Raw genomic sequence first — 121896 nt, forward strand, 5'->3', positions numbered from 1 at the left:
GATGATCGAGATACAATTCAAATTTAATCTTCACCTTGAAAGTGGGTTAGACTATCCTTTTTCTTTTGCAAGTTTCATCCCTGTGTTTTTTATTGCCTCCATGCTAATTAGATGAAACTTGGAAGAAAAAAAAAGTTTAGTCCTACCCACTAAAAGCCATGAAGGCGAAGTTTAAGTTTGATTTGTATGTCAATTGTAAGATGTTGTGGTTTGATCATGGGGGATTATCTCTGGTAGGCCCATGTTCTGATGTTATTGTTGCTCAAACATGGGCCAACTTCCAGTTTAGTGAAGTTGGCCGAACATAATTTCTGTCAATGGTCAATACTGACCTGGGGGGCTGGGGCATGGGCCTATTCTTTGAGTTTTCTTGTAACTGTGGTCAGTTATCTCTCGTTGAAACACAAAAACCCATTTACAAAGGGGATAATGCAAAGACTCCCTTTATAGTATAGAAACCACATCTTAAAGGGATCCGGTAACTTTGTCTCAGATTCTGAAAACATATTCTGGATTTAGCTCATGATGCAATGACAATTATAAACCTTTAGGTCAGTCAGGAACCCCGTGACTTTTACAAGCCGATCGCCTGTCTGATTATCAAGATATTTATGATTGGAATTACAAATTTTGAAAACCGTTCGCCTGACGGTTTTCATAACACTACAGTCTATTGGGGAAAACGAGTATGGTAAAACCGGTCACTCAAAGATTTTTACTTTTTTGAGGCACTTCTTGATCATTTCGAAGCGCAATTTTTTTAGGGCTTCAATATTACACCATATCACAGACACTGATAACACGTAGGGCCGTGTATCTCAGATTTAACATTGTTAAACGATCCCTTTAATCATGATAAGCAAACACCAGTACTACCCATTCCACAGTAATGGCTTGGCGAGTGACATATCATGTTTGCTGATCAGATACTGGGATGATAAGGCACTTCCAGTTTGGTGCTTATCAATATTATGATTCAGAAATACCAGGTATAGCTACATCCAGGTTGGGGCACACCAATTAAGACTAGTGGTTAAAATGTATTTGGGTTTGGTGGGTTGGTAAACAAATATCTAAGCTTCTACTGACTGTTCTAGATTGTAAGGTATTTCTAGGAATGGAAACAATTTTGGAGGGGTGTATGAATGTCAGTTATGTCACATCAGAAATATCAGAAACAGTCTACAGGCATGTAAACCAGAGGTTGAAATGTATTCAGGGTGGATAGTTCTTTTTTTTAATAATCGTAAGCTTCTACAATGGACCTGTGTGTGTTAGGTCAATGCTTCTACCAACTTTTCTAAATGTAGGGTATTTCTGAGAATGGAAGCAATTAAGGGAATAAGGCACCTGGGCGGGGACTGGGAGCACCATTTCTAATGGGGGCTCTGAGGTGTACCTCCACACAAAAAAGGACCCAATATAAATACAATTCATTACATTTTGTTTACTCACTACAAACATTGAGTTAAAGACATTAAATGTCCATTTTATTACGGGGGTGGGGTGGAGCCCACATGGACTAATTAAACCCTTGGTTAGTTCAGTTGGAAGAATCATGGTTGAAAAAATTAATTGAAGATCATGAATAAGGGAATGATGGGTGAATGGTAGAGAGACCAAACAAAGTACTGGACTTATTCAGAAGGGAAACAATGAAAAAAAGGGGACTTGTCGAATGACTAGAGTAGATACAGTGTACATTTTGATAGGTACATGTAGGCATATAGGGGAAAATACAAACTAAATAAGTGACTACTTTTCAAGAGAGGTAAAAATTCAATAATATACTAGTTTAAAAGAGGAAGTCAAATAAAACATCACAAAGCATGATCCTTCATACTTCACAATAAAGCGGACACTCACTCACTGATCCGAGTCTGAGAACGGAAAAAAAAGGGAGAGAGAGAGAAAAAAAAAAGGGAAAAAGACAAACTTCATCATAACAACAATAGGGATATGCAAGCAATGCATGCAAGTGACACTCTCACATTTCCTCTCTCACGGTATCAAAAATCACCAACAAACAAAAGGCAAACTTTTCCACCAAATTGCACCCTTTCTCTGGCGCTCGGACGTGAAAAGACCCCAATCCGATTTATAGCGACTGACCTGCAACGGAAAACTCGGCCGGGCATGCAGGAAGCAAAGCGAGTATGAGAAGGCCCACGCGTAACACCAAAGCGCCTGCCCAACTCCCCATCTCGAATTCCTCTCCCCACTCGATCTCAGCTTTCAAAAAGATGATTATTATATCTCCAATAAGTAATTCCAAATGGAGTTCCTGTGTGAGACACAAATCCAGGTCCAAAGTTTGACGTCAGAAAGTTTAGACCAGTCCTCTATTCGACATGGTCCTGGTTTGAGCAAAAAGCAGAGGAAACGATAAATCACAGTGGAAAAGGGAATAAGTTTTATTCAACGGTGCCGCACTAGCACCGCACACCGAGACCCTCTTTTTTCCAAATACTGAATGGAGTTTAGAGAGCGGTTTGTTTACCTCGTTCGCTCGAGCGGTTGTGTTGCGCACGTGTGTACCTACAGTGCACTAGCACTCAGTCCGGTTTCAGGGGGAGGGGGTAAAAAAAAAATGAGAAGAAGACCGTATAGTAGCTCCAAATCTATTGGCGTGCGGCCGTTGGAATAACTCGAACGATGTCTAATCCAAATTCCTTGCATCCAGCCGCGATGCCTACCCCGAACTTGGACGCAAGTTGTCCCCAACGGTCAGATGTTTCCAATTAACTTCTTCACGAAGGAAAGGCACTTAGGTCCTGGCGGCACGGCGGGTTTTCTTTTGAAACCCGCGAAATATGATAAACTCGACGATGAGCGTACATGCTAGGCGGGGCCAATCAATTTTCTTCTAATAGAAAGTTCATCTGTCACTGCAAAAAAAAACTGTGGAACCTATCCGATCGCTTCATCTACTTTCATGATTAACCGGAGTGTGGCCCGTGTGGGTGAACCGGGTTTAATAGGGGGTATAAAGCTTCATATGACGACTGCAGTTCCTGCATTAAAAAGCGTTAGTTTCTCGATAAATTTTTCGTTCCTACTTTTGTTTTCAAATGAAAATTAGAATGTTTTAAATAAAAGGTCTACCAGTAAGATGATGGGATCTCTAGAGAGAGGTAACGAAGAGTTTGATGCCGTCTAAACCATGTGTTATTATAGCTACGCCCTAATTATTTAGTGATTTGGGACAATAAAGCATCCGTTGCCAACAAAATCATTTCGCCCATTCATACAAATCAGGATTTTGATTGTCTTTTAATCGAGGAGATGATAGTTTAGGTCTGTTTGGGAGTAGCAATGTTAGCAGAAGTCCACCGTCACCAAACCCCAATCGTTATAGGAGGGCCACCCATGCCATTTCAACGGCACGCTTCCCTCAAAACCACAAAAGCCGCAGCGAAGTCCTGGATGAGCGCTCAATCTTTTTTAATACTCCAACCGCAATATTCCACATATCTCGCGATGCTCGCATATCATTATATTTTGGAAGGAATGTCCACAAAGGATGGCAACGCATAAATCAAATTTATCTTTTTTGTAACGCACGTATGGTCTATTTTCGGCAAGTGATGAAGTAAAAGAGATACACTTGGGAAATCTGTGTCTGCGAATCAGCTCCCGCGAGATGGCGCTATGCAATATCTTGTTTTCGGACACAAGTGTAGAACTCGCAAAGAACATGACAGGGTCTTTTTAATGTCATTATTTTATACAGTACATTCTACAGAAAAGCCTTGCAGTTGCATATCCAGAAGCCGATTTAAGAAAGGGGGATTCAAGGGCGAAACGTACCTGTGTATCACCATCAGGCGCGTACACAGGATTTTTTCAAGGAGGGGGGTTTAACATTTTCTAAATCGGGCCGAAAATTTCGCAACAACTCAGCCAGCCGCTGAATAAGCGGGGGGGGGGGGGGGGGGGGTAAGAGGGCACTTTTTTTTTTTTGGTCTCGAAATTTGAAAATTTGACATTTTGATCCATTGGGGGGGGGGGGGGTAAGGTCAGCTTTTTTAGGTCAACCATGGGACCCCCCCCCCCCCCCCCCTGTGTACGCGCCTGATCACCATGGAGTAGTAGGCCCAATGGTATCACTAGCTTGTGATGAAATCTATAGTATTATTACCTAGTTTGTCATCGTCACATTGCAATTAATCTTTAGCTCATCTTCGAAATAGGCTAAAAAGTCCCCTGAAGATTGTTAGAAAAAGAAGGAGGAAAAAAGAAGAGGAAGTAAAAGAAAAGAAAAAAAGAAGTAGAAGAAGGGGAAAGAAGTAGAAGAAGGGGAAAAAAGAAATAGAAAAAAGAACGTCTTTGGAAAAGGGCGTAGATCATTTCCATCTCCATTTTATGCATACCTCCAACTCTCTATTCGACCTCTTCCCCATCTCTATCTCACTCTACCTCTCACCTATCTACATCCCTCTCTTTCTCCCTCTCACTCATATCCCCCTTTCTCTCTTTTTTCTCCTTCCCTCCCTCTCAATCTATCTTTATTCCCTCTCTCTCTCTTTCTCTCTTTCACTGAATTTCCCTTCATATTAGTGCACCCGCCCTTCTCCATGTGTACAACCTCACCTCCTCTCTCTCTAAGATAGAACTGGACCTCATTTAGAAACATAATTATTCTTCCTGCTATTACTCGAAAATCATTGCATATAGCGGCAAATCAAATGCACAAAGAGGGTTTTCCTTTTACCATGGCTCAAAGGTCAGTTCAACCCTTGCAATAAGTTCATTTGTATGAAAGCAGAAAAAAACGAATTAAACGGAATGGCAAAAGTTTGAAATAGATCGGACTAATAATAAGGAAGTTAAGAATTGTTGAAAATAACAGAAACAGAATGGCAAAAGTTTGAAATGAATCGGACCAATAATAAGAAAGTTATGAATGTTTGAAACATGAGATTATCAAGTCCATGCGAATCTAAAATTGGTAGTTTGGCCGTGGATTGTGACGTAATGGCGGAAAACTCTCCCTTTGTCGGGATACGCAAATATTATTAATTTCTGTCTTTCTCCCAAGTGCCTTTTCCTTTGGGGCACTACTCAAAATATACTATGGATAGCATATTACTTTAGGTCTTCTAAAGAGAAATGACCCTCCAAAGACACTCTTACTTTTTGACAAATTGAAGTTTTAGTCCAGGGTGGAGGTGTTTGAATAACATCTTTTGTGAATTTTGGCCGATAAGGCAAGCAAGCTCATGTCATACATATTTATTCATTTTTTGTATAGATATTTCAATCAATTCAATCAGGGAAATAACGATGAATAAATATAGGAACTGGAACTAGAAAAGAAAACATATCAAACCATTTCTTTTTCTTGTGTGGCTTTTTATTACTACATGATCTTTGTAGCGTCATCTTCTACAAAGGCACATGAATACACTGTCAACAAGTAATCTGGATGTACTATAACCATGGACCTACTACCAAACACAGGCTCTTATGACAACTGCTCCACATTCATTTCCTAAACTAACCGTATTATTAACATCAACCAAGGAGTAGCCTAGTAACTTCTTGCTTTAACCCTGGGCTCAAACCTATATGCATCTCTAAACCTAACTCTAAACCAAACCTAACCTAACCTTAAAGGGGGATTGTCGTCAGTTTCTATGTGCAGAAGGCCATAATTTGCCGACACCAGACTTGGTGTAAATAGTATGAATGAGTGTACAAGTCTGCACACAGCAACCCTGTGATCCAATCAAGAAATACCTCCTTGTCTCTCACAAAGTCTATGTGTGAGGGAAACTTACGATAATGACTTGACAATATGGGTGGATGGGTGGAAAATGCAGAGCATTACATAAGGCCTGTTCATTCACCTGAAGGCTTAATCCTGCTGATTGACAACACCTGTTATAGTGTTGCAAACACCTGAATGGTGTAAAAAATTCCCCTGAGAGCCCACTACTACTACTACTACTACAGTCTTTAAACCCAATGCCAACTCTAATCCTAAACCAATTCCAACACTTTTGATGAAATAAGGCCCTGAGCAATTGCCCCCCGGAGGAAACCTTGGATCATCGTAAATCTACATTGTATGACACTCTACAACCCTTTAGATTCATTAGTTGTTTATAAATCACGGAGATATGTTTGCGTTTCTGCACCACCCACTGTAATATCCATACAAAACTAAGTCATTTCACTATAAATACAACACCACGATACTCTTCAATATTTCTATAAATTTCAGCTCTAATCAACAAATTCATCTTAGGTAAATCATCTTTTCTGATTCAATCTACATATTCTCTGGTGATAAAACTGATTTGTTTACATTATTTCTGGACATTAGGGGGAAAAAGGCTGAATTCTTATCCTTAATCTTCAATGGATATATAAATGAAACTTTTGTATACTAATTGAATAATAATAATTGAATCAATGATATCATAATCAGTTATAAAAAAAAAAAGATACAACAAAAAATATTGAAGCAGCTTGAGAACTACTACATTAGGGCCCCGTTTCACAAAACTTGTCATCAGTGACAAATGACAGTTTTTGTTATAAGCTACTGAAATCCTTGCTTCTGATTGGTCATTAGCAGAATTGTCACTGAGTTTTGTCATTTGTCATTGAATAAAGGCTTTGTGAAACAGGTCCCAGACTTCATAGTATGTGCTAGAAATTGATCATTACTTTCAATAATTGTAAAGACCTTGCCATGATATCAAGTCAGACCATTCGTTATAAGACTTAACCAATATTGGTAAATCAAATAAAATTTCCATATTTAAAGCGGGACTGCACTACCTGTAACTACTTGCGCCCTCTATATCGCCAACAACGCTAAAGCGCTACCCATTGATCCCCAATGATCCTGTTTTTCTTATGGTAATCGAGAGCTGATTCCATTAGATAACCACCTGCCAGTGACCACGTAGGGGGTTATAATCCCTCCTGGCCAAACTAGTGCAGATAGGCTTCAAGGCATGATTTCTGCTCATGATTTTTAATTGAATATTCATATTAAATGTATACCATGTGGGAAATACTAGAATATTGAAATGACCATAGCAGAGCTCTCTCCCTAAAAACTTCAAGATATAAGATATGTGATATAACCATTTGCATGTACATTATTCTTATATTTGTATTTCATTTAAACATCGTATTTCATATAAAATATTACAATCGCAGGAATGTACCAAAAACTTGATTGATACAGCATAAAAGGAGACTCATACGGAGTGCATCATACACTAAATGCAATAGATACCACAAAACAAATTTACATTGTCTACAAACCTTGATTTTGTATGCCTCTACATATAAAAACATAAATGTGGTGTAAGATAATTACTATTTAAAAGTATCACAAGCTAATAACCATTCAATCATCCTTAAACAAAATATTACAAAATATAATAATTGTGGAAATACACAAAAAAGCATAGCATAACTAAATTAAACTTTGAAACTGACTTTCTATACATTAAACTAATATTTTCAACAATGAAAATTAGACAATTGATAGAGAAAAAAATAATTATGATGTTATCAGATGTATATATCGTGAGATTTTTTGTATTGTTTTCAAATTCAAAATGACATGATTTTCGAGGATGTGTTCTTTTCAGTTGGGATCACTCAAAGACACTATGTCAAGATCATTGTCACCAGCTAGCATTGTAGGAACCTGCAGCCTCTCAAACTGAGAGCAGCTGGGCATCGTGGCTGAGCGATAGGGCCGAAGGGGCAGACCTTCGGCCTACTAGTTCACAGAACAAGATGCATTAGGACGAAAAACTTTGTCCAAACCGATGTCATGACCGGGCATTGTAGAAGTTCGCTGCCTCTGCCGACGAAAGGGGCTGGGCATCGTGGCTGAGTCGTCTCACAGGAGGATGACGATGGGCCGAGAGGGGAGACCTTGGCGCCCTGTAGCTGGTGAGGCAGGGAGACGGCTGGGACGGCTGATGGAGCTTCAACTCCCAGTCGGCAGTGGGGACAGCCTTACTGCAGGATGAAGCGGCTCCAGAAGAGGACGGGTCGCAGGGTTTCTTGCCCAAAGGAGCATCGTTGTCTCCATTGTCGATGTCAGGAACCACCTGGAGATGTTCTCCCTGCATCGCCATGGTTTTCCTGGACAAAATAAAGAAAGACACCCAGAATGTATGCATTATAATGCATTCTCTTTTCATGGCATGCTTTTTCTCTAGTGACAAGTATATCATGTCAAATATTTCATCAAATTCAAGAAACATTGCTTGAACATTTTTATTGTTTAAACTTCAAGTTGACAGGAACAATAACACAATTCCAACTTGTGATATTTGAACACATGGTAAACATAAATATGTAGGTACATTTTCCCCTTTTCCTTCTTGTTTATATTTTTGCTTTTATTTTACGTTTGGTACAAAATTATTAAGGATAAACATGTGACATAAACATTTACTTATAATTATGTAAATGATACTGTTTTAAAGGTAAAGACCAGTTATGGTCATGCGATTGCATTGTGAAAGAAACGTTGTGGAATCGATCAGAAAAGGTTGATCATCTAGCATCTAGCATCTGCAAAGTTCTGGAATCATCAAAATGATAAGAAATTTGGCCCATTCTTCATAAAGTTACAAGCACTATACGCAGAAAGATGTATATGGGACTACCCTATATCTCTCACAGACCATGAGAGAAACAAATTTACCAAATATATGAATTAGTAGGCGGTTTCCCGGCAAATTTTTTATCATCATGTATTAGTCAAAACATATTCTTTCACATGATTGGTAATGAGAGCTTCCATTTCATTTTTTGAAATAGGGGAGTTTCCAATACTGGTCTTTACCTTTAAATTGTACACTTATTTTTAAAATGCAATGTATATCCATGTGCAGTTTAGTATTATGTAACTGCGATGCATGATTCAGTAAATACCATACCATACCATAAATATGTAAAATTGGGTTTTTACATATGTAAAATGTGTACATTTCACATATGGTTATTTACATCTCTGTGGTGTGACAGCAGGTGACGGTGCAGACAACAAAAGGGTGTACAATTTCTATATACAGTAAAACATTGATGTGCAAGTAGAAATATCATGCTGCTATATGGTTAACAGCATTCTGGAAGTCTGGACCTTAACATTTTTGAAGTTTTTACATGAGGTTCACGCCTTCAGACTGGAAAATGTTCGGAACCCCATTCGAAAACAAAATTAGGACTGTTTCTTGGGATGACAATACATCACCACATGTGCAATATTACAGACAACAATCCAACAGACAAAAATCTGAATTTGTGCAATTCTATTGTAGACTTACCACATGGCTAGCGTAGTTTTAACCGACTCGATGACCTGTGATGCCGTGAGTCTGGTGGAAGCATCTAAGACCAACAAGCTCTTGATGAGACCAGTCGTATTCTCTGATACACGCCCATCTCTGCAAGGCGAAGAAATTGTATATATTGCCATGTAATTTGAATTTCAACGTTCATTTTTATCTTGTTTTATACTGTATACGTATGCAATTCTTGTCTATCTTGGCATCCCCCTTTTCCTCAATTTTGTAGTTCCTTTTGTAGTTACGGACTTGTTAAAATAATTACTCATTAAGCTTAAGTATCATTTGAGGTGTTCACACTTGTACAAGCAATGCTTTTTAGTGGACCCCTCTGTTTCCAATATGTATTTCTACATTTTTTGTAAATGTTTATAATTGATTTGTAATGTTTTGTTGGAAACATAAATACATTGAAATACAGATTAATGCTGCAAACCGTGTTGTTTAATTAACCATTTTTTAATTGAACTATATTGAATTGAATTGAAAAAGTATCAAGATCATGTTTAGGTGGGGATTATACCCAAAGGACCTTTTTCAAAATATATTCACATTTATATACATTTACCTACCATAGCGACAAGCTATTCCTGTCACCCAGTGTCAAAACTTAAAATACTTTGCTGTTTGAGGAAGATCTTTTAGGATTTTGAGTTGTACAAGTGCATTTTTGTCACAATGATATTAAAGGTCAATCATGAAATATTTAACTAACAGTGGGCAATGTGCACTACTTCTAACCATTAAAATAACAGACAATTCACACTTGAAATGACTTAATATTAAACGGGGCGTTGTGGCGTGCCCCTGTGATCCAGCTAACAATGGAAGTTACAAACTGATTCAGCCGAGGACGCAGGTTCGAAACTGAGTCACGTCTTTCGAATGGTGACATTAAAGATCGGTCCTGAGACGTAAATAATCATATCTGATTGATACACGTCTGTAAAAATCCTGATTACACACACATAATTTGAGGTGTACCAATCACCAATACATAATTGGCTCTGGATGTAAGGGGTTCCATGTAGCTTTACTGACATTCAAAATATGAGTTTTAAATATTACTTTTACAAAGAGATATTGCGATGTGAGCACATTCTGAGTGAACAGTAAGAAGTCTTTTTAAGTAGACTAGTTAACGCATGTGAATGCACTCACATAGAATAGGGCTCACGTAGAACCGAAGTCCGACTTGGGTTCCGTGCGAGCCCTATATGCAGTGGCTCAATGCTATCCTTTATTTTGTTAATACTCCTAACTCCTTTACCATTTACCTATAAAAAGCCAGGTACAGATTTTAGTGTGGGTTGATTATATACATTCTAGCTATACTCAAAGTATTTATTTAAGGTGATTTGTGCACTTTAAATGGCATTGAAATTCTGCATCCTATTTCTACTTTTTTGAAGACCAGGAAAATGAGGTTCAGATTTACTTAAATGCTCACAGCTAGGCCATGATTAAAGTTCTGGATATGCTACACCATTGTACTGATCACAAAGAAACTACCAAGGGCTAGTTCAGCTTACATCCTGGCTTTTCATGAAGGTAATTGTATCATAATTGTCAACAGGATCCTATATCTTAGCTCAGACCTTTGTTCTCCATTTTTATAACAGGTTTAACTGCACAGTCTCTTGATCTATAATGCTCCTTATTTATAATTTTCCTTTCATTACTATTAATTACTGGTACATATTACAGGGGTGATGGTGAGCACTAAAAAAAAAAGGAGGAGAGGGAGGTTTCCCTCAACCACCCTCCTTCTCCCCCCCCCCCCCTTGAGTAAAAAAAAAAAAAGAGAGGATTCGGGGGGGGGGGGGGAATAGCATCTAACAGCATTCCCCCCCCCCCCTTTTTGAGAAAGAAAAATTGGAAAATAATAGGGAAAAATAGGGAAGAATAGAGAAAATAAGGGAAAAATCAGGGGAAAAAAAAATCTGAAAACCGATTTAAATCAGGTTTTTATCAGGCTTGATATTATAATTATTTCAACCAAAGTTTTCTGTATCACAGCTCCTATTGAGAAATGTACGTGCACACTTACTGAGGGATGGTGAACTCTGCGGCCTTGATCTTTCTGAAGAGTTCCTGTGGGGCACTGTCGTAGAACGGAAACTGTCCGTAGAGCATCGTGAAGAGCACCACACCCAATGCCCACATGTCACTCGGCTTACCCAAGTATGGTTTCCCTATTAAAGGAGGTCATTGAAAAAAGAAATGCTAGTGGCATTCACAGAATATACTATCAAAGCTGTCTCAGTTGCAACCTCTCTATGAAGGCCACCTGTCTGTAGTGGCCATGCATTTTGTCTCCTTTGAGAAAAAAATGTGTGCTGTATAACGTGTCTGAGGAAGGCCACCTGTCTACAGTGGCAACTTTCACTGTATCCATTGGGTGGCCTCAATAGACAGGTTTTGACTGTGTGTGGAATTGTCTGTCACACTTCAACATAATAAAATGTTACTCTAAATAAAGCAGTTATCTGATATTTGCTCCTATGAAAATTGTTCTGGGCTGATTTTGTCAGAAGTATAGGGTTTAATAGGGTTGCAGTTCAATTTTAGGCTAGGTTTATGGATACCATGAATCTCTGTGTATCGACGCACCCCTATTTTGGGGGCAGCAAGCCAGGTGCGTTTTCATAAACCTTTCAAACATTGAGCTAATTTTCAAACCTGCCACTGTTACATGTTGAAACCCCTTATGGACCACCCTGGGGAAAGCCTCAGAAACAATGTCTAATTTTAGTTATTGTTTTCCCCTTGTTCTTGTTCACCACTTACCACTCAGTACATCCGGGCTGATATAGGCAGGGCTCCCTCGCTGGTCCTTGAGGAGGTCATGCTCACTGACGAGGTGCTTGCCGAGGCAGAAGTTTGTGAGCGTTATCTGCCGTGTGTGACAGTTGAGCACCATGTTGCCCAGCTTCAGATCGCGATGAACTATATTTTTCTGAGAGGGGATGATAGAAGACCAATAAATAAACGTGGAATAATTCTTGCACAGAGTTTTACATGAGGAAATCAGGAGCAAAATATTAGAACAGTCAAACCTGCTTTAGTAACCACATGTTTATACAAATTACCTGTCTAAAAAGACCACATTTTCTGTTTCCTTGAACATAGTTTTTATTTTTAATTGAAACATGTAGTAAATAAACCTGTACATAAAGACCACTTTTAATGTCTCCCTTGAAAGGTGTTTATATACAGATTTCACTGTGTATATTGGTTTTACATGTAGCACTGAAGGTTTTATACTCGTGACCGCATGTATAGAAAGACCACCTGTCTACAAAGACCACATTTTCTGGATCTCTTGAACATATTTTTTTTATAAATTGAAACATGTAGCAAATAAACCAGTACATAAAGACCACCTGTCTATCAAGACCACTCTTTATGTCTCCCTTGAATGATCTTTATATACAGGTTTCACTGTATTATCATTTGTATATTGGTATTAGCACTGAAGGTGTTATACTCGCGAGAACCTTACAATCACTCACCTTATGTAGACTCTCCACAATACTGACTACATCATGGAAGATATACACGGCCTCCTTCTCACTCAGTTTCTTCTCATGGATCACGTGGTGCTGGAGGTTGACCAGGTCCACCGTCCGGCTGCTGAAGTCATGCGACACCAAACAGTCCAGGACCAGGCACAGTCGCTTCTTGTAGGACGTCTTCCTTCCGCTGGTCGACGTGCCGGGTCTGATCTCGTAAGCACGGTCCTGTTGTAGAGAGGATAAAGAATGGAGAGGAGCTTGCAACAGGTATCTTTGGAATAATTGTCATCATTTATGTATTTTCACAGAGTACCACTTTAATAATAATAATAATAATTACATTTGTAGGGCGCTTTATACAGGTGTTTCTAAGGTGGTACTGTCTAACTCAGTATAATTATTCAACATGATCAATACCTTAAAAGATACAGAGGACCCTTGAATAAAACACAAAACATTTCCAAGAGATGCCAATACCCGAATGGCATCATTTAGTGACATTTAAAATGCTTCTTTAAAGGTAAAATAGTTGACTCTAAATTATCTTACAAACATATACACGATTAAAACATCTGGGCCTCGTTGCCTTGTCATTGATGGTAACTTTGCCATCAATGGCAACTTAATGTACCGGTACATTAAATCTCATGTATTATTATTATTATTACCATGGTAACAGGGCACAACAGCCAATCAAAATCAAGGTTTCCATGGTAGTTACCATTGATGGCAAAGTTACTATCAATGGTAAGTGTTGTGCAACGGGCCCTGTATTGTACATTGAATTAGAAACAACTACAGAATAAATCAATCATCAAGAACATAAAATCATCCAAACATAAAATTCTAAAATGCTAAATTACACAATAAAAGTACCATATATGAAAGGCCAAACAAATACCTAAGGAAATTGTACCACATCCAACCAAATATAGAATGATTTGAATAAACCAATTTGTCAATGGTTACGCTAACTGGTGTACATGTATCTTACAAGAGATACATCAGTTCATGACGCCAGCAACGAAGTGTACTTCAACTAGCCAAATTAAGGATTAGCTGCCTGTACGATAAGAGCTACACGGTAAAAAGAAAAAATTGTATCAACCTGAATATAAACTACATATGTCACAAAACAAGTAAGGCCTTGTTCAGATAAGTGGAGGAAAACCGCTATTAAAAAAATTAAAAAAAACGTAAAGTGTTAAATGCTTCTTACAGGTATATCAGTATCTCATGGAGAGCTCAGTGAATATGCGTAGGACCTTTGTTACGCAGTTGCAATTTTCTTTTGCACATATACAAATATAGCGCAGCATTACACTTTTAAAGGCGGTTTTACCACGTATCTGAAGAAGTCTTATAATCCTGAAATAATATCCCACCTGAAAGAGTCCATGGTGGTGTACAACCCCTTCCTGATCTCGTAGCAGTGATAACAGGGAGTACTCAGTGTGAAGGAGCATTTTACCCTGTCGCTCATCCTGGTTCTCTCGTCCATTCTCAGACAAAGTTAGTATCTGAAATCCAAAAGAAATTGTTGTAAAGCAAAATGAGTATTTTAAATGTTATACAAATTCCAATAATTTTTAAAACAACAGTATCCAAATTTGAATGTTATTCCAAAATGTTTAAAATCGACTACCGGTACATAATTTATGAAGAACACTAACAATAGAAGTTTTTAGATCGCTTCATACATCAATACATATTATGTTTAAAAAAATGTATGATGAAAAAAAGAAAAAAGATGCAGAAACCAATTAATCAAATCAAAATCAAATCAAAAAATGATGTCTCTAAGTGCTTTAAAGATGTATTTTTATACTAGTCATCAGGAATCTGACTTGCCCACACACAATGAACATGTATGCACATTTTCCACTCCCTGGAGAGCATTCCAGCCAGGTGCCATTTCACAGAGGCTCACAACGGTGAGCAAACTACAATGTCTTCCGCATCCTACTGCAAATGTTTCTTCAAAATATCTCATCAAATCTGACTGGTTACAAAATGATACAATGTCCATTTTCATCATGAAGGATTTCAATCAATTTTGTTTTGGTTTTTCATTACTAATAGTTTATCATGAGGTTAAATAGATCTTATTTCATCAAGGGGTACATACATGTACATGTACTTGTAATCGGAAATAGCTAGATGTTGCATTTCAAAGTTTTACAGGTAATCTCAAAATGATAATCTCTGAATCAATTACCTTTAAAGAATAAAAGTCATCGGTTCCCTCTTTCCTTGCTAAACACTGGACGATGCTCCTGACGGGCGACGTGCCAAGTCTTGGTCCAAGCAAATAAGGTCCAGCCCTCTTAAGAGTTGATCCACCTGCTGCGTGTTTGGAAGGGCCTTGTCCGTTTCTCATAGGAACTGTTTGTGAGGACCGGGTCGGGTCTCGAGGTAATGATGAGGATGATGGGATGTTGTGGTAGGGGTATGGAAAGGTTTCTGATGAGGACAGAAAGGAGGTGGTGGGGGAAGGATATCCTGAAGAGGAAGGTGACCCTGGTATCCTCAATTGGAGCGATGTCAACGCTGCTGACCCAGCTGCCATTATTCCCTCAGCTGCAGATACAAGCGAAGAGTCTTCCCCGCCAGTAGGGGGCGAACCATGTTGCTCCACCATGCGCCTGGCCTGAAGCATGGTGCGATGGTTCGTCACAGGAACATTGGCCAGATGAGGTATTCTGAGGTTAGGACTGGCTGGAGCAGAAGTCGTCTGTCTAGTGTGACGTGGTGAGCCACTAGGGGAGTTCCCGACAAGGTCTACATGATTCATGGGACGACTTACCCCTTGGCGGTGGTGAGTTCCTGATAAACTAGGCACGGTAGCAGCACCTGCCATTCTAGTCCTATCAATTTCAAAGTCTGGGACGTTCCTCTCCTGGAACACAGGAGGTATCACATCAATGACAGGTGAGTCGGTAGAGTCTGACGATGAGGACGATGACTGTGAGCTGGTAAGCAGCAGGGGTGCCCTCCTGTGAGCCATGCTTTCAGCTTGGCTCAGTCTGGTTAGGGGATTCCTTCGGTTGGAGGCCAGCTGCTGAGGAAGGCCAGCAGACCCAGAAGATTTACGCTTCATCTTTTTTCCTGGATTGGGCAAAGGTCTATCATCTGCTACTTGCTTCAGAGATCATTGTACTGTTTAGTGTGCAGAGTAGGACTACATGTATGTGCACAACTGCATGTGTGGCTGCTTTAAATGGAGTACTTCAGATCTATTGCCTTTGGGAATGATTCTCCATGTATCTGCAACAGGGAAACAAAGAAGAGAAACAGGATCCATCAATTTTGTCAATCATGAGCAAGTTTATCAGGGTTGACCTAGTCCAGGGATCGCATTGCTCAATGAGTTTCACATCCTGGATCCTGGTTTGTTGCAATGGAGAGAGAGAGTCATAGATTTAGTAACCATAAATAATCCAGGGTAAAGATTATGCATACAGAGAATTTTTTTTGTATTTCCCTAAATTTGTAGAAGCAACTGGACTATATGTCTATAGTAACGCTGAGAGAACAAAATAGAAATACAATAAACGTTGCTTTAGCATCCTGCCATTGACGATGCAACGCTTGAATGTTTCATTTCTATTTTGTCCTCTCAGCGATGCCATGCATTATAAGCATAAATATTCCAATCGCTTGCAGCCTATTTTGTAACTGGCTGAATCAGCAATTTCTGTTGTATGTAAATGTTGCATCGTTTCAAAGATTTTGAGTTTTTCTTTTCTTCCAGTTCGGAAGTAATCTTGGTATTGGGGGGTTGTGTGTCTTGACACTTAAAGGGATCGTGTAACAATGTTAAATCTGAGACACATGGCCCTATGTGTTATCAGTGTCTGTGATATGGTGTAATATTGAAGCCCTAAAAAAATTGCGCTTCAAAATGATCAAGAAGTGCCTCAAAAAAGTAAAAATCTTTGTGTGACCGGTTTTACCGTACTCGTTTTCCCCCAATAGACTGTAGTGTTATGAAAACCGTCAGGCGAACGGTTTTCAAAATTTGTAATTCCAATCATAAATATCTTGATAATCAGACAGGCGATCGGCTTGTAAAAGTCATGGGGTTCCTGACTGACCTAAAGGTTTATAATTATCATTGCATCATGAGCTAAATCCAGAATTTTGGAATCTGAAACAAAGTTACCGGATCCCTTTAACAAAGAAAACAAAGCCTTATCTTTTGCCTATGCATTTCACGAAAAAAGAATGCATCAAATAGCACTTAGGCCTACCAATACTACTTAGTTACCGGTCTTACTTTATCATCATACACAACCTGCTCCAACGCACAACGTCTGGGTAGTCTATACAATACCAAAATAGTCTAGAACATTTATATATTTGTAGACTCTACATCTTTTAACATTTCAACTAATGAAATAAACATTCCCAGTACAGAATAATAGGATCTAAAACATTACGGTAGATAACTTCATGATACGTTTCTGAACAAGCGCCAAGAAACACAACGCCTTTTAAATCATGATCTTTATTTCGACATTTGATTAGTTTTTACCTAGTCTAGATCTAGATCTAACTGCTAGACCTCTAGAATCTAGGCCTAAATTAATTGTGGGTGTGTTTTAGTAGAAACGGGTCATATTGTGGATACCTTTCCGAACAAGCGCCCAAGTTCCAGGCTACATATTTAGATTTATATCCAACTTAGTCTTACTAACTCACTCTTACTTACATGTATGTAGATTAGTCTCAGCTCAGGCTGTGTTCAGTGTATGCAGTCACCAGTGCAGCTGCAGTGGTCCATTCATTGTGTGGCGAGTTGTAACTTCGTAATTTAATGGCAATGCGTTATCACAATATTCCACAACTTCTCTCTCAATAACAGCCTTTAATCTACCATGAGTCTATAGAGTCTTCAGCATTTCAGACATAGACTCTAGGCATGATTTGGTCTAACTCTATCAATGAGAAATTACGTGTGTATGTGGAAACTTCGTTCTAGATCTACTGACTACGTCGACGTCACTACGGCGTTCACTGAAATGATCTGACTCATACGTTACGTATGGTACACGTATAATATACACGATTGTTTACAATACATGCTAGCTCCGCTTATATGGCAAGCCGTTTTAACATTTATTCCTATATCTTGATATCAAGAAATCAATTCTTGATATCTGGGCATTTCCACGGTAATAGGGTACTTCTGTGTGTGAAAGAATAAAGCGCTTACAGAAAAATTAAATAAATATCCTGTGGCTTTCTGTGTTTTTATTTTCATTGTTGATGGTATAAAGAAATAAAAAAGACAATTCCATGCACTAATAATGTCATTTGGTTGTGTTGTCCTCTTTTCTTTAATGATTATTATTAAAAATTCCAAAGTACAATCAGTAAATGTTGAGTGGTGTGATTTTGAGGGTGATGCAAATAAAAATTCTAAAAAGAAATTGATGTTTCATGTTTTGAAAAGAGATTTTGATGCGGGTGGATTACGGCATTGATCATAGTTACGGCGATTGAGCTTTAAAGAGGGAGAGTGAGAGAGTTGAAAATTACATTGGCTGAATGAGAGATTCTGTCCACCTGTGTTACGTACGTTCAGAGTGAATTTTCCCACAATTATTAGTTGTGTCACCCAACAGTTTTATGTGCTTTGCAACTCTTTTGATGAAGGTTGAAATGTAGACCAAGAAAAAAATCGTCAAAATAAACGCAAATAGAGATAAAATCTATTCAAAATTTGGAGTGCAATATTCGGTCCAACTCACGAACGTACGTAACAACTAAAAAACCGGACCGTGGCGTCCGCGAATATGACGCATGGATAATCCACGTATCAGTCAAGTGAACCAAGGCACTGCAACGTTTGATTGTACTTGCAATCCATGCGCTGACTTCTACAATCGCGGGGCCGTGTAGCTCTATATAACTTCTGTCCAGTTTGTGCGTACGTTCACGGTTGCTGGTAGTTAGAACGACACGTACGCACGTATGACAGAACATGTTTTCTGTCCTATTTACGTACGTGTCGGACGTGAGCAGCAGACGACATCCGATCGTAATTAGATTAGGCTTTGAAAATCGTGGAATGGTACGTATTTGTTATTCAAAATCTTTTTGAAATACAGTAAAAGATCATAATATGTTTCCGAAAATGAGTCATGTGTAACTTTAGTGGTGTACGATTATATTTTCCTCTTCTGGTCTGCTAGTGCTAAATTTTAACGTGTAGTGATATTATTACATTACAGTCCCATATGTAGCTTTTCATGTATGCAACACTGGTAACTCTCGCCGATCTCGCATTTTCAATAGGTGCAACCGCAACCCAATTTAGCTCACGCAAAAAAAGCAACTGCAGTTGCCTAAATCAGGAAAAACAAAAAAACAAATTTATACTTACCAACAGCTTGCTTGATTACTTAATGTTGGTTATCTTCAATAAATTGTGTTTTCTTCAAAAGGTCGCATTAAAAAAAAAAATATTTTACTTTTCAATGGATGACATTTTATACACAAGAATTATTTCATTATTGAGCCTACACTAAATTATACAAAATATTGCATCTACATTACCTGAGTCATATCATTGCATTGATATTTTACAATCCTTCTGTTAATCATTTAATGCCTTCATGTTTCAAAACCAGGAAATATATATCTGTTTGGAGTGAAAATGTGCATGATTACTATTAACGTGAGAAAATCTTAACAAGTCAAAAAAGAAAAAAAAATACAAATACATTTAAATTTGAATTAGCACAATGGATTTTAAACTCATGATTTTTTTCATCTTTAATTCTTTTGATTTCAGATGAAAGATGTTGTGGGAGAAGATCTTGTCATCAAGTACATGGCCGAGTCGGAGTCTCATCCGGGGCTATTTATATGGCCAGCACGTGAGGATGTGTCTCGGGAATGTAGAAAACAGATAGTGAAGAAAATGCCTAACCCTGTCCTTCGGGAAGACATCAGCAGCACTAGATTACAATTTTTCACCTTTGCAGAACTCTCCCCAGAATCATGACTTGTTCCATACAATTTATGAATGTCTTATTACTCATAGATTGGTTAATAATGAATCGAGTCATTCCAACTTCTTCAGAGAACTTGTGTAAAGTCCAGCACACCCGATATCGTCCCAAACCATCGGTTTTAAAATCCTTACAATATTCTCTGACTCTCGTGTAAGAGGAAAACCTAGAACTGCGTGTATTGATGTTAAAAAGGAGACATGATTAAATGGCTGGATCGTGCTAATTTATTGTTCTCACGTTGTACTTCAGTAAGGTTTTAATCACCTCAATAGACTTGTGTGTTATGAAAACAAATAAAATTCATGGAAAATTGGCACAAAGACACAATTATTTACTGAAAATATTTAATGAATGCTCAATTGAATTGATGCATTATAATATGCAAAATAACCCATTGAGTATGCAGTGTCAAATCTTTTTTGAATTTCAGATCTGAATTACATCAAAATGATTGTTATAAATACATGTATTTGATTTGAACTTACTTGAAATGAATGATCATAATTTTGAGCAAAAATAGAATTAAATAGAGCATTTATGAAAAATTAAGAAATATAAAAGGTAAATATCATACACATTGTAGTTAGCAGATAAAAGAACTCTAGAATAAAAGCATACAAATCCTGTATAGACAATTTGTAATTAACGACATGATGTTTGTGAAATATCAATGAATAGTGTTTGCCTTTTATTCCATATTGTGTCAACTACTTTCCCAGTCTTGATGGGAATTGATTACAAGCTAATGCTTACATGTAGTGAAATGCATGCTCAATATTATTGTTTAACAGTCTGTTATTATTGGGCTCTGTGTCCGAGACACATTTTGGCTACTGACTATTAAAGACATCACCTAGACTACTTTTAAATTTGTATATAAGGTTTTGTGAAATTTCAATTTCAATGAAATGATTAGTGTTTGCCTTTTATTCTATATTGTGCCAACTTCTTTCCATGTGACTATAGTTACTATCTTATCATTTTTAAATTTGAATTTGCAATTCAGGTGTTCATAATTTTATAAATTTATATAAATGGTTCATCCATGGACAATTTAAGTTGTACACTGAAGTTTGTTGCTTGCTTTTGCAGTTGGTCAAAAGATTAATGAGAGGTGAGATAAGATTTCAAAACTATCAATTAATCTATTTTACAGATTTACAAACCGTATATCAGTTGGCAAATTCATTGATTTCATTATACTTAATAATTAAAGACCATTCACATTTCACTTATTCTCCATAAATCTGCAGCTTTTGAAGTTCTGATACGGAACACATGTAACATTGGCCAGGCAGTGATTTGAAACAAAATGAATTTACAATGACCTAAACACAAAACAATTTAAAATGATCAATACAATGAAACATTTTAACCTATGCAACGCTTATGAATATATTGATTATGAAATATGTGTCCCAAAACAGAATTCAAACAAACGTTTAGATGCCTGTTCTGTCCAACCGTTACATACGTTCCCTATTCTTATTAATTGGTTCCAACATGCATCAACAATTATAACTTCTAGATTTTATTTTATCCTGGAATATATGAACATAGCATCAACATCCAGTACACAGTGACACCAAATTAATAGAGTACGCACCATTAAAACATGTGTGAAAGATTTATTCATTCAATAATACATGATACATTGCAAACATTCCTTAAATATTTGTTTTTTCTGATTCACAAAAAAAGCTATAAAAAAAAATTAAAAAAGAAGCAAAATCTGAGATGATTGTTAAATTGATGTTTTATTGATACTTAACTCACATGAATGAACATTGCATTTATATATTGAGCAAATAATAAATCAGAGGTAATTTAAGTTACAAATTTCTGTCCAATGTTACATACGTTCCCCCCAATACATGTCCTACTTTACGACCTCTGCAAAGTTAACATGAAATCACACTTATCTTTTCCCTCATAAAAATATAGAATATAGATATTGGACAAGCAAAGGGAGAAATTTGATTGCTCTAGGGGTGAAAACAATTTTGACCATATTTACATCACAGAAGTACCCACTTAACATGGAAATGCCCATCTCTCTCTCTCTTGTATCCTTCCTCCTCTCAGGTCGGAGATCGTCGGCACTGTGAGTCTGCCGAAGTTACATAAATGGCTTTCTATAGGTCGTTAAGTAGATTTTGACGGAATTTATCAAGAATTACCATTGGTTCACATCGTAAAATTGTTTCTTGCTATCAAGAATTACATTTTTGATTCGATTTCTTGATATCAAGAAATGAGTTTTAGATATCAAGAATTAGATTTCTTGATATCAAGAAATCAGTTATTGATATCAAGATATATCAACAAATTTTAAAACGGCTTGCCATATGTTCGCTCCAGCTCCTTGCACCCCCAGCCAGCACGGAGAACCCCCAAAGGATAATGTCTCCAAAACGTCCAATCAAAAATGGGAAAATAATTTTTGCGCATCTCAGTCGGGAATACCGGCGATGGGAGTATAAGATATTATAGATTTGAATGCTTTAAAACTTTCCGTATGAAATTTTAGCTACAAAAATTGACATACATGAAATAAAAGCTGAATAGCTCCCACCATAGACGCCTTCAAAACCAGGCTTGCATGAGCATAGCTAGAAGGAACAGTGTCATATCTCTCAATACTTGAACTGATTTCTTTAATTTCCTTGCTCCTGGGAAATTGTAGGCTACATGGTACATTGTCCAGTCAAGATGCAACCTCTTGCCCCTCTGCCTCCCTTGTATATAATGAGAATTATTATTAAAGAGTATGAGTACAAGAAGATAGACCAAGAAGAAGAAGATAGACCTGGAAGCTCGACTGCTGTCTAAGCCAGTGGCGGATCCAGGGGGGGGGGGGGGGCCGGGGCGCCCGGCCCCCCCCCCCTTGAGAAAAAAATCATGTAAAATCACGTGATTTTTACCTTTTTTGGGGTTGGGGCCCCCCCCCCCTGGCGCTCAAGGGGGGGGGGGGTGCAAATTGAAATTTTTTTTGAGGATCAAAAAAAAAAAAATGTGCTCACTACCCCCCGGAGCCGAGTCTTGTCCTTGAAATATGGTAAAATAGGGTAAATTTGCGAAAGTGTCCTTACAATTTTATAAATAGGGGTATTCCAAAGTACGATTTTGTCCTTGTTTTGACGTAAAAAAGGGGGTTAAATTTCACAAAATGTCCTTGAAATTGACCGCAAAAGGGGGTTATATGCATTGGTGGTAACGGTCATACGTGTCACTCTTTGCAGAGGAGTGACCCCACCGGGGTCTCTTGCCGAAAACTTGGGTACAAATCTTAATGTTAAATACTGAAGTTGAGGCTAAAGCCTGCTAATATATAGGCTTAGCGGAGCTAGGATTCGTTTATAACGGTTAAGTTTCAGTTTCATTTTTATTTTCATTTCCAACCAAAAAAATCATTAGAAACAATTATATTGATTTTTGATATGCCACATGCTGAAAACTTTTTATCCTGGTCTTACTGTTTCATAATTAGGGGCTCAAACCTCGTACAGGAGCTCAGGGGCGTCACCAGTTGGGGGTGTGTGTGTGGGGGGGGGGGGTGCGACACCCCACCTGTCAGGATATTGTCGGTAAAATTGCGCTGCTGTCGGGAAAATGATAAAAGGGGGAGAGGAAATGAGAGGGTGAGGGAAAGAAAAGAAAAAAAGGAAAGAAAGGAAAGAGAAAAGAAGAAAGAAAGAGAAACAAGAAAAAGAGGAAGGAGAGGAAAGAAAGGAAAAGAAAGAAAAGAAAGAAAAGGGGAAAAAGAAGAAAAAAATGAAAAAAGGCGAAAAAGAAACAAGGGAAACGGGGGGGGGGGGGGGAAAGAGAAAAGAGAGAGAGGGTGGTAAGAGCATAAGAGAAGAGGGGTGGGAGTAAAAGAGGGAGGGGGGTGTTGGATGGAGTCGCCACGTCGAGGGAGCAAGAAAGATACGCATAAAATAGTTGTATTGCTGTGTCAGGTCCGCTGTGTCGGTATTCTTGCTCGATCCTCGTATACTATATCAATGTAGTAGTTTGAAATCGGTGAGATGTACTATTATGTCGGTCGGTCGGCAGTTTAAATTTGTTCCCAACGACTGTGACTTTTTATCGGACAAAGAAACATTTTTGAAAATTCAGACAATAATTAAAGGTCGGTACAAAGAATCGTCTTCTTTCTCTAATAACTTAATGAAACGTCAAAACTTCCGCGCTTCGCGTGGGAGGGGGGAAAACTGGATTCAGACAACGATTAAGTGTCGATAACAGTAAAAACGAAATTAAGAAGCTTCCGCGCTTCGTGCAGGAGAGGGAAATTGCATTCAGACAAGGATTAAGAGTCGAAAACAGTACAACGAATCGTCTTCTTTCTCTAATAATTTAATCAAACATCAAAGGGAGGGGGAAAACTGAATTCAGACGAGGATTAAGAGTAAAAATTTGTTGAAACGTCAAAGCTTCCGCGCTTCGAGCGGGAGGGGGGGGGGGACTGGATTCAGACAAGGATTAAGAGTAATAATTTAATGAAACGTCAAAGCTTCCGCGCTTCGTGCATGAGGGGAAACTTAATTCAGACGAGGGGTACAACGAATCGCCTTCTTTCTCTCATAGTTTAATGAAACGTCAAAACTATCGCGCTTCGCGAGGGAGGGGGAAACTGAATTCAGACAAGGATTGAGAGTAATAATTTAATGAAACGTTAAAGCCTCCGCGCTTCGCGCGGGTGGGTAAAACTGAATTCAAACAATGATATGTCAAAAATTCTGCGCTTCGCGCGGGAGGGAGGGAGGAGGGCAACTGACAAATAATTAAGCTCCTGCCCTCGGGTGTATAGGGTTTTATTTATAGACATTGGGATTAATATATTATGTCGGTAATTGGTGGCTAGTTTTGTCGGTAATCGGTGGCCTCCCACCCCCCCCCCCCCCCACTGAAAAAAGGTCTAGCGACGCCCCTGTATATAGGACCTCTTATCCGCCCACTACAACTACGAAGAGATGGATGTTGTCATACTATCTCCACCAAAGACGGAGATCGGAGGAGGGGAGGGGGACAAGGGGCACACAGTACCCCACACTTTTTCAAATACCCCTTGTTACTGTTTAGAAGTGTCACTTCATGATCCTTTCTCATAAATTGCACTTAATTTAAGAGATTCAATAAGAGCCTTACTAAGCTACTTTTAGCCCTAGGCTTAGATTTCAAACAGTAGGCCTAAGACCCAAACATAAACTTTCGGCATGTAACACATATATTTATGAGAGAGTATAAAAGATCAGCTTTTTATCTTTCTTTTTACATAGATCCTTATTTAGTTAAATAGTCGTAAGAAAGTTTTCAAAGCATTACAAGATAAAAAACGAATATTGTGAATTAAAATGCGGATAAGAATATGAAGAGTAATGAAAACGTCAACATAAAAACCGTCGTGGTTTTGCAACGCCGCTGAGCTGAACGAAACAGAAAATAAAACGCGATATGTGTTTTATGAGCGAAAAGACCAGTCGTTATACTATAGTAGTTGAACTACTACAACCTATGAACTACTGTAGTTCATAGGTTTAGTTTACATGCCATACGATGTGCCTACTTTTCAAGGCCTTTAAAGCTTAAAACTATATAACGCTCCACGTCAAATGGCCGATTTCCCGTTAAATTCATTAAAACAGTAAAACATAGCCGAAATTTTCGAAATTAAATCAGTATTGTATAGGCCTATTACTTTCATTCGTTTTAACAATAGTATGAAAATCCTTAAAAGCGGGCATTGATTGTCAGTTGTGGGCTTTACTTAATTGCGGAGATTTGCGTGTTCCAAAGTGGTCATAGCATACTCTATTATCTTATATAGGATATAGAATATTTACCAACTATAATAGGACTTATGTTACTTTTATATTGGATCGGCTAGTTAGACCTATACCATTAATCTATTTGTTTTGGTTCTCTTTCTCAAACAGCATACGTTTTCATTTTGCGTTTTTCTTTTCGAAGACACTGTAGCCCAAATCCTATTGATGGTCGCTAAAAGTAACCCAATATCGTACTTATGCATAGGCTACTAGGATTTATGTTAATATCTTTCTGCCCAATATCGACATAAGGAAGGTATGATGGGACTGCCCTCCAATTTTTCTTCTCGGACGGTCCAATGTGTCGTATTACAAAGTTGACAAGGGGGCACAAGGCTATGGAACAGGGGCGGCGGAGCGTCTCACGAAGTGGGGGACACCAACAAAAAGGGCACTTTCTGAGAAAAAGGGGGCACCTATAAATGGAAACCTGAAAGCGAAACATACAATGTTAAGACATTGGTATATACCCTTACATTGTGATTGCATTATCAGGGATGAAGATTTTAGTGCCAAGTACAGTCATGTCAGTCATGATAAATTTCAAATATAGGAACTACTTTTTCTTTGTATTCGTCAGTATTGTAAATCTTTCTCAGCTTAGTCACTGGCTACATGCGATGAAATGATGATAACATACTTCAATTCAACTGTTCATAATGCTATATTTTTATGGATTTATTCTATTACAAATTTAGGAGGGATCTGCTGAAGCAAGATTACTTTTAAATGTTTGTAATTATTTGTCAGTTGCTGACAAGAAAGTCGTTACTGCTATTAGCAATACCCCTAAATGCTTTTTGCAGGCAGCAATTAGTTCAATCAAGGAGTTACCAGCTCCTTGGTTTAATACAATCATCCACAACCAGGGGCGTACGCAGGGGGGGGGGGGGGGTGGGTTTGGGGGTTCAAACCCCCCTTTGGTATTTTTATGTATGTAAACCCCCCTAAAAAACCTAACCCCCCCCCCCTTTGGTTTTTTTTTTTTTTATTATGAAAAAAAAAAAAAAAAAAAAAAATTATACCCACGGCTAACCTAAATAAGGTGACCTTACCCCCCCCCCTCAACGTCAAATTTTGAAATTTCGAGACCCCCCCCCGACAAAAAAAAGTGTCCGCTTACCCCCCCCCCCCCCCCCCCCCCCCCAATGAGCGACTTTTCGGCTGGCTGAGTCGTTGCGATTTTTTTTTTGGCCTCCAAAAAAAAAAAAAAAAAAGTGTCCCCCCCCCCCCCCCCCCCCCCCCCCCCCCCCTCACTGAGCGACTTTTCGGCCGGCGCGATTTTCAAATTTTCGGGAGCAAAAAATTTTAAAACCCCCCCCCCCCCCCCCTTGAAAAAATCCTGCGTACGCCCCTGTCCACAACATCAACTGGATTATCACCAATCATGACTATTGAGTATTTAAGGAACTCTTTGGTCTAGCTTGCTTGCATAGCTGTATTGGAAAATAAAAAAAGTTTCCACTATATAGCTTACAACATTGATAACTGCAGATAAATCAGCATAAAGCTCTTTTACTGACTCTGCTAAAATTAAAGTGTCATCAGAATATAATAGAACATTCAACCGTAAAAAAACCTCAACATTATCATCCCTTCTCTCAGGAGAACACATGATGTGGGCGTAAACCACTAACAGCTGATCGAGTCATCAGTGCTAGCCTTAATTCGGATGTTTAAAAAAAATTACGTCACTTTTAAAAGTTTCTATCATGCCACTTCATGCCACGTTAGTCAAAAAATATACAAAAGTTTATGAAAGTATAAATATTTATTAAAATAGATGTGAATTGATTTGTGAAATTTACTTTGAATGCTCATATCATATCCCTGTGTGGGTTATCTTTATTGTTAACATTTTTACGAATCCTTGAATCTACGCTATCCCACCATTCTCTATTCTCTTTCATTGGCTGTAGATCTAGGTAACAACACCAACATTCGTTGCATTGCACCTGATTGATACACGTCTTTAGTACTGTAAAAACCTTTACACACTCAGCAGAAGATTCAGCAAAATGGAAAGTCAGAAAATTGGTATTGTCGGAAGGTAAAACTATGCTCATTATTTCAGTTGAGGCTGTGATATGTTTGTATGGCGAACCATTGTTATATTCAGTCCCACATATGTAATATTTTGATGGTTGATTAGTGTGTGAATGATCTTGATTTCCCGTACTTTTAGACTTGTTATGCAATATAGTTATTATGCCATGGCTTATGGCTAATGGCCTGAAAGCTGCAGCAAAGCTAGGGTTGTAATTTGTATTGAAAAGTTCATGCGACAGTGCAGTGATTCTTTATTTAATATTAATAAATTATTATAATATAGATCTAGGTCTATCTATGCCACACAAATTGGGTAAAATTAAAACTACTTCTACTCCTAGTTCGGTTCTCAGCATTAGCAATGACCACTATGCGTTGCTGGTGTGCAATGCATGAGGTCTAACCAGAAAAACAAACACACCAGCAACACATAGTGGTGGCTGTAGTAGTAACCTGGCCAGACTCGCCTACTGAAGCAGATGCATTCAATGAGCAATGTTTTTTATTTAATGTACTTAGTAAAACACTATAAACATTTCGAAATTGTTTGAAGTCCTATACAGTTTCTTTCGCAATCTTATTGCATGACCATAACTCTCTTTAACTTTTATCTGTATGGGCTTTTAGAATGTGCAAGGTTATATATGATATTCTAATGTCTCTGTATCGACTTTGCGTGTCAATGCTCTACTGATATTCTAATTATATGTAGATATTTCATCTTTTATTCCATTTCAGTGGATTAATTGGACGGAGCTGGGCTATGATCTTTGCCAGTGCTGGGTTCAGTGTCACAATCTTTGATATAGAACCCTCTCAGGTTTGTGGATTCACTATTGACTTACAGTGCTCATATTTTCTTTCCTTCTCTCTTTCTTCCTCTTCTTCTCCTTCTTTCTCTTCTTCCTCATCTTCACTTTCAACAGTTCCAAACATTTAAATTATTATTATTATTGTTGGTTTTTTAAATATTTTTATGATTATTATTGTTAATATTATTATTATTATTATTATGATTGTTAGTATTATTATTGTTGTTGTTGTTTTTATTCTGACTAGTATTTGCATATATTTGCATAGTTTCTGCATTTTATACATGTATAATATTGTTATTATTATTATTTTTATTATTATTATTCATATTATTGTTTTTATAAATCTTGTACAAGTATATTATATTTGATTACTTGTAGGTGAGCAATGCTCTGAAATTGATCAAGTCACAGCTGGAGGAGCTGTCCGAGTCTGGTATGCTACGAGGAACATTGTCTGTCGAGGCTCAGTTTGCTCTCATCAAAGGCAGTAACAGCATGGAAGAAGCTCTCGCTGGAGCTTCATTTGTCCAGGTAATCAGGAAGTATATCATAATCGAAAAGAAACATGTCATGTGGAAAAGTCTGCTTTTATTTGGAGACCCCTTATAATTGAAATATAACTAATCATCTAAACATTTGGACCAAAGTTTTATGTCATCCGAGTGCTGATGATATTAAAGATTTTCCTGTCGTGATCTTCTACACACTCATTAAATAAGTTCAAGTTTTGGTAAAGATAAAGAATAATTTGCAAGTTTTCTCAAATGTTCTTTTTTTGGTGTAAATGTAAGAATAACATTGAAATGTATAGAAATATTGGTGTGAAAATTATCCTAATATTTCAAATGGAACTAATAGTAGTCTCAATTTTAATCGACCACATGTTGATGTCCCACTAGTGTGTAGTCCCTTAATATGTGTATCTATAGCACTTTTCAGTTAATGTGATATTCAGCAAGATTGAACAATTTTGTTTTCATTTCGAAGATTGCCAAATCTCCACTGGGATCTGAAATTGACTGTGGAACAATTGTTTGAGGAGCAAGTGTCACACACTCGCGCAATCTGTAACACTGATCTATGTCAGGAAATTTTCACGTAATCCTGTTATTTCCAATGTGGCATCAAACCATTTATTGATTGGTATTTGTGTGATATCAGGAATGTGTGTTTGAGAAACTTGAGGTGAAGCAGAAGGTGTTCAGTGAGATGGAGCAGTATGTCAGTGATGGCGCCATCTTGAGTAGCTCTTCATCATGCATCATGCCGTCCCAGTTCACGGAGAACCTGAAACGTCGCAACCAGTGCATCATCTCTCATCCTGTAAGTTGTACATCGATGAAAGTATTCATGAGGCCTCTTTCTCACATAGCACTTTTATAATGATAATGGTATTGCGTTCTTGTAGAGAGCATATCATACTGTACGAAAACTGTTTAATAATACACGTCCAAAGCTTGTATGCAGTCTCTTCATATTAATCCATAATGAAATGCACCCTGGTAGAAATCATCCTCGCCCCTCGGACCAGTGAGATGACCTGCTTGGTCCAACCAGTCTGTGACTGGAACCACTCATATTTAATGAACCATCATATTTAATGGTTGGTAGCATGGTTGGTACCATGGTTTGCACATCCGTACCAACCAAGGTTGAAATGCCATATGTCATATGAAAGCTGTAGGATTGGCATTTAGAGTTTGTTATGTAATCTCTACAGATCAACCCACCCTACCGAACCCCTGATGGAAATCACCCCGCCCCTTGGATTGACCAGAATGTGATTGAAAGTCCTGACTAGGACCATTATGAAATGGGTGGTACTATAGTTGGTACCTTGGGTAACTCTCATGGTTGAAATGCCCTCTGCCATATGGTGGCAGCGGTGGGATTGGTATTTGAGCTTGTTATGTAATCTCTACAGATCAACCCACCCTACCATGAACCCCTATTGAAAATCACCCCTGCCCCTTGGATTGATCAGAATGTGATTGAAAGTCCTGACTAGGACCATTATGAAATGGTTGGTACTATAGTTGGTACCTTGGGTAACTGTCATGGTTGAAATGCCCTCTGCTATATGGTGGCAGCGGTGTGATTGGTATATGAGCGTGTAATGTTATTTTTTCAGATCCACCCACCATACTATGTACCCCAGGTAGAAATCATTCCCAACCTTTGGCCAAGCCAAACTGTGATTGACAGGACTAGGACCGTTTGTAAATGATGGGTACTTCATGTAACTGACTCAGTTGGAATGTTATCTAGTGGCAGAAGTGGAATTGGCATTTAGATCTTGTTATGTAATCTCTACAGATTAACCCACCATACTATGCACCCCTGGTAGAAATCATTCCTGCACCTTGGACTGACCAGTCTGCGATTGACAGGACTCGTACCATCATGGAGAGCGTTGGGCAGGTACCGGTCACTCTGAAGAAAGAAGTTCCAGGATTCGCTGCCAACAGGATCCAGTATGCTATCATTGCTGAGGTGTGGAGGCTTGTCGAGGTAAGTGGAAGCACAGTCACACAGTAAAAGATTGATTTGTTGATCCTCAGTAAATGCTTCTTTAGGTAGACTTAGTTGAAATTGCCAAGGCATGAGAAACCTCATGCAATGAAGGCCTTTTTCCCCAATGTGTATTATTGATTAATATACGAATAATGAATGGTTATGAGTGAATGAATGAAAAACATTCATTATTTGTTTTATACAACATCGAAGAAGATCGAATAGAACGTTAATCAATAAATTATGCTTTACTCCTTATATTAAAGATCAATTAAAGTTGGAGTCAAGCCTTCTCGATTACATTCAGATTTCCTTCGTGTCAGATACACACAGGGATACGCGCACGGCAGAGAAGTATGCGCTCTGCATATAACCAAAAATGCACGGCGAATATAACCAAAAATGCATGCCCGTGCAATAGAACATCTATTGAATATCATGTGACCAACAATCCTCCAATCAAATGACAAGGATCCACATAGGTGTTGTATAAAACATTTTGCAGCACAAAAAACAACAGCGGAAAGTAGGGGTAGTATGAAGGGCATTATGATTTCAAAAATTAATCCACATTCTTATGTTGTAAGACTTGCAGAAATGATCTAAATTTTATTATAGAATCAATTGATGTCATTATTGAGTCAAGGAAGATTTCCTGGTAGATTACTTTGTAAGCTTAAATATTTATTTTTATATACCTCACTTAAGAAATCCAGCCATCTGATTGGTCGAAATTGCATTCATAAACTTTAACTATTTCTGCAAAATTCCCAGTAACCATGGTTAAAATAGTTCTAAAATCCCAGTAACCATGGTTACCGGGAAAATAGTTCAGTCTCCATGGTTACCCCATAGGTTTACATGTTAAAAAATGGTCTGAGCGATCGAGGATACCGTACGTGTGCAAAGAATTGGTTGGTAATTTCAATACAATTGAATCTCGATCGATCTTACCGACAATTTTTATCTTGCATTGTTGACATGAAGACGAAAATAAACTAAGCCAAAACAACATCTGCCGATAGATCTTGATCTATGTTCGTGCCAATATGCATTGCAAAAGTAAAAGAAGGGCCCGTTTAATGGAGCAGCCGCGAAGCATCCACCACGCGAAGCCGTTTTCAATCCATTTTAATGTATATATTAGAGAAAACTGCTCGGTAAGGTAACAGAGCGCTATGGCCGAGCGGTTTAAGGTGGTGATTTTAGTTACATCACCTTCTGTACGCAAGAGATCGAATCCCAACTTCGACAAAACTTGTTTTTATTTTTTATTTTTTATTTTTTATTTTTTATTTTTTGGCATATAAAAGTATTAATGACTGCTTTAATATTCGAGAAATAGTTGTTTTTATACGCTTTCGGGAAGGTTACAATTGGGCTATTGCCCTCCGTTGTTTTTATACGCTTTCGGGAAGGTTACAATTGGGCTATTGCCCTCCGTACGCCTCGGGGCAATAGCACAATTCTAACCTTCCCGAGAGCGTATAAAAACAACTATTTCTCTCAAAGCAGTCATTAATACTATAATATTAATGAAGGATAATTTTTCATTTATACCTCATCTATGGTTTTTCATATATGTTGGTCTTTATTTTTTTTACTAGAATTATATCAGTACCATAGATTAATTTAATTTTGTAATCTTAGTAGGGTAGTCATTCATGTTAACTCATAAGTTTGGCACATACTTAATGCCCTTATGCCTTTCAAGACATGATATCCTCGTTAAAAGTTGATCTTTTGATATGATGGGCCATGCAGTAACATTGAAATTCCTGCTTTTAACATTTTTTGTTGTCAGGGAGGTGTACTCTCAGCTGATGATGTGGACAAAGTGATGTCAGCAGGACTAGGACTAAGATATGCCTTCCTAGGCCCTTTAGAAGTCATGCATCTCAATGCAGAGGGTAGGTGTTAACCATTAACATTTTTAGAGGTGTCGTAGACAAGTGAATATGTCACCGACTGTGGATCACAAGGTCCGCGGTTCAAGTCCCACCGCGGCACTAATGTCCTTTGGCAAGACATTTATCTACATTTGCCACTCTCCACCCAGGTGTTAAATGGGTAGGATGCGAAAGCTAATGTGCTTAGATTAGCAAGTGTGCGCTTGTAAAAATGACGCCTGGCTGGAATGCTCCCCTGGGATGGAGAATGTACATACATTGTGTGCGGGTAAACCTGAATCCGACGATCGGGGTAATAATATGATTGCAGAGTCCTCAGGGAGAACAGTATGAATACTGATGAGGCTACCCTTGGTAAACAAGACATATTATTATTATTATTATTATTATTATTATTATTATTATTATAATAATTAAACTCCTTGAAATTACAGTGATGTCAGCAGAACTTAAGCTATGCCTTTTATAATGTAAATGACACTCCTAGCTCCCTCCACTTTCTCTATTCTTGAGCATTCTCCTCATTTAGACTAACCTTACTGCTTTCTTTCTTCACCATATCTTTCCATGAACTCCGCTGTCTTCCTCTCCCTCATATGCCATTCACTACCAGATCCCATGCTCTTTTCACAGGTTCATCATCTTCCCTTCTCAACACATGACACATCCATCTCAGTCCACTTCTCTTTACCACTTCCACTTCCAGACCCAACGTTTCCATGAGCTTCCTTGTGTTCTTTCTGCCAGACAGTTTTACACCACACATGCTCCGTATCATGGCTCTTTCTGTTCTCTTCAAGAAACCTCCTTTTACTGTCTTCACATTTCAAGTTTCTGATCCATATTCCATCACCGTTATAATAACATAAGCCTTCTATTGCATCCATCTATCTGTTTTTTTATAATTCACAAAAGTGTCTGGTTCTTTAGTAGGTTATACAATGTAGCAATTCTTGTTTTTATATTTGTTTTGTGTCCAGGCATGCAGAGTTACATGGAGCGATACACCCAGAGCATTGAGCACGTTCTCGGTAACTTCGGTCCCACGCCAACGTTCACGGGGAGCGGCCTTGAGCGGATCATCAAGGAGATGGATGCAAAGATCCCTCTGGACAAGCTCGAAGAGCGCCGCCAATGGCGAGATACAAGACTTGCCGCCCTTGCCAAGCTCAAGAGGGATTTAGAGAGAGAAGGAAAATGAGCCAAGTAATGCCAGAACAACACCAAAGTCCAAATCAACTACTGTAACACTGAAAATCAGGAAATTTTCACGTAATCCTGTTATTTCCAATGTGGCATCAAACCATTTATTGATTGGTATTTGTGTGATTTCAGGAATGTGTGTTTGAGAAACTTGAGGTGAAGCAGAAGGTGTTCAGTGAGATGGAGCAGTATGTCGGTGATGGCGCCATCTTGAGTAGCTCTTCATCATGCATCATGCCGTCCCAGGTCCCGGAGAACCTGAAACGTCGCAACCAGTGCCTCATCTCTCATCCTGTAAGTTGTACATCGATGAAAGCATTAACGAGGCCTCTTTCTCACATAGCACTTTTATAATGATAATGGTATTGCGTTCTTGTAGAAAGCATATCATACTGTATGAAAACTGTTTTATAATACACGTCCAAAGCTTGTTATGCTGTCTCTTCATTATAATCCATAATGAAATGCACCCTGGTAGAAATCATCCTCGCCCCTTGCCAAGCTCAAGAGGGATTTAGAGAGAGAAGGAAAATGAGCCAAGTAATGCCAGAACAACACCAAAGTCCAAATCAACTACTTATTCCAGTAAAGGAAATTTTGTGCATGGTGTGATGCTTTGATGATGATGTGTGATTGAAGACTTTGAATGATCACTTATGTGTGTGAAAAACTGAGCATTTTTTAGCCGGATTTGTATTTTTGAAACTGATTAGTCACAATAATGTGTAATATTGAAGAATGACTTATCAGGTACCCTTTTATAAATCAGTATTTTTGAGAGTCATGCGAAACCGTTCAGCTAATAGGACTGACAGATTTTTTGTAAGTAAATACAACTCACTGGATATCTAGTTTGATTGTAAGTGATTTATAAGTAAATTTGGAACAAACTACCAAACATCACTGCCCTTGATAGCCGTGGTATGGAGAACGATAAGACGTTGGCTACCCGCAAGAGTAAATCCCACTGAAAATATTTGACCATTACAGCATTTTTGCGGGCAGCTGACTTAGTGCCCTTCTACATTCTGTGTCACAATGGGAAAAAAGGGTAATCAAAATGTTTGATGAAGTTACCTTTTAAGTATCAAGGTATTAAAAATAATATTCATTGGATTGGACCCTTACATGTATAATGTTTGGGGTTTGAAATTTAAAGATAAACTTGAGTTCTGGTAAAAAAAAGAAAATGAATTCTCACAGAATCTAACGAAACTTACACTGAATGTTCAAGATTACAAATAAATGTCATGTGCCAAACAATTTTCGAAGAAAATGTATACTGGCTGATTAATGAGCATAGAAAGATAAGGAAATCAGGGTAGTACTAGCCCCGACACCATGTGTGTTGTCCCATATACATCTTTCTGTGTAAGAAAGTGTTACTTTACCAAGACTCTGCCAAATTTATGATGATTTTGATGACTCCAGAACCTTGCATTACACACCATTACTTACATATGATCAACTTCTCTGATCCATTCCACACCTTTTCTTTCACAATGCAATCGCATTACCAGAACTCAAGTTTATCTTTAATAATACTAATAATCATATGGAAATTTATAAAGCCCAGCTACTATATGAATATTTGACTGCGCTTAATACAAAGTACCATATTATTATTATCCCTATGTCACCTAATTAAATCTTAGAATACATTAGTATAGTCATTAATGTATCGTAGTCATTTATCTAAATTTATAAAGGCGAGATTGTACAGAAAATTTTATTTTGTGTATACATGCATGTATTTGTAATTTGTCAATGTTTGAGCCAGTAACTTTTCTGAGTTTGAAAACTAGAGAATAAAAGTCAACTTGGTCAATTATATATAGATGCTTGGTAGAATTCATGTGTGTAGATATTTTTGGCCCTTTCTCTATATATCACAACATCATTTTGCTTAATGCCTTCCAAAGAATTGTGTAGAAAGTATAGTTCATTTTAATTTAACTGTAACAGATTTGTGTACACAACCCCAGATGGTGATAGATACATCAAATGGCCAAAAAATGCAGACACGCACACATACATGTACACCGGCATTACCAGTACTCGGCATTTAGCCATGATCAAAACCCGACTCTATTTTTGAAATTCCCTATATATCATTGTTTTGTGATTTATCAACATAAATATGACCTTTTTCTATGAATTCTACACCACACACACAGCAAACAATATCTTACATAGAATATTCCCCCTCCCAAGCCACAATCCCAAGCCATAATCCACTCAAACTCCTAGCTTTTGGTGGTTGGTCTACTGCATTTATTTAATTAGTATAATAATATAGTTAAATACTGTCACATTTATTATATATTATGATTGTATAACTGTTCTAATTTCATTGTTTTTCTTACCTAAATTTTATTGAAAAAATGTGCTTTGTACATTTCATTTTGATTTTGTTAATAAATACAGAAATAAATCTGCCCTTAAAAAAATATTTAAAACAAAAAGTTTAAAAGGGCTATTATCAGAGGTGAAACACTTCTCACACTTGAAGAGGGGCATCCACCAGAGATGAAAAAGGCACATAGGAAAAGTGCATTTGTCAAAGGAAAAAGGGCACCAATCAGATTTTAATAGGGGCGTTTATCAGAGGTGAAATGGGGGTATTTGTGACAATGGGAAAGGCTCTTATTAAGAAGGAAAAAATGGCACTTATTAAAAAGGAAAGGGGCACGTGTCAAAATAAAAGGGGCTCTTATCAAAGTTGAATAGGGGCAGTTATGAGCCCTGGAAAATTTGAAAAATCGCACCCCCCCCCCCCTGAGCGCCAGGTGTTTTTACACGTTTTTTTTGCCCAGGGGTGCCCTACCCCCCCCCCCCTCCCCTGGATCCGCCACTGTGCGTACTGTACATGGCGAAACCCTGTAAAAGTAGTTCCAATCGCATCTCTCAACAAATTTTAAAGGCCTTTATATACGAGTGATATAACCTGTCCAATGTGATACAAATATACCATGAAGGTGTGGGAGGGAGGTGTACTAAGCTATAATGATTAATTTGTCATTTCCTTATCTCATCTTCCTTTATTTCTGATCCCTCTTGATCTAATTTCCATTTAATTTTTTATTTGAAAATCGAGTGGCCGGAGGAGGAGGGGGGGGGGGGGGGGTGTCACTTTAGTGCCAAGTACAGTCATGTCAGTCATGATAAATTTCAACTATAGGAACTACTTTCCTTTGTATTTTTTCATCATTATTGTAAATCTCTCTCAGCTTAGTCACTGACTGCATGCGATGAAATAATGATAAAATATTTCGATTCAACTGTTTCATATTTAGGAGGGAAACGATCTGCTGAAGCAAGATTACTTTTGAATGTTTGTAACATTTAGTCAGTTGCCGACAAGAAAGCCGTTACTGCTATTGTCAATACTCCACATGCTTTTTGTAGGCAGCAATTAGTTCAATCAAGGAGTTACCAGCTCCTTGGTTCAATATAATCATCCACAACTATTGAGTATTTAAGGAACTCTTGGTCTAGCTTTCTTGCATAGCTGTATTGGAAAATAAAAAAAGTTTCCATTATAGCTTACAACATTGATAACTGCAGATAAATCAGCATAAAGCTCTTCTACTGCCTCTGCTAAAATTAAAGTGTCATCAGAATATAATAGAACATTCAACCGTAAAAAGACCTTAACATTATCATCACTTCTCTCAGGAGAACCATGGTCCATGGGAGAACACATGATGTGGGCGTAAACCACTAACAGCTGATCGAGTTATCAGTGCTAGCCTTAATTCGGATGTTTAAAAAAAATTACGTCACTTTTAAAAGTTTCTATCATGCCACTTCATGCCACGTTAGTCAAAAAATATACAAAGGTTTATGAAAGTATAAATATTTATTAAAATAGATGTGAATTGATTTGTGAAATTTACTTTGAATGCTCATATCATATCCCTGTGTGGGTTATCTTTATTGTTAACATTTTTACGAATCCTTGAATCTAAGCTATCCTACCATTCTCTATTCTCATTCATTGGCTGTAGATCTAGGTAACAACACCAACATTCGTTGCATTGCACCTGATTGATACACGTCTTTAGTACTGTAAAAACCTTTACACACTCAGCAGAAGATTCAGCAAAATGGAAAGTCAGAAAATTGGCATTGTCGGAAGGTAAAACTATGCTCATTATTTCAGTTGAGGCTGTGATATGTTTGTATGGCGAACCATTGTTATATTCAGTCCCACATATGTAATATTTTGATGGTTGATTAGTGTGTGAATGATCTTGATTTCCTGTACTTGTAGACGTGTTATGCAATATAGTTATTATGCCATGGCTTATGGCTAATGGCCTGAATGAAAGCTGCAGCAAAGCTAGGGTTGTAATTTGTATTGAAAAGTTCATGTGACAGTGCAGTGATTCTTTATTTGATAGACCTATTATTATTAATACATTAATCTAATATACTGATATGTGCCACACAAATTGGGTAAACTTAACTACTCCAGCTTCCCTAGGTCCAGTCCAGTTCTCAGCATTAGAAATGACCACTGTGCGTTGCTGGTGTGGTCCTTAATATGTATTAGCATTGACCACTGTGCGTTGCTGGTGTGCAATGCATGAGGTCTAACCGGAAAAACAAACACACCAGCAACACATAGTGGTGGATGTAGTAGTAGCCTGGCGCTGGCCGACTCGCCTACTGAAGCAAATGCATTCAATGAGCAATGTTTTTATTTAATGTACTTAGTAGTACACGATAAACCTTTCGAAATTGTTCGAAGTTCTAGACAGTTTTTTTCGCAATCTTATTGCATGACCATAACTCTCTTTACCTTTTTGACCTCTTTTAATTTTTTACTATTTTCTTTTTTTTTTACTTTTAACCGCTCAGGTATCCCCCTGCGTGTACCAATTACCCGTAGAGCCAGATACAGAAATTCTTTTATTCCAAATTCCATGCACATCTACAATGCACAAATAACACAAAGTTCTCAGCTTTAAACGAAATAATAGCGATAATAGCGATTATGATTATTTGTTAACTTGTTCTCTACCCACCCAGTAAATAAACTTGTAGGGATTGGGTTGGAAAGTTTTCCACCTTATCACCTTTGTGGGTCAAAAAAAATCCGTCGTTTAGCTCTGCTGCTGATTTTTTTGTATTTTTCTGTCATGCATTATAATCTAATTGGAAATTATGCCATCTCTCCTTCTCTATCTCTCTCCTTTCCCTTTGGACCCTTACCAACTCTCCCTATATTTCTCTCTTTTATCAGTCCTTCAAGCTTGAACTCTCTTTTCCTTTCCCTTTCTCTTTCTGCTCGTATTTCGATTGTGATGCTGCTCCTATTCTACTTTCATATTCACATCTATATTCATACCTGAATTTATTCATGATGTGATTCAGAATTGTATTTAAAATTCTTGCTATGTATAAGTCATATAACTGTCTTGTCATGTTTTGTGCTGAAAGCTGGAGGACCGTACCTGCTCATAGACTTTTTCTTATAGAGTCTTCTGGCTTTCAGCACACAACACCATGTTTTTGTCTTATGTTTTATGTAATACATGTTACACCAATGGAAAACAAATTTCTGTATTATATTATGGACAATAAAATCTTGAATCTTGAATCTTGAATCTTTTATCTGTATGGGCTTTTAGAATGTGCAAGGTTATATATAAAATTCTAATGTCTATGTATCGACTTTGCATGTCAATGCTCTACTGATATTCTAACTATATCTTTTATTCCATTTCAGTGGATTAATTGGACGGAGCTGGGCTATGATCTTTGCCAGTGCTGGGTACAGTGTCACAATCTTTGATATAGAACCCTCTCAGGTTTGTGGATTCACTATTGACTTGCAGTGCTCATATTTTCTTTCCTTCTTTCTTTCTTTCTCTTCTTCTCCTTCTTCTTCATCTTCACTTTCAACAGTTTCATACATTTAAATTATTATTATTATTGTTATTTTTAATATCATTATGATTATTATTGTTATTATTATTATTGTTATTATTATTATTATTATTATTATTATTATTATTATTATTATTATTATGATTGTTATTATTATTATTGTTGTTGTTTTTATTCAGACTAGTATTTTCTCTCTATTTTTTATTTACTACTATAATCATCATCATCATTATCATTATCAAAGAGAGACATACATACATTTTCTTCTTGCACTATCACAATAAACTGAAAGAATGAACAGAAAGCTGAAATTTGATAATATAAACACAAAATTACCAATTAAACTGTAGAATTGTTCAAACTCAAGTCTCGCAAACATACCCACAACCTGCGCAGCTTTCAAAATACTCTATTACTGCTAAGCCCATCACACAAACAAAAAAAACATTGAGAGATTAAGCATTTGCTTTGGCAGACCCCAAACCATGGAACAATTGAACGTTTTAGACATTTGTAAATCACCACCGTTAAGTAATTTTAAATCTGAACTAGAAGCACATCTTTTCATTTAACTTTATGTTCTAGTTTTTAAGCACATCAGGAGCTCTTGCAGTGCAATAGAATATATTTGCATAGTTTCTGCATTTTGTAAATGATTAAAAAATTACTGTTATTATTATTATCATTATTTTTATTATTATTATTCATATTATTGTTTTATTAATCTTGTATTATATTTGATATTTGATTACTTGTAGGTGAGCAATGCTTTGAAATTGATCAAGTCACAGCTGGAGGAGCTGTCCGAGTCTGGTATGCTACGAGGAACATTGTCTGTCGAGGCTCAGTTTGCTCTCATCAAAGGCAGTAACAGCATGGAAGAAGCTCTCGCTGGAGCTTCTTTTGTCCAGGTAATCAAAAAGTATATCATAATCGAAAAGAAACATGTCATGTGGAAAAGTGTGCTTTTATTTGGAGACCCCTTATAATTGAAATATAACTAATCGTCTAAACATTTGGACCAAAGTTTAATGTCACCTGAGTGATGATGATATGAAAGATTTTCCTGTCGTGATCACACTTATTAAATAAGTTCTGGTAAAGATAAAGAATAATTTGCAAGTTTTCTCAAATGTTCTTTTTTTTTGTAAATAAAAGAATAACAATGAAATGTATGGAAAATATTGGTGTGAAAATGATCCTAATGTTTCATATGGAACTAATACTATAGTAGTCTCAATTTTAATTGACCACATGTTGATGTCCCACCAGTGTGTAGTCCCTTAATCTGTGTATCTATAGCACTTTTCAGTTAATGTGATATTCGGCAAGAATGAATAATTTTGTTATCATTTTGATGACTCCCAAATCTCCACTGGGATTTGAAATTGACCGTTGGATAATTGTTTTAGGAGCAAGTGTCACACACTCGCATAATCTATAACACTGATCTATGTCAGGAAATGTTCACGTAATCCTGTTATTTCCAATGTGGCATCAAACCATTTATTGATTGGTATTTGTGTGATTTAACTGGTGAACTAACATTATGCACTACTTATCCTTAAAGGTTCTATATTGAAGAGACAGTTGGTCTCTTCTTATTTCCCTTAACTCTTTCTTTTACCTTCGTTTACCTTGCAATGTACCATGCATGTGTGTGTGTGTGTTCATCGGTGTGTATTATCTTATTATATATATAGTCACTGTTTTGATAACGTGTACAACCATGTAATCTTGATATTTATTATTCATGTCAGGGGACTATTACTTACAAGTTTTTCAAACTTGTTTTTTAGTCTCCAATTTATTCATTCAAGAAATGTAAGATTATGATTGTTTCATGTTATTTTTGTATATATTATTTTATGGTTTTATGATTAAAGTAAATGAATTGAATTTGAAATTGAATTGAATTGAAATGGAATTGAAATTATGGAAATTGAAATTGAAATTGAATCGATATTGAAATTGAATCGAAATTGAATTGAAATTTCAGGAATGTGTGTTTGAGAAACTGGAGGTGAAGCAGAAGGTGTTCAGTGAGATGGAGCAGTATGTCGGTGACGACGCCATCTTGAGTAGCTCTTCATCATGCATCATGCCGTCCCAGTTCACAGAGAACCTCAAACGTCGCAACCAGTGCCTCATCTCTCATCCTGTAAGTTGTACATCAATGAGGCCTCTTTCTCACATAGCACTGTGCTAATGATAAGGGTATTGCATTCTTGTAGAGAGCATCATACTGTACGAAAACTGTTTTTTAATACACGTCCAAAGTTGGTTATGCAGTCTCTTCATATTAATCTATAATTAAATGCACCCTGATAGAAATCATCCCCGCCCCTTGGACCAGTGAGATGACCTGCTTGGTTCAACCAGTCTGTGACTGGAACCATTCATATTTAATGAACCATCATATTTAATGGTTGGTAGCATGGTTGGTACCATGGTTTGCACATCCGTACCAACCAAGGTTGAAATGCCATCTGTCATATCATGGGGGGCAGCTTTGGGATTGGCATTTAGAGTTTGTTATGTAATCTCTACAGATCAACACACCCTACCGAACCCCTGATGGAAATCACCCCGCCCCTTGGATTGACCAGAATGTGATTGACAGTCCTGACTAGGACCATTATGATGGTTGGTACTATAGTTGGTACCTCGGGTACTAACTCTCATGGTTGAAATGCCCTTTGCCATACGGTGGCAGCGGTGGGATTGGCATTTAGAGTTTGTTGTGTAATCTCTACAGATCAACCCACCCTACCATGAACCCCTGATGAAAGTCACCTCCGCCCCTTGGATTGACCAAAATGTGATTGACAGTCCTGACTAGGACCATTATGATGGTTGGTACTATACCCACCCTACCATGAACCCCTGATGAAAATCACCCCCGCCCCTTGGATTGACCAGAATGTGATTGAAAGTCCTGACTAGGACCATTATGATGGTTGGTACTATAGTTGGTACCTCGGGTAACTCTCATGGTTTAAATGCCCTCTGCTATATGGTGGCAGCGGTGGGATTGGTATTTGAGTTTGTAATGTTATTTTACCAGATCCACCCACCATACTATGCACCCCTGGTAGAAATCATCCCCATCCTTTGGCCGAACCAAACTGTGAATAGGGACTTTTAGATTCTGCACGACGAGAACGTGGACTGCCCTTTTAATTCAATGTGACGTCACTGCCAGTGCCTTAAAAGGACGTCACATTGCCTTAAATGGGCAGTCCACGTTCACGTCGTGCAGAATCTAAAAGTCCCTATTGACAGGACTAGGACCGTTTGTAAATGATGGGTATACTTCATGTAACTGACTCAGTTGGAATGTTATCTAGTGGCAGCAGTGGAATTGGCATTTAGATCTTGTTATGTAATCTCTACAGATTAACCCACCATACTATGCACCCCTGGTAGAAATCATTCCTGCACCTTGGACTGACCAGTCTGCGATTGACAGGACTCGTACCATCATGGAGAGCATTGGGCAGGTACCGGTCACTCTGAAGAAAGAAGTTCCAGGATTCGCTGTCAACAGGATCCAGTATGCTATCATTGCTGAAGTGTGGAGGCTTGTTGAGGTAAGTGGAAGCACAGTCACACAGTAAAAGATTGATTTGTTGATCCTCAGTAAATGCTCCTTTAGGTAGACTTAGTTGAAATTGCCAAGGCATGAGAAACCTCATGCAATGAAGGCCCTTTCCCCCAATGTGTATTATTGATTAATATACAAATAATGAATGGTTATGAGTGAATGAATGAAAAACATTCATTATTTGTTTTATACAACATTGAAGAAGATCGAATAGAACGTTAATCAATAAATTATGCTTTACTCCTTATATTAAAGATAAATTAAAGTTGGAGTCAAGCCTTCTTGATTACATTCAGATTGCCTTCGTGTCAGATACACACAGGGATACGCGCACGGTAGAGAAGTACGCGCTCTGCATATAACCAAAAATGCATGGCGAATATAACCAAAAATGCATGCCCGTGCAATAGAACATCTATTGAATATCATGTGACCAACAATCCTCCAATCAAATGACAAGGATCCACATAGGTGTTGTATAAAACATTTTGCAGCACAAAAAACAACAGCGGAAAGTAGGGGTAGTATGAAGGGCATTATGATTTCAAAAATTAATCCACATTCTTATGTTGTAAGACTTGCAGAAATGATCTAAATTTCATTATAGAATCAATTGATGTCATTATTGAGTCAAGGAAGATTTCCTGGTAGATTACTTTGTAAGCTTAAATATTTATTTTTATATACCTCACTTAAGAAATCCAGCCATCTGATAGGTCGAAATTGCATTCATAAACTTTTTTCTGTAAAATTCCCAGTAACCATGGTTAAAATAGTTCTAAAATCCCAGTAACCATGGTTACCGGGAAAATAGTTCAGTCTCCATGGTTACCCCATAGGTTTACATGTTAAAAAATGGTCTGAGCGAATCGAGGATTCCGTACATGTGCGAAGAATTGGTCGGTAATTTCAATACAATTGAATCTCGATCGATCTTACCAACAATTTTTATCTTCCATTGTTGACATGAAGACGAAAATAAACTAAGCCAAAACAACATCTGCCGATAGATCTTGATCTATGTTCGTGCCAATATGCATTGCAAAAGTAAAAGAAGGGCCCGTTTAATGGAGCAGCCGCGAAGCATCCACCACGCGAAACCGTTTTCAATCCATTTTAATGTATATATTAGAGAAAACTGCTCGGTAAGGTAACAGAGCACGATGGCCGAGCGGTTTAAGGTGGTGATTTTAGTTACATCACCTTCTGTACGCAAGAGATCGAATCCCAACTTCGACAAAACTTTTTTTTATTTTTTATTTATTTATTTTTTATTTTTTGGCATATAAAAGTATTAATGACTGCTTTAATATTAGAGAAATAGTTGTTTTTATACGCTCTCGGGAAGGTTACAATTGGGCTATTGCCCTCGGCACGCCTCGGGGCAATAGCACAATTCTAACCTTTCCGAGAGCGTATAAAAACAACTATTTCTCTCAAAGCAGTCATTAATACTATAATATAAATGAAGGATAATTTTTCATTTATACCTCATCTATGGTTTTTCATATATGTTGGTCTTTATTTTTTTTACTAGAATTATATCAGTACCATAGATTAATTTAATTTTGTAATCTTAGTAGGGTAGTCATTCATGTTAACTCATAACTTTGGCACATACTTAATGCCCTTATGCCTTTCAAGACATGATATCCTCGTTAAAAGTTGATCTTTTGATATGATGGGCCATGCAGTAACATTGAAATTCCTGCTTTTAACATTTTTTGTTGTCAGGGAGGTGTACTCTCAGCTGATGATGTGGACAAAGTGATGTCAGCAGGACTAGGACTAAGATATGCCTTCCTAGGCCCTTTAGAAGTCATGCATCTCAATGCAGAGGGTAGGTGTTAACCATTAACATTTGTAGAGGTGTCGTAGACGAGGATATGTCACCGACTGTGGATCACAAGGTCCGCGGTTCAAGTCCCAACTCGGCACTAATGTCCTTTGGCCAGACATTTATCTACATTTGCCACTCTCCACCCAGGTGTTAAATGGGTAGGATGCGAAATCTAATATGCTTAGATTAGCAAGTGTGCGCTTGTAAAAATGACGCCTGGCTGGAATGCTCCCCTGGGATGGAGAATGTACATACATTGTGTGCGGGTAAACCTGAATCCGACGATCGGGGTAATAATATGATTGCAGAGCCCTCAGGGAGAACAGTATGAATACTGATGAGGCTACCCTTGGTAAACAAGACATATTATTATTATTATTATTATTATTATTATTATTATTATTATTATAATAATTAAACTCCTTGAAATTACAGTGATGTCAGCAGATCTTAAGCTATGCCTTTTATAATGTAAATGACACTCCCTCCCTCCACTTTTTCTTGTCTTGAGCATTCTTCTCATTTAGACTATCCTTACTGCTTTCTTTCTTCACCATATCTTTCCATGAACTCCGCTGTCTTCCTTTTCCTCATATGCCATTCACTACCAGATCCCATGCTCTTTTCACAGGTTCATCATCTTCCCTTCTCAACACATGACCCATCCATCTCAGTCCACTTCTCTTTACCACTTCCACCACAGTTTCTTCCAGACCCAACGTTTCCATGAGCTCCCTTGTGTTCTTTCTGCCAGACAGTTTTACACCACACATGCTCCGTATCATGGCTCTTTCTGTTTTCTTCAAGAAACCTCCTTCTACTGTCTTCACATTTCAAGTTTCTGATCCATATTCCATCACCGTTATAATAACATAAGCCTTCTATTGCATCCATCTTATTGACTGTCTGTTTTTTTATAATTCACAAAAGTGTCTGGTTCTTTAGTAGGTTATACAATGTAGCAATTCTTGTTTTTATATTTGTTTTGTGTCCAGGCATGCAGAGTTACATGGAGCGATACACCCAGAGCATTGAGCACGTTCTCGGTAACTTCGGTCCCACGCCAACGTTCACAGGGAGCGGCCTTGAGCAGATCATCAAGGAGATGGATGCAAAGATCCCTCTGGACAAGCTCGAAGAGCGTCGCCAGTGGCGAGATACCAGACTTGCCGCCCTTGCCAAGCTTAAGAGGGATTTAGAGAGAGAAGGAAAATGAGCCAAGTAATGCCAGAACAACACCAAAGTCCAAATCAACTACTGTCACACTGAAAATCAGGAAATTTTCACGTAATCCTGTTATTTCCAATGTGGCATCAAACCATTTATTGATTGGTATTTGTGTGATTTCAGGAATGTGTGTTTGAGAAACTTGAGGTGAAGCAGAAGGTGTTCAGTGAGATGGAGCAGTATGTCGGTGATGGCGCCATCTTGAGTAGCTCTTCATCATGCATCATGCCGTCCCAGTTCACGGAGAACCTGAAACGTCGCAACCAGTGCCTCATCTCTCATCCTGTAAGTTGTACATCGATGAAAGCATTAACGAGGCCTCTTTCTCACATAGCACTTTTATAATGATAATGGTATTGCGTTCTTGTAGAGAGCATATCATACTGTACGAAAACTGTTTTATGATACAGGTCCAAAGCTTGTTATGCTGTCTCTTCATATTAATCCATAATGAAATGCACCCTGGTAGAAATCATCCTCGCCCCTTGCCAAGCTCAAGAGGGATTTAGAGAGAGAAGGAAAATGAGCCAAGTAATGCCAGAACAACACCAAAGTCCAAATCAACTACTTATTCCAGTAAAGGAAATTTTGTGCATGGTGTGATGCTTTGATGATGATGTGTGATTGAAGACTTTGAATGATCACTTATGTGTGTAAAAGACTGAGCATTTTTTAGCCGGATTTGTATTTTTGAAACTGTGATTAGTCATAATAATTTGTAATATTGAAGAATGACTTATCAGGTACCCTTTTATAAATCAGTATTTTTGAGAGTCATGCGAAACCGTTCAGCTAATAGGACTGACAGATTTTTTGTAAGTAAATACAACTCACTGGATATCTAGTTTGATTGTAAGTGATTTATAAGTAAATTTGGAACAAACTACCAAACATCACTGCCCTTGATAGCCGTGGTATGGAGAACGATAAGACGTTGGCTACCCGCAAAAGGGTAGTAAATCCCACTGACAATATTTGACCATTACAGCATTTTTGCGGGCAGCTGACTTAGACTTAGTGCCCTTCTAAATTCTGTGTCACAATGGGAAAAAAGGGTAATCAAAATGTTTGATGAAGTTACCTTTTAAGTATCAAGGTAATACAAATACTATGCATTGGATTGGACCCTTACATGTATAATGTTTGGGTTTGAAATTTAAAGATAAACTTGAGTTCTGGTAAAAAAAAGAAAATGAATTCTCACAGAATCTAACGAAACTTACACTGAATGTTCAAGATTACAAATAAATGTCATGTGCCAAACAATTTGGAAGAAAATGTATACTGGCTGAGTAATGAGCATAGAAAGATAAGGAAATCAGGGTAGTACTAGCCCCGACACCATGTGTGTTGTCCCATATACATCTTTCTGTGTATGTAATTGTTACTTTACCAAGACTCTGCCAAATTTATGATGATTTTGATGACTCCAGAACCTTGCATTACACACCATTACTTACATGCTATATGATCAACTTTTCTGATCCATTCCACACCTTTTCTTTCACAATGCAATCGCATTACCAGAACTCAAGTTTATCTTTAATAATACTAATAATCATATGGAAATTTATAAAGCCCAGCTACTATATGAATATAGTAATATATTTGACTGCGCTTAATACAATGTACCATATTATCCCTATGTCACCTGATTAAATCTTAGAATACATTAGTATAGTCATTAATGTATCGTAGTCATTTATCTAAATTTATAAATGCGAGATTGTACAGAAAATTTTATTTTGTGTATACATGTATTTGTAATTTGTCAATGTTTGAGCCAGTAACTTTTCTGAGTTTGAAAACTAGAGAATAAAAGTCAACTTGGAACAATGATATAGATGCTTGGTAGAATTTATGTGTGTAGATATTTTTGGCCTTTTCTCTATATATCATAACATCATTTTGCTTAATGCCTTCCAAAGAATTGTGTAGAAAGTATAGTTCATTTTAATTTAACTGTAACAGATTTGTGTACACAACCCCAGATGGTGATAGATACATCAAATGCAGACACGCACACATACATGTACACCGGCATTACCAGTACTCGGCATTTAGCCATGATCAAAACCCGACTCTATTTTTGGAATTCCCTATATATCATTGTTTTGTGATTTATCAACATAAATATGACCTTTTTCTATGAATTCTACACCACACACACAGCAAACAATATCTTACATAGAATATTCCCCCTCCCAAGCCACAATCCCAAGCCATAATCCACTCAAACTCCTAGCTTTTGGTGGTTGGTCTACTGCATTTATTTAATTTGTATAATAATATAGTTAAATACTGTCACATTTATATATTATGATTGTATAACTGTTTTAATTTCATTGTTTTTCTTATTTGAATTTTATTGAAAAAAAATGTGCTTTGTACATTTCATTTTGATTTTGTTAATAAATACAGAAATAAATCTGCCCTTAAACAAATATTTAAAACAAAAAGTTTAAAAGGGCTATTATCAGAGGTAAAACACTTCTCACACCTGAAGAGGGGCATTCACCAGAGATGAAAAAGGCACATAGGAAAAGTGCATTTGTCAAAGGAAAAAGGGCACCAATCTGATTTTAATAGGGACGTTTATCAGAGGTGAAATGGGGGTATTTGTGACAATGGGAAAGGCTCTTATTAAGAAGGAAAAAATAGCACTTATTAAAAAGGAAAGGGGCACGTATCAAAATAAAAGGGGCTCTTATCAAAGTTGAACAGGGGCAGTTATGAGCCCTCGAAAATTTGAAAAATCGCACCCCCCCCCCCTGAGCGCCAGGTGTTTTTACACATTTTTTTGCCCAGGGGTGCCCTACCCCCCCCCCTGGATCCGCCACTGTGCGTACTGCACATGGCGAAACCCTGTAAAAGTAGTTCCAATCGCATCTCTCAACAAATTTTAAAGGCCTTTATATACGAGTGATATAACCTGTCCAATGTGATACAGATATACCATGAAGGTGTGGGAGGGAGGTGTACTAAGCTATGATTAATTTGTCATTTCCTTATCTCATCTTCCTTTATTTCTGACCCTTCTTGATCAAATTTCCATTTAATTTTTTATTTGAAAATCGAGTGGCCGGAGGAGGGGGGGGGGGGTGTCACTTTAGTGCCAACTGCCAAGTACAGTCATGTCAGTCATGATAAATTTCAACTATAGGAACTACTTTCCTTTGTATTTTTAGAAAACTACATGGGGTATGGACTATGTTGCGTGTTAACTAGTAATCCCACATAATTCCCTTTTTTAATTAAACTACTAAAAAGCAGTATCCCTCCAGACAAGAAAACACTTAATAAATGATCACATCCAGACAAATTGATTATGGTTAAAAACTGGTTCTATATTCTATAATTTCACATAAGATACAATGATTACAGAATTATCAGAAACCTCTTCTGTCTATCTCAACAGTGACAGACAATTAAACTATCACTAGGCCCTTGGTAGTTACTATTAATAATCAAACATAGATAACTTCCAACAGCACATTAATGTAAAGGAGACTCAACTTAGTCACTATGGTATTAATGATTACCGCTGAATACAAGTCTCGAAATATCAGGAGTCCTGTTCAGTACAACTTAAGACAGTACTAAAACAAGTCAGTTAAATATCATTCACACTGCATAAATAACAGTCAAGAAAATACTACTCAAATCTAAGCTAGACAGCGTTTAGATTTACTTACATAGGCACGAAATATTGTGGTTCAAGAAACCGCTAAACAAATCTCTACTTGTGTATGTGTACGGAATGCACAACACGAGAATACAACAATAGGCTATATCGGTGGATCTAGACTATAGCAGATCTAGATCAGTAGACCAGGCATAGGCCTAGAACTAGTGCAATTATAAACATGTAAAATATGTGTTAGTAAGCGTACGCACTCACAACAGGCACTCAGTCAGTCAAAATAAGGCATCACAATGATAAACAATGCAAAGTATCAATCACAATATAATTAACGTTACGTGAGTCATTGGAGTTGAATTCAAAGTAGATCTTCTTCAAGTTCTAGGTAGATGTAGAAACTAGCTAGTCGAAAACAGTGGTCGACGAGCTGGTTGTCGATCGCGTAGGATATGCAGACGATGATCGACGCTAGGTGAATACCACGATGTTGAAGACAACGATGATGACAACAATGATGAAGACGACGCTGGTGAAGACAGCGATGATGAAGTCGACGATGAAGACGACGCTGGTGAAGACAGCGATGATGAAGACAACGGTGATGAAGACAACGATGATGAATCAGTTAACAGATGAATACAATGATGATGCAGTCAATGTCAATAGTCTAGATCAACTTCAGTGCCTTGCGATGCAGGTCGAAGAATCAAATGTCGAGACAATATATATGAAGTCGATGATAAAAGGTTGTCAAACAATAATGCAGGTGAGAAAAACGTTAGATCATATTAAATGTTCTATTCTCACTGCTGGTGAAGTAAAGTGTCGTCAATGTTGAACATCGAGAGAGTCAAAATATATCTTGCAAAACGTACAAGATGTAAATAGGTGAGCACGTCCACCGGGAATGGTCCGGGGACGTAGCAGTTCAATCCTCGTTGGATACAATTTTCTAGGTACAAATATCAACACAATAACAGCATGTGTGTATACCAATATTAAAACAGCTCACTGATTCCCGCACAGGAAAATCAGAAGAGCGCCAATCAACTACAGCGCGATTGGTTCAAAACACGCGCACATGTATGTTAATTAAGCACGTGATCAAAATACTTATGAATAAATACGCGTACATCTATGTTAATTCATCATGTGATGAAAATACTAATGAATAAACATCGTTATATAATAAATCGAGTTAAAACCAGTTCTGAGGACATGGCGTAATACCAAATCCTCGAACTCTCAATGACTTCTAAAGCGGCCATTTTGGATTAAAAACACAATATGTATACCAGTGAATTATAAATGAATGCACTGTAACATTTGTCGCTACATTAACCCCCCTACTAGACCCGAGCTTGCGTAAGCTCCGAGGGGCGAAAATACACAATTAAAAATATAAAGGAAACATATGTACAAAATACATCAATATACATGAAAATAACCACTATTTATGCGACACGTTCAATGTAGTGAACCTGAACGTACCTTTGCGGCCAGTGGACGTGGCGGCCTGAACGTGTGACACGCGCAGCAGGTTGCGATTTCACCAGAGCAGGAGCAGGCGTAGGAGCAGGTGCAGGAGCAGGCGCAGAGGTTGCGCGAAGTGCTGTGCGCAGAGGGGAGGAGACGGTAGGCTCTCCCTCTAGAGGCACGTCAGCCGCGGTAGTCCTAGCCGAAACGCTTTCCAAAAATGCGGGTTTCAGTCGATCTGCTTACAGAAACATGCTTGCCCTTTTGCTCAATAACGAAAAACTTCGGGTTTCGTTTGAGAACCTTGAACGGACCCAAATACGGAGGCTGTAATGGCTTACGGACAGCATCGATACGCAAGAAAATATGCGTACAAGTATCGAGAGACCTATGTACAAAACTGGTCTGTGGTGACCTACGTGTCGCTGTAGGCGCTAAAACAGACATATGGTCCTTCAAGCGTTGGACGTAGTCCGCGGGGTCAACAGTATCGTGTCGCGTAGGCACTATCAGCTGGCCTGGAAGACGCAACGCCGTCCCGTAGACAAGTTCGGCAGCTGAAGCTCCTATGTCTTCCTTAATAGCTGCGCGGATACCCAACATGACCAGAGGAAGGTATTCTTGCCAACGGTTTGGCTCGGGTTGAGATTTGAGAGAGGCTTTAAGTTGCCGATGGAACCGTTCCACCATACCGTTGGCCTGCGGGTGGTAGGCCGTGGTGGCTATGGTCCGACAACCTAGCAAATGAGCTAATGCAGTGAAAAGCGCAGATTGAAACTGACGACCTCGATCATGCGTAATCGTGGCTGGAGCTCCAAAGCGAGCTACCCAGTTCTCCACTAGAGCTATGGCTACTGTCTCGGCAGTGGCATCCGCTATCGGGATCGCTTCGGGCCAACGGGTGAACCTGTCGATACAAGTCAGCAGATAAATGTGCCCTTTCGAGGGCGGTAGTGGCCCAACAAGATCAATATGAACGTGTGCAAAACGGGCATCGGGGTTGGCAAAAGTGCCAAGCGGTGAGTGCGTATGACGTTGGATCTTTGCGCGCTGACATGGGATGCAAGTACGCGCCCATGTACAAATGTCCTTGTTCATACCCCGCCACACAAAACGGGCCGCTATAAGCTTTTGCGAAGCTTTAATGCCCGGATGCGCGAGATTGTGCAGATTGTCAAACAACGATCGACGGTGCGCTACCGATACATACGGCCGCGGATGCCCTGTGGACATGTCGCACCAAATGTGCGCGTCCCCTTCCGGAAGGAGGACCTTCTCAAATTTGAGCGAGGTTGACGTGTCTGAGCGCAGAGCAGCGAGCTCAACGTCATCGACTTGGTCGGTCGCGACTACACGCAGGTTAATCGAGTTCGGTAATTGCACTGAGTCAATCTCGGTGCGAGAAAGTGCATCAGCTACCTGATTATCAACGCCTCGAATATGGCGTATGTCGGAGGTAAACTGTGACACGTAATCGAGTTGCCGCGCTTCCCTAGGGGAATGTCGATCGGGCGATGTCTTGAGTGCGAAGGTAAGAGGCTTGTGGTCTGTAAAAACAAAAAAATCACGCCCCTCTAAGAAGTATCGGAAATGGCGTATTCCGAGGTAAATGGCTAGCAGCTCTCGACCAAAGGTACTATACCTAGTCTCGGGAGGCTTGAGGCGGCGAGAAAAGAACGCAAGCGGTCGCCACTCCCCTTCATGGAGTTGCTGTAACACACCACCTACGGCGAGATCGGAAGCGTCTACCGCGAGGCTTGTAGGTAGCTCAACAGACGGGTATGTAAGCATCGTGACGTTCGCGAGGTCCTCTTTGACAGCCGCGAAAGCAGAGTCGCACACAGGGGACCAATCTAACGCCTTTCGAGAGCGCTTAGGTTGCTTGCGCAGCAAATCAGTCAAGGCGGCCAGCGAGGATGCGCACTTAGGCATAAATCGGCGGTAAAAATTAACCATGCCTAAGAACCGGCGCAGCTGGCGTAGCGAGGCAGGGCGCGGAAATTTGCGAATTACCGCGACCTTGTCATCCATCGGGGAGACGCCCTGGGCAGTCACATGGTGCCCTAGAAAGTCTAGTGCTTCGACTCCAAACTGGCATTTGTCAGGATGCACTACTACTCCATAATCACGGAGGCTTGTGAACAGCTGGCGCAAATGAGTCTCGTGCTGTTCGGGATTCTCGCTGGCAACAAGAATATCATCAAGATACACGAATACAAATGGCAGGTCACGGACGACCCTATCAATAAACCTTTGAAAGGTTTGCGCCGCGTTGCGTAGTCCGAATGGCATGCGTCGGAAATGGAATAACCCAAAAGGGGTTGTCAGCGCGGTCTTCTTCACATCATCAGGGTGTACGGGGATCTGATGATATGCGCGCACTAAGTCAACTTTGGAAAATACGCACTTGTCTCGCAACTGTGCGGCAAAGTCGTGAAGGTGCGGAATGGGATAGCGATCCGGGACGGTCACGCGATTAAGAGCGCGGTAATCGCCACATGGTCGCCAACCGCCTGACTTCTTTGGCACCATGTGGAGCGGCGACGCCCATGAACTGTCTGAGGGCTCGACAATGCCCAAATCGAGTAACCGGCCAAACTCGTCTTTAGCGATCTTGTGTTTGTCCGGCGCTAAGCGTCGAGGTCGTGCCGAAACTGGTGGGCCGGTTGTGAGTATTCTATGTGTGACGTCATGTTTCAACGGACAGTTCTTAAACATGGGCCGAGTTACTTCCGTGAACTCGGCAAGTAAGCGTTTGTAGACAGAATCGGAGTCTACTTGCACTATTGTGAGATTCAGCGACGGTAAGTCGGAGGCGATGCCATGTACGGACAGACTAGTGGTGGCATCCCAAAGTCGGTTGGTGCGCAAATCCACTAGTAAGCCGTAATGCCTCAAAAAATCTGCGCCGAGGATAGGCTGCGAAACATCGGCCAATATGAATGTCCACTTAAACGAACGCCGCAGCCCAATACACACTGTGAGCTCACGCTGCCCATATGTGCATATGCGCGTCTTGTTTGCAGCCTGCAAAACGAGTGGCATAAGGTGCCTCTTATCAGCGGTGTTGGCAGGAATTACGCTTATCGCGGCATCAGTATCAACCAAAAATCGTGTCCCTGAATCTCTATCTGTGACATAGAACAAGTGACCGTCACGAAGAGGGCCAGTGAGGGGTGTCGCGCCCACCTCCTGGCCTAGTTGTTTTCCGCCGGCTTGCTATATGTGCATGGCGGGCGGCACTGGTGAGCCTTGTCACCCCACTTCTCATGATACCAGCAAACTTCAGAAGTGCTCGCTGATTTATAGCCGGATGAGTCGCGCTTCCGGTTGCTGCTCATGCTGCGGCTTCGGCTCCGCATGCAACCGATAGTGGCAGTCAATTCCTTGACCAATTCCGTGAGCGCAGCAACTTGGTGCTGAAGACTATTTGGTTCAGTCATGACGCCGCGCCACGCCCACTGTTCGCACAACTAAATTCAATGAATTAAGTGTATCAGCAAGAAATGTGATTATCTAATGGTAAAAAAAATATATTAATAAGCAAAGGTAATCTAACTAAATGTTTCTTATCTCAGGGGGATCACGTCGGGGTCACCAATTTAGGAAACTACATGGGGTATGGACTATGTTGCGTGTTAACTAGTAATCCCACATAATTCCCTTTTTTAATTAAACTACTAAAAAGCAGTATCCCTCCAGACAAGAAAACACTTAATAAATGATCACATCCAGACAAATTGATTATGGTTAAAAACTGGTTCTATATTCTATAATTTCACATAAGATACAATGATTACAGAATTATCAGAAACCTCTTCTGTCTATCTCAACAGTGACAGACAATTAAACTATCACTAGGCCCTTGGTAGTTACTATTAATAATCAAACATAGATAACTTCCAACAGCACATTAATGTAAAGGAGACTCAACTTAGTCACTATGGTATTAATGATTACCGCTGAATACAAGTCTCGAAATATCAGGAGTCCTGTTCAGTACAACTTAAGACAGTACTAAAACAAGTCAGTTAAATATCATTCACACTGCATAAATAACAGTCAAGAAAATACTACTCAAATCTAAGCTAGACAGCGTTTAGATTTACTTACATAGGCACGAAATATTGTGGTTCAAGAAACCGCTAAACAAATCTCTACTTGTGTATGTGTACGGAATGCACAACACGAGAATACAACAATAGGCTATATCGGTGGATCTAGACTATAGCAGATCTAGATCAGTAGACCAGGCATAGGCCTAGAACTAGTGCAATTATAAACATGTAAAATATGTGTTAGTAAGCGTACGCACTCACAACAGGCACTCAGTCAGTCAAAATAAGGCATCACAATGATAAACAATGCAAAGTATCAATCACAATATAATTAACGTTACGTGAGTCATTGGAGTTGAATTCAAAGTAGATCTTCTTCAAGTTCTAGGTAGATGTAGAAACTAGCTAGTCGAAAACAGTGGTCGACGAGCTGGTTGTCGATCGCGTAGGATATGCAGACGATGATCGACGCTAGGTGAATACCACGATGTTGAAGACAACGATGATGACAACAATGATGAAGACGACGCTGGTGAAGACAGCGATGATGAAGTCGACGATGAAGACGACGCTGGTGAAGACAGCGATGATGAAGACAACGGTGATGAAGACAACGATGATGAATCAGTTAACAGATGAATACAATGATGATGCAGTCAATGTCAATAGTCTAGATCAACTTCAGTGCCTTGCGATGCAGGTCGAAGAATCAAATGTCGAGACAATATATATGAAGTCGATGATAAAAGGTTGTCAAACAATAATGCAGGTGAGAAAAACGTTAGATCATATTAAATGTTCTATTCTCACTGCTGGTGAAGTAAAGTGTCGTCAATGTTAAACATCGAGAGAGTCAAAATATATCTTGCAAAACGTACAAGATGTAAATAGGTGAGCATGCACGTCCACCGGGAATGGTCCGGGGACGTAGCAGTTCAATCCTCGTTGGATACAATTTTCTAGGTACAAATATCAACACAATAACAGCATATATGTGTGTATACCAATATTAAAACAGCTCACTGATTCCCGCACAGGAAAATCAGAAGAGCGCCAATCAACTACAGCGCGATTGGTTCAAAACACGCGCACATGTATGTTAATTAAGCACGTGATCAAAATACTTATGAATAAATACGCGTACATCTATGTTAATTCATCATGTGATGAAAATACTAATGAATAAACATCGTTATATAATAAATCGAGTTAAAACCAGTTCTGAGGACATGGCGTAATACCAAATCCTCGAACTCTCAATGACTTCTAAAGCGGCCATTTTGGATTAAAAACACAATATGTATACCAGTGAATTATAAATGAATGCACTGTAACATTTGTCGCTACATATTCATCAGTATTGTAAATCTCTCTCAGCTCAGTCACTGACTGCATGCGATGAAATAATGATAAAATATTCGATTCAACTGTTTCAAATTTAGGAGGGAAACGATCTGCTGAAGCAAGATTACTTTTGAATGTGTAACATTTTGTCAGTTGCCGACAAGAAAGCCGTTTCTGCTATTGTCAATACTCCACATGCTTTTTGTAGGCATCAATTAGTTCAATCAAGGAGTTACCAGCTCCTTGGTTCAATATAATCATTCACAACATGACTATTGAGTATTTAAGGAACTCTTGGTCTAGCTTGCTTGCATAGTTGTATTGGAAGAAAAAAAGTTTCCATAATATAGCTTACAACATTGATAACTGCAGATAAATCAGCATAAAGCTCTTCTACTGACTCTGCTAAAATTAAAGTGTCATCAGAATATAATAGAACATTCAACCGTAAAAAGACCTCAACTTTATCATCACTTCTCTCAGGAGAACCATGGTCCATGGGAGAACACATGATGTGGGCGTAAACCACTAACAGCTGATCGAGTCATCAGTGCTAGCCTTAATTCGGATGTTTAAAAAAAATTACGTCGCTTTTAAAAGTTTCTATCATGCCACTGCATGCCACGTTAGTCAAAAAATATACAAAGGTTTATGAAAGTATAAATATTTATTAAAATAGATGTGAATTGATTTGTGAAATTTACTTTGAATGCAGTTATGAGCCCTGTGGGGGTTATCTTTATTGTTAACATTTTTACGGATCCTTGAATCTACGCTATCCCGCTATTCTCTATTCTCATTCATTGGCTGTAGATCTAGGTAACAACACCAACATTCGTTGCATTGCACCTGATTGATACACGTCTTTAGTACTGTAAAAACCTTTACACATTCAGCAGAAGATTCAGCAAAATGGAAAGTCAGAAAATTGGTATTGTCGGAAGGTAAAACTATGCTCATTATTTCAGTTGAGGCTGTGATATGTTTGTATGGCGAACCATTGTTCTATTCAGTCCCACATATGTAATATTTTGATGGTTGATTAGTGTGTGAATGATCTTGATTTCCTGTACTTGTAGACTTGTTATGCAATATAGTTATTATGCCATGGCTTATGGCTAATGGCCTGAATGAAAGCTGCAGCAAAGCTAGGGTTGTAATTTGTATTGAAAAGTTCATGTGACAGTGCAGTGATTCTTTATTTGATATTAATACATTATTCTAATATACTGGTATATGCCACACAAATTGGGTAAACTTAAAACTACTCCAGCTCCCCTAGCCTAGGTCCAGTCCAGTTATCATTGTCCAAACTGTGAGCACCAAAAAGAAACAGTTAAACATTTTTTATGTAAGTGCCCACTCTTTCTTATAGAGAGAGCCATGCTTATAACAGAATCTGGAATAGAAAACGAAGAATTAATCCCAATACTCCTGAAATCAACAGATATTAATCACCAACAGGCTCTGGTTAACTTCGTAGTTAGATCTAAAAGGGTACACCTGTACCCCTACTAACCACCTTGCACCGCACATAATTATTTGAGCCCAATATGTTTCGCTTTTTATAGTGAGTATACATGTACATGAAGAAGAAGAGTGAGAAAGAAGAAAAAAAAAAAAAAAAAAAGAAATTAGAAGAGAGAACTGTCTATATTAACGTTTAAAATCTTCATGTATCATGATCTGTTTTTTTTTATTTTTTGGTTTTCGGTCAAAATTTTGAAGAAACACGATGGAGACGACTAGACATATTGGTGGACGTCGGAGGGCCTAGGCTCAGCATTAGGCTGAGTTGAGAAGCTTGTCACTACGTACCGTGTCCGAGTTGGTCCTTGGGCGTCCTATATAGCCGATAAGCCTTTTGCTCGCCAGCCACTGAAATCTTCATCATTAAATAAAAGTTTAGCTTTTAAAAATCCAATTTATCCAAATCTATATATCAAAAAAAGTAAATCTAATTTTAAAGGAATAAAAATCCTGAGAGAAGAGGCGTAAATATTCACTTCTGAATGAAAAACGCCTATAAATTAAAACAACAACAACAACAACAACATCAGCATTAGCAATGACCACTGTGCGTTGCTGGTGTGGTCCTTAATATGTATTAGCATTGACCACTATGGGTTGCTGGTGTGCAATGCATGAGGTCTAACCGGAAAAAAGTCCTAGACAGTTTTTTTCGCAATCTTATTGCATGACCATAACTCTCTTTACCTTTTTTACCTCTTTTACTTTTTTACTATTTTCTTTTTTTACTTTTAACCGCTCAGGTATCCCCCTGCGTGTACCAATTACCCGTAGAGCCAGATACAGAAATTCTTTGATTCCAAATTCCATGCACATCTACAATGCACATCTACAATGCACAAATAACACAAAGTTCTCAGCTTTAAGCGAAATAATAGCGATAACAGCGATTATGATTATTTGTTAACTTTTTCTCTACCCACCCAGTAAATAAACTTGTAGGGATTGGGTTGGAAAGTTTTCCACCTTATCACCTTTGTGGGTCAAAAAAAATCTGTTGTTTAGCTCTGCTGCTGATTTTTTTGTATTTTTCTGTCATGCATTATAATCTAATTGGAAATTATGCCATCTCTCCTTCTCTATCTCTCTCCTTTCCCTTTGGACCCTTACCAACTCTCCATATATTTCTCTCTTTTATCAGTCCTTCAAGCTTGAGCTCTCTTTTACTTTCCCTTTCTCTTTCTGCTCGTATTTCGATTGTGATGCTGCTCCTATTCTACTTTCATATTCACATCTATATTCATACCTGAATTTATTCATGATGTGATTCAGAATTGTATTTAAAATTCTTGCTATGTATACGTCATATAACTGTCTTGTCATGTTTTGTGCTAAAAGCCGGAGGACCGTACCTGCTCATAGACTTTTTCTTATAGAGTCTTCTGGCTTTCAGCACAAAACATGACAAGACAGTTATATGACGTATACATAGCAAGAATTTTAAATACAATTCTGAATCACATCATGAATAAATTTTTTTTTTTGGTCTTATGTTTTATGTAATACATGTTACACCAATGGAAAACAAATTTCTGTATTATATTATGGACAATAAAATCTTGAATCTTGAATCTTTTATCTGTATGGGCTTTCAGAATGTGCAAGGTTATATAAAATTCTAACGTCTATGTATCGACTTTGCGTGTCAATGCTCTACTGATATTCTAACTATATCTTTTATTCCATTTCAGTGGATTAATTGGACGGAGCTGGGCTATGATCTTTGCCAGTGCTGGGTACAGTGTCACAATCTTTGATATAGAACCCTCTCAGGTTTGTGGATTCACTATTGACTTGCAGTGCTCATATTTTCTTTCCTTCTTTCTTTCTTTCTCTTCTTCTCCTTCTTCTCCTTCTTCTTCATCTTCACTTTCAACAGTTTCATACATTTAAATTATTATTATTATTATTGTTATTTTTAATATCATTATGATTATTATTGTTATTATTATCATTGTTATTATTATTATTGTTATTATCATTGTTATTATTATTATTGTTGTTGTTTTTATTCAGACTAGTATTTTCTCTCTATTTTTTATTTACTACTATAATCATCATCATTATCATTATCAAAGAGAGACATACATACATTTTCTTCTTGCACTATCATAATAAACTGAAAGAATGAACAGAAAGCTGAAATTTGATAATATAAACACAAAATTACCAATTAAACTGTAGAATTGTTCAAACTCAAGACTCGCAAACATACCCACAACCTGCGCAGCTTTCAAAATACTCTATTACTGCTAAGCCCATCACTCAAACAAAAAAACATTGAGAGATTAAGTATTTGCTTTGGCAGACCCCAAATCATGGAATAATTGACTGTTTAGATTGTAAATCACCATCGTTAAGTATTTTTAAATCTGAACTAGAAGCACATCTTTTCATTTAACTTCATGTTCTAGTTTGTAAGCACATCAGGAGCTCTTGCAGTGCAATAGAATATATTTGCATAGTTTCTGCATTTGTTAAATGTATTAAATATTATTGTTATTATTTTTATTATTATTCATATTATTGTTTTTATTAATCTTGTACAAGTATATTATTTTTGATATTTGATTACTTGTAGGTGAGCAATGCTCTGAAATTGATCAAGTCACAGCTGGAGGAGCTGTCCGAGTCTGGTATGCTACGAGGAACGTTGTCTGTCGAGGCTCAGTTTGCTCTCATCAAAGGCAGTAACAGCATGGAAGAAGCTCTCGCTGGAGCTTCATTTGTCCAGGTAATCAGGAATTATCATAATCTAAAAGAAATATATCATGTGGGAAAGTCTGCTTTTATTTGGAGATCCCTTATAATTGAAATATAACTCATCGTCTAAACAATTAGACCAAAGTTTTATGTCATCCAAGTGATGATGATACTAAAGATTTTCCTGTAGTGATCTTCTTCAAGTTTTTTCAAATGTTCTTTTTTTGTAAATAGAAGAATTAAACAATGAAATGTATAGAAAATATTGGTGTGAAAATTATCCTAATATTTCAAATGGAACTAAATACTATAGTAGTCTCCATTTTAATCAACCACATGTTGATGTCCCACCAGTGTGTAGTCCCTTACTCTGTATATCTATAGCACTTTTCAGTTAATGTGATATTCGGCAAAATTGAACAATTTTGTTATCATTTCGTTAATTGCCAAATCTCCACTGGGATCTGAAATCAACTGTGGAACAATTGTTTGAGGAGCAAGTGTCACACAATCTGTAACACTGATCTATGTCAGGGAATTTTCACATAATCCTGTTATTTCCAATGTGGCATCAAACCATTTATTGATTGGTATTTGTGTGATTTCAGGAATGTGTGTTTGAGAAACTTGAGGTGAAGCAGAAGGTGTTCAGTGAGATGGAGCAGTATGTCGGTGACGACGCCATCTTGAGTAGTTCTTCATCATGCATCATGCCGTCCCAGTTCACGGAGAACCTTAAACGTCGCAACCAGTGCCTCATCTCTCATCCTGTAAGTTGTACATCGATGAAAGCATTAATGAGGCCTCTTTCTCACATAGCACTGTACTTATGATAATGGTATTGCATTCTTGTAGAAAGCATATCATACTGTACGAAAACTGTTCTATACACATCCAAAGTTGGTTATGCAGTCTCTTCATATTAATCCATAATGAAATGGAGGCGCGATAGCTCAGTCGGTAGAGCATTGGTCTTGTTATCCGGTGAACCGGTTTCGAAACCAAGTCGATGCGCTAGTGCCCTTTGGTAAGGCATTTATCCTCATTACCAGGTCCCTCAGAGAGGACCTTAAGCCGTCGGTCTTCTGGTTGCTTACTAACAAGCATTTGTTGCTTTCGTAGCTGTCAGGTAAAATAACCACCACTATCACTAGATGCACCCTGGTAGAAATCATCCCCGCCCCTTGGACCAACCAGTCTGTGACTAGAACCATTCATATTCAATGAACCATCATATTCAATGGTTGGTAGCATGGTTGGTAGCATGGTTTACACATCCTTATCAACCAAGGTTGAAATGCCATCTGTCCTATCATGGGGGGGGGGGGGGCAGCTGTGGGATCAGCATTTAGAGTTTGTTATGTAATCTCTACAGATTAACCCACCCTTCCATGAAACTCTGATGGAAATCACCCCCGCCCCTTGGATTGACCAGAATGTGATTGACAGTCCTGACTAGGACCATTATGATGGTTGGTACTATAGTTGGTACCTCAGGTAACTCTCATGGTTGAAATGCCCTTTGCCATACGGTGGCAGCGGTGGGATTGGCATTTAGAGTTTGTTATGTAATCTCTACAGATCAACCCACCCTACCATGAACCCCTGATGAAAATCACCCCTGCCCCTTGGATTGACCAGAATGTGATTGACAGTCCTGACTAGGACCATTATGATAGTTGGTACTATAGTTGGTACCTTGGGTAACTGTCATGGTTTAAATGCCCTCTGCTATATGGTGGCAGCAGTGGGATTGGTATTTGAGTTTGTAATGTTATTTTACCAGATCCACCCACCATACTATGCACCCCTGGTAGAAATCATCCCCAACCTAAGGCCGAACCAAACTGTGAATAAGGACTTTTAGATTCTGCACGACGAGAATGCGGACTGCCCTTTTAAGGCAATGTGACATCACTGCCAGTGCCTTAAAAGGACGTCACATTGCCTTAAAAGGGCAGTCCACTTTCTCGTCGTGCAGAATCCTTTTAAGGCAATGTGACATCACTGCCAGTGCCTTAAAAGGACGTCACATTGCCTTAAAAGGGCAGTCCACTTTCTCGTCGTGCAGAATCTTAAAGTCCCTGTTGACAGGACTAGGACCGTTTGTAAATGATGGATACTTCATGTAACTGACTCAGTTGGAATGTTATCTAGTGGCAGAAGTGGAATTGGCATTTAGATCTTGTTATGTAATCTCTACAGATTAACCCACCATACTATGCACCCCTGGTAGAAATCATTCCTGCACCTTGGACTGACCAGTCTGCGATTGACAGGACTCGTACCATCATGGAGAGCATTGGGCAGGTACCGGTCACTCTGAAGAAAGAAGTTCCAGGATTCGCTGTCAACAGGATCCAGTATGCTATCATTGCTGAAGTGTGGAGGCTTGTTGAGGTCAGTGGAAGCACAGTCACACAGTAAAAGATTGATTTGTTGGTCCTCAGTTAACCTATTGACTTCTGAATTCTCTCTTTCCCATATGTATAATACAGGGACCACACGGTTCCAGTAGGCAATGGGTTAATGCTTCTTTATGTAGACTTAGTTGAAATTGCCAAGGCAGAAGACACCTCATGCAACGAAAGCCTTTATCCCCAATGTGTATTACTGATTAAAGCGTTTTACAGCACAAAAAACAACAGCGGAAAGTAGGGCTGGTAGGAAGGGCATTATGAATTTAAAATTTAATCCACATCCTTATGTTAAAAAGACTTGCAGAAATTATTTAAATTTCATTATAGAATCATTTGATGTCATTATTGAGTCAAGGAAGATTTCCTGGGAGATTACTTTGTAAGCTTAAAGATTTATTTATATTAATGAAGGATCATTTTTTTCATTTATACCTCATCTATGTTTTTTTCTTCAAATATGTGGGTCTTTATGTCTTTTACTAGAATTATATCAGTACCATAGATTAATTTAATTTTGTAATGTTAGTAGGGTAGTCATTCATGTTAAAGGTACTATGTCCCTTTTGCAGCCAACCTCATATTCTGTAGAATTTTGCAGGAATTATGAATATGTCATGTATGTCCTATCTGTGAAATTTATATGTTAGCAGTGTCCTAATATTCAAATTATGCAAGGAAACCTGTTTACTTGCTAGACTTTACTGTCAGACACTATTGATTGACTGAATGGCTTTTTTCTTCTTTGGTAATAACATACATAAAATGAACTGTAAAGGGTGTAAAGGGTACAAAGGGTACAATAACCCACTTCTTGTGATGGCCAAAATTAAACTGATCAAATCTTTGCGCAGCATAAAACGTATGACCAGTTGGTACAATGGTCTGAAAATCAAGACTATTACTTATTGGCTCTATAGCTTCTAAGTCGATTTGACAACTAATAGTCATTAATTTCCCACTTGAAGGCATTTTCAAGCCCCACCTTTTTTAGGGAAGTTCTAAATTAGTATTATCTTTCAAATGATATCCTCATTAAACTTGATCTTTTAATATGATGGGCCATGCAGTAACATTGAAATTCCTGCTTTTGACGTGTTTTTTTTTGTCAGGGAGGTGTACTCTCAGCTGATGATGTGGACAAAGTGATGTCAGCAGGACTAGGCCTAAGATATGCCTTCCTAGGACCTTTAGAAGTCATGCATCTCAATGCAGAGGGTAGGTGTTAAACATTAAACTCCTTGAAATTACAGTGATGTCAGCAGAACATAAGCTATGCCTTTTATGATGACATTCCCTTCCTCCACTTCTTCTTGTCTTGAGCATTCTCCTCATTTAGACTAACCCTACTGCTTTCTTTCTTTGCCATATCTTTCCATGAACTCCGCTGTCTTCCTTTCCCTCATATGCCATTCACTTCCAGGTCTAATGCTCCTTTCACAGATTAATCATCTTCCCCAGATCGGAATGTCAATGATCAAGAAGTTCTGCAATTCACATTCATTCTTGCAGCTGGCTGTGTTCTTCATATCTTCTTTTCTTGAGCATTCTTCTCATTTAAACTGACCTTACTGCTTCCTTTCTTCACCATATTTTACCATGAACTCCGCTGTCATTCTCTCCCCATATGCCATTCACTACCAGATCTCATGATCCTTTCACAGGTTCATCATCTTCCCTTCTCAACACATGACCCATCCATCTCAGTCCACTTCTCTTTACCACTTCCACCACAGTTTCTTCCAGACCCAACATTTCCATGAGCTTCCTTGTGTTCTTTCTGCCAGACAGTTTTACACCACACATGCTCCTTTTCATGACTCTTTCTGTTCTCTTCAAGAAACCTCCTTCTACTGTCTTCACATTCAAAGTTTCTGATCCATATTCCATCACTGTTAAAAAAACATAAGCCTTCTATTGCATCCATCTTATTGACAATCTGTTTTTGATAATTCACAAAAGTGTCTGGTTCTTTAGTAGGTTGTACAATGTATCAAGGATTGTTTTATATTTGTTTTGTGTCCAGGCATGCAGAGTTACATGGAGCGATACACCCAGAGCATTCAGCACGTTCTCGGTAACTTCGGTCCTACGCCAACGTTCACAGGGAGCGGCCTTGAGCGGATCATCAAGGAGATGGATGCAAAGATCCCTCTGGACAAGCTGGAAGAGCGCCGCCAGTGGCGAGATACAAGACTTGCCGCCCTTGCCAAGCTTAAGAGGGATTTAGAGAGAGAAGGAAAATGAGCCAAGTAATGCCAGAACAACACCAAAGTCCAAATCAACTACTAATTCCAGTCAGGGAAATTTTGTGCATGGTGTGATGCTTTGATGATGATGTGTGATTGAAGACATGGAATGATCACTTATGTGTGTGAAAGACTGAGCATCTTTTTAGCCGGATTTGCATTTTTGAAACTATGATTAGTAGCAATAATTTGTAATATTAAAGAATGATTTATCAGGTACGCTTTTATAGATCAGTATTAATAGGGACTGTTAGATTTAAAGGAACTGGCAATTCCTTAAATGGACATCACAGTGCCTTAAAAGGACGTCACACGTAGCAATCCACTATGTCGACGTGCAAATCTAAAAGTCCCTAATGAGAGTCGTGTGAAACCGTTCAGGTAATAGGACTGACAAATACCTTATTTCATGTAAGTAAATACAACTCACTGGATGTCTTGATTGTAAGTGCTTTATTATTATGTAAATTTGGAACAAACCACCAAACATCACTGCCCTTGATAGCCATGGTATGGAGAATGATAAGACGTCGGCTACCCGCAAAAGGATCGTAAATCCTATTGACAATACTTGACCATGACGGCCTTTTTGCGGGCATCTGACTTAATTAGTGCCCTTCTAAATTCTGTGTCACAATGGGAAAAAAGGGTAATAAAAATGTTTGATGAAGTTACCTTTTAAGTATCAAGGTAATACAAATACTATGCATTGTCACAAGGATTGGACCCATGCTTGTATAATGTTTGGGCTTTGTAATTCAATAATATTAAGAATAATATGGACTTTTATAAAGACCAGCTTCTATATGAATAAAGTAATATATTCTACTGCGCTTAATACAGTATCATATTATTACCTCTATGGCACCTGTTTATTAAAATCTTAGAATAATTTGTATAGTCATTTATTTAAATTTATAAATGGGAGATTTTACAGAAAATTTAATTTTCTGTATATATGTATTTGTAATTTGTCCGAATGTTTGAGCCAGTAAATTTCTGAGTTTGAAAACTCAAGAATAAAAGACAACTTGGTACAATGATAAAGATGCTTGGTAGAATTCATGCAGAACTCCTTGATCATCAACATTTCAATCTGAGGAAGATGATGAATCTGTGAAAGGAGCATGAGATCTGGTAGTGAATGGCATATGAAGAACAGCGGAGTTCATGGAAAGATATGGTGAAGAAAGAAAGCAGTAAGGATAGTCTAAAGGAAGAGAATGCTCAAGACAAGAAAAAATGGAGGGAGGGAGTGTCACCATAGAAGGCACAGCTGAAGTTCTGCTGACATCACTATTTCTAGGAGTTTACAGGTAAAGACCAGTTCTGGTCTTGTGATTGCATTGTGAAAGAAATGTTGTGGAATCGATCAGAAAAGGTTGATCATCTAAGCATATAAGTATTGGTGTGTACTGCAAGGTTCTAAATTCATCAAAATGATATGAAATTTGGCCCAGTCTTGGTAAGTTACAAGCACTGTACACAGAAAGATATATATGGGACTACACAATATCTATCCAGTCCGGATCAATATGATAATTTACCAAATATATCAATCAGTAGGCTGTTTCCCGGTAAAAATTTGTATCATCATGCATAAGTCATAAAATATTCTTTGATATGATTGGTAATAAGAGCTTCCACTTCATTTTTTGAGAGGGGGGCTTTTCCAAAACTGGTCTATACCTTTCAGAGGGAAATTATCAGAGGTGAAAAGAGGCACTTATTGCACCTGAAAAGGGGCAATGACAAGATATGACAAGGGGTACTTATAATAAAGGGCACTTATAATAAAGGAAAATGTGTCTTAGTTGAAAGAAAATGTTCACCGATCATATTTTAAAGGGACATTTATCGGAGGTGACGGGGGCACTTTTCTAAAGTGAAAAGAAGTAACTACTCGTGCCTGAGAAGGGTCATTTTCCCGAGATAAAAAGGGGCTCTTTTTTAGTTAATGGGGGCACTTATCATTAGGAAAAGGAGCACTTAGTAGAAAGAAAAAGGGGCACATGTAAAAATACAAGGTGCGCTTATCCGAGTTAAAAATGGGGGTAAATATTAAAACGGGAAGGGGCACTTCTTACAAAGGAAATAGGGGCACTTGTCAAAATAAAAGAGGCACCTCTCAGATTTGAATAGGACAATTATCAGAGGTGGAGGAGGCCTTTATTAAAAGTAAAAAGGGGCACTTCTCGAACCTGAAAAGAGGCACTTACTAGAGATTTAAAAAAAAATACTTATGAGAATGGAAAATGGACACTTACTGCAAAGGAAAATGGGAACTTGTCGAAGGAAAAGAGGCACATGTCAAAATAAAACTTGGGACGGGAAGTGGCACTTTACCTATGTGAAAAGGCGCACTTTTTCGGGTGCTTGAACAAGTGGGGGGGGGGGGGGGCACTGCCGACATTACAAGTACTCTGCATTAAGCCATGATCGATGCCAGACTCTGTTTTGGAATTCCCTATATATCATTGTTTTGTGATTTATCAACATATCTATGACCTTTTCTGGGAATTCTACACCACACACTCAGCAAACAATATCTTACATGGAATATTCACCTTTTGAGGAAGTAATCCAAATTGTAAGGTAATCCTAAACTCTCATTTAGCCATGATGCTCGACTCTTTTTTTGGAATTCCCTATATATCATTGTTTTGTGATGTATCAACATAAATATGACCTTATCTGTGAATTCTACACGACACACACATCAAAGAATATCTTACATGGAATATTCACCTTTTGAGGAAGTAATCCAAATTGTTAGGTATGCCTTTTTCTTGTGTCTGATAAATCTTGAAACACTTTATCAACAATAAAGACATGCTTTCTCCAGAAGAAAATGGATTCATTCCATAGATAACTTATCATCTCTTAAGAGCCAGGAGGGTATTAACTGATACTTTTGGCTCCAGAAGATTAGTGTTTGTGCTTAACACTCATTTTATATAATAACGATATTGATAACAGGAATGGTAAAAATAAAAGTAGTGGTACGGTGAAGATAAATGGTTTATTGATAGATTAACAACAACAAAACATTGCGATATAGCCGAATTGTGCGATGATTTTACAATGATAGAGTGCATACAAAAATTTCAATTTGCTTTGGCAAAAATAGATAGATACAAAATATAATCGACAAACAATTACAAACAATGTAATCAGCATTGAAAAATATAACACATATAAACCAATAGTAATAATAATAATAATACACAACATTTATTAGGGGCTTAATACGGGTGTCCCTAAGCGCAACATTTTTTGACTAAAAATATTAACCAAAACTAATAATAAACCCACAAATCATAAATCTGTTCTTTATTAAATAAATCATGCATATATAATAGAAATAACAATGGGATCAAATATATATAAGGTCAAAAATAGGATCTAACATAAGATCAAACAAACAAGAAATAAGACGGTTTGCACCTCCTTTGACCGACTCACAACTGCAATCAATCAACAAATACAATTTTGTGTTATCACAATCTTTTGTATCAACTAATATGGCATGTGATTCATTAATCTACATGAAAATGTAAAGACAAAATATGATAATATACAGACAAAAGTTGATATCTTTATTTTTCCATCTGTTATCTGTGAAAATGATCATAATGATAATTCTTCTACTGCTGCTGCTGCTTCCTACGATAAAGCTACTATTCACTTTTGTATGATGCTTTTTAAGCTTGAAATTATTAGCCCGCCTCAACTCCGGTATTTACCAGGGCACAAAGAATTTTGAAGAATACATTTGATCTAGTCCTAAATTACTGCACAGTTTATGATAGGCACCTCTGTTATTATGATGGCTGATGACAGTAATTATAAAAATAAAATTAGTGGTATGGTGAACATAGATAGATAAATGATTTATTCATAGATTTTATTTATTAAAAAAAAAACATTGCGACCTAGCCGAATTGCCATTATTTTACAATGATAGTGCATACAAAATTGGCAATTTGCTTTGAAAAATATAGATAGATAATTATTATAATCAACATTGATAGAGTTCTTACAAAAAATGTAATCAGCATTAACAAATACAGTAATCAATTAACGTATAACATTTTGTCTTATTCTAATTTTTTGTATTAACTAATGTGAAATGTGATTCAATATTCTGCATGACAACGTAAAGAAAAAATATGATAATCTAAAGACAATTATAGTTGATATCATTATTTTTACATCTGTTATCTTTGAAAATGATAATAATGATGACATATTTTACTGCTGCTGCTACTTATGATTCTTTTGTATGATGCTTTTTAAGCTTGAAATTATTAGCCGGGGCTCAGCTCCGGTATTAACCAGGGCACAAAGAGTTTTGAAGAATACATTCGATCTAGTCCTAAATTACTGCTCAGTTTATGACAGGCACCTCTGTTATTATGATGGCTTCTTGAAATAAGAAAAAAAAAAACATTGAGGATCTATTGTATGAAAGTAAAATAAAGGAAAAAAAGTACTAATGAAATGTTGATTAAAGAGTAGTTTCTGAATTATTTTTATCTTGATACTGTGAACTTCTTCCCAACCCCCCAAGAAACCAACCCTTTCTGAGGGCAAGGAAAAAAAAAAGGCCATTCCTTAATCAATTTGTTTTGATATTTTAGTAGAGTAGTAATTTTTGTTACTTGTGGCCAAAGGATACCCCCCCCCCCGAACCTCAAAATAAATTGATTTGGACTATACAGTGTATATACATATTGCGAATGAAAATGAGGGAATAATGGTTGAGTAGCTTTAGCACCCCTATTGCTGTCCTCCATTTTGAAATATTTGCAAAGGTTGAACAAAATTATCTGCCTGGGAATCGAACCGGGATTTAAGCTACGCAACCCTTATTCTCATTTCATTTTTACATTGCATTTATTTCGACAAGTGTTTCCATACTGGTTCTATTCATTTGGGATCAGATCGTTGGTCCTTAGGTTGATGGTCAGATTCTTTGCCAATGCCTTCCAGAAATATTCTTGACCTCTCACATCCTCTGTCCAGTGGAGGTAAGGTCTGCCGTCACTGAGGAACAACCTCGCCAAGAAAGGTATGTCATCATCTGGGATGTCTTCGAGGAAGACAACGACTACAAATTCGGTCTGGGTATCACTCACGTGATCCATGGCCGTACGAAACTTGAGCATGAACCAGCGATCACGTACGGCGGCTCTGCTGAGTAGAATGATGGTCTTGTAACTCCGGCTCACCACGTAGTCAACGGCATCCAAGTAGTACATACCCGGTATGAGGTCTGCGTCACCAAAGATGTTCCTTTGAAACTGCGGTAGCTGGTCTTCCAGAGTTGGTCTCAGATTTTCGCGAATCCATTCTTCGTCATCGTCATAGGAGATGATATTTACGTCGAACTCATAGTCGTTATGGTTGCGCGCGTCTAGCCTCTCCCTGTACCCAATGACCGCCAATTTTAGGAGGAAGAGTTTGTACTTTAGCTTCCATCGCTTGTAATAGACGAGCACGAGGAACACAACCAATGATACGATGACAATTGGAATTAAACTGAAGATGGCATAGTTGAACCGACATAGTTCAGAGGGATTAAAATTAAGTAAAGGTTTCTCACGGAGAGAAGCCAATGATGATGGTGCACAGAGAGTCTGATTCTCATTGACAAGGCGTACTGTTCTATTCTGATTCAGCCAATCTAGAAGCCACTCGAGATCACATGTACAAAAAAGTGGGTTCTTTGAAAGATCTATTAGTGAAAGAGAAGAATAGATTGGTCTAAATGTGCTCTCGTTTAGAACCGTTAGCTTGTTGTTTGCCAATGAAAGGCTTGTAAGCCTTGAGTTGTTCAAGAACGTTCCTTCATCAAGGTGTCCTAGAATGTTTCCATCAAGTTTAATGCTTCGTATTTGCCCTAACCCTGTGAGTAAACCAAAACGAATCTGCTTAAGGTTATTACCTGATAGTTTCAGCTTCTGAAGTGATTCCAAACCTGTAAACACAAGAGGGTGAAGGTTTGAAATAGCGCAGGCATCTAAACTGAGCTCCTGTAGAGCAGAGAGGTGATGGAAGATCCCATTACCCAGGCGGAGTTGGCCAATTTTCGGATTCTTACTCAAATCCAATGTCGTGAGATTGAACAGTCCTTCGAAAAGAGAAACATTTGTCTTTGTATCCCACAGATCAGTTGACGAAACTTGTGACTCTTGTATATCCAAATAAACAAGATTCGATGAGTATCTGAAGGATCCCCCAGGGTGAAAAGGACCTATACCTATCATACCGTTTTTGTTTTCTTCCATACGCAGCGACTTTAAAATCGGACTGTACAACACAAAACTTACGATACTGCATCTTGACAAATCAATGGTGTGAATGTTATTTAGTCCTGTAAAGGATGTCAAATAAATCTGATTAAGTCGTTTGTTAGAGCTTAAGTCTAAAAGGGTTAAATTTTGCAAACCAAGAAATGCAAATTTCGAAATATATGTCAATGAATTCCCTGATAAATACAACTCAGTGAGCTTGATTGTCCAATTATGATTACCAGTATTTATACTCCTTACCACATTTTGATCTAATTTCAACACTTTCAACGCCTGCATGCCGTCAAAAAAGTTCGGTTCGATTGTAGCTATTTGGTTAATACTGAGATTAAGTTGATCGAGCAGCGTCAGATTCGAGAAGACGAATGGATAGAGGGCATTCACATTATAAAAGGTTAAATCAAGAAGAGTGAAGGAATAATCTCGCAATGGAGTAAAGAAATCTTGAGGGAAAGGACTTAAATCAACAGCAGAGACTTTAAGCCTCTTGATCTGCGAACGAGAGATTCCGGTTGTTAGGTTTCTCAGCATCTTGGGTGTCCAAAAGTGGCCTCCGCCACCTAGCACAAGTGAGCGGGTATGTAGTGCAGCAATTGCAATGGGATCAATCAACTTGATTGGGTTTGCACCAAGGTTCAGATAATCAGTTTGACACGCATAGGTGAAAGTTTCCTTTGTGAGCTGTTCAATGTGATTTCTAAAGAAGCCAGCATATCTTACTGAGCCACAAGTGCTAATATTGATGAAAGTGAGGTGGTTGGAATTTAAATCCAGGTAGTCTATGTGTTGATTCCATATTAGGGTGTCGTTGGGAAGGGATTTCAAGTTTGATCCCGATAGGCCCAGGTAGGTCAGCTTACTGGCCCATCTGAATAAGCCTGTCACTGGGAGCACAAGATTGTTATTGTAATTTATTAACAATTTCACCAACTTCTTGAGAGGGTGGAAAGCGGTGGGTTCTATCACTCTGATGTCGTTAGCTGAAAGATTCAAGAAAGTGATCAGGGGGTATCTCTCAAACGAAAAATTCTGGAGGACAGTGATGTTGTTTCCAGACAGATCAAGTTCCTTAGTGTCTCCTGCAAGATTTTGAGGAACCGAATCCAGACCATTGTTACTGCAGTAAGCTTTTCTTTGCTCTACGTTTTGGTAGCATCCCCGACGAACACTTCCTGTATGTAATCCTGAGGATACAATCTCCATCGAGTCGCCTTGGAAGGCTTGAAGCGTCAAGGGCAAGAGAAAAGCCATGACCAATGATGGGAAAAGAGATGAATGGTGTTTGAAATGCATGATGTCCTTTATTCGTCTGTAAAGTGACAGAAAGATAACATCCTCCATTTGATTTAGTTGACCAATATTAGTAGAATATAATTGATAATGATTTGTGATGTATTCATTAGAGAGACAATGATTTAGCTATATGACATTCACTACGAGTGCAATACTTATTTTGAAGATAATTAGTTCAACTGAAATCCATTATGAAATAATCGTACAATTCGTATGCATAAACCCCGAAAAGGTTCGTAAGCAAATGATTATAAAGTATTTGTTGGAAGCTTATAATTGAAACTTAAAGTTTATTTAAAAGTTTGCACATGAAGGGATCTTTCGTAACCTTCGGAATGGATGATAAGAAAGAGGATTACAATACCAGAAGTCCATGATCACGAATCGAGGACACATGCCATCACAGGCGGATTTAAGGGGGATGGGGGCACAGCCGGCCCGTACCCCCGTTTGAAACCTAAGTAGTAGATATTTAATACGAAAGTCTAAGAATGTGCTCCATCCCCTTTGCTTTAAAAAAAAAATTATTTGCTCGTCAGAAAATCTTCCCCTCTTTTACAAGATCATGGATCCGCGCCTGCATGCATGCTATTAACTAAAGCAACAATATTCCGTGTTTTTTTTCCTTTTTTTTCTCTCTCTTCTTTTATTCCAGATGATAAAAATAATTAAAACAGAAGTGAAAATATCTTTAAATTGTACCGTACCTTTACTTTCTGGATACCGAGGAAATTACACACCACTTGGAATACGTGGAATTGGTAAACGTGTAAAATGAAAGCACACCCGACTCAAATCAATGACTTGTAGCTTCTGCTATCTGCACACTCAAGTCAGTTCACGGAATATGACATTTGCTGAGTTTAACCTCTACCATTTCTGTCAGGGTGTTTACTGTTTCCTTCCTGGTCAGTGTGTACATGAATAAATTAATTTCTTGTTAAATGAATGAATTAAATGATTGCTTCAATTGTGAAAACCGATTGCGGAAGTGTGTGGGGGAGGGGGGGGGGGGTGCAACGGGGAGGAGCACGCGTTTCCCGCAGAAATTATTCTTGTTTTTGTTCTTATAATTATCATTATTATTATTATTATTATCGTTGTTATTATTATCACTATCATTATCATCATTATCATTATTATCACTATTGTTAAGCTCATTGTTGTTGTTTTTAAAGACTTGTTTAATAATCGCTATCCCCTTCCTATCTGATTAAAAAAAATAGATTGAAGATGTTCTTTTGTCTGGCAAATCATGATCCTGGAAACTAGTCATTATGATAAATTCATTCATGAAATCGATTAAGATGGAAGAGTGTAGCTGAAACCGCCCCTTGTGTCATTATTTACGGACTAGCGTAAATTTTCTGCCTTCGGATTTTGTGTATGACTTCGCCGTGGATTCTGACTACCAGGAATTTGGAAAGCATCCCTTCTCCCCACTCCATGCTCCTTCTTTCCCCCTCTCTGTGTCTTTCACAAACACAAACACACACTCCCACTACACGCGGTTCTAGGACACCTACCCATGTGCGTCGCCAAAGGGGGGGGGGGGGATGTGGGGGTGCGACACCCTCCACCTGTCAGGATATTGTCGGTAAAATTGCGCTGCCGTCGGGAAAAAAGAGAGAAGGGGGAGGGAAAAAAGAGTGGGAAAGGGAAAGAAAAGAAAAAAGAAAAGGAAAAGAAAAGAAAGAAAAGAAAAGAAAGAAAAGAAAAGAGAAAGGAAAGAAAGAGAAAGAAAGAAAAGGAAGACAAAAAAAAAGGAAGACAAAAAGAAGAAAAGGGAAACAAAAGAAACGGGGGGGGGGTGAAGAGAGGAGAGAGGGGGAGGTAAGAGCCTGAGAAAGGAGGAGTGGGAGTAAAAGAAAGGGAGGGGGGGGGGTTGTGGGTGGAGTCGTCTCGTCAAGGAAGCAAGAAAGACGTGGGTAAATATGTTGCTGTTTCGGGTCAGCTGTGTCGGTATTCTTGCGGTGAGATGTATATTGTCGTTCGGCCGACAAGTTTTTTCACCTACGAACTGTGACTTTTTATCTGCTGTGACGACTTCGAGAGTGACTACAACTACAATACTTGTATTTTCTCGAAGTTTTACTTTCCTATAATATCAGCTAAAGAAATCAGAGGTTTAACATTTTCGGGGATACTAATTCAAACAAGGATTAAGAGTCGACAACGGTACGACGAATCGTCTTCCTTTCTCTATATTTTGATGAAACGCCAAAATTTCCGCGCTTTGCGCGGGTGGTGAAACTTCATTTAGAAGAGTCGAGAACGGTACAACGAATCGCTTTCTTTCTCTAATAATTTGAGAAAAAGTCTAAGCTTCCGCGATTCGCGCAGAGGGGGGGGGGGGGGGGGGGGGGGGGGGGGACTGAATATAGACAAGGATTAAGAGTCGAAAACGGTACAACGAATCGTCTGCTTTCTCTAATAATTTAATGAAACGTCAAAACTTCCGCGCTTTGCGCGGGAGGGGGAAATTTCATTTAGACAAGAATTAAGACTCGAGCACGGTTCAACGAATCGTCTACTTTCTCTAATAATTTAATGAAACTTAAAAACTTGCGCGGGAGGGGGGAAAACTGAATTCAGATACGGATTAAGCGTCGAGAACAGTAGGCCGACACCGAATCATCTGCTTTTTCTCATAATTTAATGATACGTCAAAGCTTCCGCGCTTTGCGCGGGAGGGGGAGAAACTGAATTCAGACAAGGATTAAGAGTCGAGCACGGTTCAACGAATCGTCTGCCTTTTCTCATAATTTAAGGAAACGTCTAAGCTTCCACGCTTCGTGCGGGAGGCCTAACACCGACACCCCCTTATGAGCACGCTTCCCTTGCTCACTACCGCCCTCCCTAAAATAAGATCCTAGCTCCGCACCTGCATTAAAATATATAGCTTTGATGTTGACTAAGTTGACGAAATAATTCGTATATTTATGTCGTCGAGGAAAATGATAATTTGCGCATACGCAATTACTATAGATAGTCCATAGGAAAAACAATTTAGCCTTCGGCCCCGGGTTTATAGGGTTAAATTTGTAGATATTGGGATATTTAATTTTGTCGGTAATTGGTGGCTAGTTTTGTCGGTAATCGTTGACCTCTACACCCCCCCCCCCACTGAAAAAGGTCTAGCGACGCCCCTGCACCTACCCCCTGGAGAACCACTCCCGGATAACCACCCCTGTAGGCAGTGGCGTAATGAGCAAAAACTTTTGGGGGGTCAGAACAAAATCTTATCACCACCAAGTAGCCTAATGCAGGGGCGGCGTCTTCAAAAATAGGGATGGGGCACCAACAAAAAAGGGCACCTGCACAGGGAAACGTCAACAAAACCTACACCATTTGTAGACATTGGTATATACCCCTACATCGTCACGATTGTGATTACACTACCAGGGATTATATCAATATTTGTTTCTTTCTTGACGTGAATGCGTAATTAACCAAGATACTTTGCAGTTGGATGTGATGGTCTGAATATTCATTTTCGATCGAGCGAAGCCAGCGAGCAAAAATTCTAAGATTTATGAGGCCCCAGTGCGAAAATCTTAAAAAGAAAAAAGAAAAAAAAAACTGATGAGTATTAAGCACAATCTAATGAAGAAAGATTGACAAATTCTTTTATAAGTAACATAATTATAACATCTATAAATGCGAGCGAGCTTTGGGGAAAATTGAAGAAAAAGGGGCTCTTAGTCGCTTTGAATCGATGGTGCATGTTATGGAGAAAGGAAAAGTAGGCACTTATCAAAAGGGAAAAGGACAGTTATTAGAAAAGAAAAGGTGCTTTTGACAAAGTAAAAAGGGCAATTATTAGAGCCTTCAGAGGTAAAAATGGCACTTCTTGCACCTGAAAATGGACACTCGAAATGAAAAAAAAAGGTACTTGTGATAATGGAAATGTGGAATCTGTTGAAGGAGAAGGGCACCTATGAAATTTTAATAGGGGCATTTATCAGATGTTAAAAGGGGCATTTTGAAAAGGGGGAAGGGCTCATATAAAAAAGAAGAAAAAGGGGCACGTGTCAAAATAAAAGAGTCACTTATCAGAGGTGAAAGGTGGCATTTAAGAAAAGGTGAAGGGGTTCTTATTAAGAAGGGAAAAGTACACTTATTAAAAAGGAAAAGGGGCACGAGTCCAAGTAAAAAAAAGGGCAAACATATCGGACATATCGACCGGACATGATGGCTCAGTGGATAGAGCGCCCGCTTCATGAACGGGAGGTCGTGGGTTCGAACCCCGGCCGAGTCATACCAAAGACTCATAACAATGGGACCTTCTGCCTTCTAGCTAGGCGTTCAGCACATTAGATTGGAGAAGGGCAGTAATAACATATTATGTTATGCAGGGCCCGCTGGGAGAACAGTTTCATAACTGAAGTGGCTACCCTGGGTAAATAAAACGTTATTATTATTATTATTATTATATCAGAGGTGAAAAGACGTACTCACCATAGAGGAAATGGCCAGTTATTAGAAAAGAAAAGGGGCACGTGGCCTATGTAAAAAGGGGCTTCTGAGGGGGTACCTGAAAAAGAGGGGCACAGTGCCCCCCCCCCCCCCCTCCCCTACCGGGAGCCGCCTCTGGCATAATGGGCAAACATTTTGAGGAAAAAACCGGGAAAATCATGTCATTTCAGAAACATTTGTAAATCTCTGGTATCGAATTAGAAATAAACCACGTTTGAATTCTATTTGGGGGTCAACTGCCCCCCCCCCCCCCCCATCAGGACGCCAGTGGGGGAAATGTAAAAGTTTGTTTGGTCTGGTGTCAGTTTCGTTGGCGTGGTTGGGGTCCAGAATCTGATCGGTTCTAGACATTCCATACAATTGATTCATTAAGCTGCCGAGGATGCCGTTATCTACGAACTCATACGCTTACCAGCCCAGTTAAAAAGAAATTCGCCGGGCGTCCTTATTTTGATTACACCATCTTCGGCTGGCAGCAAGTCCAGCAAGTATGGGGAGGTCGCATTGCGTTCGGGTGTGGTTGAGATAAAAAAATTGAATCGGCCAGATTCTGGACTGGGACTGGGCCAAGCCCCCCCCCCTAGCCCCCAATAAATTAGTGTTTCTCTTTAATACCCTCCCCCCCCCCCCCCCCCCGTCGTCAAATATTTTCTCAAGAATTGTTCCCCCCCCCCCTCTTGCCACCGGCTTGATCCGCCCCTGGGCCGAACATCCCATTGTTATCTGGGATAGACACAATTAGGCTTAAAGGGATTGTTGAGATCTGTTCCAGAGGGCGCTACACAAAACAATTTTGTGTGAGATAATGAAAAACTCAGTGTATCAAATTTGAAAAAACATACAATTTAAATGACAAAATCATCTTTGTTTGATCAAAATCGGTTCAGAGACGGCTGAAATATCCATAATTATAACGCTTTTTAATACTTGTGTACCACCACAAATATTAGTGATTTGAAAAAGCCTTTGAAAAAACGAAATAGCACCTTTTATGTCGTATTTCTGCCAATGCTGATGTTGGCTCTTTTGTTGGCATTTTCGTGTTGGTTATAATATGCACAACCAGCCGGCCCATGTATTGTTTTTTTAATTAAACAATTAATTAACGGTCACTATATTTTTTGAAAGTGGAGCTGAATTGGTATGATCGTATTGGCTAAATTTCACACATTTTAGGGTCTAAAATTACCTTCATAGCAATTTTAGGTTCTAAAGGGCACTAGACATGATTGTTATAGATAAGAATACGAGCAATAACCATGCACTTTGAAGGCATTTGCGGTCTGAAAACAGAACTCAACTATACCTTTAAAATTGAATTTATTTGGCGGTCGCAGTTACGTTCATTATCGGGTTTTTCCCCATTTCTCTTTGAAACCTGTATTTGTTGATAAGATACATTTTCTACCACGTTATCCGTCAAGTGGGTGGCAAAACGAGGATATCCATACAAGAATCATGATCCTGTATTGTCATCTACAAGGAAATCATTGCTAAAATGAGCCACTAACTCAGGCATACCAGCGGAAATAAAGCAACGGGTAAACTTTTTTTGCTATTTGCGATGCAATATACAAGGCAATATGCAAAAGTAGAGCTTATACCTCATTATTTAAGAAATCATCTTTCCAACCAATGATGTATCTGAGCTTGAAACTAGCTCGGATGTCCCTGAATATGCAACGATATTTGGATTTGTATTTCTCTGAATTTAAACCACAATTTCTGCAGATGAAGTTGCTAGACATTTGTTTTTGTTAAAGTTGAAATATGAAAGGTATTACTAAAACAGCACTTATTTCCCTATTTCATCTTTCACCAAACCTTTAACATTGCGTTCCACATCATACACTAAGCTTAGTCTTGCACTTTTGCAAAGTAAAAAATCTCTTTCCGTTTTGGGGGACACTCCGTGTTGCCTTTGGACTTCTTTCTTTGAAGATCATTGAGGCATGCACAAGGAGTGTATGCAAAAATCTGGATGATATTACTATAAATACAATACATGAACAACGATTCTTCCAACAAAGGAATATCTTTCCTACTCTGAGACTAGCAATACCAATGAACACAGGGTATAATATTTGCCGAGGATCATGTTTTCTATAGTTCACACGCAGACAGCCTTAGCGCACGTCTAGCACTGAGCAAACATCTTGGACTCTCTAACTTGTAGCTAAAGTCATTCCCGCATCAAGGTGCATAGTCAGATTGGAGTTTCTCCTCAGACTTGGCTCCATTTTAGAACACGAACTGCTCCTTGATTCAGCTTATTCGCACACTCAGTTACCTGGACATGGTCACCCCCCTGGTCTAACGATATACCTCCAGGCAACTAAACTTTTGCCACTCCCTTCGCACTACTTATGTGATTGAGGGACATCACTGCTCGCATTTATACATATTTCCGCTTTATGTACCAGGCGCCTTCTTCGATTGACATAAGAACTTGGTGTGTAACAACAAAACCCATATCAAACAGTTTCACCAGAAGATAGTCTACAAGGAAGTTTATGGCTGTACTCTAAAATACATCAACAAGTGAGACAAGCTTTGTAGACACTGAGGAAATTCTGCCCCAAATAAAGGAGCATAACTATTAGACCTGTATCAAAGCCTGGATATTTTCATAATTGACTTGCGACTTTATTTGACGAGAATTTTTTTCGAATTATGGAGCTGTGCAGTTACCATTTAAGTATAACAAGGACGTATGTTTGGATTTGTGGGATTTTCTTCATTTTATGTAATGGAGCAAACAGCCAGGGTAAGTGAACTTTAATTAAGACCAAAATCTTTTTATTGGTTTTAGTTTGAAATTAACCGGCAATCGGGCAGTACAAGAAAGACGAATGTCTATGAAAAAAAATGTTATCGTGAATATCGGCACTAATAAGCTATGTTTTCTTAATCATATTTTCTTATAAACTATCTAATCGGTAAAATTTGCTATACATGTATAGTTTATTTTGAAATGAGAAAGAGTCATTACTATAACGGTACAGACAGATAAACTTCTTTGTGAAACGGGTTGTATAAATATATTTTGTTTTTCATTATTCTAAAAGACGGTCCTATTCTATTTGTGGGAGGGCTTTGTGTTTCATTTCCTTTCCAATAATCAAAATGGACTCAGGGCATGAATATTATGATAGAAAATATCTATGAATAAAAATAGTGAAAAAAGGTGACATTTTATAATATATCTCAAAGATAGTAAGCGGAAATTCGTCAGCAAGCGTGGTATCAAAAGTCTGAATATTACAGGGTAATTTATTGAAGAAGAAAAAAAAAGGCATGATGTTTTAAATTATGTTCAGAGGTGATGTACGTATAATTTTTCAATTATTATTGAGTGGTATGAATAAACTAATAGTAATGTTTTTGTCACTTATGGTCAGTTTTTGTAATTTTGGGGCCATTGAATTCCTGTTCTTTTGATGCCTGTTTATATTATCATATTTTGCTGTTGCTGTAATCGTAAGCTAAAGAGCTGCATGCACTTCAAGCGCATGTTTACGCTACAGCTCTTTTGCATTTTGCTATTTCAATCCTTTCCAACATTTTGTTGCATAATTGTGTTATTCATTGTGATTTGAAAAAAATATTACCACTATATACAAAATATTCATATTGTTATTGATTATTATTGCATGAAAATTGTAGAAATCAAATAAAATCAAATGACATATGTACTTATTAATGAAATTGAGATTCCTTTCTATTTATGGCGGATAATGACGTGATAACGAGATTTTAAAAACAGATAAAAAAATACTTTGATCATGGTATTTGAGATTGAGATTTCTCTCGCTTTCGGCTTCATTGCTTATTTTTCACAAGGAATTTGATGTCAAAGAGTTTGCTTGATTTTTCACGAAAATAAGATTAGTTTCATTGGGTTTGAGTTAGATAGCTAGCGGTTGGAAGTGATTTTAATGAGGGTCTTTATTCCGGGTAGTCAATGTGAATAACGAAGGGGGTGGTATTGTAGTAATTGTATTTGTTCGTATACTCTAGTATGGCAAATGATATTGGATCAGTCGTATTAATATGCTTTGGATCCCCAATTTTGAACGAAGTTATGAAAATGGGTTGGCGTCCAAATGCTTTATCAAGCAAGTAAACGCATGCCGGCGAGTAGGGGGATTTTAAAAGTGGATTACAAAGTTTTCGACACAGAAACAATTCATTCAAATAACACTTTCAGCTGGTATGGATGCGTGGGGAGTAGTGAACGATAATTTTTTAGAAAGTGTGATTAATTAATCGGAAAGATTTTTGTTTTACTTGAGGGGCAGTGCTCATGTCAAATGATGTAATAATTCACCGATAACATAATCGGTAACTTGCCTTTGGTACCATCCTCCCCGATTCAGCCATGTTATGTTATTTAGTAGAGGAAAATCTAAAAACAGACGATAAGCGAAAATTATAAAGATTTCAACGTGGCATTCTTATCTGTACCACGATCATGGTGATATCAATTGACATTTGTTCAGATCGTTCCTCCATCAACGTGTTGAATACCGAGGAATAACAAAAAAAAAAAACGTTTCAATATTGACTATAACAAGAGAATCAACGAGACGAAAATAATGATCGGTCCAAAGTTCCCTCAATCTCTCATTTGAAAAAGAAATTCCGCCAAGTTGAATGGGGAGAGGTGTGCCAATAACTACCTTGTACAGCAACTTGGGATCAGTGATTTTTACGGGTCATTCCATTAAAAAAAAGAGATTATGCTTGCTTTTCATTGTTGAGACATACATTTATACAACATCAAATATTAGATGGTTCACCATGCCACTGGAAGGGTCATGAAACGTGCAAAAATGAAACAAGACAGTTATCTCATCATGTAAAAAGCCAAACGTCGTCACGTACCATTATAATCGCCTCCATAATCCTTGTCCTATTTCCAGTCTCTCCAAGGTAAATCCATCAGCAAAAATGGTAGTTGCATTAATATAGCAATGATTATAACTCATGATTCATGTTAAGGGTTATGACATATAATGTTTTAAAGGTAGATAACACCTTTCTTTTCAATTATTCCTTTGCGTTCTTTGCAGATGTGATTTGCAATTCCGTGGAATCGGATAGATCAAACGTCTTTGACACCTACAACGTTACCGTTTCTGGAAGCACTAGCTATACCTTGACCTTTGACCCCACAGAATACGGTCCGACTAACAGGTTGCCAGTAGGCACTAATGAGGTCACAGTGACGGCTTATCCGACGTCATCGCCATCGACTGCGATAGGGAGCTGTACATTTAATGTCACTGTTAGTTGTAAGTATAATGCTTATCCATGTCACACAAGTCCGTCATGTCCTTATATAATCCGAAGTAGCAGGTATGTTTGTTGGGTAAATTCTTTTTCAATATTGTGTAAAAACTTTAACTCAATATTGAATAATAATTATATTTGCTCAATAATTATGGTGCGTTTGGTGAACCACCGAACATGCTTGCTTCCTTTTCACCACACATGAGGTATTTTTTTACCAGATTTGTGAGAATGTAACTTTGGCAAAGTATATAGGATATAAACACTTACAATATTAATTAACAAACATTTATTCCATAAATGATGGTAGAGCTGGCAGTCACTATATTAGATGAGGTAACCTTTGTTTTTTTCTTCTTCTATAGGGCAGTTATAGTTGTAAGGAAGGTCATTGCTCTATAAGGAATAGTAGTGTTAGTGTGTATATGCTCACTACCCTCCCCCCCCCCCACTGAGCGATTATGTTATGATGGTTACATGTCCAGAATGATATTCTAGGGGTATTTGTCGTTATACACAAGAAATGCTCTTCCTAATGATATCAATATATATTCTACAACCTGATAAAGGTAAACACTTTCTGTGATAACAAGTAACAAAAGATGGGTTAAACAAAAAGAAATCCCAACTTTTGATCGTGGGATTGTTGAGAAAAGATCGATCATTTTTAGATTCATTAAATGCATCAATGATCAATCCTTATATGATTCCAATTGTGTTGCATCGGGTGTGCAATATTTACATGTATCATTTAGCTTATCATACTACAAGTACTATCATCATTAATGTATAATCATTATTTGCAGGGAAAGACCCAATGTTTGTAAATAAATGGAGATTTCTATTGCATTGAACAGATTTCGTACATGCATTTTTCTCTTTCCATTCATCAAAAACAACTCGAGCGGTAAATAATTAAGTCCATCATTTTATAATTTCATGTTGCCATGTCTCTTCAACTAGTGTATGTAATGTGTATGTTGCAGCATGATTTGGAGAATGAAGTTGTTTATCGTTGTAACCAGTGGCACAGATGCGGGGGGAATGGGGATAATCCTCTTCCCTCTTGATACGCAACATTTAAAAAAAGATCACAGGGACAAAAACAAAAGAAAGAAAGAGGATAATAGGACCACTTCACAGAGAACATTTAATAGTCTTTTTAATTTGCATTTCATTCCCAGGTAAGATCGATGCCCCTGTCTTCGATGAGTGCCAGTGCCCCCTTGATCGCACGGAATATGCAATGCATCTGGTTGCGATGTACATATTAAACTTAATTGCTGAGGAAAACTAATACAACATGATAATGCTGATTTACAATTTTTGTTATTCTATTTTTATTCAAATACCCGGAACATAAGAGAACATGCCACTAAAATGACAATGTTAGGATATAAATAACAATAACACACTAACCTATGGAGGTTTAAAGCATAGCATAGCATTGACTGGGAGCCATAGCTTCACTACAGTCTATTGTGGTCCACCCAAGGGGAGCATTGAACACAATGAAAGGGTTCAACATTGGCACCCTCCTTTCACTGGTTCTTTTGTGTTTGTCAAACACCTTGAATGAGGACATTGCTTCTTCATCTATTCATACATGGTCAGTGAATAGAGGTCATTACTACCGCCACTGTCATCATTATACAGGGAAGAGGATTTTATACTACAGTAATTCAACCTTCACATTTCGTACTGAGTTGACAAAAGCTGGTGATGTACATCCCAATCCTGGCCCCGGGGAAAATGTTGAGGATAATGGAGTTTCTTCTGCATCTTCTACAAGGAGTGTTACACGCAATATCACCCACAGATTGGCGTATAGCAGAGCTGAACTGTTGGATCTACGCTGCGTGCATCGAATTGACGCATGCACTTGGAAAGCTATCACAACACTTGGGATCTCGAGTAGACGCCCTCGTCACAGAGGCTGCAAAGGAGGTAGACGCATACGAAGGCATGCTGAAACGGCCGATAAGACTTCCAATAGTTCCCAAGTTCATTAGGACCAATCTGTGGACTCTGGACATTGTCATATGGTTCTTTGGAATGCTAGATCTCTTAAGAAGAAGATTCACATGGTGTCAGACTTCGTAGTTACACAACATGTGGATATCTTGGCACTCACTGAAACATGGCTCACAGGAGATGAACGTGATGGCCGGGTCTTGTCCGATTTCTCCAATGACCTCCCATCTCATGAGTTAATTAGCTCACCGAGAAGGAATAGATCAGGTGGTGGCGTTGGTGTATGCCTACATCGAAGCTTCAAAGTTCTTGGAAAGGACTTTGGAACTCTTGAATCCTTTGAATATCTTAACATTCTCATTTCAGCTGACCGTCAAAAGCCTCTTCGCTTGGTGGTAATCTACAGACCACAGAGAACTATTGATCGACGATCAACATCTTCCATCTTTCTTGATGAATTCGCTACCTTTCTTGAAGGATTGGAATCTGAACGCAACCATCTTGTGATTTGTGGTGACTTTAATTTCCATGTCAACGATGATAAAGATCGAGAGGCTATGTTGTTTCTGGACTTGATTTCGTCAGCCAACTTGATCCAGCACGTTAACTTTCCCACCCATCAAAAGGGCCATACGTTGGACTTAATTCTTACAAGAGCGTCGGATGATGTGATTTTTTAATGTTCACTCATCACAATTTCTTCCTTCAGACCACTCATCTGTCGGCTGCCAACTTAACATCAAGAAGCCGGATCCTATGAAAATTGACATCAGTTTTCGCAAACTGAAGGACATTGACATCCAAGCTTTCCGTGAGGATATTCTAGATTCTGAACTTTATAGATCACCTGCTTCTGGTCTTGACCAGCAAGCTGTTCAATATAACAGGGTACTTCAAGCTCTACTTGATAAGCATGCCCCTCTGATTACTAGATGTGTAACTGCAAGGCCTCACTCTCGATGGTTTACCGATGATCTCCGTAAGAGTAAGCAGAGGGTAAGACAACTTGAGAGAAAATATCGTCTCTCCAGAGCCGAAATTGACCGCCAAATCATGAAGGATGAATGTCGTCTCTACAGCAACCGACTTGCCATGGCTAAAAGGGAGTATTACTCTGAACAACTTGATGAATGTGATACCCATCAACTCTTTCAAAGAGTTGATCGTTTGTCTTCTACCTCCACAAGGATGGTCCTCCCGTCAGATGATGACCCTCGTCTATCTCTTGCCGATCGTTTCTGTAATTTCTTCAGCACCAAGATTGATGTCCTTGTCAGGTCTCTCGAGAATCTACCTTCAAGTAATCTAGCCCATATCAGTTTTCGAAGCACTCTGCAATGTTTTGATGCCTTTTCTCCAATATCACAGGGCCAAGTTTGTGGACTGATCCTAAAGTCTCGTTCAACTTCCACCCGACTCGACCCAATCCCTACTTGGCTGCTAAAGAAATGTATTAATGAGTTAACCCCGGTTATAACATCTATTGTGAATGCTTCAATCACCAATGGTCATTTCCCTGATTCTCTCAAACATGCTCATGTGACTCCACTCTTGAAGTCCACGAAGCTGAGTCCTGATGATCTAAAGAGCTTCAGGCCTGTATCTAATCTTCAGTTCTTCCCAATAAACAAAACACTAAAAAGTAACCTCTTTGGGGAGTGTATTTTAAGTGATTTTAAAGTATGGTGCCTTTTGAACTAAATTTAAACGTTATCGACACGTGCTTTCATTTAAACAAAAAAGGTACTCCTGTTCACGTTTTCATCTAACCTAAAAACCACCAATTTATCACGCGACTGGAGTAACGTGATTCCACTTACCTCTGTAAATCACGTGTTTATGACCAAATAACCACTTGACCAAGCAACGAGTTTTTTGTCCGTTAACCGATGGTGGTGATAAATAAGTAATTATTTGGTCTTGTAAGCACCTTAATCGATTGGTTTCACAGGTTATCCAAGGTTGATGGTAATAATCACGTTACCTACACCGGCTAATCGTCTTATTGTTCTGTCCGTGAATCTCTGGTTATATTAAATTAGTAATTCTGAGGTGTCTTACACACCTTGTGAAATGGTTTCAAAGTTACCATAACTTTCTTGGTTATGATCACGTAGCTAAAACTGATTACTAATCTAAGCTGTGAATCCGTGATATTTAGGTGTGAAAAATTAGTAATTATTAGGTGTCTTAAAACACCTATGTAAATGGTAGTCAAAGTTGCTAGCAGTTCCGCGGTGATGATCTCGTGACTCAAACGGATTATTAATCTAAGCTGGGCATAAGTGACTTTTAGGTGTGAAAAATTAGTAATTATTAGGTGTCTTAAAACACCTTTTTAAATGGTTTCAAAGTTACCATAACTTTATTGGTGATGATCACGTAGCTAAAACTGATTACTAATCTAAGCTGTGAATTCGTGATATTTAGGTGTGAAAAATTAGTAATTATTAGGTGTCTTAAAACACCTATGTAAATGGTATTCAAAGTTGCCAGCAGTTCCGCGGTGATGATCTCGTGACTCAAACGGATTATTAATCTAAGCTGGGTATTCCATGATTTCCAGGTGTGAAAAATGAGTTATTCTTGGTGTCTTGATGGTTTCACAGTTACCATTTAAGTTCCGTGGTGATAATCCCGTGTCTGTTGGCATATTTCTATTTTCACCAGTTGATAACTGACTGTTGGCATCTTTTCATTGCACCAGTTGATAACCGGTCTATGTGCATATTTCCAGTTGCACCAGTTGATGACTGCTGGCTGACTGTTGGCATGTTTCCAGTTGAACCAGCTGACACAAATTAATTTGCATATTGAATATGGGGTGCGTGCAGATCTATGTTTTTTAAACAGTTTATCTGAATTTACAGCATATTTCTTAATTACTGATGATTTAGTTATATGCAATTCATTTCGAAAATACTACAAATATAAATTACCAGTTATTAGGACATTTCGCTACTTCGTATAAATTACATTTAATTAAACATGAATAAGGAAAACATTAACTAGAACTAAAATAATTTCAATAAAATACAAGTACAAAAAATTTCGATTAATTAAATTATGTAAGTCTACTTATTACCAATGCCTTTACATTGGAAATACAGACGTACCAGTATTGAAGGGTTGTTGCCGTTCAACTGGTTGGAAGTTTTACCAAATGGTTCTAATGGCTCAGCTATAGACCAGTTGAATTCTTACTGGTCTGGATCAACTGGATCATTTAGCCCATTTCAATTTCCGGGGTTACCAGTTGGCATTAATTGGTTCATCAACTGGACCAGCTGCAACTATCTTTCTCCTCTGGGATGTTTGCAACCCCCCCCCCCCCCCCCACCCCCTCTAATCCCGAACTGCTTCCGGGATGAGAACGTCATTATTTTGGTTTATTTATTGTGTAAAGGCCCGGTCCCACTGCACTTACGGATGCAAAGAGGACGTAAAACGTAAAAAAATCTTGCCATCCGTTGGAAAACGCTATGCATCCGTTGTGTACTCATTGCTTACGTGTTTCATACGCTCTATCCATCGAGCATCCGTCCACTCTGATTTCATCCGCGCAAAAAGTTTTGAGCTGCACAAAACTTTTAGAACGGATGAACTTCCGCCGTGTACGATGTAAATCCGCGACAAATACGAGCAACAAACGTTCTATGTCCGTTATCATCCGTTAAACGTCCGCTGTATCCTCTCTGCATCCTCTGGGCATCCTCGCAACTCACATCCGCTGCAGCTGAAAACGGAAAGAGGGAGGAAAGATAAGGTACATGGAACGTCTATACATCGTTAATAGCACGGAAATAGAAAGGATGTAAGCGTATGCATCTCGTATATAAAGTATTCAAAGCTGTCATCCACTTCCATCCGCTTTCATCCGCTAGGCTTCCGATGAACATCCGTTTAACATCCCCGCTACATACTACCCACGTCCGTTATTTTCCGTTCTGTTTTCGCCAATTTTGTCCATTTCTGGAGCGGATGAAAACGGATGGAGCCACCCCCGAAATTGTGCTCGTCCGCTGTGTCCTTTATGCATACGTTTTGTGTCCATCGGCCAGTGGGACCGGGCCATAACATTTGCGTAATTATTGGGTTGAACGCGGGTTACAGTAACATATTTCCTCTTCGACGTTAATATTCACGTGAATTTCACGCAGATATTTTGACTAAAACTATCACTAACGCTTCACGTGTTTCTGTGATGCGATAATTTCGTTGATGAAGATGTAATTTCATAACCAAAAAAACACGGGAGTATTAGGTTTACAAACCATGGTCTCCAAGGTAGGGATAATCACGTTATTATAATGGTGATATTGCAGTGACAATTGCGTGATTTAGTGTACGTGTGTTTTAAGTGACCTAGTGCAATAAACGTATTAACACATTTACGTAAATATCCGGTGTTTGAAGAACGTAACTCTCCTCAAGTCGATACCTTGATATTGACGTGATTTTCACGTGATTTTGTTTATTGGGTTGGGAAAGACTGTAGAGAGAGTCGTGTTAAAACAAATCCAGGAGTATTTGTCCGAGCATAACTTATATTCTGAGATGCAATCAGGATACCGGCCACATCATAGTTGTGAAACTGCCCTGCTAAAAGTTTCAAATGACATTCTACTTTCCCTGGATAAAGGCGATGAAGCGATTCTGTTGCTGTTGGACTATTCTGCAGCCTTTGACACTGTGAGTCATGATGCCCTTCTAAGCCGTTTGCATGATAGATTTGGACTCAAAGACACAGCCTTGGAATGGTTTCGATCCTACCTCACTAACAGAACTCAGTCTGTTTTTGTTAGCGACTGTGAGTCACATGTCAGCTCTTCGAACTTCGGAGTACCCCAAGGATCTGTTATCGGTCCGTTAGCATTTACACTTTTCTCGTCTCCATTAGAGGATGTCATTAAACACCATGGCATATCGTGTATGACTTATGCAGACGACACTCAAATTTACCTCGTGCTAAAGAAGGATAACCATGCTGTTGCTCTACAAAGACTCAGTGCATGTTTTACAGACATTAAGAATTGGTCCATACAGAATGGATTGATATTAAATGAAAATAAGACGGAGTGTATACACTTTGTTAGCAGACATAGGACTTGTAGTCCGATTGATGATGTATGTCTTGATGGTACTGACATAGAATGTTCTACAGGTGCTAGAAACCTTGGGGTCACATTTTATAATAATCTATCTCTGAAGACTCATGTGAACAATGTATGCAGATCTGCCTCATTTGCGTTGCATAAAATCGGTAGCATCCGTCAGTTTCTTACTAAAAAGACCACCCAGAGACTTGTTCAGTCACTGGTCATGTCTCGTATTGACTTTTGCAACAGTCTTCTGTATGGTCTTCCTGATGCACAAATTAACTAATTGCAGAGAGTACAAAATTCAGCTGCTAGACTTATTGCAAAGCGTCGTTCACGTGAGTCCATCACTCCACTGTTAAGGGAGCTTCACATGCTAAGAGTCCGGGAACGAATTGATTTTAAGATCCTCTTGCTGACTTTCCAATGTTTGACAAAAACAGCTCCAGTCTACCTTCAAAGGCTGATATCAGAATACTTACCCTCCCGCAACCTGCGCTCAAACAAGAAATCACTCTTAATAGTTCCTGCCACCAATACCCAGTCTTATGGTTCCCGAACTTTTTATGCAGCATCCCCTCAACTCTGGAACAATTTACCTCAATGTATAAAACAAGCAGATTCAACAGACAAATTCAAATCCATGTTAAAAACCTACTTTTTTGTTAAATAGTCTTTTTCCTTTGCATATGCAGCCCCCTCGATTGTCCACTATCTATTATGTATAACTTAATATTTGGCTGTAATTCCTTCTATTTCTATTTTTCTTCAGCGCTTAGAGACATATTTTGTGATAAGCGCTATACAAATGTTGTTAATTATTATTATTATTATTTCTTTTTTGTTTTTATCTAGGGCGCTCCTCATTCCTTATTTTCATTTTTTAAAGTTAGGTTCTTTAAATCGCAATATCTTCAAGTACATGAAACGAAATTGGAATGTTTGTCAAGAAAAAGCACCAAGAAATTTCGTAGAACATGTGAGTATTGTTTTTTTCCAAATCAGGGATTTAACAAAAAACATGAGCTGAGGACAGTTGGGGTCCAGCTAATAACTTTTAATGATATTTAGGGAGGTTAAAATCATTTTAGGAAGATAAATTGGACTTATGACAACTCATTTCAAACCCCTTTCGTCTTACTTTATATTGTGGGTTATATAAAATACATTTCCATGTGGTATAACATTATTTCTTACTACTTTTATGCCTACAGTACAAGAGCTTCCAATCGCCTGCCCCGCATCCGTGGATCTAATTATCGGGACAGATTCTGGTGAACCTTTCTACACTTACCAAGACCCACAATTCAACGTCACGTATCCACCTGACATTCCTGAGTCTATGATGTATGTACCCTATGGAAGCATCACGATGATGAGAACATACGATGGTAGCTCTAGCAGTCCCAGACTAGCCATCTCACCATCAGCACACACTGTCACCGTTACGATAACAGATGGGACACTCTCAAAGTCATGTCCAGAAGCAAGGGTTACCGTAGAAGGTAACACTTCAGATACCTCAAATAAAGTCTTAATATGAAGTCGGGTTGAATACACACCTTGGTTTATATTACGATGGACTTCCAATCTGTCCGTCCAAACTAATCGGTTTGTTACTTACAGGACTGGATGCATGTCTAGATAGCTATACTTCCTCGTGTGATAGTGTTTCACTGCCCTAGTTTAAAGATTCAAACTTGCAAAAACACGGTCAAGTAGCTAGCAGCTTCATGACATTTTCTGTTCAAAAATAATGCTGCAGGTAAATATCATACTACCTCTTACATACTACAAGCAACATTTTCTGTTCAAAATTGATGCTGCAAGTAAATATCACACTACCTCTTACATGCTACAAGCAAATGTGATCTAAAGAACGAGTTTTATTTCTTGACGTCATTGGCTGTGTTGAGATATGAACAATATCCGAATTATTAAGTGTGAAATCAAAAGCAAGCGTCATAATGGAATCAGATGGTATGATAAATATTTGTTTATTGCTTCCATATCACTTACAGATCGGGAGCCCCCTGTAATCGTCTGTGCAGATGACGTATACCAGGATCACATCTTAGTGGATGCCGCATTCTATCTCAAAAGCATTTCCGATAACTCTGGCAGACCCTTCGATGTTTTTTTCCTACCCGCCATAAGCCAAGAGGCTAGTTATCCTGTAGGAACGACAACCTACACTTTCACTATCATTGACAGAGCTGGAAACAATGCGTCGTGTTCGTTAAACGTTACAGTTGAAATAGGTATGCAAAATAACTTGAACAAACCGTTTTATATGAACATCAAAATTTCAGCCAAATGCACGTAAAAACATTTAGTAATCATAATTCTATTTTGTGTGTGCTTCGTTCAACTAGCTTAACTTTATATTATTCGGTTCTAGTCGTCTTGTTATGACGAAACTAAATCTTTGTTCAACGCCATAGTCTATTCTTCAAGTGGGTCTCGACGACGGTTTCACAAGACGTCGGTTAGGCGTGATGTCCGCAAACCTATGTTTTATAATATTAGAAATTGATCTTGTATGGAAATAAAGAGGGACAGTGCTCATGTCAAATGGTGTAAAAATTCACCGATAACATCATTTTGTCATCTCATCTCATTATTGAGTCGGTAACTTGCCTTTGGTACCATCCTCCCCGATTCAGCCATGTTATGTTATTTAGTAAAGGAAAATCTAAAAACAGACGATAAGCGAAAATTATAAAGATTGCAACGTGGCATTCTTATCTGTACCACGATCATGGTGATATCAATTGACATTTGTTCAGATCGTTCCTCCCTCAACGTGTTGAGTACCGAGGAATTAAAAAAAAAGTTTCAATATTGACTATAACAAGAGAATCAATGAGACGAAAAGAATGATCGTTCCAAAGTTCACTCAATCTCTCTTTTGAAAAAGAAATTCTGCCAAGTTGAATGGGGAGAGGTGTGCCAATAACTACCCTTTCAGCAACTTTGGATAAGTGATTTTCTACGGGTCATTCCTTTTCAAAATAAAGATTATGCTTGCTTTTCATTGTTGAGACATACATACAACATCAAATATTAGATGGTTTCACCATGCCACTGGAAGGGTCATGAAACGTGCAAAAATGAAAACAAGACAGTAATCTCATCATGTAAAAAGCCAAACGTCGTCACGTACCATTATAATCGCCTCCATAATCCTTGTTCTATTTTCAGTCTCTCCAAGGTGAACGCATCAGCAAAAAATGGTAGTTGCATTAATATAGCAATGATTATGACTTATAATAATAATAATAATAATACTAGGCATTTTTACAGCGCCGTCTATCTAGACAATAGGGCGTTTTAGTAACGAGACGGTAGGCAAAGAGGACGGGAGAATTCACTCAACCGAGATCAAATAATGTATGCAGTTCGGATTCTGTCTATTAGGCACTTCACAAAGACGTGTGCATTAAATTTGGTTACATTACGAAAATGCCGGAAGGCAACGACGAGGGTAACTAGGCAAAATAATCAATCTGCGCATGTGCGAACCAGAATTTTCTCCGTCTTGTTGATTTTCACGACCTGTCTCAGCCATTATAGCGTTCGTTCCCTAAACTCGACGGAAGAGTTGTATCGCCGTACAATAGACCATTTTCGTTATGTAACCAAATTTAATGCATAAATCTATGTGAAGTGCTTCAATACAAGTTATTTCGTTCACCTGTTAAGAATAACAGTATTTCAATAGACAGAATCCGAACTGCATACATTATTTGATCTCGTTTGAGTGAATTCGCCCGTCCTCTTTGACTTCCGTCTCGTTACTAAAGCGCCCTAGTGCTATTCCGAGGCGCACAAGAAAAATAGAAAGAATGAGAAAGTTTGGACGAGAAAGTTTGGATGAGTGTCATAGTGCCAAGGTCAGGTATTGTTAAAAAAGATAAGATTTCAGCTCGGATTTAAAGGTCTCTAAGGAAGTTATGATTCTCAAATTAAATGGTAAATTATTCATGTTAAGGCATAATGTTTTAAAAGTAGATGATACCTTTCTTTCCAATTCATGCCTTTGCGTTCTTTCATTCTACAGATGTGACTTGCAATTCCGTGGAATCGGATAGATCAAACGTCTTTGACACCTACAACGTTACCGTTTCTGGAAGCACTAGCTATACCTTCACCTTTGACCCCGCAGAATACGGTCCGACTAACAGGTTGCCAGTAGGCACTAATGAGGTCACAGTGACGGCTTATCCGGTGTCATCGCCATCGACTGCGATAGGGAGCTGTACATTTAATGTCACTGTTAGTTGTAAGTATAATGCGTATGGAGGAGAGTCAATCAATAATTATTGACTACTAGTTATCTACTTTTTATTCATTATTGTTAATTTGTATTTTGTACATTATAATAATTCATGTTTTGCTTCCTCGGGGTTATAACAGGATGTAACGTCTCCTTGAGCCTATAGAAAAGCAATGCCTCTCAGAGCAATCATTATATCTATAATAATTCTATTTTCTTCACAATTCGTGTGTGTTTTGTGAGCCAACTACACAATGTAACATGCTTGCTTCCTTTTCACCCCACACGAGGTGAATTTTAACAAATTTTTTGATAATGTTTACTCAGGTGAAGTTTATAGAATATAAACATTTACAATATTAATTAATATCAAGTAAATTTATTCCATGAATGATGCTAGAGCTGCTAGTCAATATATTAGATGAGGTAATCTTTGTTTTTTTCTCCTTCTAGAGGGTAGTTATAGTTGTAAGGAAGGTCATTGCTCTATTGGGAATAGTTGTCTTAGTGTGTTATGATGGTTACATGTCCAGAATGATATTCTAGGGGTATTTGTCGTTATACACAACAAATGCTCTTCATAATGATAGCAATATATATTCTACAACCTGATATAGGTAAACACTATCTGTGATAACAAATAAAAAAAGATGGGTTAAGACAAAATAATTCCCAAATTTTGATCGTGGGATTGTTGAGAAAAGATCGATCATTTTTAGATTCATTAAATGCATCAATCCTTATATGATTCCAATTGTATTGCATCGGGTGTGCCATATATACATGTATCATTTAGCTTAGCATACTACAAGTACTATCATCATTAATGTATAATCATTATTTGCAGGGAAAGACCCAATGTTTGTAAATAAATGGAGATTTCTATTGCATTAAACAGATTTCGTACATGCATTTTTCTCTTTCCATTCATCAAAAACAACTCAAGCGGTAAATAATTAAGTCCATCATTTTATAAGTTCATGTTGCCATGTCTCTTCAACTAGTGTATGTAATGTGTATGTTGCAGGATGATTTGGAGAATGAAGTTGTTTATCGTTGCATGGACCTACTACAAATGGACACTGAACGGTACCATAATATATTCATGCACCTGACTCTGTCAAAAGTATCATAATGACATCCCGAACATACTTCCAAGCTTTGACCTCATCACGACCGCCGCCAGTCAGCCATAAAAAAGACAGAACTGTGACTTGAAGAATCTACAAAACCCCTGCGCAAAAGAAACTGAATCGCTTAAAATCAAGGAAATGCATGTGCAGTTGTGGCATAAATATGAATATTAACGTGTATGAAGTTTTTAACAGAAAATTAGAAGTAGTTTACAAGTGAAACCTGTAAATTTGGCTATAACACAATGATTTTAAACTTCTTTTTAAAACTAATCCTATCAGTTTCCAAGGAATAGAAGGTAATAGGACAGTACAGAATATGTTTGTTTCAAAGTTTGGCAGGTCCAGATGTATGTCCACCAGTGTCCTCTTCTTTAATAATCAATCTAAACTCACACAAATTGTCTTATTTTGGGGTTCACTGCTCCCCTAACTGGTCTTAAATTACGATAGTTTTCCTGAAAACTACCCTCTGGGCCCTGGCCCAGCGAAAATAATCTGAAGAAATGTAAAAGGTCCCTTTGTCTGTGATGATGCGTGATTACATAATCAACATTGTCGCGTCAAATGAATGTCCTAATCAACATACACATTTTCAGGTGGCGGTGGTCATGATGTGATCAAAGTAAGACTCTCATTATTAGTCCATCTGTAGTAGGGTCCATGATCGTTGTAACCAGTGGCACAGATGCGGGGGGAATGGGGATAATCCTCTTCCCTCTTGATACGCAACATTTAAAAAAAGATCACAGGGACAAAAACAAAAGAAAGAAAGAGGATAATAGGACCACTTCACAGAGAACATTATATAGTCTTTTTTAATTTGCATTTCATTCCCAGGTAAGATCGATGCCCCTGTCGTCCATGAGTGCCAGTGCCCCCTTGATCGCACGGAATATGCAATGCATCTGGTTGCAATGCATCTGGTTGCGATGTACATATTGAACTGAATTGCTGAGGGAAAATAATACAAATGATAATGTTGATTGACAATTTGTTTAATTCTATTTTTGTTCAAATATCCGGAACATAAGAGAACATGCCACTAAAATGACAATGTTAGAATATAAATAACAATAACACACTAACCTATGGAGGTTTCAGACAAGAATTTCTACCATTTAATCTTTGTTTCTATGTAGGGCTCTACTTATTGCTTATTTTTATTTTATTTTCTTACAGTTAGTTTGTTTACATCGCAATATCAAAATAAAAAAGGAAATTTGACTATTTGTCAAGGAAAAGCACCAAGAAATTTTGTATAACACGTGAGAATGTTTTTCCGAATCATGTTTTTTTTTTAAACATGCCCTGAGGACAGTTGGGTCCAGCTAATAACTTTTAATGATATTTAGGGAGGTTAAAATCATTTTAGGAAGATAAATTGGACTTATGACAACTCATTTCAAACCCATTTCGTCTTACTTTATATTGTGGGTTATATAAAATACATTTCCATGTGGTATAACATTATTTCTTACTACTTTTATGCCTACAGTACAAGAGCTTCCAATCGCCTGCCCCGCATCCGTGGATCTAATTATCGGGACAGATTCTGGTGAACCTTTCTACACTTACCAAGACCCACAATTCAACGTCACGTATCCACCTGACATTCCTGAGTCTATGACGTATGTACCCTATGGAAGCATCAAGATGATGAGAACATACGATGGTAGCTCTAGCAGTCCCAGACTAGCCATCTCACCATCAGCACACACTGTCACCATTACGATATCAGATGGGACGCTCTCACAGTCATGTACAGAAGCAAGGGTCACCGTAGAAGGTAAGACTTGAGATACCTGAAATAAAGTCGTAATTAAGTTGGTTTTAATACACACCTTGGTTTATATTACGATGGACTTCCTATCTGTCTGTCCAAACTGATCGGTTTGGTACTTACACGACTGGATGCATATTTATACTTCCTTGTGTGATTGTGTATCACTACCCTGGTTTAAAGACTCAAACTTGGATAAGCACGGTCAAGTGGCTAGCAGCTTCATGAAATTTTCTGCTCAAAATTGATGATGCAAGTAAATATCTCACTACCTCTTACATACTATGTGCAAATGTGATCGTAGGATATAGTTTTATTTCTTGACGCCATTGAGTGTGTTGAGATATGAATCATATCCGAATTATTAAGTGTGACATCAAAAGAAAGCGTCATCATGGAATCAGATGGTATGATAAATATTTGTTTATTGTTTCCATATCACTTACAGATCGGGAGCCCCCTGTAATCGTCTGTCCAGATGACATATACCAGGATTACACCTCAGTTGATTTCGCATTCCAGCTCAAAAGCATTTCCGATAACTCTGGCGAACCCTTAGATCTTTTTTTCCTACCCTTCATAAGCCCAGGGGGTAGTTATCCTGTAGGAACGACAACCTACACTTTCATTGTCTCTGACAGAGCTGGAAACGATGCGTCGTGTTCGTTCAACGTTACAATTGAAATAGGTATGCAAAATAACTTGAACAAACCGTTCTAGCTGTACATCTAAATATCAGCCAAATAAACGTGAAGTGTTATTTTAGCTCAGAGTTTTCTATTTTGTCTATTTTGTCTACTTTGTTTAACCGATTTAACCTCATTTTTTTCGGTTTCAGTCCTCTTGTTAAGACGGGGAAAATATTGTTAAACGCCATAGCCTATTTTTCGAGTGGGTCTCGACGACTGTTTCACAATACGTCGGTTAGGTGTGATGTCCGTAAACCTATGTATTATAATATTATAAACTGATCTTGTATGGAAATAAAGACGATATTTATGTGCATGAATATACATTGTAATTCTAACAGTTTTTAAATCCCATTTTTTTCCTTCTATTTTAATTTTTTCTTTCGACGTCTAGATTCGACATCACCCTCGACTGAAGGTAATGACAAATTGCATTTTCAGTAACTGTATTTGTCTTCATCAGATAATATCACAAACTCCCTTCAAGAGCAAATGTAAAATTGTAAACATGTACATATATATGGACTATAACTATTCAGATATTACAATTCTAATTAGATATTACAATTTGTCGATGGCTGATTGATGTTTCGCTTATTCTTGCTGATTGATCACTGATCTCTTAATCAAATAGTACAGGTATCAAAGCATATCTTATTTAATTGCATGAGCATACTTGTTTCTTGATTAGTTGTAGTTAAAAATTGTGAGTGATGATATGAATTAACAAGATGAAAGTACATTAAAATATGGCCTAAAATGCATGCATTATAGATTTCTTTCGAAAAACAACAATATATTATTTGAAAGATTAAAACAGGTTTACTATCATACTTTACACGTGGTCATTTGAAGGTGTGCATAATTATTACAATATATATATATATATATATATATACATTAGAATGGCATGGTTCTACGTCTAGCGTATATCACTTTTCTCGAATTATAAATAAACAATAATGCTTCATTGTTATGATTTATTTTATAACCAATTAATTGTAATAATAATAATAATAATAATAATAATAATAATAATAATAATATTTAATTTTTATATAGCGCTTAATACAAATGTCTCTAAGCGCTTTACAAATATAGTTCATTTTGTGTTGCTTTTTTTACAGGTCCACAGACACCTACTTCACCAGGTAAGAACTCATTGCACACGTTCATGCATGCATGTACTGCTTTTGCATTATATGTTTCTTTGCAACTAACTCATTAACCATGTCTGTTTCATCCATGACGTCTTCTTCTACTCCAACCTCGTCTTCCATACCTGTTACATCCTCTAAAAACCATTCCTGTCACGATCACATCTTTCACCCCAGCAGGAACTACGAATTCTAATTTCGTCACGTTTATGATAACAGATTCCGGCACAACAGCCAATATCAGTCCCGTCACGTCCATGACAACCACTTGAGTCACATCCGTGACTTTAAGTGAAACGACGACGTCATCGTTGAGAATTTCACAGACTCTGGGTTCCGGTAATGTTGTTACATTGCAATCCCTGATCTGTTTAATAACCTTCATAATATATATGTGCTTCTTTGGTACTACAACATATTGAATTCAATTTCTTCCAGAAGGTGATGCTAAAAAACTTAATTACAAGTTTAAGCGGATGAGTTTAGTCTTCAGAGATGTCCGTTCGTGGAGTCTGTTTCAGGGTTTATTTCTGATTTTGCAGTGCTTTAAAGTCATCATGATTTCTTTTCAGTTTTGCTTCATGTTTCGATTGATTTTTCCTTTCCTTTCCTTTCAACAGTTTTCTCTTGGACAGGAATTCGCGGCGCGTAAGATTTGAACTTCAAGATGATGCCTCGGAGTCCATCTTCATTCTTTGGACCAACACAATGACTCCTTTCGATGTCTTCTAATATGAGATCAACTTCAATCTCTTTTGCTAGGTCAGGTACAATCTTATTAGTGTCTTACCCTTTTTTTCTGGGCAACAAAGACTATTAGGCGGTTATGGCGAGAGTACTGCTCTCCTTCATCCATCTTGTTTTCTTACGCGCACACTCGATGAGCACATTCACTCATTTTCTTTTTCAGGTACATCATTTTTGTTCCTTTCCTTCATTATTTACGTGCAGATCCATATGAACGCATCCTGTCCATCAATAGTGCCCTCAAGTTATTAAATCATTCCTCTTTTCTTCTTCCAGTATGGTACCGACAACCGTCGGCGTATACCATACCTTGTGCTTGTAAAGTGCCGAGTGTACAGTGCAAGTAAAAAGGCTCCACAAGAACTCTTCGTGCACGAAAAACATTCAAAGCTCAACGGAGCCTAGAGTGTTGCACCTTCTGCTTAACAAGTTCTAAAGAGGTGCAATTGACGACAGCAGATGGTACGGAGTTCCACAGTCGGATAGCATATGGGTAAAATGTGGTGTGGGGTAGCAGAGTTGGAAGGGGACACGGAACTTCTGTGGATTTCCACGAATTCGTGGACCAAAAACTGGTATAAAGCTATTTCAAATTCTGTCCGTTTTTATAAAATTGTTTTTATTCAACCATCTTATTCTCCTCCCCTAACACGCATCCCACACAGAGCACGGTGTCTCCACTAATCGTGTGATCCCCCAAAACAACCGTTAGAATGGGAGGCAAGGACTACTGTCAACGGTTCAGCGTTGAATACGTGTTTTTCTCAGCTGATGACGCGCGCGAAACGGAAACAGTCCAGGCTGTGGACTAGTATGAAGTAGGTGACTGGAAGATCAACCATGCCGTGGAGTATGCGGTAAACCGTGCATACTTTCTGCTGCGCCCTTCTTTCCTGCAGATTTGCCCTTTGAAGTTGATTCAGCACGGCTGTGACGCTGCTTGTGCGATGATAGTCACCCAGGACAAAGGGTACACAACGGCGTTGCACCATTTCCACCTTTCCGATGCTCTCCGGGGTGAATGGGTTCCACTAAATTGCAGCATACTCCATCACAGGGCGTACTCATGTCTTGTACAGCAACTTCTTTGTATTTGGTTTTTTTTTGCAGGAAGCACCGTACAGAGTTGGCTGTTTTAGTAGTGTGGGAAAACTACCCATGGAAAATTACCCCCCCGTGGACAATTACACCCCCCGGTGAAAATTTCCCTCTTTGACAATCACACCCACCCCCACCCCCCCCCCCCCGAGGACAATTACCCTCGTGGGTGGTTGTCCTTGCTTGTCCGGGAGGGGGTAATTGTCCTAGCAGATATTTTTTAGGGGTGGGGGTAGTAGTCCTAGAGGGTGGTTTTCCGGGGAAAGATCTTGAATAGTAAGGACAAGTTTGGATGCGCAAGACCGTCTCTTCCGGAATCCATGTTGAGCATCTGACCGAATGTGCAAATCATCAAGATACTCAAGGATACTGCTGCATACGATGTGTTCCAATGTCTTGCAGACAATAGATGTCAGTGACACAGGCCTGTAGTTGACTGCTCGGCTCTGTTCTCCCTTCTTAAAGATGAGAACTACGTCTGCCCTCGTCTAGTCCTCTGGAACGTCTCCTTGATTCAGTGAAGCTTAAACAAGCATAGAAAATACTCGAGTTATTTCTAATGACAGCTCATTTAGTAATTGTACAGGAAGTTTGTCTGGTCCAGTAGCTTTATGTATGTGGAGAGAAGAACGCAGTTTGTAGACATCAGCTGGTTAGATCCGGAATTAATTCATGTCTGGAAGTGGACTTGGTCCTTTATCCTTCATGGCTGACATGACTTCATTCCAGTTAAATACTGATGTAAACTGGTGATTTAGTATACGTTGGCCTTCTCCATGCTGTCTGAATCTGTCTTCCCATAGATGTCTTTTAGTGGGGCTGCTCCGGTACTGTCGTCCATCCTACTGTTCATGAAACTCCAGAATCGTTTGTGGTTTGCCGTGGAGTCGGGGCTGATGATGTTGTTGATGTATTCTTTGGAGGCTCGTTTGCAAGCTGCTTGAATTGATTTCTTGACCTGACGATATCTGTTAAAATCCTCCTGTCTGCCAGTTGCTCGAGAATGATTGAAGGCCAGCTTTTTCGTCCTTGGTAACCGTTTCACAGACCTTGTGACTTGTGGCTGAACAAAGCGAATGGATGCCATTTTCGCTGGTACGTGAGTGTACATCATGTTTAGCAGGCCAATCTTGAACAGTTTCATATCTCATGCACAGAGCTCTCTTCAGTAAATCGCTGAAACTGACGGCATTCCTTAAAAAAAAAAACATTCTCAACAAGTTTTTGTTTTTCTCCACTTTTCTCCGGCTTACTCATTTTCGTTGTTACATCTGAATCAACACCAACGATGTCATGATCACCAAGACCAGGTAGTAGAGAACATTTGTTGATCAGCGTTAGTCTGTTGGTTAAGAAGAGATCAAGTACATTATCTCCTCGTGTTGGAAAGGTAACCATCTGTTGGAAGTTGCAGTTCTGCATGATGTATATGAATCTCTTGATAGAAACTGGGTTACTGTGACCACTCACACTTAAGTCTTCCCAATCAATGTCTGGTAGGTTGAAGTCACCTATCCACAAGACTGCCTTTCTGTTCTGGACAGAGAGTTGTTCAATCGTAATGCGTGTTGCTGTTGGGATGAAGATACCGTTAGGCTTTTCCAAATGCCAATTTGATGTATACCGTGTGAGTCAAAAAAAGGTTTACACCTAGAAAATTGCTAATTATTTTTAAAATCATATATGAAAAGTAAATTATTATACATCTTATGAAAGAGTGTTTTATCCTAAATCAATTGGTACCATTTTTGTGTGGTATGTGTTCACGTTTGAATGAACAGGAGGCATTGTTTGCGAGAGTGCAAAAATCGACTTGCGCCAAAGTGATGCCTACAGTATATATTATGTAGGGATTAGCGGGGTGAGAGAATGAATTGAATGTATCAAATGAAATGCATTGCATATGTTTTTTGCAAAGGGCAAAGTCACAAACACCCACACACACACGCACAAATGTTCGTTGATACTTGATATTCGATATTTGATATTGTTGGCATGATTAATTTTGTTAGAGATGTTATTTGGATCTGCAAAGACCGAATTAATATCCAAATCCCAATTGTTTTATTCAAACATCACATAAGCAAGTTTGGCGTAAGTCGATTTTTGCACTCTCGCAAACAATGTCTCCTGTTCATCCAAGCGTGAACACATACCTCACAAAAATGGTACCAAATGATTTGTGATAAAACTCTTCTTCATAAGACATATAACAATTTAATGTTCATCGACAATTTTTCAAACAATTAGCAATTTTCTAGGTGTAAACTTTGTTTTGACTCACTCTGCAAAGTGTGATATATCAAGTCACTTCTTACTGCTAGTAGGACACCACCATGACCACCCACGCGATCTTTTCGCACTACACTGTAGTTGAGCTGGACAATCTCTGAGGTGGAAATTGAGCTGTTGAGCCAGGTTTCAGTCTCAATGATGAAACTGGATTTTGTTGAATCTATAAGAACAGCCAATTCCTCCTTCTTGTTCCTTATACTCTGGAAATTTACTTTAAGAATGTTCATGCTACGAAGTTGTTGCTCTGGCTTGGATACCTTCTTCCTGCACTTCATGGGTGAGGATGTGTGCTGCGGTGGGCCAAAACTAGCAGCGGAAGAGGAAGAGCTGCTGATAGTGTCCTGCTCGGCATCACTACCACTATAGCCGGTGGTGTTGTCAGTTGATAGATCCAGCGTTTCAAAGGTGTTGGACGTTTCAAGGTAAGTATGATCAAAAAGACTGCACCGCACCGCACTCTTTCGAGGTAAGCCAAATCTTCATACCCTCTGATCTGATAACCATTCACTCTAGTTTCAATCACGAATCTTAAGCTTAACATTTTACTTTTGATTGATACTAGAATTAGTTCTGTTGAGTGTAAAATAATACATTTTCTTTTATGTTTGTTCAACATCATGAACAGATGATTAGAACCGCTACATTTTCCATTAGCATGATGCTACGTCAAGATAAAAAGGAATGTATATGCCAATAACTCTGTATAGTTATTGTTATTATTTCTAGATAGACGGCGCTATAGAAATGCCTATTATTATTATAGCACATCAAAGTTGATATCTAAGTGAAGTACTGTTAAAAATTCAACCAGTTTCAAATACAACAAGTTCTTTGTATGTGTATAGACAATTGTGCACATTTTCCTCGTTGATATCTCCCCACCCTCTTGTTTACGTTATACTCATCCTCTCCTCTGTCTGTGCACCTCCCCCCCCCCCACCCACGATCCCCACTCTCTCTCTCTCTCTCTCTCTCTTCTTCGCTCCCTCTCACTAGCACTCCGTACTCCTCTCCATCCCTCTCTCATCTGTTTCTTTCTCTCCTCTCGTCTTCCCTCCCCCTTTCTCTCTCTCTCTCTCTACTTTACATACAGACACGCATACGCGCACACACGCACACACACCCACTACAACGACAGCCACCACAGAGACACACCCACATATCTTCACACGCAGAGGCGTATTCAGAGTTTGCTTCAGGTGGGCCAACCAAGAGAAAACACACACCTGAGCTTACTTTTCAATAATCTTGGTTTGTGTTGCAGGAGGGGGGGGGGGGGGGGGGGGGAGGGGTTCCCGGAAAATAAATGCTTAACCTCACTCATCTGCTACTTTATATATTTCGTAAGTTCATTTCTATATCAATATTGTCATCATCAAACATTAGAACGACTCGTTAAAAGGGAAGTTCACCCTGATATTAATTGGTTTTAATAGAAGCAGAAAATGAGAGGAACGTGTTAGTAAAAGTTTGAGCAAATTCGATTAAAAAAAAGAAAGTTAAGAACTTTTGAATGTCCGATCAATCAATCACAAACGAGCAACACTAACGTATCTTGGGAGGTCCTCTCCAATTTGCTCTTTCCATTCACATTTCATAAACTTTCATTTTCCTCGTTATTGATACCGGGATAGGATTTTACCATGCAGGGGTTGAACAGAAAAATATTTGCAATAATTACATTTGGGTGCATGTACGATTTAAAATTTTCAGGAGAAAAAAAAAATCAAAATGTCGGATTTGTGTTTTAAGTACGGAGCAAATGGAAAGGACCTCGCGAGATACGCCACAGAGTTGCCAATTTGTGTTTGATTAATCGCAACTTGAAAAATGTGTTATTTTCTAAGTTTTTAATCAGAATTGCTCAAACTTTCACTGACATCTCAATTTTGTTATACCACAAAATACCACCACACCTGGCTTTACACTTTTATTGTAAACGTAAACCATCATCATTAAAACATCAACAAATTGGGAATGAAGGTAACAAAAAAACAGTTTAAGGCATTTTATAATCATGTCAGAGAAAGAGAGAGAAATAAATTTTGACAAAATCTGTGTACAATTTAATGTAACAAGTCAATATTTTGTTTGTAAAATCTACAATGCAGTGTATATAGCAAAACAGAATTGAAATCATATAAAGCAGAAGTACTTTTTTTTGTCCTTGTTATAACATGACGTAAAATAATGCATAAAGTAAATAATATAATGTACCATAATACATCCGAAGATTTAGATACATAAAACCTAATTATAACAATTTTCTAAATACATTATAACTCATGCTATACAAAATGGTTAAATGAGGTATATGAAATGCCTACAATAAACGACGCAGTAGTACTTATACATAATATCTGCAACCTACTGTAAACCTAAACCCAAAACATAAGATTGTAAATTTTTAATTAGTAATTATATAGTATCCAAAAGTTACCCCTCACTGCAGTTATGTTTTTGGTGAACGAAGAACAAATATCTATTACATCTTTATTGTCTAATTTCTTCATAGATATGATTTTTTCGGACATTCTAAGTGACTCAATTTTTCTTCAAAATTGCTATTTTTTTCAATAAATTCTACTCGTGAATGAATCTATATATTTTTCACATTTCATAATTATATGGCATTCATCTCCTACAAGATCGTAGATTCGGGGGCGTTTTCTGGTCTTTTTTTTATCTTCCCGTTTCTATAAGCAAGTTGTTTGCGCTCAATCGTAGTTTGGTGATATTTTTTCTTAAATTTATGTTTGGTATATGAGATAAAAACTTTTCTTGCTTGATTGTAGTTTTAAATTGTCTGAAGGTTCTGACTTTATTTCCTTTACGGGTATCCCTATCATTAATAAAATCCAGTTTTAATTGTTCATCGATTCTTCTTTCCAAACAAAGTTTACATAGCTCGACAAAATCTTTTTGAGAAATTGGTAAATTTTTAGGGTCCAATAAGGTCTCATTTCTATTATTATAAATATTTAGTAAAATAAAGATATCCCAAATTGACGTTAACCAACAGTTTTGTTCGTTATTTACGAAATTTTTGTTTTCTTTAAAGGATTTATAGACAAGGCCATTTTCATCCAAACTTCGTATTCGTATCCAATATTTGAGCAGGTTGACCCCTAATACATTGTACAACACTGAATGTGTACTTTCTCAAAATCGTTTTTATAGATGATGATATAAATTCGAATTATTTATACAGTAATGATTTATAGTCAGCTAATACATTTTCCATTCCCCCATTTAGAGTTGATGGGTTTTTTGTTCGTGTGCTTTACGTAACTTAAGAAATAAAAGTAAACTGGTTGAATTAGGTAATTTTCTGAATATATATCATATGTAATGGTTGGTAGCATGGTTGGTACCAAGGTTGGTACCAAGGTTTGCACATCCGTACCAACCAAGGTTGAAATGCCATCTGTCATATCATGGGGGGCAGCTGTATGATTGGCATTTAGATTTTGTTATGTAATCTCTACAGATCAACCCACCCTACCATGAACCCCTGATGGAAATCACCCCGCCCCTTGGATTGACCAGAATGTGATTGACAGTCCTGACTAGGACCATTATGATGGTTGGTACTATAGTTGGTACCTCGGGTAACTGTCATGGTTGAAATGCCCTCTGCTATATGTTGGCAGCGGTGGGATTGGTATTTGAGCTTGTAATGTTATTTTAGGCAGAACATACCTCATGCAACGAAAGCCTTTATCCCAATGTGTATTACTGATTAAAGCATTTTACAGCACAAAAACAACAACTGAAAGTAGGGCTAGTACGAAGGGCATTATGAATTCAAAATTTAATCCACATCCTTATGTTGTAAGACTTGCAGAAAGTATTTAAATTTCAATATAGAATAATTTGATATCATTATTGAGTCAAGGAAGATTTCCTGGTAGATTACTTTGTAAGCTTAAAGATTTATTTATATTAATGAAGGATTATTTTTTTCATTTATACCTCATCTATGTTTTTCATATATGTGGGTCTTTAAATCTTTTACTAGAATTATATCAGTACCATAGATTAATTTAATTTTGTAATGTAAGTAGGGTAGTCATTCATGTTAACTCATAACTTTGGCACATACGTAATGCCCTTATGCCTCTCAAGGACTGATTTCCTCATTAAAACTTGATCTTTTGATATAAAGGGCCATGCAGTAACATTGAAATTCACTCCTGACGACGAATAGTCAACCTGTTCGAAACATCGAGCCACTCCCACCACTCATCCTCTTGGAACGCTGTAGTTCTCCTCAAAACTATAAGCTAAGAAAGATAACCAACAGTCTTTTTCAAGACTACACCAACAGTCCTTTTCAGGACTACACACCCTCAAGAAAGATTACCGAGAGTCCTTTTCAGGACTTCTCAATCCTCCCTCTCTCTCACATGGTGCACCCGCAAGCCTACTGTATATTGAAATTCCTGCTTTTGACATTTTGTTGTTGTCAGGGAGGTGTACTCTCAGCCGATGATGTGGACAAAGTGATGTCAGCAGGACTAGGCCTCAGATATGCCTTCCTAGGATCTTTAGAAGTCATGCATCTCAATGCAGAGGGTAAGTGTTAACCATTTTTTTTTTTTTTTAGTTTCGATTTATGGCGCTATGCCTGGCAAATTCTCCCAGCTCAGTAATCAGTGTGTTGACTCACCACTCGGAAACTACAACAACACTCAAATTTGTCTGTCATCTTGGTTTGAAAGTAATCTTTCTAATAGATCTCAATATGTAGTTTATAATAATAATTCCTCAAATTTTGTTTTTTATAACAAATGGTGTTCACAAGGTTCTATCCTAGGTACTCTATTGTTTTTAATTTACATTAATGATCTTACACATTCTTCTAAAAACGACATTGTTATTATTATTTGTGACAAGTTCACAAGCACAAATCAGCGCCTTCAACTGCACTTCGATGTTAAATGAAGGTCCTTCCCCGCGTGGGTTTTCGGCAACAAAACCAAACAAACAACCAATTTTTTTATTTATTTTTTACCCCAAAATAGGGGTGCGCCTTATACACAGGTGCGCCTTATACACGGATATTTACGGGGTAATACAAAGTTTTGGGAAATTTTGAAAATTGGGTGGATAGTGATTCTTTACAATTTTGATAAATTTGGATGCCCCTGTGGATGTATTATAAGCACGAGAAAATGTATCCCCTAAAACACTTCTGCTTTCGAGAAAAATGGCATATATCAATTTACCGGTGCTCCCTGTAAATTTGGATAAATTTCAAATAGCGCCCACGGCCGTACAATGGTAGCAGCGGCCATGAAAATCTCAAAATATGTAGTTGTGATATATAATTCCAAACGGAAATAGCAAATTGGTCGATTTTTAATCAAGAAACTTTTTTTTTTTTATAGCTTATGGTAATTAATATCTTGACCTTGAGATGGAGCTATACAACATAAAGAGTTTATTATTTACAATTTCATAACTTTAGACTCAGTTTCAACCGACAACGATCACTGCATATTGTAGGATTGCATATGCTTCCAGTTTGTTTACTTAAACCAAATTCATGACCCCATACCAAAACTTTATATTACCTTTAAACTTCTTGAAATTACAGTTATGTCAGCAGAACATAAGCTATGCCTTCTATGATGACACTCACTCCCTTCCTCCACTTCTTCTTGTCTTGAGCATTCTCCTCATTTAGACTAACCTTACTGCTTTCTTTCTTCACCATATCTTGCCATGAACTCCGCTGTCTTCCTTTCCCTCATATGCCATTCACTACCAGATCTCATGCTCCTTTCACAGATTTATCATCTTCCCCAGATCGGAATGTCAATGATCAAGAAGTTCTGCAATTCACATTCATTCTTGCAGCTGGCTGTGTTCTTCATATCTCCTTTTCTTGAGCATTCTTCTCATTTAAACTGACCTTACTGCTTCCTTTCTTCACCATATTTTACCATGAACTCCGCTGTCTTCCTCTCCCTCATATGCCATTCACTACCAGATCTCATGATCCTTTCACAGATTCATCATCTTCCCTTCTCAACACATGACCCATTCATCTCAGTTCACTTCTCTTTACCACTTCCACCACAGTTTCTTCCAGACCGAACCTTTCCATGAGCTCCCTTGTGTTCTTTCTGCTGGACAGTTTCACACCACACATTCTCCGTATCATGGCTCTTTCTGTTCTCTTCAAGAAACCTCCTTCTACTGTCTTCACATTCTAAGTTTCTGTTCCATATTCCATCACTGTGATAATAACATGAGCCTTCTATTGCATCCATCTTATTGACAATCTGTTTTTTATAATTCACAAAAGTGTCTGGTTCTTTAGTAGGTTATACAATGTATCAAGGGTTGTTTTTATATTTGTTTTCTTTCCAGGCATGCAGAGCTACATGGAGCGATACACCCAGAGCATTGAGCACGTTCTCGGTAACTTCGGTCCGACGCCAACGTTCACGGGGAGCGGCCTTGAGCAGATCATCAAGGAGATGGATGCAAAGATCCCTCTGGACAAGCTCGAAGAGCGCCGCCAGTGGCGAGATACAAGACTTGCCGCCCTTGCCAAGCTCAAGAGGGATTTAGAGAGAGAAGGAAAATGAGCCAAGTAATGCCAGAACAATACCAAAGTCCAAATCAACTACTAATTCCAGTCAGGGAAATTTTGTGCATGGTGTGATGCTTTGATGATGATGTGTGATTGAAGACATGGAATGATCACTTATGTGTGTGAAAGACTGAGCATTTTTTTAGCCGGATTTGCATTTTTGAAACTGTGATTAGTAGCAATAATTTGTAATATATTAAAGAATGATTTATCAGGTATGCTTTTATAGATCAGTATTAATAGGGAATGTTAGATTTAAAGGAACTGGCAATTCCTTAAATGGACATCACAGTGCCTTAAAAGGACGTCACACGTAGCAGTCCACTATGTCGACGTGCAAATCTAAAAGTCCCTGATGAGAGTCTTGTGAAACCGTTCAGGTAATAGGACTGACAAATACCTTATTTCATGTAAGTAAATACAACTCACTGGATGTCTTGATTGTAAGTGCTTTATAAGTAAATTTGGAACAAACTACCAAACATCACTGCCCTTGATAGGCGTGGTATGGAGAACGGTAAGACGTCGGCTACCCGCAAAAGGTTCGTAAATCCTATTGACAATACTTGACCATTACGGCCTTTTTGCGGGGAGCTGACTTAATTAGTGCCCTTCTAAATTCTGTGTCACAATGGGAAAAAAGGGTAACAAAATTTGAAGTATCAAGGTATTAAAAATACTATTCATTGTCACAAGGATTGGACCCATGCATGTATAATTTTGGGGCTTTGTTATTTAATAATAATAATAATGATATGAACTTTTATAAAGACCAGATCCTATATGAATAAAGTAATATATTCTACTGCGCTTAATACAGTATCATGTTATTACCTCTATGGCACCTGTTTATTAAATTCTTAGAATAATTAGTATAGTCATTTATTTAAATTTATAAATGGGAGATTTTACAGAAAATTTAATTTTGTGTATACATTTATTTGTAAATTGTCAATGTTTGAGCCAGTAACTTTTCTGAGTTTGAAAACTAGAAAATAAAATACAACTTGGTACAATGATAAAGACGCTTGGTAGAATTCATGTAGAACTCCTTGATCATCAAAATTTCAATCTGGGGAAGATGATGAATCTGTGAAAGGAGCATGAGATCTGGTAGTGAATGACATATGAGGAAAAGGAAGACAGCGGAGTTCATGGAAAGATATGACGAAGAAAGAAAGCAGTAAGGATAGTCTAAATGAGGAGAATGCTAAAGAAAAGAAAAAGTGGAGGAAGGGAGTGTCACCATAGAAGGCATAGCTTAAGTTCTGCTGACGTCACTATTTCTAGGAGTTTAAAGGTAAAGACCAGTTCTGGTCTTGCAATTGCATTGTGAAAGAAACGTTGTGGAATCGATTAGAAAAGGTTGATCATCTAAGCATATAAGTATTGGTGTGTACTGCAAGGTTCTAAATTCATCAAAATGATATGAAATTTGGCCCAGTCTTGGTAAGTTACAAGCACTGTACACAGAAAGATGTATATGGGACTACCGGTACACGATATCTATCCAGTCCGGATCAATATGATAATTTACCAAATATATCAATCAGTAGGCTGTTTCCCGCTAATAATTTGTATCATCATGTATAAGTCATAAAATATTCTTTGACATGATTGGTAATAAGAGCTTCCACTTCATTTTTTGAGAGGGGGGCTTTTCCAAAACTGGTCTATACCTTTCAGAGGGAAATTATCAGAGGTGAAAAGAGGCACTTATCGCACCTGAAAAGGGGCAATGACAAGATATTACAAGGGGCACTTATAATAAAGGGCACTTATAATAAAGGACAATGTGCATTAGTTGAAAGAAAATGTTCACCGATCAGATTTTAAAGGGACATTTATCGGAGGTAAAGGGGGCACTTTTCTGAAGTGAAAAGGAGTGACTACTCGTGCCTGAGAAGGGTCATTTTCCAGAGATAAAAAGGGGCTCTTTTTTAATTAATGGGGGCACTTATCATAAGGAAAAGGAGCACTTAGTAGAATGGAAAAGGGGAACATGTAAAAATACAACTTACAAGGTGCGCTTATCCGAGTTAAAAATGGGGGTAAATATTAAAAAGAGAAGGGGCACTTCTTACAATGGAAAAGGGGCACTTGTCAAAGTAAAAGAGGCACCTCTCAGATTTGAATAGGGCAATTTATCAGAGGTGGAGGAGGCCCTGATCAAAAGTAAAAAGGGGCACTTCTCGAACCTGAAAAGGGGCACTTACTAGAGATTTTAAAAAAACACTTATGAGAATGGAAAATGGACACTTATTGCAAAGGAAAATGGGAACTTGTCGACGGAAAAGAGGCACATGTCAAATTAAAAGGGGCACTTATCAGAGGTGAAAAGGGGAAGGGGCATTTTTACAAATTAATAGGGGCACTTTACCTAAAGTATGTGAAAAGGCGCACTTTTCGGGTGCTTAAACGAGTGGGGGGGGGGGCACTGCCGACATTACAAGTACTCGGCATTAAGCCATGATCAATGCCCGACTCTGTTTTTGGAATTCCCTATATATCATTGTTTTGTGATTTATCAACATAAATATTACCATATCTGTGAATTCTACACCACACACACATCAAAGAATATCTTACATCATGGAATATTCACCTTTTTGAGGAAGTAATCTAAATTGTAAGGTCATCCTATACTCTCATTTAGCCATGATGCTCGACTCTCTTTTCGGAATTCCCTATATATCATTGTTTTTGTGATGCATCAACATAAATATGACCTTATCTGTGAATTCTACACCACACACACAGCAAACAATATCTTACATGGAAAATTCACCTTTTGAGGAAGTAATCCAAACTGTAAGGTATGCATTTTTCTTGTTGACTGATTAATCTTGAAATACTGTAAAGACACGATTTCTCCAGAAGAAAATGGATTCATTCCATAGATAACTTATCATCTCTTAAGAGCCAGGAGGGTATTAACTATGTATGCACTTTTGGCTCCAGAAGATGATGGTTTGTGCTTAACACTCGTTTTATATAATAATGATATTAATAACAGTAATGATAAAATAAAAGTAGTGGTATGGTGAAGATAAATGGTTTATTGATAGATTAACAACAACAAAACATTGCGACATGGCCGAATTGTGCGATGATTTTACAATGATAGAGTGCATACAAAAATTGCAATTTGCTTTGACAAAAATAGATAGATACAAATTATAATCGACAGTTATAGAGTTCTTACAAAAAATGTAATCAGCATTGACAAATATAACACATAGTAATCAATGATAAAAATAATAATACACAACATTTATTAGGGCCTTAATAAGGGTGTCTCTAAGCGCACCATTGTCTGACTATAATTATTAATCAAAACTTATAATAAACACACAAATCATAATCTGTTCTTTATTCAATAAATCATGCATATATAATAAAAATAACAATGGGATCAAACATACATAAGGTCAAACATAGGATCTAACATAAGATCAAACAAACAAGAAATAAGACGTAGTGCACCTCCTTTGACCGACTCACAACTGCAATCAATCAACAAATAACATTTTGTGTTATCATAATCTTTTGTATCAACTAATATGGCATGTGATTCATTATTCTACATGAAAATGTAAAGACAAAATATGATAATATACAGACAAAAGTTGATATCTTTATTTTTACAGCTGTTATCTGTGAAATTGATAATAATGATGATTCTTCTACTGCTGCTGCTTCCTACGATAATGCTACTATTCACTTTTCTATGATGCTTTTTAAGCTTGAAATTATTAGCCGGACCTTAGCTCCGGTATCGACCAGGGTACAAAGAGTTTTGAAGAATACATTTGATCTAGTCCTAAATTACTGCGCAGTTTATGATAGGCACTTCTTTTACTATGATGGCTTCTTGAAAGAAAAAAAGAAGAAAATATCATTAAGGATTTATTGTATGAAAAGTTTAAAAAAAGGAACAAAGTACTAATGAAATGTTGATTAAAGAGAGCAGTTTCTAAATTATTCTTATCTTGATAATGTGAACTTCTTCCCAAACCCCCCAAAAACTAACCCTTTTTGAGGCCAAGGAAAAAGAAAAAAGGCCGTTCCTTACTCAATTTGTTTTGATATTATACATTCAAGAGAAGTAATTTTGGTTATTTGTGGGTTAACAGGATAGACTTTCCCCCCAAAACCTCGAATAAACAAGTTGATTTGGAATATACAATGTATATACATATTTCGAAAGAAAATGAGGGAGTAATCATGGTTGAGTAGCTTTAGCACCCCAATTGCTGGCCTCCATTTTGAAATATTCGTAAAGGTTGAAAAAAATATCCCCACTGGGATTCGAACCGGGATTTAAGCTACCTTAAGTGTTGTTATACTGGTTCTATTCATTTGGGATCAGATCATCGGTCCTTAGGTTGATGGTCAGATTCTTTGCCAATTCCTTCCAGAAATATTCTTGACCTCTCACATCCTCTGTCCAGTGGAGGTAAGGTCTGCCGTCACTGAGGAACAACCTCGCCAAGAAAGGTATCTCATCATCTGGGATGTCTTCGAGGAAGACAACGACTACAAATTCGGTCTGGGTATCACTCACGTGATCCATGGCCGTACGAAACTTGAGCATGAACCAGCGATCACGCACGGCGGCTCTGCTGAGTAGAATGATGGTCTTGTAACTCCGGCTCACTACGTAGTCAACGGCATCCAAGTAGTACATACCCGGTATGAGGTCTGCGTCACCAAAGATGTTCCTTTGAAACTGCGGTAGCTGGTCTTCCAGAGTTGGTCTCAGATTTTCGCGAATCCATTCTTCGTCGTCGTCATAGGAGATGATATTTACGTCGAACTCATAGTCGTTATGGTTGCGCGCGTCTAGCCTCTCCCTGTACCCAATGACCGCCAATTTTAGGAGGAAGAGTTTGTACTTTAGCTTCCATCGCTTGTAATAGACGAGCACGAGGAACACAACCAATGATACGATGACAATTGGAATTAAACTGAAGATGGCATAGTTGAACCGACATAGTTCAGAGGGATTAAAATGAAGTAAAGGTTTCTCACGGAGAGAAGCCAATGATGATGGTGCACAGAGAGTCTGATTCTCATTGGCAAGGCGTACTGTTCTATTCTGATTCAGCCAATCTAGAAGCCACTCGAGATCACATGTACAAAAAAGTGGGTTCTTTGAAAGATCTATTAGTGAAAGAGAAGAATAGATTGGTCTAAATGTGCTCTCGTTTAGAACCGTTAGCTTGTTGTTTGCCAATGAAAGGCTTGTAAGCCTTGAGTTGTTCAAGAACGTTCCTTCATCAAGGTGTCCTAGAATGTTTCCATCAAGTTTAATGCTTCGTATTTGCCCTAACCCTGTGAGTATACCAAAACGAATCTGTTTAAGGTTATTACCTGATAGTTTCAGCTTCTGGAGTGATTCCAAACCTGTAAACACAAGAGGGTGAAGGTTTGAAATAGCGCAGGCATCTAAACTGAGCTCCTGTAGAGCAGAGAGGTGATGGAAGATTCCATTACCCAGGCGGAGTTGGCCAATTTTCGGATTCTTACTCAAATCCAATGTCGTAAGATTGAACAGTCCTTCGAAAAGAGAAACATTTGTGTTTGTATCCCACAGATCAGATGACGAAACTTGTGACTCTTGTATATCCAAATAAACAAGATTCGATGAGTATTTGAAGGATCCCCCAGGGTGAAAAGGACCTATACCTATCTTACCGTTTTTGTTTTCTTCCATACGCAGCGACTTTAAAATCGGACTGTACAACACCAAACTTACGATACTGCATCTTGACAAATCAATGGTGTGAATGCTATTTAGTCCTGTAAAGGATGTCAAATAAATCTGATTAAGTCGTTTGTTAGAGCTTAAGTCTAAAAGGGTTAAATTTTGCAAACCAAGGAATGCAAATTTCGAAATATATGTCAATGAATTCCCTAATAAATACAACTCAGTGAGGTTGATTGTCCAATTATGATTACCAGTATTTATACTCCTTACCACATTTTGATCTAATTTCAACACTTTCAACGCCTGCATGCCGTCAAAAAAGTTCGGTTCGATTGTAGCTATTTCGTTAATAGTGAGATTAAGTTGATCGAGCAGCGTCAGATTCGAGAAGACGAATGGATAGAGGGCATTCACATTATAAAAGGTTAAATCAAGAAGAGTGAAGGAATAATCTCGCAATGGAGTAAAGAAATCTTGAGGGAAAGGACTTAAATCAACAGCAGAGACTTTAAGCCTCTTGATCTGCGAACGAGAGATTCCGGTTGTGAGGTTTCTCAGCATCTCGGGTGTCCAAAAGTGGCCTCCGCCACCTAGCACAAGTGAGCGGGTATGTAGTGCAGCAATTGCAATGGGATCAATCAACTTGATTGGGTTTGCACCAAGGTTCAGATAATCAGTTTGACACGCATAGGTGAAAGTTTCCTTTGTGAGCTGTTCAATGTGATTTCTAAAGAAGCCAGCATATCTTACTGAGCCACAAGTGCTAATATTGATGAAAGTGAGGTGGTTGGAATTTAAATCCAGGTAGTCTATGTGTTGATTCCATATTAGGGTGTCGTTGGGAAGGGATTTCAAGTTTGATCCCGATAGGCCCAGGTAGGTCAGCTTACTGGCCCATCTGAATAAGCCTGTCACTGGGAGCAAGTGGTACATATTTAATACGAAAGACTAAGAATGTGCTCCACCTAAAGCAACGATATTGCGGTTTTTCCTTCTTTTTGTATTTCTCTTTTTACTTCAGATGATAAAAATTATTAAAAAAGAAGTGACAAATATCTTTAAAGTGTACCGTACCTTTACTTTCTGGATACCGAGGAAATTACACACCACTTGGAATACGTGGAATTGGTAAACGTGGAAAATGAAAGCACACCCGACTCAAATCACTGACTTGTAGCTTCTGCTATCTGCACACTCAAGTCAGTTCACGGAATATGACATTTGCTGAGTTTAACCTCTGCCATTTCTGTCAGGGTGTTTACTGTTTCCTTCCTGGTCAGTGTGTACATGAATAAATTAATTTCTTGTTAAAGGTAAAGACCAGTATTGGTAACGCCCCAATTTCAAAAAATGAAATGGAAGCTCTCATTACCAATCATGTGAAAGAATATGTTTTGACTAATACATGATGATAAAAAATTTGCCGGGAAACCGCCTACTAATTCATATATTTGGTAAATTTATCTCTCTCATGGTCGTGTGAGAGAGATAGGGTAGTCCCATATACATCTTTCTGTGTATAGTGCTTGTAACTTTACGAAGAATGGGCCAAATTTCTTATCATTTTGATGATTCCAGAACCTTGCAGATGCTAGATGCTAGATGATCAACCTTTTCTGATCGATTCCACAACGTTTCTTTCACAATGCAATCGCATGACCATTACTGGTCTTTACCTTTAAATGAATGAATTAAATGATTGCTTCAATTGTGAAAACCGATTGCGGAAGTGTGTGTGGGGGGGGGGGGGGGTGCAACGGGGAGGAGCACGCGTTTCCCGCAGAAATTATTCTTGTTTTTGTTCTTATAATTATCATTATTATTATTATTATTATCGTTGTTATTATTATCACTATCATTATCATTATTATCACTATTGTTAAGCTCATTGTTGTTGTTCTTAAAGACTTGTTTAATAATCGCTATCCCCTTCCTATCTGATTAAAAAAAATAGATTGAAGATGTTCTTTTGTCTGGCCAAACATGATCCTGGAAACTAGTCATGATGATAAATTGATTAAGATGGAAGAGTGTAGCTGAAACCGCCCCTTGTGTCATTATTCTCGGACTAGCGTAAATTGTCTGCCTTTGGATTTTTTGTATGGCTTCGCCGTGGATTCTTACTACCAGGAATTTCGAAAGCATCCCTTCTCCCCACTCCATGCTCCTTCTTTCCCCCTCTCTGTGTCTTTCACAAACACAAACACACACTCCCACTACACGCGGTTCTAGGACACCTACCCATGGGCGTCGCCAAAGGGGGGGGGGGGATGTGGGGGTGCGACACCCTCCACCTGTCAGGATATTGTCGGTAAAATTGCGCTGCCGTCGGGAAAAAAGAGAGAAGGGGGAGGGAAAAAAGAGTGGGAAAGGGAAAGAAAAGAAAAAAGAAAAGGAAAAGAAAAGAAAGAAAGGAAAAGAAAGAAAAGAAAAGAGAAAGGAAAGAAAGAGAAAGAAAGAAAAGGAGGAAAAAAAAAGGAAGACAAAAAAGAGAAAAGGGAAACAAAATAAACGGGGGGGGGGGTGAAGAGAGGAGAGAGAGGGGGAGGTAAGAGCCATAAAAAACGAGGAGTGGGAGTAAAAGAAAGGGGGGGGGGGGTTGTGGGTGGAGTCGTCTCGTCAAGGAAGCAAGAAAGACATGGGTAAATATGTTGCTGTGTCGGGTCAGCTGTGTCGGTATTCTTGCGGTGAGATGTATATTGTCGTTCGGCCGACAAGTTTTTTCACCTACGAACTGTGACTTTTTATCTGCTGTGACGACTTCGAGAGTGACTACAACTACAATACTTGTATTTTCTCGAAGTTTTACTTTCCTATAATATCAGCTAAAGAAATCAGAGGTTAAACATTTTCGGGGATACTAATTCAAACAAGGATTAAGAGTCGACAACGGTACGACGAATCGTCTTCCTTTCTCTATATTTTGATGAAACGCCAAAATTTCCGCGCTTTGCGCGGGTGGGGAAACTTCATTTAGAAGAGTCGAGAACGGTACAACGAATCGCTTTCTTTCTCTAATAATTTGAGAAAAAGTCTAAGCTTTCGCGATTCGCGCAGAAGGGGGGGGGGGACTGAATATAGACAAGGATTAAGAGTCGAAAACGGTACAACGAATCGTCTGCTTTCTCTAATAATTTAATGAAACGTCAAAACTTCCGCGCTTTGCGCGGGAGGGGGAAATTTCATTTAGACAAGAATTAAGACTCGAGCACGGTTCAACGAATCGTCTACTTTCTCTAATAATTTAATGAAACTTAAAAACTTGCGCGGGAGGGGAAAACTGAATTCAGATACGGATTAAGCGTCGAGAACAGTAGGCCAACACCGAATCATCTGCTTTTTCTCAAAATTTTAATGATACGTCAAAGCTTCCGCGCTTTGCGCGGGAGGGGGAGAAACTGAATTCAGACAAGGATAAAGAGTCGAGCACGGTTCAACGAATCGTCTACTTTCTAATAATTTAATGAAACGCCAAAACTTCCGCGCTTCGCGGGGCAGAACTGAATTCAGATAAGGATTAAGAGTCGAGAACAGAACACCGAATCGTCTGCCTTTTCTCATAATTTAAGGAAACGTCTAAGCTTCCACGCTTCGTGCGGGAGGCCTAACACCGACACCCCCTAATGAGCGCGCTTCCCTTGCTCACTACCGCCCTCCCTAAAATAAGATCCTAGCTCCGCACCTGCATTAAAATATATAGCTTTGATGTTGACTAAGTTGACGAAATAATTCGTATATTTATGTCGTCGAGGAAAATGATAATTTGCGCATACGGAATTACTATAGATAGTCCATAGGAAAAACAATTTAGCCTTCGGCCCCGGGTTTATAGGGTTAAATTTGTAGATATTGGGATATTTAATTTTGTCGGTAATTGGTGGCTAGTTTTGTCGGTAATCGTTGACCTCTACACCCCCCCCCACTGAAAATGGTCTAGCGACGCCCCTGCACCTACCCCCTGGAGAACCACTCCCGGATAACCACCCCTGTAGGCAGTGGCGTAATGAGCAAAAACTTTTTGGGGGTCAGAACAAAATCTTATCACCACCAGGTAGGCTAATGCAGGGGCGGCGTCTTCAAAAATAGGGATGGGGCACCAACAAAAAAGGGCACCTGCACAGGGAAACGTCAACAAAACCTACACCATATGTAGACATTGGTATATACCCCAACATCGTCATGATTGTGTGATTGTGGTTACACTACCAAGGATTATATCAATATTTGTTTCTTTCTTGACGTGGTATAAGAGTGACTGCTTAATTAATCAAAATACTTTGCAGTTGGGTGTGATGGTCTGAATATTCATTTTCGAAAAAAATAAAGAAAACAACAACAAAAACCCTGATGAGTATTAAGCACAATCTAATGAAGAAAGACTGAAAAGTTCGTTTATAAGTAACATAATTATAACATCTACAAATGCGAGCGAGCTTTGGAGAAAATTGAAGAAAAAGGGGCTCTTAGTCGCCTTGAATCGATGGTGCATGTTATGGAAAAGGAAAAGTAGGCACTTATCAAAAGGGGAAAGGACAGTTATTAGAAAAGAAAAGGTGCTTATGTCAAAGTAAAAAGGGCAATTATCAGAGCCTTCAGAGGTGAAAATGGCACTTCTTGCACCTGAAAAGGGACACTCGAAATGAAAAAAGGCACTTGTGAGAATGGGAATGTGGAATCTGTTGAAGGAGAAGGGGTTTTAGGCATTAAATGACCGTCAGATGAGCATCTAAGGGCCCGCCTTTGGGCCCTAGGTGGAATCTAGGGGGCAGAGCCCTTGGGGTTTTAGGCATTTAATCATGGTCAGAGGAGCATATTTTGATACCCCATTATAATGTGACACTGGCAGTTAACTATTTTTTCTTTCTCGCTCTCTTTCTTTCTATTTCTCTTTAATATACTTTTTCAAAGAAAGTGTAGGCATCTTAAGAAGCATTTTCTTGCCTGGCTGTAAATAATTTGTCATTTTCCAACAAACGCATAAAGTGAGAAAAAATCTCGGAAAATTATTTCATTTCAGCATTATTTGTAAACCACCGTTATGGAATTAGAAATAAACCACGTTTAAATTATATTTCTCCAAAGCCCCCCCCCCCTCCCCTATCAGTACGCCAGTGCCCCCCCCCGATCTACACCTTGTTGGCGGGAAAATTGCAACTGATATCCCTTCCTTTTCTTATCTCTCTTTTAGGTTTGCTGGGGGGGGGGGGGGAGGTCATTTTGGTCCCCACCCCGCTCCACACATTGTTGGCGGGATTAACCGCAACTGATCTCCGCTTCTTTTCTCCCTTTTCTTTTTTTCTTTCTCTTTTTGTTCCCTTTTAGCTCTCCTCTTTTCCTTCCTTCTCTCTTTTTTTTAGCGGGGACGGGGGGGGGGGGGGGGGGTGAGGCTAGGGCCTTTTGCCTCCCCCGATCCTTGTTGGCAGGAAAATTGCAACTGATATCCCCCTTCTTTTGTTTTCTTCTTCCTCTTTTGTCCTTCCCTTTATCTCCTCTTTTTCTTTTTTCTTTCCCTTTCCTTCCTTCTCTTTTATTTTTTGATTGGGGGGGGGGGGGAGGGGGGGGGGAGGCAACAGCCTGGGAGGCAAATCCTTCCCCCCGGTCTCCTTCTTCCCTCTTTTCTTTTCTTCTTCCTCTTTTTTTTCTCCCTTTCTCTCCTCTCTCCCTTTCCCTTCTTTTCCTTCTCTCTCCCCCCTTTTTTTTGCGGGGGGGGGGGGGGGGGGCAAGGCCCGCTCGGCCCCCCTGGATC

At 38.4% G+C, this 121896-nt stretch overlaps 8 protein-coding genes across 10 annotated transcripts; 5 read left to right on the top strand and 3 right to left on the bottom strand.

Annotated features, from left to right (window-relative positions):
- Positions 1–5338: 5338 nt before the first annotated feature.
- LOC580685 (serine/threonine-protein kinase 40) lies at positions 5339–16120 on the bottom strand. Its single transcript, XM_030995377.1, has 7 exons — positions 15072–16120; positions 14239–14373; positions 12851–13078; positions 12126–12294; positions 11386–11530; positions 9315–9434; positions 5339–8124 (listed from the first exon to the last, which is right to left on the bottom strand). Exons 1-7 carry the CDS (start codon positions 15951–15953, stop codon positions 7806–7808), a joined length of 1998 nt encoding a protein of 665 aa, XP_030851237.1. The 5' UTR covers positions 15954–16120; the 3' UTR covers positions 5339–7805.
- An 11472-nt stretch (positions 16121–27592) lies between these two features.
- Positions 27593–35302, top strand: LOC589657 (lambda-crystallin homolog). 3 transcript variants are annotated; one of them, XM_030995380.1, is made up of 8 exons: positions 27593–27759; positions 28497–28578; positions 28952–29104; positions 29735–29896; positions 30890–31084; positions 32892–32997; positions 33978–34190; positions 34728–35302. In XM_030995380.1, exons 1-8 carry the CDS (start codon positions 27728–27730, stop codon positions 34733–34735), a joined length of 951 nt encoding a protein of 316 aa, XP_030851240.1. In that variant the 5' UTR covers positions 27593–27727; the 3' UTR covers positions 34736–35302. The 3 variants fall into 3 exon arrangements, with proteins under 3 accessions (XP_030851240.1, XP_030851239.1, XP_030851241.1); XM_030995379.1 differs by lacking the exon at positions 34728–35302 and having other exon boundaries at positions 27594–27759; positions 33978–34381; XM_030995381.1 differs by lacking the exon at positions 34728–35302 and having other exon boundaries at positions 27611–27759; positions 28471–28578; positions 33978–34381.
- Positions 35303–38166: 2864 nt separating this feature from the next.
- Positions 38167–46941, top strand: LOC115928294 (lambda-crystallin homolog). The gene is made up of 7 exons (XM_030995382.1): positions 38167–38341; positions 39938–40019; positions 40857–41009; positions 42098–42259; positions 43497–43691; positions 45440–45545; positions 46541–46941. The coding sequence occupies exons 1-7, from the start codon at positions 38310–38312 to the stop codon at positions 46759–46761; spliced, it is 951 nt and encodes a 316-aa protein (XP_030851242.1). The 5' UTR covers positions 38167–38309; the 3' UTR covers positions 46762–46941.
- An 11121-nt stretch (positions 46942–58062) lies between these two features.
- Positions 58063–67239, top strand: LOC577306 (lambda-crystallin homolog). The gene is made up of 7 exons (XM_030995378.1): positions 58063–58237; positions 60515–60596; positions 61405–61557; positions 62135–62296; positions 63732–63926; positions 65056–65161; positions 65970–67239. Exons 1-7 carry the CDS (start codon positions 58206–58208, stop codon positions 66188–66190), a joined length of 951 nt encoding a protein of 316 aa, XP_030851238.1. The 5' UTR covers positions 58063–58205; the 3' UTR covers positions 66191–67239.
- Positions 67240–70906: 3667 nt separating this feature from the next.
- LOC115928041 (slit homolog 1 protein-like) lies at positions 70907–74626 on the bottom strand. The gene has a single exon (XM_030994584.1). The coding sequence runs from the start codon at positions 73848–73850 to the stop codon at positions 71121–71123; it is 2730 nt and encodes a 909-aa protein (XP_030850444.1). The 5' UTR covers positions 73851–74626; the 3' UTR covers positions 70907–71120.
- A 7785-nt stretch (positions 74627–82411) lies between these two features.
- Positions 82412–101599, top strand: LOC105437230 (hyalin-like). The gene is made up of 9 exons (XM_030994240.1): positions 82412–82421; positions 83357–83578; positions 91864–92154; positions 92671–92910; positions 94713–94934; positions 97560–97850; positions 98293–98532; positions 98928–98951; positions 99661–101599. The coding sequence occupies exons 1-9, from the start codon at positions 82412–82414 to the stop codon at positions 99759–99761; spliced, it is 1641 nt and encodes a 546-aa protein (XP_030850100.1). The 3' UTR covers positions 99762–101599.
- Positions 101600–108297: 6698 nt separating this feature from the next.
- LOC115928295 (lambda-crystallin homolog) lies at positions 108298–111309 on the top strand. Its single transcript, XM_030995383.1, has 2 exons — positions 108298–108408; positions 110212–111309. The coding sequence occupies exons 1-2, from the start codon at positions 108339–108341 to the stop codon at positions 110430–110432; spliced, it is 291 nt and encodes a 96-aa protein (XP_030851243.1). The 5' UTR covers positions 108298–108338; the 3' UTR covers positions 110433–111309.
- A 3482-nt stretch (positions 111310–114791) lies between these two features.
- Positions 114792–117083, bottom strand: LOC115927904 (insulin-like growth factor-binding protein complex acid labile subunit). The gene has a single exon (XM_030994241.1). The coding sequence runs from the start codon at positions 117081–117083 to the stop codon at positions 114792–114794; it is 2292 nt and encodes a 763-aa protein (XP_030850101.1).
- Positions 117084–121896: the final 4813 nt, after the last annotated feature.

This window comes from Strongylocentrotus purpuratus, unplaced genomic scaffold, assembly GCF_000002235.5.
Source record: "Strongylocentrotus purpuratus isolate Spur 01 unplaced genomic scaffold, Spur_5.0 spur5_scaffold_21, whole genome shotgun sequence".
In the NCBI taxonomy this organism is placed as follows: Eukaryota; Metazoa; Echinodermata; class Echinoidea; order Camarodonta; family Strongylocentrotidae; genus Strongylocentrotus; species Strongylocentrotus purpuratus.

What these genes read in the sequence shown, in the direction of transcription:
- LOC115927904 (XM_030994241.1), bottom strand. Translation starts at nt 117,083, where the DNA reads ATGTACCACTTGCTCCCAGTGACAGGCTTATTCAGATGGGCCAGTAAG.
- LOC115928041 (XM_030994584.1), bottom strand. Translation starts at nt 73,850, where the DNA reads ATGGAGGATGTTATCTTTCTGTCACTTTACAGACGAATAAAGGACATC.
- LOC589657 (XM_030995380.1), top strand. Translation starts at nt 27,728, where the DNA reads ATGGAAAGTCAGAAAATTGGTATTGTCGGAAG. An exon ending in AGTGCATCATCTCTCATCCT is followed by an intron (nt 29,897 to 30,889) that starts GTAAGTTGTACA and finishes TAATCTCTACAG; the next exon opens with ATTAACCCACCATACTATGC. An exon ending in AGGTGTGGAGGCTTGTCGAG is followed by an intron (nt 31,085 to 32,891) that starts GTAAGTGGAAGC and finishes TTTTGTTGTCAG; the next exon opens with GGAGGTGTACTCTCAGCTGA.
- LOC115928295 (XM_030995383.1), top strand. Translation starts at nt 108,339, where the DNA reads ATGTCAGCAGGACTAGGCCTCAGATATGCCTTCCTAGGATCTTTAGAA. An exon ending in CATGCATCTCAATGCAGAGG is followed by an intron (nt 108,409 to 110,211) that starts GTAAGTGTTAAC and finishes TTTTCTTTCCAG; the next exon opens with GCATGCAGAGCTACATGGAG.
- LOC580685 (XM_030995377.1), bottom strand. Translation starts at nt 15,953, where the DNA reads ATGAAGCGTAAATCTTCTGGGTCTGCTGGCCTTCCTCAGCAGCTGGCC. An exon ending in ATGACTTTTATTCTTTAAAG is followed by an intron (nt 14,374 to 15,071) that starts GTAATTGATTCA and finishes TTTGGATTTCAG; the next exon opens with ATACTAACTTTGTCTGAGAA. An exon ending in CAGCCCGGATGTACTGAGTG is followed by an intron (nt 11,531 to 12,125) that starts GTAAGTGGTGAA and finishes CTCCTTTAATAG; the next exon opens with GGAAACCATACTTGGGTAAG.
- LOC105437230 (XM_030994240.1), top strand. An exon ending in AAACGTTACAGTTGAAATAG is followed by an intron (nt 92,911 to 94,712) that starts GTATGCAAAATA and finishes TTCATTCTACAG; the next exon opens with ATGTGACTTGCAATTCCGTG. An exon ending in CAACGTTACAATTGAAATAG is followed by an intron (nt 98,533 to 98,927) that starts GTATGCAAAATA and finishes TTCGACGTCTAG; the next exon opens with ATTCGACATCACCCTCGACT.
- LOC115928294 (XM_030995382.1), top strand. Translation starts at nt 38,310, where the DNA reads ATGGAAAGTCAGAAAATTGGCATTGTCGGAAG. An exon ending in AAAATTGGCATTGTCGGAAG is followed by an intron (nt 38,342 to 39,937) that starts GTAAAACTATGC and finishes ATTCCATTTCAG; the next exon opens with TGGATTAATTGGACGGAGCT. An exon ending in AGTGCCTCATCTCTCATCCT is followed by an intron (nt 42,260 to 43,496) that starts GTAAGTTGTACA and finishes TAATCTCTACAG; the next exon opens with ATTAACCCACCATACTATGC.
- LOC577306 (XM_030995378.1), top strand. Translation starts at nt 58,206, where the DNA reads ATGGAAAGTCAGAAAATTGGTATTGTCGGAAG. An exon ending in CTGGAGCTTCATTTGTCCAG is followed by an intron (nt 61,558 to 62,134) that starts GTAATCAGGAAT and finishes GTGTGATTTCAG; the next exon opens with GAATGTGTGTTTGAGAAACT. An exon ending in AAGTGTGGAGGCTTGTTGAG is followed by an intron (nt 63,927 to 65,055) that starts GTCAGTGGAAGC and finishes TTTTTTTGTCAG; the next exon opens with GGAGGTGTACTCTCAGCTGA.